General features: G+C 36.1%; 1 protein-coding gene across 1 annotated transcript; it reads left to right on the top strand.

Moving 5' to 3' along the window:
- The first annotated feature begins 608 nt into the window (after window positions 1–608).
- TINAG (tubulointerstitial nephritis antigen) lies at window positions 609–84,608 on the top strand. The gene is made up of 11 exons (XM_047103195.1): window positions 609–954; window positions 5,862–5,925; window positions 6,594–6,683; window positions 13,057–13,171; window positions 31,054–31,177; window positions 34,740–34,890; window positions 36,990–37,170; window positions 38,855–38,900; window positions 42,015–42,141; window positions 74,686–74,731; window positions 84,474–84,608. Exons 1-11 carry the CDS (start codon window positions 609–611, stop codon window positions 84,606–84,608), a joined length of 1,425 nt encoding a protein of 474 aa, XP_046959151.1.
- Window positions 84,609–121,896: the final 37,288 nt, after the last annotated feature.

Genomic DNA, 121,896 nt, shown 5'->3' with positions numbered 1-121,896 from the left:
GAAATCAAAATGCTTCTGGTAGGTAAATGGGCTACAGATGGGAAATCAAGCCAGTGTGTGACGGCATGATTTAGAGCAACTGTTACTGATATGACAGATCCTAGCAGGCAGCCTCATGAAAGCCTGTATTTTAGTTGCAGTGCAAGTAGATGAAATGAATAATTGTGTTTTTGACTTTCCAATTTCCTATACCTTGCCAGTGGTTATTGCAGCTATAATTTGGGCCATGTGTATTCCAGAGAGGTTTCTGATTTAAGAATCTAGATTTTTTTTGAAGGCAAGCAATATTTGATGTATTTCATCTATGATAAGATTTTATGTATTTATTTTTATGGTGATGGATATTTTTTGTGTCATATAAAATATTACACATTTTTAACTGAAGACATGACAAGGATCTATTTTTAACACTTACATTATCTTGGGCAAATATTGAAATTCTTGTTTAATGTTTAACTACAAGAAGTATACTCAGTTCAAGTAAAGGATCCATTTCAGGATTCAGGCTGAGTTGTCTTGATAATTAGAATTCAGGCTCCAAGGAGAAGCCCCAAAGCCAAGAGTATTGGATATAATACAAATTGGGAGCCCTACCTGACCTCTAGAGAATGTGGACCGGATATAAGATCTTAATCTTTTCCTATCTTACCACAGAAATTTGGATGGAGAAACAGTATTTATCTCAAAGAGAAGGAACTGATTTCACTAGGAATCACACCATTTTGGAAAGTCCTCGATTCAAAAGATCCACTTTCAAAGGACAATACTGTAGAAATTTTCGTTGTTGTGAGGATAGAGATGATGACTGTGCCACTCAGTTCCATGAGGCAAATGCACTGTGTTACTGTGATAAATTCTGTGAAAGGGAAAATTCTGATTGCTGTCCTGATTACAAGTCATTTTGCCATGAAGAGAAAGAATGGCCTCCTCACACAAAACCTTGGTATCCGGAAGGTAGGCTTTGGGAATGTGTTTAAGCAGTCTCCTAGTTCATTACAAGATCTGTCCAACTCTCTTTACCTCTTCTTCTTTCCTGTCTTCCTCCCTTTTTTAAGATGAAGTGAAAAATGAATATTATGATTAAATAAATTTCCTTTCAAATGTTAAAGTGCTTTGGTTTAGATGCAAGATACCACATTGTACTAGCACCTTCAAGAAAGTTCTGGTGTGAGGGCCATGAATGCTGGTCTGAATCATGTTGTGAATACTGACTCAGTGTATATAAAGGTTACTTAAAACTCTTTCTGTCTGTATGTCTGTCTGTCTGTCTTTCTAAAATGTTTTGACAAAAGGACTCTTAAGTTCTGAAGCGTTTTTGTGTGTAACCTTTTAGGGGATCTCATGGTCAAAGGTCTGGTCATTGGCAGATTTGTGTAACATTTTGCTTATTATGTCACAAAACCAATGGACCTCTTAGCATTAGAACCTGTGGTATAGCAATGCCAGTAAAACCAGTGCAAAAACAAAGTCAAGTCAGCTACCTGCCTAAGTAATATCAAATAGACTTTCATGTGTATTTCTATTTTGTTTTGTTTTGCTAATGTGGGAATTTTTACACCATTGAAACAAAGAACTTCATATAGAATAAGTGTAAAAGTCGAAGATTGAGTGCATAACTACAAATAATTCATAAGAGGGATGATGGTAGGTACTATATTGGTCTAATTATAGGAAAATGGTTATAGATGCTGAGCAATCAATATATCCAAGATTTGCAACAAAACACAAAGCAACACACTTTTTATACTTAAATAAAGCCTTATTTTGTTGTTGTTGTTGCCCATCACATCAAAGCTCCTCAGCAGAAATGCAGAGTTATGGTGACTAGAAATTACAGTTGAAGACAATTTAGGATCAACTAGGATTTGGCGTCCTTATTTCAAATTTCGGATGCTATTGCCTGCATTCTCAGTGATGTGAGTTTGCTGGTAAAACATGTATGTGATAGGTTAAAATTTCCACAGAACTATCATTTATCCGAGACCTTTGCCGCTACCAATATACAGCTCAGAAAACATCAAGTATTTATTTTAGCCTAAAAAAGTGGTAGATCCTTTACCAAGAATGGGGACTCTAGTCATTCATTAAAAAATTATTCTAGAATATCTTCACTATGCCAGGCATCGTACTTAGTGCAGGGACCACAATGGGGGAGAAAAAGGCAAGATCTTACTCTCTTTAAATGACAGTCAAGTTGCCAGGGAGAGGGTAAGATTCACTATACCATTGTAAATTGTGATAAATTCTCTGAAGGAAATGTTTAGGGTTCTGTTAAAGTATATGAGAATGCAACATTAATATGTAAAATACAACATCAGCCTGAGGAGAGTGTCAGTGAGGGAAGACATTTAACAGAGACTCCAGGAGTGAGGAGAAGTGAGCTGATTTCAAGGAATACTGACAGAAAGGTGTTGTGGATCAGAGAGCAAGGAGCTTGGCTTGGTCCGGGAACTGGAATGAGGCCACCATTTCTGGAGAGTAATGGTTAGTGGAGGTTTGGAGGTGACATGAGATGAGGTTTGAGAGGCAAGTAGAGGACAGATAATGCCAAGATGTATAGGCTACACTAAAGATTTGAGATTTTATTCTGTTGTGAGGACTCATTGAAAGGTGTTAAGTGGGAATAGGGGTGGCCTCATGGGTGTTGAGTCTCAATATTACGTATAAGCTGTAGTGCTTTTGATGCGCTACAGTGTATTTTAGCTTATATGAAACATATAGCTCATTTGGGAAAGGAGCTTTGTTGTGAGGATAGAGATGATGACTGCTCCATCAATGTCCATTTTTGCTGGAGAGCTAGAATTCTGCTACAGCTTTAATTTAGCGTTATGATTTAGGTAGAATTTATATTCCAGGTATAGTTTTTATTCCATTCATTATAAAGGGAAGCAATTAATCATTTTTATTTAGTAGTAAAAAGTTCACATTAGACTATAATTACTTCTATGAAGGTAATTTGTTTTCTTTTGTTTTATCTTGTGAAAGTAGCTGGTTGAAAGAAAATAGCACTACACAATATTAAAAATCGTATAAAATTAAAATAAAAACACAATGGTATATTATTTATACCAATTTGTGCATGTATAATGTGACTTTCCTCTGAGATGCTAAGTTGTTCATTCACTGATATACTAAATACTATTTTTCAGTTATCTAATTACATGGTGTTATATCTAGTTTTTTATACTGCAACTGTCCCAGGAGCTCTTTTTCAACCAGTGACTTAAAACTATGTACAATATCTTAAGAGTTATAAAAATAAATATGTCCTTTTTGTATAAACTGGATTAGGGCATACTGGTAAATATCTCTCTTCTGTGTGCGTGTGTGTGTTTTCTTTTCCCCCTTCTCTGATAGTAACTCCTAGTAATTACAGGGTTTCAATGTCAAATACAGAAAAAAAAGTGGTAAGAGATTGAAAAAGAACCAAAATGGATTTTTCAGATGAATCTTCTGGTGTAGCATATCTTAGAGAAAGAGTCTAGTATACCATCTGTTGTAAACAGACCTAAGTTAATTTGATTAACTTTTATGTTCATATTGGTAAAAAAAAATGTGTGTAAGCCACTGACACATCTGAATTGGATAAGGGCTGTTTGCTCCTTAACCACATTATAATGAAGAGAAGTCACAGTCCAAATTCTGCCATACACTGGTAGTTACAAAAATCTGTATTGGTAAGCAGACATAGACCAATTCATACAACCTGTGTAAGCTTCATGAAGTCTCAAGACCCTGTCCTTAAGAGGTTCCCACATCTTCCTCGCTTGAATAACTTATTGGAGGAACATGTGATAATAACAGCAGTATATCATAATATAATATAAGCAGTATAATAATAGCAGTAGGATTCAGTTACCTTTACAGTGGGTGTCAAGGAATGAGAATGCCTCCTACCCAGTGGCTGGAAGTGTAGAAGTTTTTAAAGATCAATCTTAGGGTGGCACCAGGTCTATGAGTAAAGGCTTTTGACCTTGAGAGAAACATATACACTGTTGGGTATAAGAGTGGGGTATGATTTTTAAATATTTTAGTTAATCTGCATAAATTCAATACTATTAATTTAATCAACAACAGCTGATTACTTATATCCATCATGTTGATTCAAAGCCAGTAATTTTACCAATGAAAGCCCATTTCTGATGTTCGTTATACTGATACTCTAGTGTGCATCCAAAAATGGATAATGGAAGCACTTGTAGCAGCTGCCCTGGAGTCTGGACTTTCAGAGTGAATGCTAGTGTCCATGCCTGGGATGTGGATTCCTGATTGGACCAAGTAACTGCCTTCCCTAAAATGAGGTTTAGACCAGTGCAGATATTATAATGCATTATGATGAATATTAAAATAAATTACAGACATCATATCATCTTTTTTTTTAAATCAGTGGGCCAACTATTTCACTCTCCAAATGTCTGATTTGCCTTATTTTGGATTAATGACTCTTCAGTTGCAAAACTCTATTAATTTCAACAGTCATTGGCTTTTTTTTTCTTTTGTCGAGATGCTCTGTGGGTAACCAATTTGATTAACTCACTCTGAGGTGCTTCATACACGTGTCATTGAGAAAATAAAGCCACTGGTAATTCTCTCATCTCCATCATCCTAAATTTCAACCTCCCTCTCTCTGGGTTACTGAGTCGATTCCTCCCCTTGAGCTCTGAATCCTGTCCTGTCTTATCTTTTCAAGATCTTCACTAGTAAAATCGTCTCTCTCTTCCTCTCTTTCTCTCTTTCTCTCCTAAAGCATCATTTTTTGCCTCCTTCTTTCTTGGATCAACGATCAATTTACAAAATATGTTTTTCTAGTTCCCAACTTTGAAAAAGCCCTCCCTTGGCTCCATGTTCTTAACTAGCATCTGTCTCATTTCCTTTTTTTCTTTTTTCTTTGATGGTAAAATAGCTAAAAGAAACATCTGCTTCCTGACTTCCAAGTCCCTTTTCAATCCATTCCCACAGGATGCCATTCCTTGCTACTTCACCAAAATCCCTCTTGGCACGGTCAAAGACTTTCACATCGTCAAATGCAACATTCATGTGCCTGTTCTCCTTTTCTTGATCTCTCAGTGGTACTTCACATAGCTGACCACCCCTGCTTATGAAATACTTTTTCTCTTGCTTCTAAGGTTCTACTCTGGCATGAATTCCCTATTTCCTCACAGGCCACTGGTTACTTTGTTAACCCAGGTACTAATTTCACCTTATCTTATTGATGCTTTTCATATAATGATAATACACCATTGATCTCTTTTGAGTAGTTTATATAATCTGGTAAACTAGTTAACAACTAGTTTTAGTTAACTGAGAAACATGTGGATTTGGAACGCAAATGGCTACAATCTTACTGGGTCATGAACTTTTTTCCTGATCCAAATCCTAAACAAAAAAATAGAATTTATCTTTAAAGGGTGAATTCAATGAAACAATTTCACATTTTGGTCTAAAACTCTGAGCTCCTTAACCTTGTCATACATGATTAGTCATATTCACTTGAGACTTGTTTAGAATTTTAAATGAGAAATGCCTTAAATTTATTCAAGTGCTGTTTTATTGCTCACCTATTTAAACACATTTTTTCAGTGTGGTTAGTAATTAATTCTGTTTTTTAATCTAGTTTTCATGCTTTATAAACCCTTTGTTGAAACATATTGTGCAGTTTTAAAGATAAAAGGTCATGGAAACAAGCTTAGAAAAATTCTATACGTAAACCTTGACACAAACCAGATGTGAATTTTCATCAGGTTGGCACCAAGTATTTTTGCATATTTGAGAAACTAAACCGAATTTTAGGTTACTTGTTGTGCTAATGCACTTTATTATTCAATTTAGAATTTTCATTTGTTTACATGTTATGTTAACAGGTTGCCTCAGAGATGGCCAACCTTATGAAGAAGGATCAGTAATTAAGGAAAACTGCAATTCCTGGTAATGAATTTAAGTGGCACACAACTGAATTCTACTGTCGGTGTATGTTTTCTTCAAATAAAAGGAGTATTGTGAAATAAAACTGATATTTAAATACAGATAGAATCATATGTCCTAGGATATCACATATCTGTAGCTTTATATAAGCATGTTTCATTTTAACGAATGTTGAAAAATCTAACCACAGATATGCCTCTGAATGCCATAGTTTGTTGTTCATGACAGTGGCCTTTATTATACAGCAGGCCTGCATTAAATTTACCTCTTAATTATAAGCATTCTACAGGCAAGATATGCTAGAGGCCAATCGTGTTTCTTTGATCACAGTAACAACATATAAAAACAGGCTGCCTTGAAATGATTATTCCACAGAAAGTTTCCGAATACAAATACACTGAATTTACTGTCTAAATTATCTTATGTTTTCAAAATTCATTGACTGTGTGGTCATTTCATTTATTAATTGCCTAGGGCAGAAGTTAAGAGTATATTGAGTGGTAGCTAATGCATGTATTATTATTTTATTTTTGTCAAGAATCAAATAGGCATGTGGCTATCATTAATCAAGAATATGTTTTATGCCTTAACAATGTACAATTCTGGTTACTCATTTTATAAATGTACTCCATAAAGGGTAGGCCACTTTTGTGATTTTTGTATCTTTGCAGCACATGCTCAGGACAGCAATGGAAATGTTCCCAGCTTGTATGCCTTGTTCAACCAGAACTAATTGAACGTGTCAATAAAGGAGACTATGGGTGAGAAAAATCTTGCTTTCTAGACTTTGGCAGTCTCAGTTACTTCTCAGGTTTCAAACAATGTATTTCTTATCATTTACTTCTAAAAATGGTCACTATTTCAAAAGAAAGAGTGGGAGAAAAATGGGAAGAGAAATAGAAAGACATGTAAGAGTGGAATGCACGTAGTTAGATCTTAAATAGTTAAAAATTAAAACGCACAAAGAAATATAGAACAGGGTCATAAATTGTCTAGGAAGGAGCAGTGTCAGTGGTGTGAATGAGAGGAGTAGAGGAAGCTTTGGTTCGGATAAGTATTTGGGTAAAATTAGGAAGAAGGCAAAACATTGATTTATTCTTATAAACCATATCTCTCCCTCTGGTGCTGTCCTGACCCAGCCAATCAGCCTGGGAGAATCAGAAAGTAAGAGGTCAATATTCAATCTTGATGATTCCCCAAATAACCAGTCATCTAGACAATTTCACTGACATGACCTCTGCAGCCAATTTCACTTATGGTTGAATCACAAGACAAGTTGAGTCATTTTACTTTGCTAATAGAGTAAACATAAGGCTCACTGATGCTTAAACATAGGAAATAATGGTTTGATGCTCTCTGAAAGATTAATAAATTAGGTGGCTTCTCTGTTTCCATAGAGGGAATTATGATGTCAGTGTTAACACTGGTTTTCTTTACTCAGCTGAAAGGAAGAGAGATAGCTGGGTGGTATCCACCTCAGGATTTCTCCATTGCCATTGATCAAATCTCTATATTCCCTTAGTAACATTTTCCACATTCTGGAAAGGATTTCACATAAGAAGATCTATTATCAAGGAACTATAAAAATGATTAAATCCTGAAATACAATTTTAAAACTTAGAAGTATCAGTTTCCCCGAATGAGACGACAGGACAGATATTTCCCAACACAGTGATGACACTGAATTTCAACGTACCCCATATATCTTCTTGGAAGACATGAGATTCAGAAAGTTACAGTTTTTTTGACATTGTTACTCTTCAACCATGCTCAATTCCTGTGTGTGTGTGTGTGTGTGTGTGTGTGTACACGTGTTTAACCAATATTTTAGGTGATAATATGACATTTTAAGTATTTCTAGGGAAAATATAATTTTCTGTGGCTAAGTGATACTTAAATCACTAAAACAACATAAGAGTGTGTGTCATCATAAGAAATGATCTGAATCAGCTTCTTAAAGTAATTCAAATGCTTGGCCTATTGAGCACATATTTCCAAGAAGACATCAGCAGCAGCCTGCCTTTCCACCATCACAGAACTCACCGGGAACCACAGTCAAAGGCAACGTGGAAAATACACATAAGATACAGAAGCTGGTAGGAAGAGAATTCTTTTTCTGTCTATCATTTGTTCACTGTGAGATAACTCGAGGGCTAGTTAGGAGGCATGGGCTTCCCTTTTGTAGCAAACACAGATGACCTTAAAATGACAAAAAGTGAAGTATAATTGGAGGGAAAGGACACATCCATTGCCCAAAGAAAAAAACTTGATAAAAGAGACAAGCTATGAAGAAAAGGAGTGAAACTAAAATTACTACCAGAGGAGAAAAAACGGCAGGGGGAGTCCTTGAATTTAAAAGCTTCTCTGGTACTTGGGTGGCTCAGTCTGTTAAGTGTCAGACTTCAGCTCAGGTCATGATCTCTCGGCTCAAGAGTTCAAGCCCTGCGTCGGGCTCTGTGCTCACAGCTCTGAGCCTGGAGCCTGCTTTGGATTCTCTGTCTCCCTCCTGTTCTCTACTCCTCCCCCACTCATGCTGTCCCTCTCTCTCAAAAATATATAAATATTTAAAAAAAATCAAATAAAAGTTCTGGCACTCAAATTTTTTTCTGTTCCTGATGTTCAAATTGTTTTCATTTGTGAAATGAGATTCCTATTATTCAACACTTACTAAGTGGTTTTCAAAATAGCCTACATGCAAATATATACTCTCTTTGCCTTAAAACACTTATTTTTCTCATCTTGGTGGTGTTTTAGATCCAAGTCTTTATTCATTCTGCATAAGCTACTTGAGTGCATACTTATTCCCTGTGTTATTTTTTCAATGCAATCAATTAATATTAGCAAAATGTGTTTCTCTTGGGGGCACTGCTGATGATACAAATAAATAATTTCTGTCTTACAAGAATTTACAGTCTAGCTGAGGAGTCAACATGTCATCAGTTTGTGAAAGGATTTCTAAAGATAGGGCAGTATGCGAGTGCCAAATTAGTACAGGTATAATAATCAGCAAGTTAGTGGAACAAAGGGAGATAGATAACTTTCAATTATCTGATGTAGTACAGCAAACCACTCCAGAATTTAACAGCTTAAAACCATGAGTTTTTCACTTGTTCCCTTCAGGAACTTGGGATGGACTTAGCTGAGGCTCTTCTCCTGATCTCTGCCGCAGTTACTCGTATGTCTACAGGTATCTGGAGCCTCCACTGGGGCCCAGCTGTGGAAGATGGCCTCATTCCCCTGCCTGGTGGTTGGTGCTGGCTGTCGCTGGGCCTGTGTGTCTCCAGCAGGCTAGCCGTGGCCTCTCCACATAATGCCAGGGTTCAAACAGGGCACGAGGGGAAGCTGACTGCTTTTCAGGCCTAAGTTTGCAAGTTGTACAGAATCAACTCTCTTGCCTTCTGTTGGGCATAGCAAGTCCCTATGCCTGCCCACATTCAAATGTTGGGGAAATAGATCCACTTCTTGGTACAAAAAATCACAAATTATTTGTGACCCTTTATGATCTACCACATCTCTAAACTTGTTTTTTTTTTTTATGAATTGAAAATTTAGTTTTTTGGATAAGTTGCCTTTGATTTTTCAATAGTTTCTCAAATCAACATACCCCAAACCAAAAGGATTTACCACTTCCACCTGTCCTTGGTGACTGGATTCCCCTCTGCCTTGTCATCCAAGCCAGAAAATCAGAAATTAGTTTGATTCTTCTTTCCTCTTCACTGGCAGTCACTAGTCTCTCATAATATCTGCATTCATGGTTTCTTTAAGATATTTATGTTCTCTACCCCTCTGCTATATTCTAGTGCATTTATATTTTTTACATAGTTAAAAAAATTTTTAAGTATGTTAATTTTGAGAGAGCAAGAGAGAGAGTGTGAGTGGAGGAGAGGCAGAGAGAGAGAGTGAGAGAGAGGGAGAGAGAGAGAGGAGAGAGAGAGAGAGAGAGAGAGAGAGAGAGAGAGAGAGAATCCCATGTAGGCTCCTTGCTATCAGCACAGAGCCCAGTGAGGCTCAAACCCATGAACCATGAGATCATGACCTGAGCCAAAATCAAGAGTTGGATGCTTCACCAACTGAGCCACCCAGGAACCCCTTAAGTGCAATTTTTTATCAGGCCTCATTTGAGATGACTTGATTTTTCTGTTTCAGTGTCATCAAACTGAAACCAATCCTTTATACTTTCATGGTTATCCCTCTAAGTCAAAGCTTTGATTCTGCTATTCACTTTTTTAAAAAATCCTCAATGATACTCCATTGCTCGTAGAATATCATTATACTCCTTGATAAAAGTAACATTCTGGCCCAAATACTGCTTTACTACCTTATTTTTTACAATCTTTCCCCTTTCTGTCTCTCTAGGCCCTTCTATAGGTTTAACATTAAACATATCTGCTCTTTGCTAAATGTGCTACCCAGTTTCAAACCTGTATACTTTGCCTTTTTTTTTTTTTAAGAATAAATGTCCTCTTTGAAACCTGCTCATCAAACTCATTCTCATCCTTCCAGACGGAGCACGAAAGTCACTTTCTGAAAAAAAAAAAAAAAAAAAAAAAAAAAAAAAAGCCAATTCCTTCAGGCAGAGTTGTATTTGAATCCTCTACTCTGATCGTACCTTGACATATTGCTAACAAATGACACATACTGAAGTCATTTCTATCGTTGCAGTCTTTTTAGGGTCTGAGCTCCTGGAGAGAAATTTACTTATCACTAAGCTCTAAGAGAGAATAAGATAAACTAAGAATGTTCAGTAAATGCTAAATTGGATTGAAGGAAAAGTTATGAGTCTAGATCAAAGAGGATGGAATAGAATAGTAGTCTTTTCACACTGTTTTGAGCATAATTCACAGTAAAAAGTACATTTAACTTTGTGATTTAATATGCACACATGTGCACATGCATACCTGTACAAACAAATGCTATACATGCACACACTTACATATATAAAAATAGTACTTACCCTCACTATGTGCAATAAACTAATATTTCCTATTATTTCTCCTGTATTCTATTTATTTTTTTAAATAACAATCCCTGCTCATGAAATTGAGTAATTAATTAAATGACCACAAATGTATCTGAATATTTGAAAACTACCAGTTGTAGGGCACCAAAAACATACTTTACTGATGTCATGGTTTTGTCTATGGCTGGTCCTAATGGTCTCTTAAATGTGGGACAGTATCTAACATAGTCAAAGATTTCCTTTGGTGATGGAGATTGCACTCTAAAATTGTGGCTTACCAAGTGTCCATCAACTAATGAATGGGCAAAAAAAAAATGTGACACATATGTACAATGGAATACCACTCAGACATCAAAAGGAATGACATCTTGCCATTTGCAACAACGTGGGTGGAACTAGAGGGTATTACGCCAGGCAAAAATAAGTCAGAGAAAGACAAATATCATATGATTTCACTCATATGTGGAATTTAAGAGGCAAAGCAGATGAACATATGGGGAGGGAGGAAAAAAAGAGAGAGGGAAACAAACCATAAAAGACTTTTAATGATAGAGAACAGAGGGTTGATGGAGGGAGATGGGTGGGTATTAAGGGCAATGGGTATTAAGGAGGGCACTTGCTGTGATGAGTACTGGGTGTTAAATGCAAGTAATGAATCACTAAATCCTACTCCTGAAACCAATATTATATTATATGTTAATGAACTAGAATCTAAATAAAAATTATAAAAAATAAAAAATAAATAAGCTTGTGGCTCACTGTTGCTTACGGTTTTATTAACTGATTAAAAAAAAGCATTAACTTGGTAGACATATTACTGAAAATCGAGTTGTATTTTCCATCATGCATGATAGTATATCACATTATAAGCAATTTTGGTAATTAGCACAATAGGGTTGAATTTAGTTTGATTTAAGTACTGAAAATATATTGTCCTCAAGTTGTAAATAATTAAAACAAGCAATGATTAAATTACTATCATCTTTCTCATCTCCTTTCATCTCTAAAGAAAGTTTTTGTTGAGGAGTGCCTGGATGGCTCAGTTGGTCAAGCAGCCAGCTTTAGCTCAGGTGGCCCCGCGTTGGGCTCTGTGCCGACAGCTCAGAGCCTAGAGCCTGCTTTGGATTCTGTGCCTCCCTCTCTTTCTCTGTCCTTCCCCTGCTCATGCTGTCTCTTGCTCTCTCAAAAAATAAAATAAGAAAATAAAATAAAATAAAATGACCCTTAAAAAATAAATTTTTTTGTTGAATTTAAATTTCAATGTTAGATTTTGAAAACAAAGCTTCTTTTCCTATAAAAGGGCACAAACATTGTCTCTAAAAAAATAAGTACTTTTTGCTATTTAATTTCATATCATTTGAATTTATATCATCATTAATAATAACGAAGATTATTGAGCACTTATACAAATTAATTCTTTAATATAGGATAGAATATTTCTGTATTTAAATAAAATATTTAATAAAATTAATAAGCACTGAAGTATGTTTTTAAGCATAACTATTTTATCCTCAATTTTTCATGGCTACTTCCATTTACATGGTCAAATTATTTTTAAATATAAATTATGTATAAAACAATTACCTTGTTTAATCTATAAGTACATTTCTGTACATCCAAGCTTCTTTGTTTATTTTAATGTTTATTTATTTATTTTGAGAGAGAGGGGGTGGAGACCAAGAGAGAGGAAGAGAGAATCCTAAGCAGGCTTCATGGTACCAGCACAGATCTTGATCTGATCCCATGAACAGCGAAATCATGACCTGAGCCGAAATCAAGATTTAGACACCTTACCGACTGAGCCACGTAGGCACCCTTCAGGTTTCTTCCTAAAATTCATTTTATGACATTTAAATGAAACTGTATATATTGGTCTTTTTGCCATTTAATCCCATATAATATGTAAAGATTCATATTCTTAAATTTAGTGTATATTGATATAGCCTTAGTTTCCTCATCTAAGTCATGAAAATCTATTGAAATAGACATAATTTAAGAAATGCCTCATATGTTTTACTATAAGAGAAAGCAATAATGCATTCTTTATATAAAGGATATCTAGCTTACAGTAATAGTTCTGATGTTATGTAATTTCAGAAATATAAGCAAACATGTATTTATAAAAGTGATATTACATTACCTGTACCGATTTTTCTCTTTCATTTGGAATGCAGATGGACAGCCCAGAACTACAGCCAATTCTGGGGAATGACTTTAGAAGAAGGTTTCAAGTATCGTCTTGGCACCCTGCCACCTAGTCCCATGCTTCTGAGTATGAATGAAGTGACAGTAAGTGTTCTCTGTTTGATTCAAGTATATATGTGTTTGTACAGGCATGTTTGCATGTGCATTTGAAGATTTTTTAAATAACTAAAATCATGAATTTTGAGCTTTCAGAGTTAAAATTTTGTCATAAAAATAGAAAATCTTTACCAAAATGGTTGTCACCTTCCTCAGAAGTTTCGTGTAAACTCTGAACATTCACCAATGTCTAATAGAGAAAGTCTCCTGCCTTTAACAATGATTGTGTATTCATTTGCACACTAACGATTTCATAGAATTTCATATTTCTGATTATTAGTCATTAAGTGACCCAGTGCTCAAGCAAGGCATTAGTTGTCCATATTTTTTTTTTCAGTAAACACAGATATCTTTTGAATTCATCAAGACAGAGTTCTGCTGTCTTGGGGCTAGCCATTATCACATGAGGCTAAGGTAAATGGCAGTAACTGCAGACATGTATGTTAGGGTAATTTGTAAAGGTGCATCCTCAAAATTTCCACTACAGGAGCACCTTCAAATTTTGCTAGATGACCTCACAAACTCCTTCGTGAAATTGCTGCGTTTCCTACACTCTTACACTTTGCACTATTGTATTGGCTTTCCCCTTCGTTTTTAAGAGACATTGTCATCTGATAATAGGTATCTTATATAAGAGGCTTCTAGGTCTCCAGGGTCACAGACCTCTAACTCACAGAGCTGCAGATCGACCACCAGATGTGTGTTGTGTGGAGCACACATACTTCCCAGCTGAGATGTTGACTGTATTCAAGGGCCTGTACGACTGCCCTGGGCTGAGCGGTGCTCCTAAGTGTCTGGAGGCTTCAGTGCAGTGCAGGCTTCAGGTCCTGGCTGCCTGGAAGCTCTATGTCTCCGGAGTGAGCAGGGCTGTTATTTGCCATTGGATGAGGTGTAAATCCACAGGTTTCTCATGAAGCATTTAATGTACTTTGCTTTCAAGAGATGTGGTCCCCTGAGTTCCTATACCAATTCAAATTCCACAAATGGGTTCTACTAAATTATAACCAACATCAGAAAAGATCAAAATAGCCACCATGTATTGAGTAGTCGTGGGTTAAACGCTCTTATAAACACTATCATATGTTATCTCCTCTAATTTCCTCAGCAGCTTGATGAGGTGGGTACTATGATTATCTACATTTTAAAGACAAGAAAAGTGAGATTGAGGGAGGTTAAATTACACTGAGATTGGGAGAAGTGAAAAGCTGCCACAGAATTACTTAAATTGCAGAGACAGGCCATCTTAAAATATCTGGGCCCCCAAATTGTCCCTTAACGTTCCAGTAGAATCAGTTAGCTTTGGCCAGCTCAGGTTCAAAATAACAAAAAGCAGAGCTAACTTGATGAAATGATCAGCTGTAGAGATACTTTGGGATCTTTCCTAGAATGAGTAAGATACAAAATCTTTAGAGATGTGGCTCAGATTCATGGTTTTTAGTGACCTAATTCTATGATCAGGTGGAAGTGTTATTTATTTTTTTCTGGCTGCTTTTTTTTTTTTAATTTATCACCATCTGGGGGAAAAAAAGAGGCAGTATTATTCAAGAAAGAATAAATTCTTTCCTTTTATAAGGATTGTTTTATCGCTTGCTTTTATTAAGGGCTCCAGTCAGTCAAATACTCATTTGGGTGTCTATATACATTTTCTCTGTATTATTTCTAACATTTCCTTTTTAAGATTTAATTTTTGCAACTTGGAATATTTTATATTCTAGACATGAGTTGTGTTCCTTTCCCAAGTTGCCACTCACCACAGTATAGAAAAGGAAATCTAATTCTAATTCATTTATTAGTTGCTGGGGATTTGTTTGCATAAAAATCGCTGTGGAGATATTTACATGAAAAATCTTAATGATTAGTACTTTGGGAGAATTAAAATTGCCCAATGCTCTGAATTAATGGAACACAGTTGCCAGCTTATTCCAGGAAAGCAATAAGGAAAATCTGGCTGATCTGTAAGAGTTCCATTACCCACTCATGATGTAAGGTAAGGAAATAGCTTCTTATTTCTAGGGTATAGTAGCTTGAGGACTGAGGGCCTTTCAAAAAGTTTCCAAGTGTTGGAGGTGTCCTAATATATGGATATGGAAGAAAATCAGAAATATAACAAGTACTTCTAGGAAGTGAACTGAGTTGAACTGGTTGCTACAGAAAGAGCTACAAAATATGTCGATTCTCAGTCTGGCGACTACATAGAAATACCTCAAGACATCAACCTGCCTCTGAGTACAATGAATTGAATTTTTTTCTTTGTGGATATGCTTCTGGATAACTTCCCCCCCCCACTACCTTTCCCAGATATATATTTTTTAATATCATTTTCAACATAGGATGATCTGTGGGTAGAGCTAGAGTAGGCAGTTGCCAATAGTGCAAATAATTTTAGTAAGAAACTCCACTGCATCCCCACTCCCAAAACTTCCTTTCCTTGACAGTTTTACCTGAATGAGAGTTAGGGTTTATAAAATTCTTTTTCCAGGGTGGAACAGATGAGCAATGAGTCATTCCTGGTTTCTGGGAAGGCTCTTCTGTTCCCTGGCTGGATTCCTGGTTTCATTCCTTGGTTTAATCCACTATTCCCATAATGTGTCTGCTGAGCACGAGTTAGAGAAATGCCAGTAGGCATTGTGCAGAGTGTTCCATGATCACATAAATATGCAAAATTTGTTTAATCTATAGGAGCTTATTCAATTCAAATGAATATTTGTAGAGTGTGGTTAGTAACAATGAAGAATAAAAAGATGCTGAGAGTGTAGGATTGGAAAAAGTTAGCTTCAGGGTTTTAGGGAGCCCTTCCTGGATGGCAATCTTAAGTGAGGACAGACAGAAGAAAACATAAATTTACTGTTTTCTCTGGGTACAGTCAGAGTAGATGGGAGGAAGTGAAAAAGGGAAAGAAAGAAGGCAGTTTAGACCATACAGCTCCTTGGTGTTGAGAAAGACTCATTTCACCCACATTAGAATCAATTATGTTTGGTGTCAGGTCAACAAAAGCTGGCTGGTGAATGAATGCATATTTTTATTTTTTTTCTTGATGTTTTTCTTAGATTGGTATTGTTTAAAGCAATACCTTGATGGAACAGTTCTGTTCATAATGGTTCTACACTAAAGATTTTATGAACGATTAGATGAATCAACCATTCTCTGGCAGTCCATTGAAGCTGTGTATGTTGTATGAATAGAATCACAATGTGACTGATTGGAAGCTGGCCATCAGAAAGCTCCCCACAAGAACTTCAAATTCTGCCCGTTGAGTCTTTTGTCTCCTTGTAGTATAAAGCAGGCTGTGACACAGCTTGACCCTTATTTCAATATTTCTTGACATTTGTTCCATGGACCACCAATCTTCTAAGATTGGGAGTAAAGATGTACCATCTGGTGGCATTTGGGTGGCTCAGATGGTTAAGCATCTGACTTTTTTTTTTTAAATTTTTAATGCTTATTTATTTTTGAGAGAGAGAGAGAGAGAGAGAGAGGAAGGGGCAGAGAGAGAAGGAGGCACAGATTCCGAAGCAGGCTCCAGGCTGTCAGCCCAGAGCTCGATGTGGGGCTTGAACTCACAAACGGTGAGATCGTGACCTGAGCCGAAGTCAGACACTCAACCAACTGAACCACCCAGGCGCTCCAAGCATCTGACTTGATCTCAGCTCAGGTCATGATCTGGTGGTTTGTGAGTTCCATCCCTGCATTGTCAGTGCAGAGCCTGCTTGGGATTCTCTCTCTGCCCCTCCCCACCTCTTTCTCTCTCAAAATAAATAAATAAACTTTAAAACAATAAATTAAAAGATGTCCCATCTGTGGTCAAATAAATTTGTGAAATTGTGCATTATATTTTCCTTCTGAAAATTCACACTAGAGCAGAAGTACATTTAGGGATAAATTAGAACTTTCTCAGTGTCTCAGCAAACAATGGAAACAACCAGCTATTACGACTGTATGCAAAACTGGCAATGGCTGAGGTCCTTTTGAGCCAGCAGAAACATCACTATTGAAGTCTGTTAATAGGCACGAGTAAGCCAGTGTGTTTACCCATGTGGGCACCATTCCATACACCAACCATGATGAACATGAGCTTTGGAGCCAGTGTACTTGGGTCTCAATCTGGCTCCTTCACTTATCGTCTCCATTTTCTCCTCTTTGAAATAATGACAGCAGTACTACCTTGCTCATAACAGTTGTAAGAAGCCATGAATTCTGAAAGAGAAGTAGTTATTATATACTATATTGCATATATAACAGAAATGTTATTATATACTGCATAAAGTTGTTCTTTCTCCTTTAGCTTAACCATGGGAAAAGAGTAGGGTCAATTTCATAAGAAAAAGTTATCCAAAACTTCATCACTTGAAGATTTTTATTTCATAAAGAAAAGGTGTAGTTCTGGAAATATTGGCCCTATTGGAGTTTACATATTTCTGGTGAACCTGAAAATTTTTCTACTATGCTCCTAAATCAAGTCAAGTCAAATTAAATCTAATCTAATCTGGTATGATCTAATCATCAGCTTTGTACCTGATTGTTTTTCTAGACATAATGTCCAAGTGCTTTTGAATTTGGGAGATAACTTCAAGAAGCTTCATTGCATTATATTCTATTATAAATATTACAAATATTTTGATTTAAAAATAGTATTTTCAGACAGAAATGGGGAAATGGAGAGTTCACTTGTATACTTGGCACAGTTCAAAAAATTTTTAAATAGTTTTGTTGTTGTTGATTCCCCAGGGAGAACAATAAAGTTAACCAAGTTATGATAGATGTTTTAAAAATTTTTTTGTGAACCTTATACCTTACTAGTATAACATCTTTTCTCAGTCATCCAATATAAATGATTTTGGTGTATTTTAGTTGGTATTAATAATAAAGGAAAAACAATGTCTTTCTCTATGGTTTGTTGGAAGTTAAAAGTAAAATAATATTTTATATAGTAACTTTTAAAGCCACCAATCACTGAAATGAGAAATGAAAATTTACTTAATCATCTGGATACCTGACCATTCTAGCTAACACACAGTATTAACTGACTGGATTTATTTCTCTAAGTCATTCGTTATAACAGGAGGAATTTGTTTTTTCCTGTCTGAAATATATTCAACAACACCAAGTACTGAGGGATGAGAATTACCTTTGCAAAAAAATCAAAGTGAATATAATGAAGTGTAGCTTTTAACCCTTCATAGGCTATAGAAATTTTTTATTTCATTAAAAATAATCTACTTGATTCCAGAAGTGTTTGTCACCTGTGTGAACAGAAACCTCTGTAGAAAATGAAACACTATCTTAGAAACATGAAGAACAGAGTTACATGTTTTTGTTCTTTCCATAATTTTAAACAAAAATGAACATTTGCCCCATAAAAATGATGGTTAGCTCCCACATACATGAATATAGGCAAATGGCATCAGGCTTGAATAATAACTGTAAAATGCAGGTCTCAGTGATGCTGCATAAGAGGGGCACAGCCAGATATCTATCTGGTGGAGTCTGTTTACGTGTATATTTTCCTCAGTTCATCTCAGAATCGTCTCATCTATGTAGGTAAAGAGCCTGGGACAGATTAGGATGCCAGTTCTTGCTGTCTCCAAATTAAGAGTTTGAAAATTTAAAGAGCACCAAAGCATGTGCTTGTGTCTCCTTCCTTTCCCTCCGTCTCAGAATGGAACCCCACAGCCTTCGAGAAACTTTAGAACATACGCATACTGCCTCCCTCCTTATTCAGCTGAACTTGTGGCAGAATGAGTGTCTTATCTCTCAAGTCAGTTTTTGAGTTTTTAGTTCTCAGTTTTATTTTTCTGTGCTAGTTACAATCTGGTGTGTAACACTGTGATATAATTGAATGTGACTCGAACAACACTGGGAGGCTGAATTGATCACTGCAAGGCAGCTCTCCAAAAAGAAATGTGAAAATTTATTTCTCCCTCCTTGTGAATAAATATTTGGTGCTGTCACAAGAGTAGATTCCTGAGGCGATCTAGTGTGTTGATAGAGCAAGCACCTGCTCTCTGGGTTACCCTCAGACCTGGGTTATCTAGTCCATTCTGTGCTTCTTCCCAGAGCACGTTCTTTGCTCTGCTTCACAAGCAAAATGATGTGAAATGAAATGAAATAAGATAAAATACTTTGCATTGGGTCATGGGCATTTAAAATCATGAATGTCATTTCCATTTCCCAGAGTCTCACAACACTTACGTAGCTTGTAAAAAAAAAGTAATGAGAAAAAAATCTATTTAATTTTCAAAACCGGTGTTTCTCAGAACTGTTAGATTAACCAACTCCTTCTTTTATAATTATCTATTACAATTCCCCAGAATTAGTGTTCTAAGAAACTCATTTTAGGAAGTATCATAGTTCATCAATTTCTAGATGCTTATTTTCTTCACTTTTTTGCACCTCTGAAATTGGGATGCTTCTTACATTTGATAATGTCCTGGCTTCCGTGAAATATGGGACTGTTGTGGCAACTTCAATGTCTGTTATGTGTACTATTATAATTATGGTTACACTCATCTGAGAATGACAAAAATTCAAAAGGATAGTGGCTTAAATATCATGGAAATTGACCTATCACCAGCAAATCTGGAAATGGGTGGTCTTCCTCTAGAATTGCACTCCATGGTGTTGGATACCCAGGCTTCTTCTTTCTTGTTCTGTTTTCCAGAGTGTTCTATCCAAGGCCATGTAATCATTCAAGAAGACTTCTCCATGTCTAATTTCTGCTAGCAGGAAAATAAAAAAGATCAATAAAAAGAAGTAAAAGTGAAGTATCATTTATCTCTGAAAGAAAATTCTCAGAAACTGCCAATGACTCTTAGGCTTATATCCCATAAAGACAGAACTTAGTAAGGGGACATGCCTAGAAGCCAACGGGGGCTAGGGAAGGCAGTCATTTTTGTGACCTGCACGTGATGAGCTAAAACTGTTATTTCTTTTTCTTTTTTTTTAAATTTTTTAATGTTTATTTTTGAGAGAGAGAGAGAGACAGAGAGAGAGAGAGAGAGCGAGCATGAGCAGGGGAAGGGCAGAGAGAGAGGGAGGCACAGAATCTGAAGCAGGCTCCAGGCTCTGAGATGTCAGCACAGAGCCCCGATGTGAAGCTTGAACCCACAGATGTGAGATCATGACCTGAACCAAAGTTGGACGCTTAACCGACTGAACCACTCAGGCACCCCTAAAGTTGTTATTTCTCTGAATGAAGGGAATCCTATGGAAAGGGGGAGGATTGGAGAATTAGCACTACCTCCATAGTGTTATCATGGAATACTGATATTTGTAAGTAGATCACTAAACAAATTACCGTATAAATAGAAACTAGAGAAATATCCAAGCTAATTCTTCCAGAGTTAAAGGACTGATGACCAATATTGTTGAAGTTGAGAAATTCATTTTGCTGTTAGCAACCAGAAAATTTGCCTATCCTCTCCAACATCAAATAGTTTAGAGGGAATTTCTTGGTATTCATGGCCTTGGATTGTGAAGGTCAGAACAAAATGATATTCTCTGTTGCCTTCTTTTGATTCTCAGATCACTCTGATTATCCAAATTTAAGTGGAGGAAAGTGCAGCCAGAAATAGAGGCAGTAACTCACATAGTGGATATTGTAGAGATATGGGCTCCTAGTAAGAATGTCCAGAATGTCTAGAATTTGACTAGAGTGTTCTCAAGCTGCTCTGTGATTATGTTTGCATTACTCTTTCAGAGACTTTGATTCAGTTAAATGCAGGAAATACTATAAAAAATTCTCCAGTGTTCACCATTGCATTTGACTTTTATATTTGTTCACAAGATCTTTAATTTTTAACTTTAAATAGAAATATTGAAGCAGGGAGACCGTTGAAATTTAACTTCAAATTTGACTAATGTTAATTTAAAAAATAGCTATATTATGGCTGAAACTTTTTCATCATTACAGTTAAAAAATTTAAAAATGCCCTCTTGCAAAAGTGTAAATATTTTTAAAAATAAATTTCTATCTTATTTAAGCCACTGTCACTTTGAAATTTCTGTCACTCACAGCTGATAGTCTTGATTTTTTTTTTGCTTTATTAAGCATCCTTTAACAAAAAAAATAGCATTTGTTAAAGCCCAACCTCTATTATCAATTCCTAAAAGTTATTATTCTCTGATGCCTACCTTAGTTTATAAGCCCTTAAAAACACTTTTACATTACAGACATGCAATAATCATGGAATAATGGGATAAAAAATTTGCTTTTTGTTTATTACATCAGGTTAGCTGATATCATAAGGCAAATAAAATTGTAAGATAGTATTTGCCTGTTGATCTTCAAAGCCTACTGGCTTATTCTTTGGAAAAGCAATATTAAATAAGTGATAAATTTCTGAAAGATCCAATAGGTGAGCTTTATGAATTGGATCTGGCTTAGTGGGTTGGTAAATATGTTTTCAATAAAAAATGTCATTTTGCTTGTTATTTCTCTATTGCCTTATCTTATTGAGGAAGATTGACAATTAGTATATTCTTAAAATTTTATTCAAATCCAAGGTAGTTAACATAGAGTGTAATAATGGTTTCAGGAGCAGATTTAGTGATTCATCACTTACATATGACATCTAGTGCTCCTCCTAACAAGTGCCCCCCCCTTAATGTCCATCACCTATTTAGCCCATCCCCCACCCAGCACCCTCCTGCACCCCTCAGTTTGTTCTCTGTATTTGTGAGTCTCTTCTGGCATGACTCCTTCTCTGTTTTTATCTTATTTTTCCTTCCCTTCCCCTATGTTCATCTGTTTTGTTTCTTTTCTTTTTAAATTTTTTTTTAATGTTTGTTTATTTATGTTGAGTGAGAGAGAGAGAGCGCAAGCGGGGGTGGGGCAGAGAGAAAGTGGGGGGGAGAGACTCCCAAGCAGGCTCAATGCTGTCAGCACAGAGCCTGGCATGGATCTTGAACTCCAAACCATGAGAGCATGACCTGAACTGAAACCAAGAATTGGACGCTTAATGGACTGAGCCATCCAGGCACCCAAATTCATCTATTTTGTTTCTTAAATTCCACATATGAGTGAAATCATGTGATATTTATCTTTCTCTGGCTTATCTTGCTTATTATAATACATTCTAGTTCCATTCATGTTGTTGCAAATGGCAAGATTTCATTCTTTTTGATCGCCAACTAATATTCCATTGTGTATGTATATATATGTATATACAGTATATATAAATATATATACATATATATACATATATATACACATATATATATATACATATATATATATGTATATACACACATACATACACACACACACACACACACACACACACACACACACCGTATCTTCTGTATTCATTCATCAGTCAATGGACATTTGGGCTCTTTCCATACTTTGGCTATTTTTGATAGTGCTGCTATAAACATCGGAGAGAATGTGCCTCTTCAAATATACATTTTTTTAATCCTTTGGATAAATACCAAGTAGTGCAATTGCTGGGTCATAGGGTGATTTTATTTTTAATTTTTTGAGGAAACTCTATATTGTTCTCCAGAGTGGCTGTACCAGTTTGCATTCCCACCAGGAGTGAAAAAGTGTTCCCCTTTCTCTGCATCCTTGCCAACATCTGTTGGTTTCCCAAGTTGTTCATTTTAGCCATCCTACAGGTATGAGGTAGCATCTCATTGTGGTTTTGATTTGTATTTCCCTGATGATGAGTGATGTTGTATTTCCCTGATGATGAGTGATGGGATGATGAGCATCTTTTCATGTGTCTGTTAGCCATCTAGATGTCTTCTTTGGAAAAGTGTCTGTTCATGTATTTTGCCCATTTTTTCACTGAATTATTTGTTGTTTTGGGGATATTGAGTTTGATAAGTTCTGTACAGATTTTGGATATTAACCCTTTATCCGATATGTCATTTGAAAATATCTTCCCCCATTCCTTTGGTTGCCTTTTAGTTTTGTTGATTGTTTCCTTTACTCTGCAGAAGGTTTTGTCTTGCAGAAGGTTTGTCCCAATAGTTCATTTTTACTTTTGTTTCTCTTGCCTCTGGAGACATGTCTAGTAAGAAGTTGCTGTGGCCTAGGTCAAAGAGGTTGTTACCTGTTTTCTTCTTTAGGATTTGATGGTTTTCTGTCTCACACTTAAGTCTCTCATTTATTTTGAGTTTATTTTTGTGTATGGTGTAAGAAAGTGGTCCAGGTTCATTCTTATGCATGTCACTGTCCAGTTTTCCCAACACCATTTGCTGAAGAGACTGTCTTTTTCCCATTGGATATTCTTTCCTGCTTTGTCAAAGATTAGTTGACCATATGTTTGTGGCTCCATTTCTGGTTTTTCTATTCTGTTCCATTGATCTGTTTGTCTGTTTTTGTGCAAGTACCATACTGTCTGAATAATTACAGCTTTGTAATATAGCTTGAAGTCCAGATTGTGATGCTTCCAGGTTTGGTTCTCTTTTTCAACATTACTTTGCCCATTTGGAGTCTTTTCTGATTCCATACAAATTTTAGAAATGTTTTTTCTAGTTCTGTGAAGAATGCTGGTGTTGCATTGAATGTATAGATTGCTTTGATTGTATAGACATTTTAACAATATTTGTTCTTCCTATCCATGAGCATTGAATTCTTTCCCATTTCTTTGTGTCTTCTTCAGATTCTTTCATGAGCTTTCTATCGTTTTCAGGGTACAGATCTTTTATCTCTTTGGTTACTTTATTGCTAGGTATTTTATGGTTTTTGGTACAATTGTAAATTGGATTGGTTCCTTGATTTTCTCCTGCTTCATTACCGATATGTAGAAATGCAACCAATTTCTGTACATTGATTTTGTATCCTGTGACTTTGCTGAATTCATGTATCAGTTCTAGTAGTTTTTTTGTGGAGTCTTTGGGTTTTCCATGTAGAGTATCATGTCATCTGTGAAGAGTGAAAGTGTAATTTCTTCCTCTATGATATGGATGCCTTTTCTTTCTTTTTGTTGTCTGATTACTGAGGCTAGGACTTCCAACAATATGTTGAGCAACAGTGGTGAGAGTGAACATCCTTGTCGTGTTCCTGACCTATCAGAAAGCTCACAGTATTTGCCCATTGAGGAGGATATTAGCTGAAGGTCTTTTGTATATGGCCTTTCTGATCTTGAGGTTTGTTCCTTCTATCCCTAACTTCTTGAGGATTTTTACAAAGAAAGGATGCTGTATTTTGTCAAATGCTTTTTCTGCTTCTGTTGACAGGATCATGTGGTTTTTATCCTTTCTTTTATTAATGTGATATATCACATTGATTGATTTGTTGATATTGAATCACCTTTGCAGCCCAGGAATAAATCCCACTTGATTGTGGTGAATAATTCTTTTAATGTATTGTTGGATTTTATTTGCTAGTATCTTGGTAAGAATTTTTGCAAATATGTGCATGAGGGAAATTGGTCTGTAATTCTCCTTTTTAGTGGGGTCTTTGACTGGTTTTGGAATCAAAATAATGCCTGTCTCCTAGAACGACTTTGGAAGTTTTCCTTCCTTTTATATTTTTTGGAACAGTTTCAAATGAATAGGTATTGACTCTTCTTAAAATGTTTGGCAGAATTCCCCTGGAAAGCTATCAAACCCTGAACTCTTGTTTGGTGGGAGATTTTTGATTACTGGTTCAATTTCTTTACTGGTTATGTGTCTCTTCACATTTTCTACTTCTTCCTGTTTCAATTTTAGTAGTTTATATGTTTCTAGGAATTTGTCCATTTCTTCCAGATTGCCCAATTTCTTGTCATATAATTGCTTATAATATTTTCTTATTACTGTTTGTATTTCTTTGGTGTTGGTTGTGATCTCTCCCCTTTCATTTGTGATTTAATTTATTTGGGTCCTTTCCTTTTCCTTTTTGATCAGTCTGGCTAGGGGTTTATCAATTTTGTTAATTCCTTCAATGAACAAGCTCCTGTTTTTATGGATGTGTCCTACTGTTTTTTTCTTTTTTTTTGATTTCGATATCATTGATTTATGTTCTAATCATTATTATGTCCCTTCTTCTTCTGGTTTTGGGCTTTATTTGTTGTTCTTTTCCCAGCTCCATTAGGTGTAACATTAGATTGTGTATTTGAGACCTTTATTCCTTCTTTAGGAAGGCCTAGATTGCTATATACTTCCCTCTTATGACTGCCTTTGCTTCACACCAGAGGTTTCGGACTGCTGTTTTCTTGTTCTCATTGGCTTCCATGTACTTTTTAATTTCCTCTTTAATTTCTTGGCTAACCTATTCATTCTTTAGCAGGATGTCTTTAATCTCCAAGTATTTATGGTCTTTCCAATTTTTTTTTTTTTTGCTTGTGGTTGATTTCAAGTTTCATAGCATTATGGTCTGAAAATATGCATGGTATGATATTGATCTTTTTTGTACTTGTTGAGGGCTGATTTGTGACCCAGTATGTGATGTATTCTGGAGAATGTTTCATGTGCACTTGAGAAAAATGTGCATTCTGCTGCTTTAGGATGGAATGTTCTAAATATATCTGTTAGGTCCATCTGGTCCAGTGTGTCATTCAAAGACATTATTTCCTTGTTGATTTTCTGCCTAGATGATCTGTTCATTGTAGTAAGTGGGGTATTGAAGTCCCCTACTATTATGGTATTAATGTCAATGAGTTTCTTTATGTTTGTGATTAATTGATTTATATATTTGCATGCTATCAAGTTGGGTGCATAAATATTTACAATTGTTAGATTCTTGGTGGATAGACCTCTTAATTATGATATAATGCCCTTCTTCATCTATTATTACAGTCTTTATTCTAAAATCTAGTTTTTCTGATATAAGTATGGCTACTCCAGCTTTCTTTTGACATCTATTAGCATGATAGATGGCTCTGCATCCCCTTACTTTCAATCTGCAGGTGTCTTTATGTCTAAAATGAGTCTTTTGCAGGCAGCATACAGACATGTTGTGATTTTTTTGTTTTTTGTTATTGTTGTTGTTTTTTTTTTTATCCATCCTGATACCCTATGTCTTTTGATTGGAACATTTAGTGCATTTACATTCAGAGTGATTATTCAAAGATATGAATTTAGTGCCATTTTGTCACCTGTAGAGTTGGTTCTCTGGTCCTTTCTAGTCTTCTGGTCTTTGTCTTGTTTTGTTTTTCTCCACTCAAAGAATTCCCCTTAAAATTTCTTGCAGGGCTAGTTTAGTAGTCATGAACTCCTTTAATTTTTGTTTGGGAAACTCTATCTTTCTTTCTATTCTGAATGACAGCCTTGTTGGATAAAGAATTCTTGGCTGCATATTTTTCTGATTCAGCACGTTGAATACATCCTGCCACTCCTTTCTGGCCTGCCAAGTTTCTGTGGATAGATCTGCTGCAAACCTTATCTGTCTTCCCTTGTAGGTTGAGGACTTTTTTCCCTTGTTGCCTTTGTAATTCTTTCCCTGTCTGTGTATTTTGTGGATTTGATTATGATATGCCTTGATGATGGTTGAATTAGAACCAATTAGATTTTGTTGAATCTAATGGGAGTTCTCTGTGCTCCTTGGATTTTGATGTCTGTACCCTTTTTCTGATTAGGAAAGTTTCCAGCTATAGTTTGCTCATGTAAACCTTTTTCCCCTTTTTCTCTCTCTGTCTTCTCTGGGACTCCTATGATTCAAATGCTATTCATTTTTAATAAGTCACTGTGTTCTCTAAGTCTTGTGTATTGATCTTTTTCCTTTGTTTCCCTCTTTTTTTCTGCTTCATTATTTTCCATAATTTCATCTTCTATATCACTGACTAACTGTTCGATTTTGCCATCCTTGCTGTCATGGCATCCATTAGAGATTGAATCTTGGTTACAGCATGTTTAATTTTGGCATGACTAGCTTGTAGTTCTTTCATCTCCAAAGAAAGGGATTCTCTGGTGTCATCTATGCTTTTTTGTAACTCCAGCTAGTACTCTTATAATCGTGGTTTTAAATTCCAGTTCAGACTTCTTACTTATATCAGTATTGATTAAATACATGGCTGTCATTTCTTCCTGTTCTTTCTTTTTTTTTAAATGTTTATTTATTTTTGATAGAGAGATAGAAAGGGGGTGGGATGGGCAGAGAGAGAGGGAGAATTTGAAGCAGGCTCCAGTCTCTGAACAATCAGCATGGAGCCTGCCACAGGGCTCAAACCCACAATCTGTGAGATCATGACCTGAGCTGAAGTTGGATGCTTAACCAACTCAGCCACCTAGATGCCCCCTTCCTGTTCTTTCATTTGGGGTGAATTCCTCCATCTTTTCATTTTGGAGGAAGAAAAGAAATTAATAAAATTAAAATTTAAAAATTAAAAAAAAACACAAATAAATCAAATAAAGGATGCAAGATCCTAGGTGTGTTTTGGTCTGCTTGTTGAGAGCAACTTGACAGAATAGAGAAAAAAGAGAAAGGAAAAACCTAGTTAAAATTAAAAAAAAAATTAAATACTAAAATAGGATAAAATAAAATGAAGAAAGTAAAATAGAATAAAACAATTAAAAAATAAGAACATAAAAATAATTTTGTTTCTTCTGGTATCCAAGAAAGGGAAAGAAAAGAAAGAAAAAAGAAAACAACCTGAGCAAAAACAGAAGTGAAGAAAACGAATAAATAAAGGAACCACCAGACAGAATGAAAACTGAATGCAGTTACATCATTTCCCCTAGAAATGAAACTTTGAAGCACACTATAGTCTGTAGACTAATCATCAGGTGGAAGGGATTTGTGCTGGTCTTTTGGGGGATGTACCACAGATGGGCAGGGCTTGGTGTAACAGCTCCCTTTTCCACTTGATGACACTGCATAGCTTATTGGGGTCAATCCCTGTGTGTATTCACAAGCTAGAGGTGAAAATGGATTCACCCAGTTCCTTACTCTTGGTGCAGGAATGCCACACCTTCACTGACCTGCGATCAGGCACCCCTCCTTTGTCTCAGGCCTCCATCCATCCCACTTCTCCCCTATCCATGTCCAAGCTGTCTGCCTGCACCTCTCTCCAGAGTTTTATCTTAGATGGGATTGTGTGTCAAAACTCCACACTTTAGAGAGACCTGTGGCTTGGATGCATGCAAATTCTCTGGGGAAAGTTCTCACTGAGCAGTGGCTGGTGTTGGCTTGTCTCAGAAAATGTTTGCGCGATGGCACAGCAGCAGAGGTTTATGGTAAATCACCCCACACAGCCCTCTGTGGTTTGGTTTTGGTGCCCTCTGGCATCTTTGTTCCAGTGTCAGTAAATGTGGCTTCTCTCCAGGGTCCACTGGGAATTTTGCTAGTGGGAAGGCCGTATGGCCTCTAATAAATGCACTCCAAGCAGGGAAACTGCTTCTCGCTGTGTGGCACATGGACCCCTCAGTCCCTGATGCCTGCTACTGGGGATTAGCCCTGCTTCCTCACCAGAGCATCACCAGGCACTGAACTCTGAACCTTCAGACTCTGCACTCCACTGTTTCTAGAATCCTGGTGCTATTGAAACTCTCTTCTTTCTCCCAAAGGTTTTGGGGAACAGGTTTCTTGTTCAGTCCACTGAGAGTGTTTTTACTCTTTCTCTCTTTCGCACCAGCTACTTTTGGTGGGAGTGCTTTTCTTGCATGATCCTGTTGTGCTTTATTCTCTCCCTTTCTCTTTCTCTCTCTCTGTCCTCTCTCCATGAAAAGGGCTCCCTACCCTTCACAGCTCTTCCTCCCTTCACCTCTCCACAACCATGTACCTGCCAAGCTCTGGCTCAAGTTATGCAGATTGTTGCATTAAGCCTTAGATCTATTTCCAGGGTGGTCAAAATGGTTTGATGTTCGTCTAGCTGTGTTTCAGGGATGAGACAAGCTCAGGGTCCCTATACTACTCCACTATCTTAACCCCCGAACAGTATTTTTTAAAGCAATAAATTGTAAAAGCAATAAAAGCAGACTGGTATTTATAATTTAACTTAATGTGCCTAAAGAGGAAAAATCATTTTTTAAGAGATGAAATCCACTAGTTAGATCTATATCTCCTCATTATTATAAGGTATTTATTGAATACCTCCTGTGTGCAAAGAATTCTGGTAGGCTTTGGAATATGGAAGTCAAATTCTAAATAATTCAACCAGGCTGAAATGTGTTCAATGTAATGGTTGTATATTGCCTTAACAGAGTAGAGGGGAAATGTCCTAGCTATGTTATTAAATTGTAATTCTGAAGTGGTAAAGTAACAACTCACACTGCACGTATTTTTCTGAAAACTTGAGACAACTTAGTATTATAAATGTTTAAGAGCTCATTGATGAGCCAATGATAATAAAATTGGGAAGTATTAGTAATTAATAAGATAGGTATATTTCCATTGTAGTTAGAAAGACTCTTTTGGAGACTGACTCTCTATCTCTGGAACTCTCTATTCAGAGCATAAATTGATTGAGCTGCAACTCTAGGTTTCTGCAGTGTGGTCAGTCTAATGGTATAAGGATCTAACATCACCTGGATTTCCATGATACTTCTCTTAAAGGTATCATGCAGACACTCTACTGTGATCTGCTTGGCATTTTCTGCACTTTTCTTCCATCATCTAAATAATATTTTCAGTAATGGAACTCAAGATTTAATAACTTTCTTATCAGGTGATAGTAGTTTCTTTAAATCAAAACTGAACTCTCTAATCAAAATTCAAGTTTATAAATATTTTGGATGGATACCTTTTTAGGCCGACATGTAAATTCCAAATCTTTCTTTAGTCTTTGAAGCAATTATATACTTGTCAGAAGTAATTTTGTTTGCAAGATATTGGATCAGTAACCTGACTTGCTGAATGCAATGCACAATTATAAAACTTTTAAATAGGTAAAATTTTAGCTTTTATAGACATTTTATTTCTCTTTCAAAATATCAATTTATTTCTGATAAAGTAAGGAAATGATAAATGGAGCTTAGTTCTAAATTCCAAAACCTGAATCTAGTTTCAGGGATATTTCTTATTTAATTTTAGCGTGTCATTTAACTTTTGGAAGTTTGTCTCTTAATTGATAAAATAGAGTGAAAATTATTTGCCATGGTTATACAACTTAGAGCTATTGTGGAGATAAAATATTGATTGTTCGAACACTTTGAAAACTTTAAAGCACTATCAAAAATGTTGTGTGTGAATGTGTGTGTATGCTTAAGTGATAAAAATTAATAAATCCTTATTTGGTTTGAGTCCTTATTATTTTTCAAGTGAAGGTTATCACTCTTTAGAAAGTTTGGGAAAAAAAAACAGGGTATTGTGTTTGAGATTTTCTTTGAGTGACTTGAACAGAGCAAGGTATAACATTTAATTTACATTCTTGGAAAGACAGCAGCTGAAATCGACTCTGTCAGGACTCGAACATGGGTTCTGAAGAAACAATGGTATTGTACATTTGGCATTCCACACTTTCTGAAACCCTTTCAATCTTCAAGGATTTTATAAATGTCAACCAATTCATCCCAGTTTTGCTTCTTAATGTCTTGTGTAAAATTGGTGTGCCTTAGGGCTCCAAGTACATTGCCACATATGCATTGTTTCAAAATTAATTTCATACAGAGTCACACTCTCCAACATAAAAGTGACCTAAAGGTAAATGTTATTTATGAGGTCAAATTTAAATAACACCATGCATCTTTCATATGAGTGACTCAAACTCTGATTCAAGAAGATAGAAACATTGGCCAAAATTATTGCTCTGCATGGTAAACCAGAAAAATTCTACATCTTGTTCTTATGATTTTGCACTATGTTAGGATTCCCTGCATTGAATTATCTTTTAAACATATATGAAATAGAAATGCCACATTACTAATGCTTTTCAGGGGTGTCATTCAGAAAACACGAATGTACAAAATTAAAATAATGATAAATGTTATAAAAGTTCGTGTCATTTTTTAAAAATGATTATTGGGATACATTTGAAGAAATCTGACACGTCTGCCTCTCTTCTTAGGCTTCTTTACCTGCAACAACTGACCTTCCAGAGTTTTTCATTGCTTCTTATAAATGGCCTGGATGGACTCATGGCCCATTGGATCAAAAAAACTGTGCTGCATCATGGGCATTTTCTACTGCAAGTAATAAAGTCATTTTGATTACTTCATTATAATTCTCCCATTGATTCAAGATTCTGGGAAAGTAGTTAAAAGATTTTTAAATTTAGAATATTTAAATGTTAACATTTGGTCAATTTAAATAAAGTTTTATTCTGACCAGAGAAAGCAACTTGAAGATTATATAAATATCCATTTTCACTCTGAAAATTGGTCTTGATTTTTAGGGTATAATTTTAAATGGAGAATAAATCAAACGAACAACAAAGAAAAGTTTCCAAAATTTGTTTGTCCTTTGAGAGTCAAATCCACATGATAAGAGTAGAAGATACCTCTTTATTCATAGTATTATGGGTAATATTAATATGAACTTGCACATACCTACGTAATTCTCCTATTCTTTTCTCTTTATACAATTTGCAATAATATGCTTAATTATTAAACTACTCTGATGTAAGGAAACACTTCAGAACAAAATAATAATGGATTAAATAGGTTTTATCTCATTTGAGATAAAAGCAAATTTGTAGCTTCTGACTCTAAATTGATAAGAGTAGTTTCCAAATTAATGTTGCTGTTACTTCAAAAGTGTAAGGAATACTTCTTTTATAGCTACTTTCATATAAGTTCACAAGTCCAGTAAATCAATACTCAGGTTAATTTCAAGATTTAGTCTCTAAATTTTCCTCAAAGGAGTGTTGGTTAGATTCCAGCAAATAACATAAGCCTAACATGATGTTGGTTGGCTACTATCAAAGATCTTTATAAAACTATGTTCTAGGCTTTGAAGATGATTCCAAGAATTGTAAAAGCATTGTAAAATAAGAGCATAGGCTCTTAGAGAAGTCAGCTCTGAAGGGTCATACTCTTTGGGACAGAAAAGTACTGATAAATTGGTTCACATATCACTGCTTCATAGTATCAGCTAATTTGTTCTAGAAATGATGCCTTTGGCCAGGCTTACCTCTGGAGTGGCTCCATCTGTTAAGTCTATGCTACTTCCTACTCTAGAACAAATGGTCCCTGGATTTCTGATATTTGTCCTTGATTGTTAGGGATCCGCATGGAGGACCTATTTGAGACTTGTTTCACATGGGTGGAAAAATATTTAATAATATAAATATTTTATCATTTTATGTTCATGTGGTTCATGTATTACACCTCTTAGGTGATGTATAAGAATTTTGCTTTAAGTTTAAGTTAGACTGGAATTTCTGAAGATGTCTTAGAAAAGATATTGGTGGTTAAATAGTGACAGCAACTTGCTAGGTTGATTTGAATGGTGTATTTTGGTGTCCCCTAGTCACAGCCCCAGAGATGGGCTCAGGCCAGGGCTAACTCTGGATTTGTCCCCCTTCCTAATATACCAAAATACCAGGAAGAGGGTTTTCAACACTTTTGTGGTTTCAGATGCAATGGTTTTATATCCTGTGTATTCAGTATGACAAATCAGTCACGTGTTATTTGTTTATTTATTGTTTTGAGTGTGTTAAGCATAGCAAAGAGTAAACTAGGTTCTCTTAAAGATCTAGAAAATTATGACAGAAAATATAGTTACAATAAAAACATGTTTTTGCAAAGAAGCTAAAAACTATAAAGTGGAATAAATAAGATATTTAAAAATAAACACATATGAAACAATAGTTATGCAGCCAACAAAATTCAAGCAAGATTCAGAAGCTGAAGTGGTGAAGGAGTTTGGAATGGCAGGGGTGATACCTGTCACAGAGCAAATGTAGAGATAGAGTAAAATAAGCAGGGAAAATGATAGGGTGTCTCACGGGTAGAGGCCAATAAAAGTTTTCACAAGGAGGTGGAAAACAATTTGCTGAACTGAGCCATTCTTAAGTCTGACTTACTTTAACTATTTCAAGTTAATTTGTATTAAACATTCACTGAGGTTCAGAAATGTCTGTATGAGGAACATACTGTGTCCAATTGGAATTCAAAATATTTATCCTTGAGTTGAAATCTACAGATTCGTAGGGCTAGAAGGAATCTTAGAGGTCATATTTTTCAAGCCTCTGGTTTTATAAAATAGGCACAAATAGATAAAATGACCTACCCAATCTCAGAAATGATCCTGGAAGCCAGGTTACTGACTCCTTGACTACTGTTGTCAAAGTGTTCTTTGAACTGGAGAATAGTTGCACTAATATTTTCAAGTTTACATTTGATTCTGAACCCTGTACTGAAAGTCAAAGCATCAGAAAATTTCTATTTTCTTCAATGAAATAGGGAATTATTTCCTTGAGAATAGCAGAGGTGATAGTAGAATGTCATTTTCTCTTATGAAATTTATCCCAACACAGTAAGAGATGGGAATCGAGAAGGAAGTAGGAGGTTATAGATTGGACAGATATTGAGCATTTAAAATGTGCCAGCAATTGCATTACAGAATTGTACATATGCTATAGTTACATAAAAACCATGTACATACAGAAATACATATGTAAGTGAATTATTTAAAAATGAATTATTTTAGGATAATTCTAAATTAGCACCTTGAGAAATTCCATTATACAGACAAGTTTGATGAGCAAAAGCTATAACATCTCCTGAAAACATTGGATGGATAGAAGAAAGCCTATGGCATTGTTGCCTTTAAATAAAAGTAAGTAAGTTTAAATATCAAGAACAAACTATACCAGCCATCCAAGAACAACAAAAATTTGTACCAAAATGGCACCCATCCCAATTTTCTCATGATCTTGTCATTCTTATTAGTTTATCGAGGTAACATAATTGAAATTATAATGGATTATCATTTTATCCAATGGTGGATTAATTTCCCTAGCCTATTATTCTATGAGGGTATCAATATGATTTTTGTTCATCACTGTAATTTCTAGTACTTAGTTCAGTGCCTATCACCTAGCAGGCAGCCAGTAATATGTTGGGAAAAGGAATGAACTGATTAGCTACAACCATGCTAGGGAATTTTATATTGATATAAATTTATACCATGTATAAATAAGGTGAATTATGCTCTGTAGTTTTTAGATATTGTATAAGATTTATATAAGTATGGATTAGTTTATGAATGGTTTCCCAAGTGATTAACATAGACACCAATTTAAAAACCAAGGATTCAATTCATTCCAATATATCATATTAATATGGATGAATTTCCAGTTAATATTTCTATAAGCTTTTCTGATTTCCTCAATTTAGTTTCACTCATTTCAAAAGTTATATATTTATCCATGACTGTACATGAGGTACAGGAGATAGAAATGTAACTGAGATATGATTCTTGCCCTCAAGGAGTTATACTTGAAAGATTCCTTAATGAAAAATTCATAAGTATATAGAACATGAAAGGAACAACGAACTAGAAAAGAACAAGGAACTAGAAAAGTCTTTGAATTTGATAAGACGATTGAGCAATACCACAACTGGATAAAAATTATGACCAAAATTATGACCCCATTGACTTTGCTGGAATGCATGATATATTAAGGACATTGGCCTTAATTTTAAATTATATAAAGCTCTGGCGACTAGGATTAAAAAAAAAGGCTATGTAAATTATTAAAAATGTCATATGCCCTTTGATTATTAATCACTATTCTGTTTGAAACAGGTGTGGCAGCTGACCGAATAGCAATTCAGTCCAAAGGTCGATACACAGCTAATCTATCCCCTCAGAATTTGATCTCTTGCTGTCCCAAGAACCGTCACGGATGCAATAGTGGAAGCATCGATAGGGCTTGGTGGTTCCTGAGAAAACGTGGGTAAATAGCTGCCCAACATATGTTTGTAGTATTCTTCTGAGTTCTGTTCGGAGTTAAAAGAAGGAAACAAATGAATGTTAAGATTTTACCAAAAAACATATGTGCTACACCTATATAAATGCCTGTATTACATTTAAATATACACTGTATTTGGTGTCTACTAAGATTATAAGCTATTGGAAGCCATTACTTGAAGAATGTATATATTTCCTGGCCAAATGAATAGAAGGATTCAAGGAAGCATTGTCTCCTGGTTGCTCTGAGCCAAATGGCTTTACTGAGTCCCCACGGGAATAGAGTAGTTGATATTGCTCATACCTCTGCCGAGTCTTCATTTACCCAGGTAGATGGGTAATGCCAGGGAAAAATTAGATTAAGAACAAGATGAATAAAATTAGTAATTTATCGTTGGGTTACCATCCCATTTAATGAGGAAAGGCAGGTTGTTTTTTATGTATCTCATGTAATCTGATACCTGCTGCACAAGGGCTAATCTACTTAAAACCCAAGTTATCAAGGTAAGGACACTGCAGCTGATAACAAGTAGTGTACATATGTATTGCTCACCTGTATTTTTATCATCCACTGAGTGCTCTAGGTTTGCTCTAGACCAGTCAGGTAGTATGAAAGCGTGGGTGTCAGATAGTCAGATATTGATGGGTGGCAATAAATTTCTTTAAAAATTTTTCATGCATGTTGCTTAATAAGGTGGTGCTTCGAATGGACAACTTGGACTGATACCTTTTGGTACAGTGGTGCTTGATTGGCTTCTGTTTTACACTGTGGCAAAAATTAATACCCTTTAGAAGCTTCCAAACATAAATGAACTTTGAGACCAAACTAAATCTTACTGTATTGGTCTGCTTAGGTTACCATAACAAAATACCATAGACTGGGAAGCTTGAACAACAACCATTTATTTCTCACAGTTCTGGAGGCTGAGAAGTCCAAGATCAAGATATTAGCTTATCTAGTCGTGGTGAGAGAACCTCTTCCTAACTTGCCTTTTTGGGTCTTCAAATGGCAGAAAGAGAGCACCAATATCTCTTCCTCTTCTTATAAGGGCACTAAATCCAGTGTCAGGGCACCACCTCATTGCTTCATTTAAAGCTAGTTATCTCCCAAAGGCGCCCTCCAAATACCGTCACCTTAGAATTAGGGCTTTAACACATGAATTGGGGGTGACACAATTCAATCCATGGCACTTATTATCCCAAAGTAATACATATTATGCAAGAATTTTTTTAAGCGTTCTTTAACAGCTTTACTTTCATCATGTTCCTTGCTCACATTCTCTTACTCTGTTGAACACTACTGAATTTTTTTGAAGCAATCATATTTGATACTTCTATGGCTAATTCAAGCTAAATATGTATAAAAGCAATTTTATTATTTTCCTTATGATCTTCTTCTATATTCAATAAATTACATAGCTTTGGTATCAAATGATTTTTGCTTTTTACTACATTCAATTTCAAAATCAGAAATAAAAATTGTTTTCTTTATCTTTTGTACAATGTATGCATCTGATAACTTTCTACTTAGTATATAGTATTTCTCCCAAAATGAACCACATAAACATAATGATTTAGATCTTATGAGAAGGTGTTTATAACTTCATAAAAATGTAAAAGCAAAAACAGAAACAAAACAGCTTTAACTTTGAAACTTATATAATTCATCAAAATACCCCATCTCAACATAATAAAATCTTTGGGTTTTTTTCATATTAAGTTTGGCTCTTCTATATTATAATTAAATATTCAGAATGAAGAAGCCTTTCCTGTATGAATATTACCATAGATTTTATTGACAGTCACTTTTCATCTTCAGGAAATTCTATACCATAGATAAATTATTTATTAAAGTGGGTTGAAACAAGATTTTTAAAATTGTAATAAAGAAAAATGAGGGAGCAGGGAAGAGTGTAATATATTGAACTGGTGTATTAGATTTAATCAACCTATTGAAAGTTACACATGTAACTTCTTAAACTTCAGGAAAATTTATAAATATTTAATTAAGTAAACTTGTGCATAGATTCGATATTAGGGCATTTTCCTAAGTCCTACTTTCACTTCTTTGCTTATTCCTCATAGACTGGTATCCCATGCATGCTATCCACTTTTCAAGAACCAAAATGCTACCAATCATGGTTGTGCCATGGCGAGTAGGTCTGATGGGCGGGGAAAACGGCATGCCACAAAGCCATGTCCCAACAACATTGAGAAATCAAACAGGATCTACCAATGTTCTCCCCCATACAGAGTCTCTTCCAATGTAAGTCTAAATGGCAAGAATTAACAATGGTTAACTTTCTCAAAAATATATAGCTCTGCTGTTATTAAAACTATTTAAAAACTATTATATTCTAAAATGATGCTATGTTTTGAGGGATAATTTTTTATATTCTTAAAGTGTCCATTAAAGACTCTCAGATTTCTGATCTTTGTAATATTAGTAGCATGAGTGATTATATGATATATATTTCCATACTTGACAAATAAGAGCTAAATCATACCTTTTTTTCAGTGACTTTTTTGTGGCAGTAGCTCATTGTATCAATCCTTTGCCTTACTCCACAAAATGATTGAAGTAGGTGCAGCCAAAATGGGAACATGACTCCCTTAGATTCTAGTTTTTCATGTTGAAAGCCTGGAAAAATTTAACTCCATCATATCAGTCTTACCCAGACTTGCTCACTTTCAGAATATCTGAACCTTCAGTGGCTTCTAGTTACTTGCAGAGTAAGTTTGGTATTCTTTTTTTTTTTTTTTTAAGGCTAAGTTTATTTATTTATTTTGAGAGAGAGAGAAAGTGAGAGTGGGGGAGGTGCCGAGAGAGAATCCCAAGCAGGCTCCTGTACCATCAGCACAGAGCCTGACGAGGGGCTAGATATCATGAACCTTCAGATATGACCTGAGATGAAATCAAGAGTCGGATGCTTAACTGACTGAGCCATTCAGGCGACCCTACTGTTCGGTATTCTTATAATGGCATATAGGTCTTCCATGATTCGGTTCTGACCGAATCCTTTACACACTCTGTCCTGCCAGCATCTACCCCTACACCTGCTCCTAATGCTCTTGATAAATAGGATTACTGTCCACTCCATAAATACATCATGCTCTCTCATGCTTCCTTCTTAGCCGCAGGATCATTCCTCTGACCCAAGTGGGTATCCCACGTGTTTCCATCCGGTAAAAGCCCACGCATGTGTCAAGGCCCAGGTCAAAACTTCATCTTCTCTGTGAACTTTTCTTAACTCCTACATAACATTAATTTCCCTTTTCATTTGCACCCCTAGGAACTTTGTGCTATCTCTGTAATGTAACTTATTATATCATAATGCAATTAGTTGTGCTATTCTCCATCTACTCCACCAAAATGTAAATCCCTTGAGGACAAGTAAAGGGTCAATATTTGTTTCTGTTCCAGTTTTTGGTATATACTCTGTGACCAATGTGCACATATGAATGAATTAAAGAGTAAATGAATGACCTGCCTTCTTACTAGGTGCTGGATTACACAGCACTTAGTAACAATGTAGAAATATTTATATACTAACCTACACTGAGGTACCTCACTAAACAATCACCTGAGGTTGTTCCTGTGATCAAAATAATGGATAAACTGATAAAACATGGTTTTAATTAATTATTTCTTATTTGTGACCACAAAAGTTATTATTTCAAATAATAATTAAAAATTAGTATTGGTGAAAATATTATTGGTAAAAGTCAGTAAAACACATGGGTGCATCTTGTCTTTAGCAACTTGATCAAAGTGGTATTTCACATGTGAGTATTTCAAGCCATGATTAAGAGTAAATTATAAGTGGTTAAGGCACACTGGATTGTAGAATTCTTAAATTGATTACATAATACCTAACATTATATACCAAATAGTAGGTTTAGTATGCTGTGATAACAATAATGATCTTCAATGATGTTTCTCCTTCTAGGAAACTGAGATAATGAAAGAAATCATGCAAAATGGACCAGTTCAAGGTAAGCTTGGATGAAATATGGTTGTGTCTTATTTCTTTCTTTAATAAACAGCATTACATTTTATTTCATGCAAAAGGAGCTAAATAAAAGAAATTTTTTACTTTTAGAGTGTTCATAAAGTTTCAACAGTTCTAAGATCAGTGCAATTATAGGATATATGCTCACCAAATGACTTCATTATTAGCCATTTCATTTTAAGAAGATAGACACATTCATAAATTGAATTCTAAATACTAGTGGCATATTTGATGAAAGTCTGCTAAGTCTTTCCAAAAGGGATCATGAACCAAACAGGCAAACAGGCAGTCAAACATGAAATGCTTAGTGGCAGAGCTCACTTAATTATTCAGTCATATTTAAGTATTAAGTATTAGAAATTTTCCCATCTTCATGTTAAAGGGGTTAGGTAATGGATTGGAAAAAAAAATCAAGAATTAGCAGTAGAAAAAAATCTAAATACTTTCCTTTTTCTATAAAGTCAAAAGAAATCAAAGAAGCCAGTGTGCTTTTGTGTTTTATAACATGACTTCTGTTTTGATCAATTTTGTATATGTGTTAGGGATAGTAAATTAACAGTAAATAAGAAAATAATACCCTGACTTTATATTGACTTTGATTTTTAAGATATCATCTCTGAGACATAGTTCCTCTGCTTATCTATTTCATTTTGCATCACTGCAATGGATGAAGATAAGTTTATAGAGCATGTTCCCTGTGCTAAACATTGCCTGGAAAAGCATGGAAGGACAAACCTACCAAGGCCTAAAATGGAATTTCAGGTTGTGAACACATGAAGGGCCCAAAATGTATTATCAGTGCAGTGGAATGAATCAAATAAATTTAAATTAACCAAAATTAAATTAAAACATTTGATATATACTTAAGGAATTATTGGCCAGCACCTGCTTTTGTTTTCCTGAATGCTGACCGAATTAGTATTGGTTCAACATCTAGCAGGAACAATGGGTTTCAAAGTTATTTTGGAAGAATTATTACTGATCATTATCACCACTTAACATTTATTGGGAAGCCAGAGCTTCCACTAAACATGTCCTGAATTTAAGTCGAAAAATCCTGAGACCTTACACAAAACATGAAACAAATGAAGAGAATTGTTTTTCCTTGTAATTATGTAACTTTTATTGACTGTTATAAGAGTGGGAGATTCATGTATGATTTACATGCATGCTTCATTAAGGTGAGTTCTTGTGACAAATTTAAAAGGAGCACAGGCATTAGAACTCAAGGCTGCATACAAAATTCCACCTTTGACCTTTGCTCCTTAAATGATTTGGGGCAAGTTATTTAAGCTCTCTTTATCTTCAGATCATTGCAGTAATCTTTCCAGTTTCTCTCTCTTTTAATCAGTCAGAAGAAATTTGGAGCATAATTCTTTAAAATTGAGAACACCTTAGGTTTGTTTTTTAAGGCTCAAGTACGTCAATGTTCATGAATTTCACATATGAATCAAAAATGATCAAAAGTAAGAATCAAAAATAAAAATCTGAAAACAGTAAAGTTGAAATCCAAATTATTCCACAGCCATTCAACAAATGTTTGTCAAGACCCTTCCTCCTGCCAGCCTGAGTCAGGAGCGGGAGATAGAGCTGAATCAATGTGGACTCCTTCCTGCCCTCATACCTTGTTATAATTCTGTGTGCTAAAGTTGGCTGCAGTTTTCCCAAAGTGGAATTGCACTACAGTAACATACAGTCATATCTTTATGGGTTCATCGAGTCTGAAGGAAGGAGCCACCCTCAAGTTGATCATGATGATCTCTCACCCATGCTACTTCGCTTGGCACTCTTTTTTTTTAGCAGTGAAGTGTATATTTTATTCATGGTGCTTAGGCAGAGTTGAGAAGAGCTGAAGGGGTCAATGGTTCTCTAGAAGGGAAAAAGCCCTGGCAGTATCTTCACATTTAGATAAATGCTGGTTGACTCATCTTGCTGTACATGCAACATGTTGCCTCATTTTCTCCTCTCTCACTACAAAAGAATGTAAAACGCAATAGAATGCTGAATAAATAATACTGTGTGCAGCCCTCTAAAAATCTATAGAATTGCAGGTAATTTTAGGTGCTGAAAAGAGAACTAAAGAAGATCTGCATTAAGTACAGTTACATAAATTCTTAAAATCCTATGGGAAAGTATTTTAAAGCAGATAAAAAAGAGTTAACCGCTTTTGAGAATATTTAAACAGCATCAGGAAAGGTATGAAACATTAAAAAAAGAAATAAAAGGTGGAACATTAAAAAGTTATATTTGACTTGGGAGTTAAAGCTTCATTTTAGGATCTATCAAATGCCTGTGACCTTAGTTTTTATTTTATTTAAAAAGCATGTCAAACTAATATAGACAAGCATTGTGCACTTATCAACATATACTTATCTAGTCCCAACTAAAAATATTTTCAGTGCATGTCTTCTAAAACTTTAACGCCTTCACCCCAAATTATCCTAGCCATTCAACAAAGCAGCGCATGATACAGAAAAGAAGTAATCTAGGCGAGGGAATGAAGGAGAGCTTTATCAAGTATAAGCTCTTACTTTCTAAAAAAATACAACAGTGGCTTAGCTCTTCAGAGCCGGGAGGATGAAATCTTGTCAGAGCATTCTTTTGCCAAGGGTTTGCTTTTTATTCAAACTCACCAAGGAAAGGTTTGTATTTACTTGCAGGGATTAAGGACAATTACTTTAAGCCCTGTTTGCTGGGTTCACCCTTCACTGCCAGCTTAATTGGAGTTTTAAGAGGCTCCTGGTGAAGCCCCAAGTTCATGGAGAAACAGCAATCACTAGCCAAGTGTACGGGGCTTGCCTGCAAGGGTCTCAATTCCTGGTAATAGCGCTTCTGTCAATTAGGAATAGATGGTGGTTTAAAGGTAGAATGTGTACTTAAGTAATATTCTAAATAGCTAAAAACTGTTTTTATAAGAGAACCAAAAAAAATACTGCAGCAATTAAACTAAGTACGAAAGAAAATTAGGCTGAATTGCAAAGTTTCTTCTTTAGACTCTCATGGCAATTGAACCACTGATTGTTCTGTGAGAATTTCAGAGGTTTTTAAAGAGAATTGTGTCAAACTGTTGCATTTATTTTGTTGGGTTTTATTTTAGCCATAATGCAAGTCCATGAGGATTTCTTCCATTATAAGACAGGGATATATAGACATATTACCAAAAAAGCAAATGAAGAATCAGGAAAATATCGAAAGCTTCAGACACATGCCGTCAAACTCACTGGGTAAGACAATTCCTTAAAAATCTTCATTTAATGCTTTTGGAAAATGAAACTAAGTGTATGTAGTGCATACAGGTACCAGAATTCACCTTGGTATGAGGGGTTTCCATACAAATTAAAAATTATCCAAACCTTGGGACTATTTACTTGTTATTTTAAAGTCCAATTAAGGGGTCATTCAGGTGGTAAAGATGACCATTTCCTGTCTCTCACTTGTGAGCGTGTTCTAAAAATCTGTTTTAAGGGCAAGGAAAATATATTATTGGAATGAATTCTGTATATGGCATAAGCAAAGGAAGGGTACAAATCCAAAGTATATTAGAATTTGGGGAGATGGTTTTAGATGGAATTACAAATGGTAACGATTAAACAGAAAGAATAGGGTCACCTTTAATTCAGTACAAAATTATTTTTTAAGTTTATTTACTTATTTTGAGAGAGAGAGAGATTGAGAGAGAGAGAAGGAAAGAGAGCGTGGAGGAGGGGCAGAGAGAAAGGGAGACAGAGAATCTCCATCAGGCTCTGCACTATCAGTGCAGAACCCCCACATGGGGCTCATACTTGCAAACTGTGAGATCCTGACCCAATCAAGAGTTGAATGCTTGACCCACTGAGCCACCCAGGCACCCCCAAAATTATTTTTTATATTTATGTGAGAATTGTAGAAATTACACTCACCAGTTTGAGAGTAAAATATATTCATCTCCACCAGGGCAAGAAATAACTTCAAAATTTGGTTGCGTTTCAAGAGTAAGTAATTTCACAAATGGACCCTAGTCAAAAGGAGAGTGTGGTCGGGGCGCCTGGGTGGCGCAGTCGGTTAAGCGTCCGACTTCAGCCAGGTCACGATCTCGCGGTCCGTGAGTTCGAGCCCCGCGTCAGGCTCTGGGCCGATGGCTCGGAGCCTGGAGCCTGTTTCCGATTCTGTGTCTCCCTCTCTCTCTGCCCCTCCCCCCGTTCATGCTCTGTCTCTCTCTGTCCCAAAAATAAATAAAAAACGTTGAAAAAAAAATTTAAAAAAGGAGAGTGTGGTCATCTGAGGCCACTTTCCCCAGTGTCTTCTCCAACTCATTCTGACTCTGCCCCATCTTTAAGCTCTTTCTCATAATGTCTCACTCCAATTCAAATGAAATACTACAGGAAAGGTTTTTGTGTCTTTTTCTTTCATTTCCATCCAAACCCTCACTTTTCTCATTTTGCCATCATAGTAAATGACTTTATTCCTGTTGAACATGTTCTTCCTCTCTAAATTTGTTTAAGCTTGCACAAAAACAACCTGAGCTACAACCAAATCACCACCTCCTTCTTACTGATCTTTCAAATATTCCGAGTCAACTCTAAGGACTGTAGACAAGTTATCTTCTGTGATGTCTCTTTGTCATCTCTCCTTCATTTTAAATACTCTTATATTTCAATTACAAAATTACCATATTTCTTTGAATCTAAGCTACTACTAATTTTATGACTTGTCTTGATTTCCGGGATGTGAAAATATGTGTATATTAGAATTGAAATATATGGCATTTCATGTTAATATAGGATATTGAGAAACTACAGTTGGGGGAAAATGTAACGATAATTTCACCATCCAGAGGTAACTTTTCTTGAGAGTTTAGAATATTTTTATGTTTCTCCTAGGTGTGTGTATATGTATATGTATATGTATATGTGTACACACACACACACACACACACACACACACACACAGGGAGAAAGGTGGCTAGATAATTAAATGTCTATCAGAAGAAAATCAGATAGGGAAGTTCTTAAAATTTTATGACAAATGAAACATTGCTAGAGTATTCATTAGCAACATATATGAATGCATTTCTCAGTATCCCTTTAAATCCTGGCTGTTTTGCTTTTCCATTTTAATAGATTATTCTGTATAGTTTTGGTCACTCAACACTGCTCCTCTTTTGAGGGTAAGATAGTTTCTGATTACCCTACATTTTAGGTTATATGGAACAAGGTGTTTGCCTTAATTTTTTTCAAAAGTATCACTTAAAAAATAGGGGCAACTGGGTGGCTCAGTTGGTTGAGCATCGGACTTTGGCTCAGGTCATGATCTCACGGTTGGTAAATTTGAGCCCCGCATTGGACTCTGCTGTCAGCATGGAGCCCACTCTGGATCCTCTGTCCCCCTCTCTCTGCACCTCCCCCAATTGTGCTCTCTCTCTCAAAGATAAACATTAAAAAAAAGGTAAAATACAGGGGCTTCTGGGTGTTTTAGTTGGCTCTCTAAAATAAAATTTTTAAAAAATGCATACATGCTCATTAAATTATTATACAGTATATATATGATAAAAAATGTTTTACCTAAAAAGAAGATAGTAAAAAAAAAAAATCCTCCCAAATTAGATTAATCTCACTATTAACGTTTGGTGAGGAGCATGTCAAGTAATTCTCTGTTTCTCTCTGTGTTGATGAAAAGAGAGACAAACAAAAATAGACAATATAGGATAATGACACTTAAAAATACTAATATTCAGGGGCCTGGGTGCCTGGGTGGATCAGTTGGTTGGGCATCAGACTTTGGCTTAGGTCATGATCTCACAGCTCATGAGTTCAAGCCGTGCTTCAGATTCTGTGTCTGTCTACCTCTTCCCTGCTCATGCTCTCTCTCTGTCTCAAAAATAAATAAACATTAAAAAATTAAAAATACTAATATTCAGGTTAATTTTACTTGAATTTAATGAAATGAGACTTTTTGGTACTTCAACACAAGAAATGCTAGTTCCTAAAAGAACCATTTACACTTAAGAAAAAATATATGTTAAGAGAATTACAGATTGGAGCAATAATTCATTTTTAATTACACATTTCAATTTAGGATTATATCTGTTATTAACAAAATGAGGAAATTCTTCATTTTTTTTTTTTTTTGAGAGAGAGAGAGAGAGCGAGCGAGCTTGGGGGAAAGGGGCGGGGGGGGGGGGGGAGAGAAGGAGAGAATCCTAAGCAGGCTCCATGTTTAGTACAGAGCCTGCCATAGGGTTCAATCTCATGAACCGTGAGATCGTGATGTGAGCCAAAATCAAAAGTTGGACGTCTAACCGACTAAGTCACCCAGGCACCCAGGAAATTTATCATTCTTATACTTCTCCCCATCTCTCTTGCTCTCGTACATCTTATATTTATTAGTAGTATTATTATTTTTACATATTGCAGGATTATAGAATATGCATTCTGCTCTGAAATCATACTATTAATGGTTGTTTAAATTTTGTTGTATGTTAATAGAATCAATGATAAGCACATATTTTTTATGATGGCTTTTCTGTCCTTGAATTTAATTTGTATCAGGTATTTTGTTATTTAATACTACCAGACAATCATATTCTGGATTCCTGTTCTGTTTATTGCCCCTACCTTCAGTTGATTATCTCAAAACTTTTCCTTTTTTCTTGAATTCCCAATTCCTACATCCTTGTGTTCTTAGCCCATAACCCTGAATTCTATTTCACCAAAAAGATTAAAGCAATCCGAGAACAACCCCCAGTATCACAGATACCACACACCCCCATAGCTTTCCTTCCACTCTTTCTTCCCACTTCTTACATAGATAATGCTCCTACCTCAATCCCTCTTGCTGTATTGTAGACCCCAGACCCTCTCCACTATTCAACAATATGCAGAAGCAATTTTCCCTTTTTTTCTCTCCAGTCCAGATCTCTCTCCTGAACTCTAGATTCATACATTCCATGGTCTACTTGACACCCCCACCTAGATTCCTAATAAATGATTCAAATTCAGCCCTTCCAATACTGAACTCCCAATCTTCCCCTTTCTACTTTCTGAACAGTATCTATCATCTATCGTCATCTGTCATCTACTGATGACAATGACATCTTTCCATATGCTCTGGCTGGAAACTTTGGAACCCTTGAAATTATCTTTTATTCCTTTCCTTGCAACTCACTTCAAATTTCAGAAACTCTGTTGTCTCTTCCAACTTACGTCTAGAATCCAACCAATTTTCATTGTCTGAACTACCCCACCCTTGCCTGAACCACCATTACTCATTATCTTATACATGGGTCTTCCTGCACTTACCTTTGCCCTCAATAGTCTATTCTCAACAGAGAAATGTTCCTTTTAGAACATTAGATCTTGTCACTCCATTTCTCAAAACTCTGTAATTTTCTCATTTCCCACAGAGTAAAAGCCAAGGTCTTTACAAAGGTCTACCTGATCTGAGGACTTCCCCATCTGCCTGCCAACACCCCCCTCAACTTTCTGGTCTCAATTTCTGTTAATCTGTATCTTGTTCTTCCTGATCTGGTATCCTTTAATGTTTCAGGAATCCATACCCCATCTCTCTCCCTCTGCCTAAAATGCTTTTTATCGTTTCCATGTCACCATCTACTCTTTGCTTAGATCTCATCTTCTCAGTGTGGCTTCCTGACTGTCCTATTCATTGCTGCTACCTGCCCTCTCCTCTAGCACTTCTGATACCCTTTCCCTAATGTATTTATTTTTTAATAACAATGATCACTTTCTCACCTACTATTTAACTTAACTAGCTTTTGATGTTCATTGTAATCTCTGTCTCCCCTTTCATGAAACTCTGTGAGAGGAGGTGCCTATATTATTCATCAGTGTTGTCAAACCACCTAATCCACTGCTGACCCATCAAGCATTTAATGCTTTTCCTATCCAAAGAATGAATATTTTTACCATATGTTCAACGCTAGCTCTTGTTCAGGCCTCATCTTTAAATGAAGCAGGTCTTTGTTGAGAAATAGAGTGAGGGGAAGTTGCAGGAACGAGCTGAGACACTCCTCTGCTTTAACCTGAAGTTTGTAATTCTTGGGTCCACGCTCATCAGATCAACTCTGTCCTTAGTCCACAGCCCAGAGAGTTTGGTGGGACTCGGAATAAATCCCTTGCGAATATCTTTGCTGCCATATGCTACTCTTTGCCTTTATTTTTGCTTCATCTGGCTTCATCTTTCAACCATTGTCTCTGGCGGTTTGCCCAGGACTTCAGCAGCCCATTGAGCTTCCAGTGTGATTTCTTGTTGAGCTGACTTTCCATGGGTCTAGTGGGAAGGGACTGAAGTGTGATCGCCATGGCCTGCTCATGGCCCTCATTATAAAGATCTTGAGAGGTATTTCTGGACTGCCTGGCATACTTTTAAAGGGAAAATGTACTTGTGAAGGTCTGGAGATGAACGGGAGAGTAGTGGCAAGGGTTGTTACTCAGTATCCACTCTAGTTTGGGTACAGAACAAAATGTATTTTTCATTATTACTCAAAATTGCTATTTGGGATTATAGCTCTTTGGCTCACTAAAGATAGAAAGTAGGTACTGATATTTAAAAGTCTATTTTGTCTACTTTGTTTTTTCATTCCTAAATGATGTATGAGTTTTCAGGAAGGCAAATGACATACAAATGCCTTTGCACTTCCACTATAACTAGAAATTCAGCTTTGCTTGAGTTGTTTGCCTTTAGTTTGAAAGTCATATTCCTTCAAAACCTCCCTTTCCTATGTATTTTCATTATTAATTTTTGTCTTTTCTAGTAATGTTCTTGATTTGGAAAAATTTTCCTAGCACATATTTGGTGATTGAAATGATGTTTATTCTCATTTAGAGAACTCTGAAAATGCCAACATTGATGCAGAGCCTTTGTTGATTTATTGGAGCTGATGACTTATCATCTGTACTCCCTATTTAGCCATGCTGGTCATGTTTTCTTCACTCTACTCTTAAATTCATTCATGCTGGGGTTGAACAAGATATAAATGTGTTTATATTTAATTACACAGACACTGTTTGTGTATCTTCCATGTTCAGTATGTCAGTTGCAGTAATGTGTTCACTTTTATAAACTAGGAAATGGAGACCTTTGTAAATTTCCCTCACATGTGTGGCAATTAGCAAGGCTTATTCTGCCGGTAGGCAAATTGCTTTTGGAGAATATGTTTATTTTTCGGAAATATTTCAGGTCACCTGGGCATTGTTAGGTGCCCTGGAGCAGTAGATTTTAATTCATTTCTCCATTAGTAATTCCTGACGGTAATTACTGCATTCAGAAAATTAATGCATCAGTGAATTAGAGAGTAATCAAATAGCCCAAGAAAGTTAATGTTCCTTATCAGAGAGCTTAATATTCTCCTATGAAGTACCTTACAAATTTATCACAACAAATTCTATTTTCTGCCCTTTCTGTAGAAGACAAAGCTATTAGATTTAACGTACTTGAACAAATGAATTTAAACTTCTATCAAGTGCCCAGCTCTAGGGAATACAAGGAGGATTAACACATAGTCCTGCTCTTAAGGAGTTTAAGGAATGAAGTAGACATATTCATGATTGACTCTAGCATAAGGTAATAAAAGCTATGTATTTCCATACATATAAACACAGAATTGTGGTAGGTAGAAAAACACTTGTAATGCCTTCCTTTGCTCCTTATAATCTTATTTAACTCCTCTCTCTTCCCTTTCTGAAACATTTGTTCACCCCCATTATGGATACTATGTTGTAAAAGGATTTAATTGAACAAAAAAATGCCATGTGTTTTGATATATGGCATTATTTATACACCAATACAAAGAAGAAAATATTACCACTTAATCTAAGAAACCCACTGATTGTTAGATGTATTTCAACTTTAGAGGTGTTAAAATGTGGGGTGTGTGTGTGTGTGTGTGTGTGTGTGTAGTATTTGAGATTTTTTTTATCGTGGCCAATGTTCTTTATATTATGATCTTATTCCACATCTACATATCATTACAGTATCTTATGTCTCTGTCTATCAAAGGTCCTGAGCTTTCTTTAATCCCTCAGTTAGAAGTTGATAAAGTAGTGTAGTTAACACATTTACATATGATCTCAAGAATCACTACTAGAACTAAAATTTTAAAAATATCCAGGAGTTATAAATTTTAGAAAATTAAAGGAAATTATTGGGATAAACATTGACTTTTCCTCATATTGTCATCCTGCTATGGGAAAGAATTTTAATGAAGATACAGTAGTCCATATGTCACCAAAAGAGAAGGATAAAATAATTCTAGGATGTATTTTGCCATTGTTCAATAATGTCTTAGGTGAAAGTTCATTTATTCAACAAATATTTATTGATTATCTGAATGTTCTAAGAACTGTTTTATGTGCTAGTGATATATCAGTAGACACAGATCCTGAACCTCATTAAACTTATAGTCTACTAATTGACATTTAGCTATTAGGCAAAAAAAAAATGTTTTGGTGCTAAACGTGTGTGTGTGTGTGTGTGTGTGTGTGTGTGTGTGTGTGTGTGTGTTTGGGGTCATTGATTTTTGTTTTTGTTTTTGTTTTTTGAGGTCTTCTCGTTTGTAACAACTTGGATGGATCTTGGGGGTAAAACACTAAGTGAAGTAAGTCAGACAGAGAAAGAGAAATACCATATGGTTTCACTACTATGTGGAATTTAAGAAAGAAAAAAAGGAAACAGAGACAAACAAGAACCAAACTCTGAAATACAGGGAACAAACTGGTGGTTACCAGAGGAGAGCTTGGTGCGGGACAGGTGATATAGATAAAGGGGATTGAGAATACACTTAGTGTATGAGCACTGAGTAATGTATAGAAATGTTGAATCATATTGTACATCAGAAACTAATGTAACTCTGTTAATTATGCTTAAATTAAAAAGTCATATCAACTTTTTTACTTACAAATATTCTATAGTAACCTAGAGAGAAAGGAAACAAACTAGTGCGAAATGGTAGCTGGAAGAAAAGCAAACATAGCAACAGTCCAAGAAGAATAGGTTGAAGAATAACAAAGGTGGTTTGCGAGTAGATTGTCAATGATAACTTCAAATTTTTTTTAATTAAATTGAACGTGTAAGAAATTAGTCAAAATGATAGAAATTGGGCATATCTCCCATACATAACTGTGAAGACATCTGGTTTGAGTGAATCATCAAAAAAAAATCAAGTCAGAGCTGTCTGTAAACTTTAATGCAAATTCATTATATGACTTAAACTGGGTACAAATAGAATGCTTTCTAAATTTCTTGTTTCTATATAGTCAATAAATATTAAAAGAGAATCCATGTTGTTCCTGATTCTGTGCTGAATAGGACACATGGTGAGAAAAACTAAAAAAACAAACAAACCCTCCTTGCCTTCACACTACAACCAGATATTAAAGAAAAACCCATATGATAGATTTTACAAAGACAGTGTAGAGAGTGGTAAGAGAACTTACAATGCTTGAAATAGACTTGAAGATCTGAGAAATGTCCCTGAGGCAGAAATGTATGAACTGAGATGTATGGGCTGAATAGATTCAGGCTAAGGGGCAACTTGTAAAAAGGCTCTACATTCAGAAAGATACAAAATGTTATATAAATACAAAGAGCATCATGTTTGCTGATTCGCAGAAGGCAGGGATATGTAGCCCACTTTACAGAATGTAGTCAAATATGTTAAGAATTTGGTTAAGGATCTTGAGCAGTGGGAAGTCACTGAAGTGTTTTAAATAGTAAGGTGGTATCTTTCTTTGTATTTTTTAAAAGATTTCAGTCTGGACTTGATACGATGGTGGAGGAGTTGGAGAGACATGAATGGATCAAGAAATACTTAAAGAAAGGGACGTCTGGGTGGCTCAGTTGGTTAAGTGTCTGACCTCGGCTCAGCTCATGATCTCATGACCCGAGAGTCATGATCCGAGTCATGGTCCGAGAGTTTGAGCCCTGCATTGGGGGCTCTGTGCTGACAGCTCAGAGCCTGGAATCTGCTTTGAATTCTGTGTCACCCTCTCTCTCTGCCCCTCTCCTGCTCACACTCTGTCTCTCTCTCTGAAAAATAAACAAACATTAAGAAATTAAGAAAAAAAAGAGGGATTTAGGGAGAAAAGATGGCAGGTGTGATAGTTTTGTAATAGAACATGGAGAGTGAGATGAGGAAGGAGTTCACTATTGGGCCTGATGATTTTGATGTGTCTTTAAGATATAAATATGCAGATAGGCATCAGAGAAGCAGATATACTGATCTCAATGTCATAGGAGAGATAAGGTTTAAAGATGGATGGGACTAAACAGAATAAGAAAAAAAGCAAAGATTGATTAAGATTACACCATGGGAAAATCCAATATTTAATGACTGGCTAGAAAATGATGCATCTACAAAGAAAGAAAAGGAGAGGCCAGCACATTTTTTAATCCTTTTGTTTGTTTGTTTGTTTAAATATATCCAAGAAAGCTATAAAGCTGTAAGAATTCGAATCCAGAGTAAGTGAAGAGATTGGTCTTAGAAAGAGACTGGGTGGCAACCCTCTTATATGAGGAAAGAAGGCAGAGAATCTGAAGTTAGATGAAACTGTTTTAGCGTTTAAGATAGTGGTAAATTGAGCAAAATTCCTATAAAATTATCCTTTCTAAATTTTTTATTTATCTCCAGGTTGTAGAAGTTAAGGTTATCTGTAGAGGGAAGAGGTGGTAGGAGGGTCACATTATCAGACATTTGAGGTATAGAATGGTGATATATGGCAATGGTCTTCTAAGTGTTTAGGAGAAGCAGTTGCCCAGAGGAACCTGAAGAAATCACTACACGTTGATAATGGTACCCTTCAGCCCTCTCGTGTATGTTTTCTGCAGTTGTAGTCAGCTAAGTGTTTGCAGGGAGAAACAGGTAGTTGAATTCATTCAGTATGGGCAGTTTTCCAGATGAGTATAATGAAGAGTCAGAAAAAAACAAGGGATTTAGGTATGAGTATTGACCTAAGTATGGGTCAAACGGCAGAAGACTTAACACCAATGAAAAAGGAGGGTTGATGGACTTGGAGAAAATAGAAAAATCGGGAGGAGAGGTCATGATGATTTTAATTTCAGTGATTTTTATGATTCTCTAATTTATTCTTTTAGATTTTTAAATCATTATTTATGAGAAAAAATGTTACCATGTAATAGTAAGGCAATAATATTTTACAGATTATGAATACAGTGTTAAAGGGTAATTAAAAGTCATAATTTTTATGTTAGTGACTAATTATGTTAATAATGATTGTCTACTTTGTAGTAATAAGCCTTTGATTTATATATATCTGTCCATCCACTGATCCCTCCATCCAGTCAACGATACTTGCCATATAGGAAAGTATAAAAATGTTTCAGAGTGACGTTTCTAGTATATTTTTCCATATTTTCTATACATATCACAAATAACAAGATTCTGTGAGCTTTTTTCCATATATTCTATGCATATCATAAATAATAAGGATTCCATGAGCATTATTTAGTGCCATTACAAATTATTTGACATAGCTTTAGGGGGGGCACCACTCGTTTTTCCCCATTCATCCTTCCTTTTTTTTTTTTTTGCCTCTTCCTTTCTGAATAAAAACTAAATATTAAGCCTGAATTTTCTTGCTTTAACCTATGGCACATTGAGAAATTCTGAGCAGATGTTTTAATTAGAGGTTTTAAATGCATGGCAAAGTCTAAGACAGTTGAAAGAACATTTCAACAGCACTTATTTCAAAAATCCAAATAAATATGTGATAATTAGTATAGACAAAAAAAAATATTTCATTTGGGGGTTAGGATATCTTTGAACTGCCAAATGCTTAGTTCTTCTTTTTTTTTTTTTTTTTTTTGGTGGGGGGGCTACTGGTTTGAATAACAGTAGTCGTTGCAACAAATAGATGTTTAAAATTTCTTGTTCACATAATAGTTCAAGATGGGTGATCCCAGTTTCTGTGTAGCTCTCTTCCACATGGTCTCGGGGCCCAAGCTCTCTACACGTTGTCACTCTGCCATCTCTTAGGGTCACATGTGATCTTATTCAGCTGATGGAAAACGAAGAACATGAGGAGGGCTTCTTATATTTACTTAAAGCCTTGGCTTAGTATTGACACTTATCACTTCATTCACGCTTCTTTGGCTAGAACTCATTCACATGGCTCCCCCCTGACTGCAAAAGTGGCTGAAGACTGTAAAAAAATTGACAGGAACATTTTAATATCAGAATAAATAGAGTTATATTTTGGAATAGAATTCCAAATTTTCATAAATCTTAAAGAGAAGAAAAAACCAAAGGCACAAATTCTGAGTTTGTGGAGAGCTGATGTCATCCACATCTGCCAGACCCTCTGTGATTTTGTGTTCTGTTTTTAGAAAATATTCATTGAAAAATTTTGAGAATCACTGCTTCATATTGAATAAATTAATACATGTATTTGGTACCAACTTTACCCATAATCACTAAAGTAGTACTATTGCATAACCCTCATACTTAAAAATCTTTATGAGATGAGAATTATTATTCTATTCTACCAGAAGTCAGAGACAGAATGTTAAAACAAAACAAAACAAAACAAAACTTTCAGTTCCTTTTGGCTTCAATAAGAATATCCTACCAATACTACAAGGAAAGTCCAGTGCCAAGATTCATTCGATGTATTTTTACCACATAGGTTTTCTGAAGCAATTGCTATATTTTATTTTACTAAAACTTCTCTCTTTTTTTAAGTTTTTATTTTTTAAGTAATCTCTACACCCAATGTGAGGCTCGAACTTAAAACCCCAATATCAAGAGTCTCATGGTCTACTGACTGAGCCAGCCAGGTGCCCCATTACTAAAAATTTTCTTAGGATGAAAATAAATGTATCTTTTTTTCCTAACCTCACTTACTTTGACCACACATATTTAATCTGTACATAAAGACTTCTGCTTGATTTTTCAACAAGAAACTTTTTTTAAGTCTGTAATATGTGTCAGGTGCCGTGTTAATGGCATTAAGAATACAAATACCAATTATATACTGCCCTGTCCTCAAGTAAATTGAGAGAGAAAGAGAGAGGAGAGAGAAGCAGGTGATAACACACAGTGTCTTAAGTGTAGAGATGGAAATAGGATAGGAATTTATATTGAGTAGTGAGGATGTGCATCATATAGGAAGGCTCATAGCTCCCAATTCAGAGGCCAGAGAAGACTCCCTGGAAGAGGTAGCTCCTTCTGTAGAGCAAGTGGGGGTTACTAAAAGTATATGGGAAGGGAAGATCATGTTTCAGGAAAAGTAGGTAGCAAATGCATAATCTCACAGTGAGAATATTTAAGGAATTGGAAGGACTTTAATATGGGTTGAGTGTAGAACAAGGAGGAATCCAGTAAAAATATAAGACTAAAATGAAGCCAAATGAGAGGGGCATTCTATTTAACCATAAATTTTCTTGGGGTACCTGGGCGGCTCAGTTGGTTAAGCATCCGACTCTTGATTTCAGCTTAGTTCATGATCTCATGGTCCATGGATTCGAGGTCCGCGTCTGGCTCTATGCTGACAGCACGCCTGCTTGGGATTTTGGCTGTCTCCTTCTCCTCTACCCCTCCCCTGCTTGTTCTCTCTCTCACCCTCAAAATAAATAAAAATAAACTTTAGAAAAAAAAATCATAAAGTTTCTTACTTATCCCAAGAAGCCCAGCCTGGCTCTGACTGCTTCACCCTCTGAGTTTGTTTCACGTTCCACCATTATCTCTATGTTAATTTACGTGTCTTTTCAGTTTCAGCAACATTGCTTCCTTTACAATAAAATTTCCCAAAAGTGTCTATGTGACATCTCTACACCCCATATCCTGTGAAATGGTGTTCCCAGTACAGAGACTAAGATAAGTCTTTCACATTTACAAACAGTTCAGTTTAGCATCCTAGTTCTGAGTCATTCTACTCTGAGATGAGATAGATTTGAGAGCAGCAACGCCAGAGAAAAGAAATGAGATTTCAATGGGATTTAAAACAGGGTTTAAAAAGGAAAAGTAATCTTTCTTTCTTTGCACTCTATGGCCAAGTTGAGCTCTAGGAAATACATACATACACTTGGCTGACCTTCAAGTGTTTACAGTCTAGTGGTGGAGACATTCCTGTAACCATAAGTTATTGGTTATGCACCTGTAAGTGCATTGGTTCTGAAATGAATGGAACAGGAAAGTATAGAGGAGCACAGAGGAAGGGAGCCTCACCCAGGGGGATGCAGGTTCATTGGAGATAGCACAAGTGAGGAGCAAAGTAGGAAATGACCCTAAAATAAAAGTGAATAAATAAATTATTCCTTTGCATTTCCCTGTGAACTCTTTACTCTTGCCCCTTATTCATTTTTTCTAATAGTCTTAATTTTTTTAAATCTGAATGTGTATGAGCTCGTCATGCATTGAAAGCATTGATCCTTTTACATTATTGACTAAACTCAGGTTTATTGTTGGCTTTTAGAAATTTATATTTAATGGTTTTGACCTGGACAATACTTTTAGCTTTTATTCTACCCCTTTAAAGTTTTATTTTTAGGGGTGCCTGGGTGGCTCAGTCGGTTGGGCGTCCGACTTAACTCAGGTCATGATCTCACGGTTTGTGAGTTTGAGCCCCGCGTCAGGCTCTGTGCTGATAGCTCAGAGCCTGGAGCCTGCTTCGGATTCTGTGTCTCCTTCTCTCTCTGCCCCTCCCCAACTTGTGCTCCGTCTCTTTATGTCTCTCAAAAAATAAATAAATGTAAAAAAAAATTTAAAAATGATTTTTAAATTAATTAAGTGAAAAACATACCTGAAAGATATTTAGGTAAATGATGTATGGTGACGATTTAATTTTTTCTCCTCCAAATTCTGAGCTAAAAATATCAAGGCCATGTAATGAACTACTCACTTCTTTACTCTTTATAATGTATTTTTATTGCTTATCAAATTCTTATATAAATCGCTTATATAGGTTGTGCTGTTCAAAATACTCACCTTCTATTATTCAACATCTACCAGTTTATTTTAATACCAGTTGGTGTTTGCATTGCTTCATTGATCTCATTTTTTCAATATTTACCCAGTTATTTTTCCTGTTAATTTTTTCCAATGAGATAAAAAAAAACAAACCTCAGAGCATCTTAAATTAGAACTTGTTTTATTTATAAAGAATATAGCATAGGTTTGCTTGTTTTTACTTTTTAAAGGCTATTATTAAGAACCCTGTATTTATTTTTCTTTAGGGAAATGCTATTCTTCAAGAATTTTGTTTTTATAATATTCCTTTTTTCTCTTCTATATATCCTGAGATTTTCATATATTTCATAAATGCAACTTTCAGAGATGAGGCTATTTGGCTACTAAGCTGTTATTCTATTTCACTTATATTCCCCAGGTTGAATTATTTATTTATTAAAAGTTTATTTTGAAAGAGAAGGAGAGGGAAAAGGAGAGGGGGAGCGAGAGACAGAAAGAGAGAGAGAGAGAGAGAGAGAGAGAGAGCGCAAGTGGGGGAAGAACATGGAGAGAGAAGGAAAGAGAGAATCCCAAGCAGGCTCCGTGCTATCAGCACAAAGCCCAGTGCAGGCTCTAACTCATGAACCATGAGATCATGACCTGAGCCCATATCAGGAGTCAGATGCTAAACTGACTGAGCCACCCAGGCGCCCCTAAAGTATTTCAATAGTACGTAAGGTTAAAAATAAATGTTAAAATAATAATTTGATTAAACTGACTAAAGAATTTACTAATTTCCAAACTTAAAATATTTTGTCCATCTAAGATCTATAAAAGACCATGGATTTTATATACAAAATAACCTAATGTAAAAGAAGAGGACATAGGGATATAGATTTTCCAGAGATTACATGCTGGTTAGCTGCAGAACCAACTCTAAGTTCAAGCCACTTCAATACTAATCTTCTTTGATAAACTACTGGGACACAGCACAGTGTTAAGAGTATGTGTGTTGAAGTCAGGCACATCTGAATCATAGGACTGACATTTGTTTAGCTGTATTTAACCTTTTAGAAGCTGAGGATAAAAGAGTGTTTGTGAGGAATAAATGAGACGTGGATACAGTAGTTGTACGCTTGGTATCTGAAAGCATTTAATAAATGTTAACTACTATTAGTGAATAATATCAAAAGTAGGAATCATTTTGCGCTATATTTGTAAATGGATATATATATTGTAATGACTTTTTAAATTTGCTATACTTTGCCCCAAATCTATAACATTTTGAAATAGGTTAAAATTTTTATATTTTTATTAAAAATTTTTTCTTAATGTTTATTTATTTATTTATTTATTTTTTATTTTTTTTATTAAAAAAAATTTTTTTTTCAACGTTTATTTATTTTTGGGACAGAGAGAGACAGAGCATGAACGGGGGAGGGGCAGAGAGAGAGGGAGACACAGAATCAGAAACAGGCTCCAGGCTCTGAGCCATCAGCCCAGAGCCTGACGCGGGGCTCGAACTCCCGGACCGCGAGATCGTGACCTGGCTGAAGTCGGACGCTTAACCGACTGCGCCACCCAGGCGCCCCAATGTTTATTTATTTTTGACAGAGAGAGACAGAGAAGGAGCAGGGGAGGGGAAGAAAGAGAGAAAGACACAGAATCCAAAGCAGGCTGCAGGCTCTAAGCTGTCAGCATAAAGCCTGACACGGGGCTCAAACTCACCAGCTGTGAGATCATGACCTGAGCTGAAGTCAGACGCTTAACCAACTGAGCCAGCCAGGCACCCCTGAAATAGGTTAAAATCTTTAAATGACACTCTCAAATTATGTTATTCAGATTCCTCCCTTGTAAATGAAAGATGAACTTCTCATCTGAGAAATTTACCTGATTCTATGGAAAATAAAACCATCATGCACATAATAAACAAGTGAAATCGTCTAAAAAATTATTTAAAAATTGACTCAATGTTCCTTTTCTAATGCTTTCAAAAATGTTAAATTTAAATTTATGCATTATAATATAGTTATAACATTGCGCAAGTTTATTTCAAGATTTCTCAAGCAAAGCCACGATTGCTATTTCTTTTTAAAGTTTGTTTATTATTTATTTATTTTATTTATTTATTTATTTATTTATTTATTTATTTATTTATTTTTTGAGAGAGAGAGAGAGAGAGAGAGAATGTGAGCAGGAAAGGGGCAGAGACAGAAGGAGAGCAAGAGAATCCCAACATGGGGCTTGATCTCACAAACTGTGAGATTATGACCTCAGCCAAAATCGAGAGCTGGAGGCTTAACCCACTGGGACACCCAGGCCCCTCCCAATTGCTACTTGGTAATTGACTTCAGAATGAATTTTGCTGGGGAATGGAATGTGGAATTACATTGTGCAATTTGATGTTTTCCAAAATTTGGGTGAATTTCATTGAAAATATTAGCTTCAGTGATACTACTTGGTTTCTATAAATACTTTTACTTTCCTAAAAGTATCTATAAATACTTTTACTTTCCTAAAAGATACAAAAATTTTAGAGAAAATTAGGTAAAATATCTTTTATGTGTTAGAAATATAATTGGAGGTTTCTTGGGTTCTAGCAAAGACATCTGATTAAATACTATTCCTTGATTTTCTTGGGGGAAACCTGGGCAGAACATGGATTTACATTTTTTGAATAACAGTTAAAAACCCTTGATTTTTGTGTGAAAAAAAGATTATATTAGGTAATAGAGAAAACTAGTGAAATTTGGAAAGGAAATTAGCTTTGGTGCACTGATAGGTACAGAAATTATTCTATTGTGCACATCAAACTGACTCAAAAAAAAATCTTATTTCATGTGTATTAAATTGTCCAGGATTTCGAGAACTCTCTGGCTTGGATAGAGGACTCGCCATTTTTTATTTCCTTTAAATTAAATACTTCTGAAGTTAAATCTTTATGTGTTGGTTCTTGAATAAAGATCAGGGTTTTTGTTTTGTTTTGTTTTGTTTTGTTTTTGTTTTTAAAGCCAGGAAGCATCTTTCTATCCTGAGTTTTAAAAGTTTTGGTTAGGGGTGCCTGACTGGCTCAGCCTGTAGAGCATACAATTCTTGATCTCAGGGTCTTGAGTTTAAGCCCTACATTGGGTTAGAGATTACTTTTAAAAAAATAAATAAATAAAGAGTTTTGATCATAATGAGTTTTAACAATGTATTAGAAATTGTTAATATATGTTGAGATAAGTGAATGCTTTTCAATAGATGTAATGTTATATTCTATCAACGAATTTATGAAGTTAACCAGTTATATTTCTAGAATTTATTCTAGAATGCTCATAGGCTTTATACACCAATGTGCATGATTTGTTAGCATTTTATTTCAAGTTTTACAATTTTAGTTATCAGGAAACCAAAAATAAAGTTTGTTTTATATTATTGCCTTTTCAGATTTTGGTAACATTACCATAGTCTCATAAAAGATTGGATAATTTTCAGCAACTTTCAAATTTCTGGAGATAAATATAAGGAAACTTTTCCTTAAAACTATCCGGTTCTAAAGCTATTTGGGGGGTAATAATTATTTTATATCTTTACTAGTGTATCTTACATTCATTTACTTAATCTGGCTTTCAACTCTTTGATTAAATTGATATTTTTCCATAAAATTAACTCTTTGAGTTTGGTGAATTGATTATCATAATATTATGCTGGCAAAACAGTTATAGTTGTTGCTAACTCTTTTGTGTAGTGTTTAAATTATTGGCCCTGTTCTAATGTTTCACATACATGAACTCAACAGCATAATCCTACCCTTTATACAGTTAAAAATATTCTCAAAAGATGTATAACTAAAAAAGCATTTTAATAACAAGATTCTGATATTTTGGCTCGAAAACAGTGGATTATATTTATGTTTATATTTACTTATATAATATATATAGAGCTTACTATATATGTTTATGCTTTTTTTCAAAAAGTTATTATATGGAATTCTTAAAATAAAATTATACACAAAGTTGAATCATTCAAGTGTGAAGAAAAAGATAATAAAGGAGAAGTTACCCAATTTCATAAAGTGTGAAATCAAAACCAACAAATTTTTTTAAGTAACAGAATTAAATATTAATCTTATAAAAATGGAGTCCTAGGGGCGCCTGGGTGGCGCAGTCGGTTAAGCGTCCGACTTCAGCCAGGTCACGATCTCGCGGTCCGTGAGTTTGAGCCCCGCGTTGGGCTCTGAGCTGATGGCTCGGAGCCTGGAGCCTGTTTCCGATTCTGTGTCTCCCTCTCTCTGCCCCTCCCCCGTTCATGCTCTGTCTCTCGCTGTCCCAAAAATAAATAAACATTGAAAAAATAACTAAATAAATAAATAAAAATGGAGTCCTCAACCATCAAATTTATATAAAGTAAAAAGCATAATAAATTATCAGGAAAACTGTCATAAAATACTTGCTGAGGAAAACAACAATATTTGCTGAACTTCTGGTGTCTTGTTTCAAGATACCATGGAGCATTGTGTGAAGTTTTATCAAATGAACACTTTATACCTTTATTTTATTTTCCTGAAGAATCAGTTCTGACTCACCATAACCTTAGACTGACGTGTGAAATATGCTATTGAAACTAGTTTCCTTGCCTTACCTGCTTTCCTTTTAACTTGTTCATAATACTTACACTTTATTTATCTTGTTACCCATATGTCTCAACGTGTACTCTGCTCATGTCATCAGTGCATAAAAGCCAAATTTTCTTTCAATCCACTGAGAATACAAATTCAATTGCATAAGAGAGTTCTCTTAGTTAATAATTTTTCTGAGGTATTGTCTTTTTTCTAAGAGCATAGGATAATGTTTTATATACCATGAATATGTGTTTGCTCTCATGTAATTTTTCCCTTTTACCTTCTCCATGAACTAAAAGAAATCTATCCAGACTCTGTGGTTGCCAACAGACAGGGTCGTAGATCACTCTTCGCCTCACTCACTATCTTGGTCTCTGGTACAATCCCCAGTCTGTATTCTGAATTGAAGTACAGGTTGACATGTGCAGCTCCTTGCTCCATTGTTGTGTCATGTTGACGCTTCTGCTCAAGCTCTACCGCACCAATATGGGACATGGTGCTAAGTGCCTATCGGTGTTCATCACTACTGGATAAATGTTCCTGCTCTACAGCCAATTATTACACTTTCTTTTAAGGATTATGTTGCCTCAAATGTTTTGCTTCGCTATCTCCTCTTAGTCACCATCCTTATGTCTTTTGGGAATTTCTAGGAATGGCTTAGGATAAACACAAATATGGATAATGCAGTTGAAAGACAAGTCTTTACATACACAAGTAGGTATAGAACAAAGATTGCAGAGCCTTGTAGTTATGGTTAGACTTTTGAACCTCACCCGAAGCTTTAGAGAAGTTATTTTCAGGGCTTTCGACAGGAAAATTCCAAAAAAGGTCATTTTTAAAAAAGGTCACTATATGTGATGCTTAGAGAATGAAATTATGGGGTTGAAGGTGAAACAGGAAGATCATGTAGGAAATTACTGTCAGAAGCTCTGATCAAGAAATAATGATAGCTTGGACTGGGTTGGTAGTTCTAAATATGAATCAATGAGTGTGAGATATATCTTTTTTGTACAATTGGCAAGACTTGGTAATTTGTTGAAATGGATGTTGATTGGAGAGGTAGGTGTCACAAACAAGTCCCAAGTAACCTTCAAGAGGAAGAGGTTGCACAGATGCTCCATTTATTGGAAACAGAAGAAGGATCAAGAATTCAACTTAGATTACTGAATTCGAGATTTCTGGAGACATTGAAATAGAAAGGTGAAATAAGCAATGATGTGTATTTCTGGAGTGAAACCATAGATTTTATGAACCCATAGAGAAGCCATTGAAAATGACTAGCATTTAGATGGTAGCTGAAACCGTGGGAAGGGATAGAAGGGTTGCAGATCAAAACCTGAGTAACTCCAGTATTTCAAGGTGAAATAGAGAAGGAGGGGCTAGTGAAGGAAACTAGGCAGAAATCATGAGATGGGGGACCAAGCTAGCTATCACACACACCTGGGGAAGAGAATGTTCCAAGAAGGCAGGAATGGTTAATAGTATAAAATGTTGTTTAGAGGTTACAGAAAACAGATACTGAAAAATGCCCTTTGGGCTTGGTGATATCATAGTCTTCAGAAAAAGAAAGAATAAATAGCAGTTGGTTCTTCTTGCTAAATCTTTGCATTTGTGTCCATGATTATAATTGCATGTGCAAATCACATTAAAATATTTTTGATCTCCATCTTAAGTCCTGCCAGATTTGACTTCTCCTATGTGGGTTTACTTAGCATTCATATATGTTTTTTTTTAATTGTATGTGAATTAAACTTGATGATAAAAACCCCTAATTAGTTAAGATTATACAAAGGCTAAAAGAATCCTTTGGCTATTATATTGAATGGCTTCCAAGAATATTTTAACTTTTTGAAAAAAAAAGTGTAATTATTTAAATTACTTAAAAATGCCTCCCACATGGATTCTTTTTTTTTTAAGTTTTTTTTATAAAACATTTTAATGTTTATTTATTTTTGAGAGAGAGACAGAGACACAGAGCAAGCAAGGGAGGGACAAAAAGAGAGGGATACACAGAATCCAAAACAGGCTTCCAGGCTCTGTGCTGTTGGCACAGAGCCCAATGTGGGGCTCGAATTCACCAACTGCAAGATCATTACTAGAGCCAAAGTCGGGTGCTTTGTCAACTGAGCCACCCAGGTGCCCCTCCCACATTGATTCTTAACTGAACATTTATATCAATTTTATTGTGCAATGATTATTTACTAGACACCTGGCTAGATGCTGAGGATAATGATATGAATAACATGAAGAGCCTTAATAAGTAAAATAAAAATAAGACCTACTAATTTGGTGCAACGATGAAAAATATCGATCAATCATTCAAAAACACCACTGGGAGGTTCTGTAGAGAGGGACCTGGGGATGGTGAAACTGATAAATGAGTTTTATTTTTCTTCTATTTTCAGTCCTGATTGAATCATGTTGCCTTTGTATGTCAGTACTGAATCAAAGTGACAGAACTGTTTGTGCTCCATTTGTTTTCTCTTGTTTGACATTGGTGTCTCATTGATTTGACATCTCAAACACTGACCAGGTCCATTCTACTCTATAACTGCTATTACTACAAACTGACCTTTTATAAAACAAAACAACAGTAGCCAAAAAAAAAAAAAAAAAAAAAGCCCAATTCTTATTTAGGTGCAGGCATGGTAGGAGCATTGTTTTAAAAAGAATTCTTAGAGCGGCGCCTGGGTGGCTCAGTTTGTTAAGCGTGGGACTTCAGCTAAGGTTATGATCTCAGGGTTCATGAATTCCAGCCCTGTGTTGCACTCTGTGAGGAGAGCTCAGAGCCTGCTTCAGATTCTGTGTCTCCCTCTCTCTCTACCCCTCCCCAGCTTGCACTCAGTCTCTCTCTTTCTCTCTCAAAAATAAATGTAAAAAAATAAATAAATAAAATAAAATTAAATAAATAAATTCTTAGAAAGCTCACTTGACATACATAAGAACATGGTTTATAAAACATATATAATAGGGGTGCTGGGGTGGCTCAGTCAGTTAAGCTCTGAGTTAGGCTCAGGTTGTGATCTCGTGGTTTGTGAGTTCAAGTCTTGCATCAGGCTCTGTGCTGACAGCTCAGAGCCTGGAGCCTGCTTCAGATTCTATGTCTCCCTCTCTCTCTGCCTGACCCCTGCTCATGCTCTGTCTCTCTCCTTCAAAAATAAATAAATACTAAAAAAAATAAAACATATATTACATTGTATATGTACACACACACACACACACACACACATACACACACCCACCCTCACATATACACATAAAGGTCTCTAGGGGCGCCTGGCTGGCACAGTCGGTTAAGCGTCCCACTTCAGCCAGGTCACGATCTCGCGGTCGGTGAGTTCGAGCCCCGTGTCAGGCTCTGGGCTGATGGCTCAGAGCCTGGAGCCTGTTTCCGATTCTGTGTCTCCCTCTCTCTCTCTGCCCCTCCCCCGTTCATGCTCTGTCTCTCTCTGTCCCAAAAATGAATAAACGTTGAAAAAAAATTTTTAAAAAAAGGTCTCTAAAATCATTTTTGCTTCAGTACAGTTTGTGGGGGTAATGCTACAGAGCATAAAGAACTGTGTTTTGGAGTCAAGTTTAGATACAAATGCTAATGCTGTCCTTCTCTTTGGGTGATATCTGGCAAGTTACTTCATCTCTATACATCTGTTTGCTCATCGATTACATTGGACAATAATTTAATCAAAAGACAGGATTAAATATGACACAGCCTGTGTGCCACCTAGTCGACTACTCACTTCATACTTTGTTTAATTTTTTTTAAGTTCATACTTTTCTTTTTTTTTATTACTCTGAACCTGTTTTCAGAGTTATTTTTAGAAACTATAATTTGGAGCTGATTTAAGTATGGCATTAATGAGTACTATTCTATGATATACCCCTTTACACTTATTATTTCAATTTATTATTAAGAAAAATTTTTTGATCCAGTTTACTTGGGGAACACAAGTAGGTGAATAAGGATGAGATGGGAAGGAGAAATGTGATTGTAAGAGCAAATGATTAATTTCTTTGGTAAATGTGATAAAAGTGTCATGGCCTTAGATAATATGATTGTTTTTGTACCAAGAAGGCCATATAAGTAGTAGGAGTTTGGTCACAGACCCTTTACCTCTACTGGATTGTGTAAAATCAGCATGCTTGGAAAGAATAATTTCTTTGTTGGTAAACATGAAGGAAAGACAGTACATAAACAAATGGTTCCATTGAGGGAAATGATTATAGGCAATTTATTAGATTTATGAAGAACTGGGGCAATGGGTTATGCCAAGGCTGAGAATGGCTTTTAGTAACCGGGAAAGTATACTTTACCTTCTTGGTGAATGAGTGTTAATGTCTGCGGATATTTTGAGCTTGGGGGGCCTATGTGATGGCATTTTACTAGCCCCCAGTAGAGTGCTTCCTTCTAAATTTAGCTTCAATTCTTTTTTGTGATTTTTTTTTATAAACTAATACCTTCTTTGGTAGGTGTTCCCCTCAAAATTTCAAATGTGACAGAATTTATGTGGAGGTTAAGTAAAATAAATGTTTATGGATTTCTAGAGATGTGTGGTGGGGGAGGGGATATCAGGAATAGGAAGTACAGCGGCTTCTGACTTCTTTGTCAGCTGGAGTATGGAACAGTTGTTCCTTGAAACAGAGAGCACTTTCAGGGTAATCACTGTAATTTTTAGAAAGCAAATTATTAAACGCTTACCTCTTCAGAATCTAGGATCAAGATTTTATCATGTGTTCCAGGAATATGATACATATGACAATTCTGATGAATGAATGGATTGGCAGGTTTTGTTAAAAGGCATGTGTTGCTATGGCAATTTACAATGTCTTCTCTAAACAGAAACATGTGGGATATAACAGACTACTTTAGTAAGACTAAAAAGAAAGTCAGGCCAAGTCTACATTACAATAAAAAGGGAAAGGTTGCAGAAATATAAATTTAAATATAAATTTCTGAATAGATACTACTTGTGATATTAAGTGACAGCTTTGATGATTTATTTTGAGCCTCAAATGAATGCAGTAAATATTATTTTCCATCCCCATTATTGTTATGATTATATTCATTAAATTTCAGGATACAAGTGAGATGGTTAGGTATGATGAACGCAACATTGACTGGAATATTGTTATAATGGCCAAACTGTTCTTTGTGCCTTCAACCCTATACTTTTCCATTTTAATCTATCTTTATTCACCATCACCAGTTTTACCTTTTTATGGTTGTTTACAATCGTCCTCCTTCCAAACCTTTCATGATACCTCTTTGAATGCGCACAGAGTAGCTCTAGGCGTTATTTCATGCTCTTTTCTCAGGCCTGTCCTCCTTTTCTCTTGGCATTATCTACAAGCTATTCAAGGCCTGTATGCCTTCTCTCATTTCAACTATAAATGATTCCACCCATTTCTGTCTTCTGCTAGTTCTATTGTTTACTGCTTGTGTTATTAGTTGTGCTGGTACCAATTTATTCACTTACCGTATAGTTTGAAATGTTACTTAACCTCCTTGAGCCTTAGTTACTTTACCTATGAAGCAAAGAAATTGAAGTGGAGGGGCACCTGGATGGCTCAGTTGGTGAAGTATCTAACTCTTGATTTCGGCTCAGGTCATGATCTCTGGTTTGTGGGATTGAGCCCCATGCCCAGCTCCACACTGACAGCAGGGAGCCTGCTTGCAATTCTCTTTCTCTCCCTCTCTCTCTGCCCCCCCCCACTCTGTCTCTCAAATTAAATGCATAAAGTTTAAAAAAAAAGAAATTGGAGGAGAGTCAGATTAATTCTTTGTGACTTTTGGTCTTGACAACTCAACTCTGCCATTAGCTCACAGAGATAATATGTAAATAAATGAGCTTTATTTTTCCCATAAAACTTTATTTATGAAACAGGCAGTGGGTCAAATTTAGCTGGGGTCATAGCCTGGATTATACTATAATCTCCGAGTCTCCTTAAATGCTGAGATTTTATGAGAAGATCAACCATTTCTATTCCTAACATCAAAGGACTGAAGTTTCCCCTAGAAGTATATCTTCATAAGATACTACCCTAGTTAATTGTCATTGTTGATGATGGATAGTTTTGATCTTGTACTCTCTATCCTAAGTACATTTCACATGATTGTGAACATCTTTACCTGTATTCTGTCAATATATTATATACAGGGCTTTCGTTCTTTTAGTACCCCAGCAGACCATTATGACCAGAGCATATCTGGGCACAACTGTGTTGTTATTTTCTTCTATACTCCTTTTTATAGGTCAAATTATGTGTGGTATTATACTTGCAATATTTTCGCTTCCTGAAATATCAGGATAGGGTAGGATAAGCAATATAGCAGCAACTCAAAAAAAAAATATAGCAGCAACTCAGTACATAGTATTGGTAAAATGATTAATTAATATTAGGAATACACAATCATCTCTGACATTTTCATGCAAAAAATATTTGATTTTTCACAAATCTCCATCTGCTTCTCCAAACTATGACAAAATTGGTAGTCCCTTGGCAGAACATATCAATAAAAGTATCTGGTCTTAGATCGAGTAAACCTGACTTGATTTAATTTTGCTTCAGTGGAAAATGAAGGGAGATGGGGAATGCCCTCATCTGATTTTGCTTTCCCGTACAATCTATTTTGTTTCATCTTTGAGCTAGCATTAATTAGTACCCCCTAAAGCTCTCTATCTTGTTCAACATTGCTATACTCACTAGGCCTGAGTATTTTTCTGAATGAAGTTACAAAGTGTCTCTGGTAGAACATTCATAAGGCAACAAAAGTCTGCTTATCTTTGCCTCATTCTTACTGTACTAATCTTCCAAATGTTTGTGTAAAGGGAGCTGAGAGTCTATCTATCTACAATCTCACCTTTAAAAACAAAATTCTATATCCAGAGTAGTCATATCATTGTTACTGGTTTGAGGCTCATCTGGTGGTTTTTTTATACTTATATCCTATCTGACTTTCATTTCCTTAATAAGAAGGGTTCTGTATCAGGCTCTCTTATATATTTGTTCCCTGTTTTCCTTCTAAATTTCCTGTTCTAGTAGGATGTACTGCATAAGATTTCTTTACACATTCACTGTCCAAAACTTTCTTTTTATCTGTGTGGATCTATAATCACTAATACAGAATTGGTCTGCCCAGAAAACATGAATTTGAATTCCTATTGTCAGTCTACTGGGCCCAGAATAGACTGGGCTGGGATCCCAGAAGTGGTAAATTGTCGGATGCATTGCAACATTTCGGTCTAGATGATTCTGCTACAGTGTATTACACCTACCATCAATATAAAATAAAACTTTTTTTTTCCTTGTAACTCCAGATTCTTAGATGAATGTTGGATCTGCTTTAAAAAACTTGATTCTTGAACAGAGGTGATCTTGACATGTGAGTTAAGAGATAATATTCTCAGAGAAGAATTCCACAATCTTTAGAAAGGTTCTTTCACAATTTCTTTATATAATAAGCTTTCCTTGGTTCTTACAGTATTTTACCTGTCAGAAACCCTGAAAAGTCATGAATTTAAAGATTAATATGCAGAATCACTGTAAGTAGAGAGAACTCAAAAGTAGATGAAGCCACTCTGTAATTACAGTCTTAGGCAATGACACGTTGACCTGATCATCAGGAACACATCTCTGTGCAATGTGAAGTGCACACATAACACCACTTTGGATGCACCTGTTCATTCAACATTGAAATCCTAGAGTTAATCTTGACTCTTTCTTCTCCCTTTCTATCAATACGAACTGGCCAACAAATTCCATCACTTTTTTAAACTTTTTGTTTAAATTCCAGTTAGTTAACACACAGTGTACTATTATTTTCATGTGTACAATTCAGTGATTCATCACTTACCTACAACACCCGGTGCTCGTCACAAGTGCCCTCCTTAATCCCCATCACCTATTTAATCTACCCTCCCCCACAACCCTGGCCCACCTCCCCATCTGTTTCTTCCCTATAGCTAAGAGTCTTGGTTTGCTTCTCTACTTTTTACCCGTAGGTTCGTTTGTTTTATTTCCTCAATTCCACATATGAGTGAAACCCTATGGTATTTGTCTTTCTCTGACTGACTTGTTTCACTTAGCATAATACTATCCACCACTTTTATCTCCAAAATAGCTCTTGAATATGTATCCTCCTGTTCATTCAATTCACTTCAATTCACTTGCTGCCAGTGTAGTTCAATTCACTTGCTCAACAAATATATATTTAGGGTTGACTCTGAATGTCAGTCACTGTTCTAGGTGTTGGAGATACAGGTGTTAAAAGAATGAAAAATATTTCATTTATGGGTCTTACATTCTCATTCAGAATTTCATTATATCTTGCATTAATGACACATTCATCTAATGCTACCTTCCTTCCTCTGGAATCTATCTCCCATGCTAACACCACAGTTGTTTCTCTGAAAGACTATCTGGATAATGTCATTACCATATTAGAACGACTCTTGGCCCCAACTTTATAAATGCTAAGGTTGGTGGTTATGAGTTCTCATGATGGCCTGAGCTAAATGTGCTTTCCTAACTTGATTTCCTGCTGCTCCCTTCACTGTTCTCCAGTCCCACAGGGCTAAGTGCTGCTCTTAGAATAGGCTAAGATGAAGTTTTACTGGCCCTTGCTTGAATTTGCACTTACTGTGCCTAAAACTCTACACTTCCATTTGTACCTCAAGAATTTCTACTCAGTTCTGTGAAGGGGGCTGTCTTTGCCTTCTGCAGACAGCTAATTTCTATGTCTGCAACCAATAGAAAAATAAAAATAAAACATGCTTTTATAAAAGCAGCAGTTATGGATTCAAATGAATTTTGGGTTCAAATTATTTTCTACTTATGTTTCATTTGCCTCCCATTAGATATATTTCTCATTCCGTACTGGAAGCCAGTAGGTCTCAGACATCCTCAGGGAACGTGGTATGAGAGCAGCCCAGATTTTTTCAAAACAAGCATTTTCCCAGGTGTCACTCAATTTTTGGACAAAAGAAGTATCAATGGGTCTTAAATAATTGAAACAATAACTCTCATTAGATTGTCAGCTTCTTGAAGGCAACAGATATATCTTCTTTGTATTACACAATAGTTTGCTGAATAAAGGCAGAAATAAGTGGATGAAGTACACAAGACACCCTGTGCTTTTTTTTTTTTGAAAGAGATATTTATGGGAATATACATATTACTTTAAGAAATTTGTACCTTCGGCTCTCTTAGTTACCATATCCAATATGACCACCACTGAATGTATGGCCCTCAAACAAAAAAATCAACCAAAACCAAGGGACAAACAACAACAGCAACAACAGCAACAGCAACACTATGATTTAAAATCCTATTCAAAGTAGTTATAGTAGTTATTCAGAGCCAATAATTTTAGTATCTAGAAACAGCTTAAAATATGGTTTTCAGAAAATGTTGTATTGATTAGCACAGTTATCTGAAAAGAACAAAATCCTTGTTAAAGAGAACATGTATAATGAAATTCATAACATTAGTACCTGAGCGATACAAAATTTTACATCATTCTTTAATGGGTTTTAAGTTTCACTCCACAGAATTTATGGTCTCTCCAGAAAGACTCTTGATATTAGGCAAAAAGTAGTATTTCCAGAGCTATGTAAAAGTGGGCAAATAAGATGAATACAACAGGAAGAGCTTAAATGATCACATGCTTGAAGTGAGACATGTAAACATAGACTCACCATCCATTCTCAGGCGTCCTCAACAAATGCAGTACAATAGTTGCCCAGATTTTTCTCAATAGTAGCATTTTTCCAGATGTCACTAAAGTTTGTGAGAAAAGAAGTATTAATGTGTCTCAAATAATTGGAACAATTTAACTTAATGGGGTAGAAAATGCAGAAGAACAATCTAAAGTTCATGTGAAGTAGAAGTTTTTGAAGAAAAGCTACTATCAAGATCTTTGAAACTTGTGACCCTATTGTATAATTTGTTTTAAATTAGCAGGGTTAAGGAAACATTCTCAACAGATTAAGGTTATGGTCCTGGTCTAAATAAAATGTTTATGAATAGTCCTTAAAATGAAATTGTATAACTGAATAAAGAAGAGGATAAATAATTTAGAGTCTGTATGAATGTAATGAAGACCCTTATGTCCTCAAAGAGCCATTGGTTTACAAGAGGATATCTGTGAAAATAAATACTATTTCTAGAAATTTCAGCCTACTGGTATAATGGCAAGGCAAAGTCTAGTACCACAATTCAGAAATATAACTGTAACTATATACATATACATATATACAGAGAGAAAGAAAGAGAGAGAGGGAGGGAGAGAGAGACAGAGACAGAGACAGAGAGAGACAGAGAGAGAGAGAGACAGAGAGAGAGAGAGAGAGAGAGAGAAATGCCCTTCATAGACCAAGAAGAGAGGAACTCTCTCCTATAAATGAACAATATAAGTAGTCTTCTTGCTTTGTACCAATTAACCTTTATTTTTGTTTGGGTAAAGGTTTTAATTACATGAATTTGCTATGATAGCAGTGGGAATTCTCCTAGGGCAAAGTGATCTTTCCCAGCCTTTCAGAAGCCATGAGATATTTAGAAAACAACCCATAGGTGTATTTCTCTGTAATACCCCACTGCGACTTTATGGGTTGATTACCATCTTAGAAACTGTGTAAAAAAGATACAGGCAAGAAAAGATAACTGAAATTTGCAGTGCAAACATTAGACCCGGTGATGGATGGACCTTGCTTGTCACTTGACATAGAGGCTGTAACATAGGGAACTGTACAATAGCTTCCTTGGTGAGGTGTGATATTTTCTCTTTATCTGAATTTTGCATAATGGTTAGTATCTTTTGTATATAATTTCCTTTCACAAGCATCCTAGTTTCTGAAACTCTGAAAGTCAGCGGCCTTCCTTTCTTCTTCCTCTCTCACCTCTATTTCAAGACTTCATTTTCTTCTCTGTCCATTTTGAGAATGTTTGTAATACTCTGAATGTTGGCATTCTCTCTGAGCTACAAAAGTATTTTAACTAATGCCTGTAAAGTTGTAACAAGCAGCAGTGTTTCCTGAGGTGTATAGCAACCCCAAGACATTGATAGATTTGCAAAACAAGAATTATTGCTGTCTATTATATCATTGAAAATATTATTTAGATAATCTCAACAAAATGTAGGGAATGTATGAAAAACACGAGCCATTGAACAAAAGTTAAAATAGTCATTTGTATTTCTTAGATGTCTCCAAACTGAGGTAGTTACTTGAGTTTAGCCTGGGTGGCTCAGTTAAGCGTCGGACTCTTGATTTGTTTGGTGATACTAGAATAAGACAATTACATTCTTAAGTGTCTTCTCCCTTGTGAGAAAATGTTCTGTTTCCTTAAATTTAGTCTCTGATCTGTTGGTAGTGGAATTATGTGTAGTTATTATTTTGCTGAATCTTAACCCCACGTGCAGTTGTCGATTTTCTGTCCCCAGTGTCTCAGTAGTTCTGGGAGTGCGAAGGGGCATCTGAACTGGACTAGACAACAAACGCAGTACTCATCTTAGGGCGTATTATTCTTGTGTGTCTTTTTACCTCCCTCTGTCGAGGACTACTTTGTCTTCCCACGCACAGTCGTCAATGCGTTGGAGCCCAAGAAGTTAGAAAGATCTTAGAAAAGGGGAAGGACACATTTGGGGTATTCCCTTCTGAGTGGTATTTAGTGTGTTTTATGCAATATGTAGGTGTAGTGCAGTAGCCGTCTCTGGTTTTTAAATTTACCTGAATCCAGTGTGAGAGCTGAGCTTGGATAGATCTGAGTGACAGAGAATTATCCTTTCAATTGTTCCTCCTGCCTTTTTTTAATGTTTCTTTATTTATTTTTGAGAGAGAGAGAGAGAGCACACGTGAGGGAGGGGCAGAGAGAGAGAGAGAGGGAGACACAGAATCCAAAGCAGACTCCAGGCTCCCAGCTGTCAGTGTGGGGCTCGAACCCACGAACCATGAGATCATGACTTGAACCCAAGTAGGACACTTAACTGACTGAGCTACCCAGATGCCCCAACTCCTACTGTTTCTTGATCAGGGCTTAATTACTGGATCAAGCTTGTCCTGTCTGGATACCTCTTTTTTGCTTGGGCTTGCTTTCTTAGAAGGCTCTATCTTTCCTCAAACCAAAGTGCCCTGAACTTCTCACCATATTTGGTGTAATCTCAGATATGGGATTCCTCTCCTGCCTGTTTTATTTTGGATAGATACATCTTAGATGTCCTCAGATACATCTAATTTTTTCTTGTATTTTATGTAAATAGCTAAAGTAACTAGTAGCCGGAGCACCTGGAAGGAAGTTTGATTGAAGTAAATGCTTTCTGAAATTGTTAGGATAGTTATGATGAATGCTAGAAAATGGGCAACTTGAAGTTTCAGATATGACCTACTCCTTGAAGTACGGAATGACCTTTGAAGATCTGGAGGCACTTATGATTTTCACTGGTGATAGCTTTTTTTTTTTTTTTAACGTTTTATTTATTTTTGAGACAGAGAGACAGAGCATGAACGGGGGAGGGGCAGAGAGAGAGGGAGACACAGAATCGGAAACAGGCTCCAGGCTCTGAGCCATCAGCCCAGAGCCCGACGTGGGGCTCGAACTCACGGACCACGAGATGGTGACCTGAGCTGAAGTGGGACGCCCAACCGACTGAGCCACCCAGGCACCCCTGGTGATAGCTTTTTATACAAAAGTTACAAGGATGTAAATACAATTTTAAAACTGCAGAATAGGGGCCCCTGAGTGGCTCAGTTAAGCGTCCAACTCTTCAGCTCAGGACATGATCTCATGGTTTGTGAATTCAGACCCTGCATTGGTCTCTGGGCTGACAGTGTGGAGCTTGCTTGAGATTCTGTCTTTCCCTCTCTCTGTGCCCCTCTCCTGCTTGTTCTCTCTCTCTTAAAATAATTAAAAAAAATAAAAAATTAATTAAAAAAAAACCCTGCAAAATGTTTTTCAGAATTAAACTAGCTTGAACTTACACATTAAACTGCCCAGAATATTTGAAACCTTAAACTATTCCAGTCTACTATCCCTGTGTGTAGCAGAAAACCAAGAGAGAGATGGGGACCAGGGCAATGACCACTCCTAGCCTCGATCGGAAAAAAAATGAAGAAAAGTTGTTCTTCAGTGTTATCCCAACTTCCACATCATTTTTTTCCCCTCCTTTTTTTGTGTCAAATGATCTGAATGCATTAATGTATTTTCTTGAATGCCATGATCTCCACCATAAACCTGCCTTCTTAAGGCAATACCTCTGTGCTATGGTGCCATCATTTTATTCTGTACCCTATTAAAAACAGCTTTCTGGCAAATGGACATGTTGAAAATATTTGAATGGATGTGTATCTCTTCCAGATATAGGATATAGGGATTTAACTTTAAGGAACTCTGATGTTGAGATCTGGACTACTAGAGAGGGACTGGCAGGGCTGTATGCGGGCAGAATTGTCGTCTCCCAATCCATCACAGCACATGAACGTGGTCGTCCACATGTTTCCTCCACTTAACACTGTTGCTGTTCAGGACATGCTGCAGCTGGGGACTGTATATTTATTAGAGAGAAACATTCATTAGAGAGAAATATAACATGAAGAAGAACATGGGATTTGGAGCCTGTGCTTAACACCTCCCACTTTGTGATATCAGACAAGTCTTGTCATGTCATTAGTAGACAGAACATGTTACTAACATCTCCATCACTGGATTTAGTCAAGAGAAAACATGAGATATTTGGGAAGTTTGGATTCTTTGTGGTTTGTTACATGCCACACTGAAAATGGACCAGTACTAGGAGTAAAACATTGGCTTTCCATACCTACATGTGTGAACAGAAAGTCCACATTAGGTACCTACCCATTTTATAAAATAATACACACATATACATATTTCATGAAAAATTCTTTTATTTAGGACATTCATCTGTATTTATATTATGCTTGTTGGCAGTCTTGGAGATTTTTAGTTTATGCCATTTAGAGTAGAGTTTCAGGGAGCTAGATGTGAAGGGGAGACATCTTTAAATACTTTAAAAACCTCCATGCCCCAGTTGTCCTACAGTTTATTTTATTTGACAAATGAGTATGATTTTAAGCCATTTGGACATAGAGGAGTATATTGTGAGCAAGTAAATAAGGTTATGGTAAAAATGAAAACTATGCAGGCACATTTTTGTAGGACAATGATGGCACTTCCATAGTAAAACAAGGTGGAAACATTTTATCAAAATGCAAATCAAACATTTTTAACCATGTCAATATTTTTTATTATTATCTGTAGATGGGGCACACTGAAAGGGGCACAAGGACGGAAAGAAAAATTTTGGGTAGGTACCTCTTTCCAACTGCATTTCTACTGTGATGTGACTATTTTAGAATCATCTGTGTCTCTACCTCCTGGTTTGTGTTATTTAGTCACTCTAAGTTACAGTGATACTGTTTGTAATAATGGTATTTTCTCCAGCAGAAAATTCTTTATAATCATTTGTATTAAAGTAACAGTTTTCCTCAGTTCCTCTTATTTCACATTATAAAAGAAGAAAAAGTGTTTTTTCTTCAAAGCAGGAATCAACAGGAAAACATTTTGTTTTGTTATCATCCATGTTAAAGTAATGGCTAGACTTCTATCATATGTCAGTTTTGTGTTCTCACATTATTTTTGCTATGGATGGTGCCTTTGTAATGTTAGTATCAATATTAGGTATTGATGTAAAGTATACATATTTCCCATAGTGGTAAAGTGCTTTATTTTTGCTTTTGCCAATTATAACAAATACATGTTCCTTCACTGAGAAAGAAACAATGTCTAGTATAAAAATTAATAGAAGGTTACACATAAGAAACATTTTAAAGAGGACTGGAACATATTATCTCAAATATCCAATTAATTACAACGAACTTTGATGAATTGTTCCAGGTCCTTTTATTATATGCATTTTAATTTTAATTTCTGCAAAAAGGCAGAAATAGAATGAATAGGTAATGGTAATTATTATGAAATTTGAATTTGAATATATACAGTAGAAGGCATATTATAACTTATAGACCTAAATATTAGGAGTGATAGTCATCAGAGTGACTCATATGTGGTCATCTCTTATATTTGTCTTGTTGACAAATGGAAGTATTTTGCTTTTAAGTAGAATTATGCTTCTTTGTATTTAAACTGAGATTTCTTGGAGCGCCTGGGTGGCTCAGTCAGTTAAGCATCTGACTCTTGATTTCAGTTCAGGTAATGATCTCATGATTGGTGAGTTTGAGCCCTGCATTGGGCTTTGTACTGACAGTATGGAGCCTGTGTGGGATTCTCTCTTCCTCTCTCTCTCTCTCTCTCTCTCTGCCCCTCCCCTGCTCTCGCTCACGTGCTCTCTGTCTCAAAATAAATAAACTTAAAATAACCTTAACTTTCTTAAATATCATTATCTTCATGAAAATAAAGTTTGCAGTAGCCAATAATTAACATTAATGCTACATAGCTAAAATTCATAATTTGTGAAAGGGGATATGTTGTTTGAATGCCTACAATTAAGTTTCTATATAGGATTACTACTAAATGAGTTTAAACAGTTATTCAGTATCATAATATCAGTATCATAATAATATAATATTTACAGGCAAAAACAAATAATTTGGTTAATGTATTGAATTCACAACAGTTTTTAGCATTTAGCACCTGATACACCTGATAGCTATTTGGGGAGTGAATATGAATGAAAGTGCAAACAAACAAACAAACAAACAACTTTCTGTGACCCTCTCACCTTCAACCTCATGGAGATAGAGCCTCATGGATGGTGTACACATACATGCACATGCACGCACACACAGACACACACACACACAGACATACACAAATGTACATATACTCGCTCATTCTCATATATTCAACACATACATGCATGCCATCCTTTTAGATTACTTTTGTTGCAATTCCTATCAATTCTGAACTTACTACTTATCTAAAATTTTCTAAGAAAACTATTTCATGGGCATAAAATCAGGATTTCTTTCTGCTGTGACTCTTTTAGATAAATTGATTAATATCAGTGGTAGGAATATAAGAATCAAATTTAAAAATTATCATACTTTATTAAATTGAACATTTTATTGAATTGAATTGAATTGAATTGAATTGAATTGAATATTTTCTCCACCTAACTGTATCCTCATCTTGGGCCAGTATTGTGTCTGCCTTACTAACTACTGTATCCAAAGGACAGAGCAGAGTGACTGGTACATAATGGGTATCTACGCAATGCTTGTTGCTTGACTGAATGAATAACATTGATCTATGCAATCAGGAAAAATTAGTCAGGTCACTAAAATAGTTTTCATTTTACATAAAAATTAATATTTGGGTTAATTAAAATATGAAATTCTTATTTAGTACTACTGTTTTGCAAGAATTATGAAGGGTCTGAGATGTTATCCTACTTGAATTAAGAAACATGGGTCAGAAGAAAAGAGTACTTTACTGATGCTTACATCCAGATCAGTAGCCAGATGTCACCACATAAGTCCTCACACTTCGGTCTGGCAGTGATAAGAGGCAACAATGTTTTTCCATACAAGTAGCAGCTGATACCTCATAAATGAGGGACAGAGAACAATGGATTTTCTCCATTTATATAGTGGAGACAGGCAACCTCCTCCTTTCCTGCAAGGAACAAAAAAAAAATATTCTATTAAAATGGGATGGAAAGGGCCCTATGTTCTTACCCTTTCCCTTAGGAGTATAAATATGTCTTTGCAAGGGTCAGATAAATACAGATAATGTCTCCAAATGCTGAACTTCATCCTTTTTTAACATGTAAAAACCAAGAGAGATAATGTTCCAGTACTCCTGGCACCATGGGGCTTAATTTAAGACCTTGTCTGGTCTCTGACTCTTTGGCCCTCTTGGGGAGATAAGAGAAGTTTTATTACCCTTTTGGATCAGATCAATTAACTAGACAAATGGCTACAGATCTAATTCTCATTGAATGTGAAGATAAAATATTTCTGACAGAAGTGAAAGCAAATATTCTGTGTCTCTATATCATATACACCCTTTGTGCACCAGTAGATTAGAGGTTTTTTTTGCAAGGGCACTGAGAAGTTCAGAAAAGTTTTATTGCCCCACAATTATATATGAACATTTTAAAATATTTACATGTAGGCCTATGATATAGTAAATTAAAAATTTAAAAAGTAGACGACTTCCACTACTGAGTAAAATTTAATACATAACAAGAAGCCATATATACCACTAAATAAGTTGAAAATAGTATCAGAATTAATTTTCCAAACCATATTTTTATTTTATTTTTATTTTTTTAAATATATGAAATTTATTGTCAAATTGGTTTCCATACAACACCCAGTGCTCATCCCAAAAGATGCCCTCTTCAATACCCATCACCCACCCTCTCCTCCCTCCCACCCCCCATCAGCCCTCAGTTTGTTCTCATTTTTTAAGAGTCTCTTATGCTTTGGCTCTCTCCCACTCTAACCTCTTTTTTTTTTCCTTCCCCTCCCCCATGGGTTCCTGTTAAGTTTCTCAGGATCCACATAAGAGTGAAAACATAGAGAAAGACAGATACCAAACCATATTTTTATAGAAACGAGAGAGCTGAATATGGGGACGATTTTCCATACTGTGAACATTCGGTAGGTCTGGGTTTAAGCTGAAGGTTACATTTCAAATAAGGAGAGAGAGAGAGAGAGAGAGAGAGAGAGAGAGAGAGAAAGAGAGAGAGGCCTCTGGGAGATAGAAAATCCAGCTGAATTAGAATTTAGATGAACCCCAAACACAAAGCCATCTCTTTCCATGGAATATTTAATAAGTTGCTAGAACAGTGTGAGTAGCTAAGGAGGGGAATGAGAAGGCAGAGTGAAATCTGCAGCCTTGAAGACATTGTAGTAGGAGTCCCACTGGAAGAGAGCCTGAAACACACACATCATAGGCATAAACCCCAAATATAGGAAGAAAACCAGGAGTGGAATGAGTTTAACAAAAGCTTATCTCCAGCCCTGACCTGACTCAGTTTCTGCACAAATTGAGGTGATTAATTCCTCACCATATCTCTTTAGGAGAAGAAAGGGCTAGACTTCTTAGGAAAATAATACCCAGGTCAATCTATAATTCTTAGGACAACATGTCCAGCTTACATTTAAAAATTCTGAAATATGTGAAGGAGAAAAATGTGACCAATAACTAAGGGGAAAAACTATCAATAGATAATACTTTAGATGTTGGCTTTAAAAGAGCCATTGTAAAAATCATTTTAAAAATATGGATGAAAGATGGAGACTTAAAAAAATTAATATTCATTTTTTGAGAGACAGAAAGACGGAGTGTGAGCAGTGGAGGGGTGGAGATAGAGGGAGACACAGAATCCAAAGAAGGCTCCAGTCTCCAAGCTGTCAGTGCAGAGCCCAACATGGGGCCCAAACTCACAAACCACAAGATCATGACCTGAGTTGAAGTCAGCTGCTTAACTGATTGAGCTATGCAGGTGCCCCATGAAAGACGGAGACTTTTAACAAAGGACTTAAATATATATATATAAATGAATTATTGAATTTGTGAGTGCAATGTTTGAAATTAAGAACTTGCTGGATGGGTTAAATGGCAAACAGAATTAGTGATCTTAAATAAAAGTCAATGAAAAAAAAATAAAAAAAAATAAAACAAAAAGGACGTTAGAGTGGGAGAGAGCCAAAGCATAAGAGACCGTTGAAAACTGAGAACAAACTGAGGGTTGATGGGGGGTGGGAGGGAGGGGCGGGTGGGTGATGGGTATTGAGGAGGGCACCTTTTGGGATGAGCACTGGGTGTTGTATGGAAACCAATTTGTCAATAAACTTAATATAAAAAAAAATAAAAAAAAAATAAAAGTCAATGAAATTTGTAGTACACAGAGAAAAACAATGAAAGAACGAAATACAGAACAATGTGAATACAAAGGGTAGGACACATTCAACAGTTTAACAGACATGTAATTGTATTCTCAGAAGGATTAAGAGAGAGAGAGAAAGAGAGAGAGGGAGAGAATGAGTCAGAATCAATATTTATTTATTTATTTATTTAAATTTTTTAATGTTTATTTATTTTTGAGACAGAGAGAGACAGAGCGCGAACGGGGAGGATCAGAGAGGGAGGGAGACATAGAATCGGAAACAAGCTCCAGGCTCTGAGCTGTCAGCACAGAGCCCAATGCGGGGCTCGAACTCACGGACTGCGAGATCATGACCTGAGCTGAAGTCGGACCGTTAACCGACTGAGCCACCCAGGCGCCCCGATATTTAAAAACTTAATAGCCAATAGTTTTCCAAAACTGAAGGACATGAACCCAAAAATTCAGAGAGCTCAATAAACTCCAGGAAGGAGAAATAAAAAAAACAAAAAACAAAAAACAAAAAACAAAAAAACTATGCCCAGGCATTTAATAATAAAACAATTGAAAGTAAATGATAAAAAGGAAAATTTAAAAATGGTAGAGCTTTTTAAATGATAGGTTAACCTCAGAAAAAATAGCCTAACTGATGGCTGGCTGGGGAAAGGATATCTTTAATAAATGATGTTGAGAAAAGTGTATTCACAAGCAAAAGAATGAAAGTGGACCCCTTTTTCACACCATTTACAAAAATTAACATAAAATGGGTTAAAGATTTAAGTGTAAGACCTGAAACTGTGAAGACAACAGGGAATCACTCCTTAACATTGATCTTTGCAATGACTTCCAGGATAGGACACCAAAAGCACAAGTGGCAAAAACAAAAATAAACAAGTGGATTACATCAAACTAGAAAGCTTCCACACAGCAAGACAAAAACAAAACCAAAAGTAACAATAAAAGTCAACCTGGAATGGAGAAATTACTTGTAAATTATGTATTTGACAAGGGGTTGATATCCAAAATATTTAAGGAACTCATACAATTCAGTAGCAAGAAAACAAATAATGAGATTAAAAACAAGCAACGAATCTGAATACGCTTAGTTCCAAAGAAGATATAAAAATGGCCAACATGTACATGAAACGTGCTCAATAGCACTAGTCATTATGGAACTGTAAACCAAAACTACCATCAAATATCACTTCACACCATCAGAATGGCTAAAATCAACAACACAAGAAACAACAAATGTTAGTGAGGATGTGGAGAAACGGGAACCCTCTTGCACTGTTTGGTGGGAATTCAAACTGGTGCAGCTACTCGGGAAAACAGTATGGAGACTTCTCAAAAGTTAAAAATAGAACTATCCTGTGATCCAGCAATTACACTACTAGGTACTTACCTAAAGAATACAAAAATACTAATTCAAAGGGATACATGAACCCCAATGTTTATAGCAGCATTATCTACAATAGCCAAATTATGGAAACAGCCCAGTGTCCATCAATAAATAGATAAAAAACATGTGCTATATATGTGTAATGGAATATTAACCATGAAAAAAGAATGAATTCTTGCCATTTGCTTTATAGCTAGAGAGTATTATGATAAGGAAAAAGTCAGCCAGAGAAAGACAAATACCATATCATTTTACTCATGTGTAGAATTTAAAAAACAAAACAAATGAGCAAAGGGGAAAAAGGGAGGGAGCAAACTAAGAAACAGACTCTTAACTATAGAGAACAAACTGGTAGTTATCAGAGGGGAGGTGGATGGGGTGATGGGAAAATAGGTGATGGGGATTAAGGAGTGCACTTGTGATGAGCACCAGGTGTTGTATCAAAGTGTTGAATCACTATATTGTATACCTGAAACTGGTATTAAATTGTATGTTAACTAACTGGAATTTAAATGCAAACATTTAAAAAATTAACACCAAATCCTTCTCAAACTTTTTCAAAAATTTGAAGAGGAGGGAACCCTCTGAAACTCTTTTTACAAGGCCAGCATTACCCTGATACCAAAGCCAGAAAAGGTCACTACAAGAAAATAAAATATCCCTGATGAATAAAGATTCAAAAATCCCCCCCCACCAAAATAGTACTAGCAAACTGAATTCAACAGTACATTAAAGTGATCATAATTGTGAACAAAAGGATTCATGCCTGGGGTGTAAGTATGGTTCGGCATAAGCAAATCAATAAGTGTGATACATTACATTAATAAAATGAAAGATAAAAATTATATGATCATCTCAATAGATATAGACAAAGCATTTGACAAAATTCACATTCTTTACTGATTAAAAAATCTCAAAAATTGGGTTTAGAAGGAATATACCTCAACATAATAAAGGCTATATGTGATAAACACAGAGTAAATATCATATTCAATAGTGAAAGATTGAAAGCATTCACCCTGTGATCAGGAACAAAACAAAGATGTCCACTCTTATCCTATTCAAGATAGTACTGGAAGTCCTAGAAAGAGCAATTAGACAAGAGAAAGAAACAAAAGGCATCCAAATCAGAATAGAAGAAATAAACTGTCTCTCTTTGCAGATGATATGATCATATATATATAAAATCCTAAAGACTCCATCAAAAAAACTATTAGAACTAATAAATCAACAAAGTGGCAGGATACCAAATCAACATACAAAAATCAGTTGTATTTTTATATACTAATGGTGAACTATTCTAAAAAATGTTTCATTTATGATAAAATAAAAAATATGTATACTTAGTATGCATTTAACCAAGGATGTGAAAGATCTGTATAATAAAAATTATAAGAAATTGATAAAAGAAATTAAAGAAGACACAAATAATGAAATGATATCCCATGTTCATGGATCAAAAGAATTAATATTGTTAAAATGTCCATACTACCCAAAACCATCTATAAATTCAATGCAATCCCTATCAAATTTCCAATGACAATTTTCACAAAAATGAAAAATATCCTAAAAGTTGTTTGGAGCCACAAGAGACTCTGAACTGCCAAAGTAATCCTGAGAAAGATTACTGGAGGCATCACAAATTTTGATTTCAAATTTTACTTCAAAATTTTAATAGTCAAAACAGTACATTACTGGCCTAAGAATAGACACACGGACCAGTAGAACAAGATCAAGAGCCCAGGAAAAAACCCACTTACATATAATCAACTAATATTTGACAAAAAGACCAAGAAGAGGCAATGGAGAAAGGATAGTCTTTTCAATCACTGGTGTTGAGAAAGGTGTTTAACCATATGCAGAAGAATGGAATTGAAACCCTATTGTACTCCACTCATAAAAATGAACTCAAAATGGATGAAAGACTTAAATGTAAGACCAAAAATTACAAAGATACAGGAAGAAAACACAGGGGAAAATCTCCTTGATGTTGATCCTTGCAAAGATTGTTTGGATATGACACCAAAGATGCAAAGATAAAAGCAAAAATCAACAAGTGGAACAAGGGCTTCTGCCTAGCAAAACAGTAAGTAAACTAAAAAGGCAACCAATGGGAGGAAACATTTGCAAACCATCTATCTGATATGGGGTTACAATCCAAAATATATATATAGGAACTCATGCAACTTAATAGCAAAAACCACACATAATCCAACTAAAAATGGGCAAAAGACGTGAATAGACAATTTCTCCCTGAAATAATACAAATGGCCAATAGATAGGTGAAAATGTATTCAATATCATTAGTCATCAGGGAAATGAAAATTAAAACCACAATGAAATATTACTTCGCACCTATTAGAATAGCTAATATCAAAAAGACAGGAGAAAACAAGTGTTAGCGAGGATGTGGGGAAAAAGGAACACTCATGCACTGTTGATGGGAATGGAAATTGGTGTGGCCACTGTGGAAAACAATTTGGAGTTCCCTCAGAAAATTAAAAAATAGAATTACCATATGATCCAGTAATCCCACTTTTGGGAATATATCCTTCAGGGCTTTTTCTGCTACGTTTACTTATGGTCAACTAACTCCCTTCCAATCTTCAGGTTAATCGTTATATACTCCATTAATGTTTTTCACCCCCTACCCCAAACACTTATTCAGGCAAGCTCTAAACCCCAGGAGACATTCTTGACCTATTCTAACTTTTTAGTTAATCTCATATTTTAAAATAAAAAATAAAAGTAGAAAGAAAATGTTTAATTCTTATTGAATTTACTTCCTGAATATTTCTCAAATACTTTCTCTATTTTTCTTCCTAGTCCTCCCACCCTGTGAAGACATCAGACTTACTGGCTAGTTTACTAGCTAGTCTCCCTGCCTCTTGTGTTTACCCTCTTAAATCCATCCTTCTCATATCACATGGAGTAATATCATCAAAATATAAATGTGTCCACCTTGCTCTCCTACTGGAAGCACCTTAAGACCTTGTCATCATTTTCACCATTATTTTCTCAGTATGTATTTCCTTAACTCCCTTTCAGCCTCATAACCCACCAGCCTGCTTCTGTTTTATGATCTAATTACAATAATTTCATTGCTTCATTTCAGGGCTTCATGCTGCTCCACGCTTTGCTGTTGCTTATGCTTTTACTGTTTTCCTTTACCTGAATCTCCTTTCCTCCTTTTTTTATCTGGTTCATTTATTCCCAGGTTTTAATATGGATCACATATAGCACTTCTTCCATGATGACTTTTCTGAACCACCCAAATAAATGAGATGCCCCTCAGCTGTCTTCAGTAGCACCCTGTGCATAGTTCTACCCGAGTACTTGGCTTATGTTGTTGTCCTTCATTAGTTTAGCTTAAGCTCCCTGAACACAGATAAGATATTATTTATCTTTGTTCCCCTGGTGCCTACCACAGAGCAAATCACATAGGAGACACTATAATTGCAGCTTGTCTGACACCTTTTGATATGGCATTACAAATATATGTTACCATTATACTCATGGGAACTGAGAGGTTTTATACCAATTCTAGTTATTGTGAACTTGAGTGCGCATGCATATTAAAGTAACTGATAAATAATATAACTGTTTTATTCTTATTTAGAAAATATTTAGCCTTTTAATAATTGTGATCTATAATAAGTCAAAAGCATTTAAAGCTACATGAGTTCCTTGTGTTTTTTAGTCAGGATTAAATATCCAACTATGATATTCATCTTCTCTCTCTCTCTCTCTCTCTCTCTCTCTCTCTCTCTCTCTCTCTCTTTTCTGCAGATTGCTGCCAATTCCTGGGGAAAGTCATGGGGAGAGAATGGCTATTTCAGGATTCTTCGAGGAGTAAATGAATCTGACATTGAAAAGTTGATTATCGCAGCTTGGGGCCAACTGACAAGTTCAGATGAACCATAACATATCATTAAATTTCCATAAGGCCATGCACTTAAGTAACCCCTTAAATTGAAATTAAGCAAAGTAAGGTTCTCTGTGACAGTGGAATCTTTGTCTCTCCACATTGTTATTATAATGTGCCTATTTTCTTGTTTCACCCCAGGCTCCCTGCTTCTGCTTCCTTCATATCACTAAGTATATAAAAACACTAACAGAGGACAGCAGAGTAGCTAAATGGCTTTAAGGTTCTCTGGCTGTCTTTTTCTTTCTCTCAAGATAGTATTCTTTTTGACTTTGATAGTTCACAAAAGTGTAACAGTGCTTGTCTTAAAAGTTCATGGTATTCCTTTGTAGAAATGAAGTAGTTTCTGTCTTTAACAAATGAGGATTTCAGACCAAAAAAAGCAATGGAAATACCAATTTACCATTTTCATGATTTTGTTTTCAGGCAAATAGTGCTGTCTTTATTCAAATCTTGCTGATAATTTGCCAAAAGCAATGGAAATAGATTAATTGTTTCTCTCAAAAAGCTAACATTTTGTTTCTTTTCATTTGTCTTAACCTAACTTGCAATCTTAACTAAAAAGGAAAGTAACTCTCCATAGGAAATAACTATTCCTTATGGTAGTTTACTCATTATACTGTGTAATGGCCTGTGCTCTAAAGAGGATGGTGTCTGGGAGGGAAAATTCACACCTCCTCTCTTGGTTCTTTTGGCTGGTGTACTAATTAAATTAAAAAGGACAGAGCAACAGAAAAACAAATGGAATTATGTATATACAGGGGCCCCATAAGAATATGAGACTCAAACAGGGGACTGAAGCAGGCAGCTTTTATACCTCTTAGACAATATAAATAAATACATACATACATAAATTTCTGAAGAATTGACAAGACAAAGAAACCTAAGTTTGGGTACTAATTAGTGAAGAAACTAAACAGACCTTGTTTACATCATTTTCTCAGCCCTGAATATCCCATCCCTGGTGATCAGAATGTCTGTTTGTTTCCTGGTTCAAGGAGGGTACTTTTCACATAGGAGATTAATTTGCTTTTTTCAGGGGGACAGAGAGGAGTGTCATTGTACTGGCTATTCTCAAACAACTTTAATTCAAAGTAATCTGTATGTCAAAGTGGCATATTCTGAGGCAGCCTGGCCTGAACCCCATCACTGGTTAAGTAATGGGAAATCTTAGAGGCTAACAATGGAAGTAGAGTGTTAACACACACACACACACACACACACACACACACACACACACACACAATTTTAGAAGCCAGTACACTTTGTATAAGGTCTATTTAAAATGAGTTGCAAAGCTGTATTTGGAAATATAACATATTTACCCCTGAAAACAGCAACCTGATGCCATGAGTCAGAAAGAATAAATAGACTTTTATCACAACCATTTCACAGTTCAGTACTCGAGATTCTAAAAAGTAAGCTAAATTGGCACTAATTTGCATCTAATTTTTATTTTAGTTCTCTATAGTCAGAGAAACAAAAATAGCATCCTCATAACGGGAAAGGATAAAATCTTTTAATAATTCACTGGCATCTTAAATGGCAAACTGATAAATGAAAAAGCAAAGCTGATCAGTAAGTGAGCATGGCCAATTATTATTACAACGGTGGGCTATCCATGGTCTTCAACTTCTGGACACTCTGTCATCTGAATTTTCATTGTGGAACTTTTCTGTGCTTTTGTGCCCAAAGGTGTCCTGATTAGATAAGCCATACAAGTTGAAAATGTAAGGAAGCCGAGCACAGAACGGTGAGTGTAGCTGCGGATTCTTTCTCCATTAATCATTGCAGCTTCATCAGAAGCAGTTCTATGCACTTAGTTCCCCCCTAGATTATACCCACAGGGCTGATTCCCCTTGTTAGGATTGGCCAAATTTACCCCAGTGGGCTGAGAAATAATCTGGTTTTGTCTCAGTTTGGATTCCTCTAGAAGCAGCCCCTGAAGCAAAGGTTTGAGTGCACATAATTAGAGCAGGGAAGGGAACACTGAAGAGAGTGGGTAGTGATGTAGGACCACCGAAGGCAGACAACAAAGGCTATGTTACCAAGCAGATGGTACCACAGGTAATGTGTTCTGATCTCACCCAGCAAGGATGTGTGTTGGTTGAGCACTGCTCCACAAGGCCATGGATTTCCTGGTTGGTCTGGTCTGGCAGGTTGTGCAGTTAAGAAAAAAACCGACAGGCAAAGAAAAGCAGTTCTGGTGTTGGATGTCAGGCTGATGGCCACTGAAATGGCACAGATGAGCTGATGTGTCTCTGCCACAGGTGTTAACACATTTTAAAACATTCCTCAGATGATAAAGACTAAGGAAATAACAAATGACAATGCATTAAAATGCCAGATGACTAACCTCGCTAGTAAAAACACCTATGGGAATGTGTTGATACAACCTTTTCCCTGTTAGGTAAATGGATAAAAGTTGTTGGAATTGATTTTCTCATTGTGGTTTGTGAGTCTAGATTATAGGCCTAGACTGTGCTGTTTTAGAATTTACCACCTTTCTGAGGATCCCAATTGATAATGAAATTAATCCCAGAGATTTGAAGAAAAAACAAAGAAAATATCACAATAGTAACCCCCTTAGGAAGACACAAGATATGTTTTTCCAGCAGTAAAACTAAGATCTAAAGAAGAGGCCAAGACTAGTTGGGACAGAAGTACACCGGTGAGACAAGGAAAATACTATTCCTGAGGTTTGTGGAGTCAGTGTCGTTCTCTGAGTGATGCTTCTTCTCGTTTTTACAACTTAAAACATTTTTTTAAATATTTATTTTTGAGAGAGAGAGAGAGAGAGAGAGAGAGAGAGAGAGAGAGAGAATGTGAGTGGGGCAGGAGCAGAGAGAGAGAGAGGGAGACACAGAATCTGAAGCAGTCTCCAGGCTCTGAGCTGTCAGCACAGAGCCCAACGCGGGGCTTGAACTCACGAGCTGTGAGATCATGACCTGAGCTGAAGTTGGATGCTTACCCAACTGAACCATCCAGGGGCCCCTCATTTTTATAACTTTAAAGAGCATGTTTGGCTCTCTTTATTATCCAAAGGCCCTGAATCAACCTTCAGAAAATATGGTTGGCATAGTATTTCACCAATTCTTGGGACTATTTGCAGAATTGATTTGATTGATGACTGGATGGTTTCTCCTTTACTGTGGCTTTCTAGGCCCATGGGTATACCTACTTGCCTCAGCTTGGAATGAGCAATGAGAAAGACCTCACGTTTGGTGCATATTTGTATATGTACCCATCTATTTGTATATATGTAGTCTTTTTGTGTTGTGTTAAGAGTATACGAGGGAAACATTGTTCATAAAGATTACTTAACTCATCCAGAACAATATATCTCAGATTGGATAATACTGTGAGCACTATGACCTTGTTTTCTTCCTGTTCAATCAGAAGTTTGTGCCATTTACACACTTTTTGTGGGTTCCAGTTGAAACTTGCTATTGTGTATAGTGTTTCCTGGAAAAAGAGGAGATCGTTCCAATATGGCACATTGAATTAAAACTTGCTCTCTCCACCCAGTTGAATAATGCTTTTTTCTTCGGGTGTCATTAGGAAATGTACTCAAGAAAGAAGTGGGAAAGACTTTGAAGATAGAGCTCATGCCTTGTCCTGCTTTACAATGTTTGAGTCTTATCTCATTCTATTGTAACCAATGAGAAGGCTTCCCCAGGTTTTAAAATACATATTCACAAATTGTCTTAAGGCATAAAATGAAAAAAGAAGCATAAAATAGAATTAAATTTGGTATTCACCTGAAAAGAAAGGAAACTTCTCGTAAGTGTTTTTAAAAAAAATTTTTTTTAACGTTTACTTATTTTTGAGACACAGAGAGACAGAGCATGAATGGGGGAGGAGCAGAGAGAGAGGGAGACACAGAATCGGAAGCAGGCTCCAGGCTCTGGGCCATCAGCCCAGAGCCCTACACGGGGCTCGAACTCACGGACCGTGAGATCGTGACCTGAGCTGAAGTTGGACGCTCAACCGACTGAGCCACCCAGGCGCCCCTCATAAGTGTGTTTAACAGAAGGAATACAGTGAAAGGAATTGGTTACATAGGCGATGGAGAAGCAGAGAAGACAATAGAGGATGGTGAACCAGTCCAAGATGAACAACAGTGGGAAGCTGTCATCATCCCCCGAAGGAAGAAAGTGAAGCAGTGACTACTGGAATCTAGGGGCTGGTTTTCTTGCTGGCAAATGGAAACATGACTGACCAGTACGATGGGAGGGGAAGTTATGAAAAGGCATGGAATTGCCCGTTTGCCACCTCAGGCAGAAAGGAAGGGCGACGAACACTGAGGCATATCCCTTGCTCACACCTTCCAAACTGTCATCATTGCCTCTCACTGGCTGACGCTGCTGAAAGGTAACCGATACAGGAGGTTATGAAACTAAACTAAGCTGTCAGGGCCAGATTTTACCCTTTACCAGATGCAGAAGAGAATAGAGTAAAGGCAAAGGACAAATAAGAAGATAAACACAAAAAATACATATTTGATTAGTTCCATATAGATATGGAAATTAAGATTACATAAAGAACAGTTTCCCAGTGATTGATTGGCTCATGAACTCAGTTCCTCTGTTAACGCATGTATCTCGAGTACTGAAATGCTTGATGCTACGTGCCTTTGTTGTTGTTGTTGTTGTTAAACTCTTTGACCTCTAGGGAATATACTATATTCCCTATAGGGAAAAATTCCCATTTTCTTCCCAGTAATTTCTGGGGACTTTGTATGTTGTTTTAACGTCATTGCCTACAATTGTGGTAATCTGATCTCAAGACACTTATTTTTCTTTGGGTGGAAGTTGATTCCATTTTCAAAAGAAACAAAAAGGAGGAAAAAGTGAGTTTTATCTCACAAATTGCCATTTTATGAAATATTTCAAGAGAGGAAAGCATGAGTCTGTCAGGTGCCACCAAATCAGAAAGGGCACACAGACATTCCCTCCCCAGAAAAGTCAAGGAAGGTGGAAAAGAAAAAAAAAAGTCTAATACTATCAAGAATGGATGATTGAATGAAGGGAGAAAGCTTTTCTATCTTAAGCCATGAACAGTATTGAACATCACTTTGCTACCATATCTGATAGAAATAATTAAAAGGTCATTGACAGGTATATCCAATAGAGGGGGATTTCTCCTGAGACACCACCAGTAAAACTCCCATTATTGAGAAAAAGAGTGGCTGACAATACTCTTCCCTCTATCTTCTGTCCCCTCTCTGTAACCACCACCCCTGTAAAAACAAGCTGTTTCTGTTTCTTCTGAGATCGTAAGGGGAATAAGTGTCTGTCTAGTTGCATAGAATTTAAGATTCACCTTGTATTATAGCCACCATTTTAAAGATTCACAGTTCACAGTCAGGCCACTGTAAAGTCTGGCAAAGCAGTACCTGGATTCAGTCCTCATTCACCTTGGCCAGGTACTCTTCTGCAGTGACCAACAAGTATACTTAGATACAGTGGCTCCACATATGACCACAGACTCAGGGACAGTTCCTGCCCTGTCTTATCTCACAAATGACTCTTTTCACAAAATGAACTTTGGCAGACACCGACCTAAATACAGTTTTGAATGATAAGTTCCACAATCAGCTTTTAGGGAGAAATTGGTATACCCTAATCTCTGAGTATTAATATGGCAGAAACATTTAAAAAAATTTTTTTAACGTTTATTTATTTTTGAGACAGAGAGAGACAGAGCATGAGCAGGGGAGAGTCAGAGAGAGAGAGGGAGACACAGAATCTGAAACAGGCTCCAGGCTCTGAGCTGTCAGCACAGAGCCCGACGCGGGGCTTGAACTCACAAACCGTGAGATCATGACCTGAGCCGAAGTCAGACGCTTAACCGACTGAGCCACCCAGGCACCCTGATGGAACATTTACCTTTATCTACAAATCAGCTTTGGTGCTGCTCTCAGAAATCAGTCTTAGGCTCGGTGTACCTTAGGTCTAAGCCAGTCTGAAATGTCTTATGACAGTGCACTGGTATAGAAAGTCCAAGATTGTGGTGTATTAATATCACTAAAATATGTGAGAAAACTGTGCTTCAATGAAGCGTGTTTTAAGGACAGCCCAAGATTCCAGTGATCCTTACAAAGATTTCCTACACTTACCCAGTGAAGGACAAAAATTATTGTCTGTGAGGGATACATCTCAAGAAGGTTATGAATGTCCAACTCTTTGTACTAGACCTCATTGGATAGATAGTATGGTACAGAACCCTGAGTCCAACTAGCTTAGGCCAGAAAGGAATGACATTGACCTATGAAATGAAGGTGACCAAGAGGGAGATCTAGCTTTACACATGGTTGGTTCCAGGTGTTTAAATGATTCCATTAGCAATCTGTCTTTTTCTCAAGGTCTCAGCTCTGTTTGACTCCATATGGCTTCTTTCCAGGGACATTTCCTCTGCAGGGCAGTAAGATAGATGCTGGAAGCCCCCTGTCAACAAATTATAGTCATTGAGACTCAGTTTTTGAATCTTTAAAGTGGAGTTATAAATACTTATAACCCTTGCTGTCGTGAGCTGTAATTGAGAGTATGTGCAAAGTATTTTGTGTGATTCCTGTCATGGAGTCACTTGTAAATAGATGATAGCTATTATCATCACCAATCTCGTCATTACCCTTATGATAATTATGGTAGAAGGAATCTTACAATCTAAGCTACCAATAATTCCAATCCTCTGCTGTATAAGTTATAGATGATGATTTTTTTTAGAGAGAATGGTATATAAATGGAATATAATGCTAATTTATATAGTGATAATTAAAAATGAGTTCTTTTCAGATATCAGCATATGGCATCCTTCCCTTAGCTCAGCTTTGTACATGAGATTTCTTACAAATCAAATAGCCATCAGGATACGGAGCACACATGGGGGAGGAGCTGAGCAGGGGGTGCGGAGAGAGAGAGAATTTCAAGCAGACTCCACACTCAACGCAGAGCCCAGTGTGGGGCTGGATCCCACAGTTGTGAGATTATGACCTGAGCCGAAATCAGGAGTCAGTCACTCAATGGACTGAGCCACCAAGGGGACCCATAGACTTCTGGTTAATGACTAAGAGCCATCATCTTTCTAGACTGCTCACTTTTTCTTCAGGTCAGTCAAATCTTACAAAGCTAGATTCCCTCTTGATTACCCCTACTTTATAGGTCAGCGTTAGTAGGTGGCTTTCTTTTAGTATATGCCATAATTACTCTCACAACTGGGTCATAGTTTGCAGTACTTAAATCCTTGCATCAGGGATATCAAAACTGTAAAAGTCATTGACCTACAACTTTCTTTGGAATAACAAAAGCATAAATGTTAAATCTTCCAATTTTAAGAACATATTTTGTATATGTTGATCATCACAAGAGCTTGGTAAGATGATATCCAGTAAACTATAAGTTGCTCTAAGGTAAAGACTATGTCTTATTCCTCAGTATTCCTGTGAGCAGTACAAACACAGATTATATACAACAAATGTTTGCTAAATGAATTATTAAGTGAATGAACATCGAAAGCATCGTTTTGGAACAAATCTGCTTTTTACTTATTCTACTTTGTCATTCCTGCTTTACTTCCCTGTATCCCCCACTACAATATCATTTCCCAGAGGGCACAGAACAAGCTCATGTAATTCCCAGCCCTAGCACAGTGGCTGGAGTAAATAATTTTTACTGACCAATTTTTTAAAATTTATATATATTATATATATAATATTTTGAGGAGGTTTTGTTTCTATTTACAAAAATCATTAACATTTTTTTCTTTAGAAAGTGTATAACTTTCTTTTGGTTTACCACAAATGGTTTCTTAACTCATTAAACATAGAAAATCTTTTTGAATGCAGCGAAATTTAGTTCCTTATGTACTCCGTTTTTTGAATTATTTGCCTTGTCTGTTCACTTCCTTATCCTGTCTTTTGGTGAGCAGTGTTCTAAATTTCATGTAGCAAAATGAAGCAAACTTACTCATTTCATGGTTAATGCTTTCTGTGTCTTATGATCTATTTGATCTTGAGTCACTTAATTTTCATATATACATATACATAAATTTACATATTTATATAATTTGTATAAAATTATATTAATATATATCGTGTAACTTATATACTTATATAATATATATCTGTATAAATAACATATTTATGTTATATATGATGAATATAATATATGAATATAAATATGATGGCAATATATATAAATATGTATAATATACATAACAAAGTGACTTAAGAACAAATAGTTGGTAAGACACAGAAAGCATTAACCATGAAATTAATAAGTTTGCTTCATTTTGCTACATGAAATTTAGAACACTGCTTCCATAAATAAACAATATATAAAGGAAACAGACAAGACAAATGAGAAAAATATATTTGTAGCAAATACAAGTAATAAATGTATATGTGTATATATATGTATGTGTGTATACATGTATATGTATTTCATGTTTTTGTATTGTTGGAATATATTAGTTTATATTATTCATATTATTAATATTTTAATCTCTCCAGATCTTCATTTACTTCTTACTTTTCCTTCCTAATATTATTCATTCTTTAATTTATGCATCTCTCTTTCTCTTACTTTCTTAAACAAGTTTATCAGAGACTTGTCTGTTTTATTTTCCTTTTCAAAGAAACAAATTTTGGTTTGATTGTATTCTCTTCTGTGCCTTTGTTTTCTGTTTAATTAATGACTGCTCTCATCTTTATTGTCTTCTTCCTAATTATTTGCATTTATAAAGTTTTTAAAATTTATAACTATTTTGTATCTTCTTAGATTGGATTTTTAGTTTTTTAATTTTGAGCTTTTCTTGTATTCTAATTTAAGTATTTATTAAGAACGGTGCTCTCTAAATGATGCCTCTCAGTATAATCATTGCTTCCTTTAACTGTTTATAATTGCTTGTTTTAAAAGAAAACACATTTTTGGGGTACCGGAGTGGCTCAGTTAAGCATCTGACTTTGGCTCAGGTCATGATCTCATGGTTCATGGGTTCAAGCCCTGCAGGGCTAACAGTGTGGAGCCTGCTTAGGATTCTCTCTCTCCCTCTGTCTCTCTGCACCTCCCAAGCTTACTCTCTCTTTCTCACAAAATAAATAAACTTTATATAAATATATAAATACATAAATAAATAAAACATATTTTTTAAATAATCAAATGTGAGAAAAATTGCATCAACACCAATTATATTTTATTTCTCATGTACTATCTAAGATCATCTCTATTCAGTGAGTTTACAAATGTAATGCAGAAATAATTTTATAGCATAATATCAACACTGTGACTTGATAACTAGCTTCACTGAGGTAACTTGTGTTGCAAGAAACATGTTTTACTCATTTAGATTCTAATATATATTTGAAACTAGAAAACTCACAACAGGCTACTTCACAGATACATTTACTCATGAAAGCCGTGTTCCCAGGGAGAACCATTCTCCATGCTCAGGCTATTACATGTTAGTTCTCGATTTTCAGGTGATAACCTCTTTTTCAAGAAGTACAAGCTATAGATCATTCCCTCCTTAGCCCACTAGTTTCCTACAGTGACAAAGAAAATAAAATAGCAAGAAAGGAGGCCAAGATGTAAATGACTTTGGCATTTAAAAGTCAGTTTCAGATTTTGTAATATGTTATATCTCCCTTTAAGGTATTTTTCTTTTATTTGGTATGTTGAGCTCCCAGGTAAGTTCTCAGTAAAGAAAAGGGATATTTCCTCAAAGGAAGGAAACTTTATTCTTATCACTGCAATTACTATTGATAATTGCCATTTATAATCTCTTTAGCATTTAACCAACTCTGTCTAATCTATGTTTTTGATTAATGAATTAACATGACATATCTTTCTTTGAAATAAATATTAATTTGAAATTGAAATAAGTCCATGGTTGAAAAAAAAATCCATTTTGGTTACTTGTCAGAATACTTTACATATTGTTATGCATATGAACACTACTTAAAAGGATTATAGAATGATTAAGATGATGTACTTACTAGTTGAAAATAAGAATAGCATTTTTCCTATTTTAATGTAGTGTTGACAGGCACCTGTGAAATAAATTATCAGGTAAAGTAGCTTTAAGAGCTTTGGGAAGTTACAAATCTCTATTATTTTATTTTTTCATATTCAACCATTAATATATTAATCCTACTAACATTCATTTGAGCCTTTGCTATGGACTGAGTGATAGAATAAGTGCTATTCATACAGTTTCTTACTTTAGTAGGTGTTCTTTGCAGCTCAAGAAGATACAATGTAAAGGGGGCATAGGTTATATCTCCTTTAATCACAGAGTGTCTTTCTTTGTGTCCTAACATGTTGCCAGATACCAGGAAGGCAGAGGGGAGAGAACACAGATCTCCCCATATCTTTGAAGCTGTTTTCTCACTCCTGAAGAGCCAATCCCGCAGGTGGCTAAGAGTAGGCAGCTTGCCTTCAGAGTAATTGTTTTTAAGTCCAGTGTCTGTATTTTCTGAACCAGCCATCAGAATGCCCAGTTACAAGTGCACTTAGCGAGGTAATGAAATAGTCTATTAGACGTTATGACTGTTCCAGAAAATCTGGGACCCATGGATACTGTGTGTGTAGGCCTCTAAAAGGGCAGAATCAAATCTCTGCTAATTTTCAAGTTATCTTCCAAAGATTACCTGGGACAGGAGTAGGGTGGGAATGGGAGGTGTGTGTCTGTGTGTGTTTGCGTGTGTGTGTGCGTTTGTGTGTGTGTGTGTGTGTGTGTGTGTGTGTGTGTGTGTGGTGAGTGGAGGAGGGTTTTAATTGCCAGATAGAGTTTGTAAGTAAATACATATGATGTTATTTGAGGAGATGGAAATGGAAGAATCCATTTTCCAGGATTCTCAGGGCTTGCTGCTGTAGGGAGGATGGCCTCAGCATTCATTTGTTGCCAGTGGTTTCCATATTGTGATGTCTCCTATGGTGAGAGCACACACATGCACGCACACGTATATGCACACACATACACAGGCTTTTTGGAACATTGAAGGTAGGGGTTCTTTCATGTTTAAGTCTGGGAGTTTATTATTTAAATAGAAATTTATTGAGGGCCTGCTCTGTGTTAGACTCTGCCAGGTACTAGGGATATTTTGGGCAAAAAGTCAGATTTCATTCTGGCATGAAAGCAATAGACATTAAATAAATAATTATAATAAATTCTGAGGAGTATTTTGATGGAAAATTCCACATGACCAGGGGCTATAGCAGGAGAAACTGGTAGAATTTAGTGTTGGTGTTTCCCAAGGGATACAGGAGTGCTGATGCAGAGGGGCACTTGTACCCCAATGTTTATAGTAGCACTCTCAACAATAGCCAAATTATGGAAAGAGCCGAAATGTCCATCAGCTGATGAATGGATAAAGAAGTTGTGGTTTATACATACAATGGAGTACTACTTAGAAATGAAAAAGAATGAAATCTGGCTTTTTGTAGCAACGTGGATGGAACTGGAGAGTGTTATGCTAAGTGAAATAAGTCATACAGAGAAAGACATATACTATATGTTTTCACTGTTATGTGGATCCTGAGAAACTTAACAGGAACCCATGGGGAGGGGAAGGAAAAAAAAAAAAGAGGTTAGAGTGGGAGAGAGCCAAAGCATAAGAGACTCTTAAAAGCTGAGAACAAACTGAGGTTTGATGGGGGGTGGGAGGGAGGGGAGCGTGGGTGATGGGCATTGAGGAGGGCACCTGTTGAGATGAGCACTGTTTGTTGTATGGAAACCAATTTGCCAATAAATTGCATATTAAAAAAAATAATTTAGTGTTGGTGAAGGTGTCTTCAAGAGGAATGTTTAGGTTGATACCTGAAGGAAAAGTAGGAGTAGGCCAGAGAAAGTAGGCCTACATGGCAAATAATTATGTTTTAGGCAGGGCTGGAGGGAGGAGTTATGTCAAAGAAGTCCAGTAGTGGTGCTTTGTAAGTGGGTGAGAGAGACTAGCATCGAGGCTTCCAGAAATGAAGACAGCAAGCAGACTGTAAAGGGCTGTAAAAATTATTTTATGGAGTTTTGCCTTTATTCCCAAAACAATTTGTGTGTGTGTTGCGGGGGGGTGGGGGGGGATGTTACAAGATTTAAAAAGTCACCCTAACTGCTGTTTGGAGAGTGGATTTGAGGAGGGCAAGACTAGGGACAAGAACACTGGTCAGCAGTCCACTGTGAAGCCTGGGGCTAAAGATGGCAATAGTTCAGACTAGGGAAGTAGAGAAGAGAAATGTCCAGGTCTGCAAAATGTTTAAGGATCTTGACTGAGGACCAGTGTGGTGAGTGAGGGAGAGAGGAGATTCTAGAATGACTCTCAAGTTTTGGGTTACTTAACAAAATTAAACCTCAGGGATTTTCAGAGTGACTCTCCAGGATTTCTTGAATTTGTCCTTGAAATACTGCTTTGAAGGAAGAATGTTAATTTGCTGAATGTGATTCTTCTGCATAAGCCCATCTGGTACCTACTTCAACAGATACTTTTGAGGGCCTACTTTATTGCAGAGTGTTGAGAACAGTCCTAGTCACACAGGGATGAAGAAAACGGACATAGTTTTTATCATCTAGTGAGAAAACTGATAAACAAACAAAAAACAGCAAATATACTTATCATTTAAGGACCATAAAGAAAACAGGCTTCAATGAGGAAAAGTAATGGAAACAGAGGAAGGAGGATCCACCCGACAGTGTGGGCATACATAGAAAACTTTTTGGAGGGGAGGCAGAGTGTGGAGTGGGGTGGGTTGTGATGGGGGATGAACCAGCATAATTTTGGTAATGTAGCAGAGGACAAATTCATGTGGATTGGTGGAGGCCTCTGCAAAGAGGTTGAATGTTATTCTCAGTGCAGTGGGAAATCACTGAGCAACTATTATCACTTTAACTGCTCTGTGGGAATGGGCTGAAGACAACTAAAGACAAGGAAGGAGAACCAGTAAACAAGCTATTGCAGTAGTCCTGATGACAAGTAATAGATGCTCAGTTCAGGGCAGAAACTAAAGACTGGGAAATAAGGAGAAGTAGAAAGAAAGAAAGAAAGAAGAAAGAAAGAAAGAAAGAAAGAAAGAAAGAAAGAAAGAAAGAAAAGAAAGAAGAAAGAAAGAGAAAGAAAGAAAGAAAGAAAGAAAGAAAGAAAGAAAGAAAGAAAGAAAGAAAGAAAGAAAGAAGAGTTAGGTATGTCATTAGGCAAAACCTCTAGGTTTTTCCTGGAGGAAAATCAATTGGATTTTCAATCAATTGGATTGATAGTGGTGTCACTCACTGAGCTGTGGAGGAATGAGGAAAAGCAGGCAATGACATAAAACCAAGAGTTGACGTTCGGTTATGTTAAATTGGTATGGCCACATTTGCTGGCCACTCCACAGTCCTGGAGTGACATAGGAGAGACTGAAAGACTCCCTGTCCCATTTACAGGCAAGAGAAGTTAGTAAAAGTGGCCTCCAAGTGTGGATGAATCGGACAAAATGAGAATAGACTGGAGACTGACAGTGAGATGGACATATCAAAAGATTGAGGGATGATTCTGCCTGAGACCAGATAAGAGAATGAGCATCATTTCAGCATATGCCAGGACGAACAGATACAGGTGATGAGGTCTGAATACCTTTCTCCCCATCCCCCTACCATACAATGCTCCAAGGCAGACTAAATGAGTCCTAGGAATTAGTTAGTTTCCAGAAAGCAATCAGGAAAGAGAAAAATACTCAATCAACTAGTTTTGAAATAGAAATGATTGTGTATAAAGAATTGATTAATATTACATTATTTGCCCATATATTGGATGGACAATTGAGTAAAAATTAAACAGTATCACAAAAGTACTAAAAATGTGCTTTATGTATATATGTGTACATATGTGTGTGTGTGTGTGTGTGTGTGTGTATGCCTGTGTGTGTTCGCATGTATAGTGTATATTGTTTTCATTGTTGATTGGAACTTTCTTGAAGGGAAACTTTTATATCCTCAACTGTTTTTAATATAATGTTTATTCTAAACAGATATTTCATATATGTTTGCTGATGAGTGGCCAACATTTTAAAGCACTGAATGTTAAAGAATTGATGCAAAATTCTGATGCGCATTCCAGTATATGGCTAAGTTTAGTACCAGCAATGTCTGTAGAATGAGATGATTTTGTTTAATCAAAACCCCAGAACAACAAGAAACCAATAAAAAGTGGGTTTTAATAGCAGCACATGGTTGAATTTAGTAGAGTCTCATATGATGCAAATACACAGAAGGTTTTTGCTAAAATTTAGAGGGCTTTCCTTGGCCACATACACAAATATTCTCTATTGAATGAAAGTCTATGTATTCTTTGTAATCTATGCAGGAAAAACAGTCTAATGATAAAAATAGTCAAAACCGACCACTCGTGCTATTTTTGCTCTAACAAATGCTAAGTTAACTACAAAAATTTGATTTAAAAAAGGAAAAGAAAATAAAAAAGCAAACTTCTGAAACTCCATGCTTCTTAGTTTGTATAAACCCTAGGTAAAATAGCAGAGCAGCATGAGTTCTGCCTCTTGACTTTGTAATGCTCTGTATGAAACCTAATTTAGACTTGGGAAAAATTATATCATCACCCGAGCTGGCTTTGTACTCAAAGCATTAATGAGAAATGGAGGACTTTTCAGTAAAGTGTAAAGAAAAGATCCTTAGAAATGGGGGCAAAATAAAAGATGAAAAGTCTTTGATTTTGGCTCTGTAGGGGGATTGAGAGCTCATGCAAAGAAGGCATTGCTTATTGTGTTAATTACCTAGCAGTATGATCAAAATTCTTCTCCTGCACCTTCCCTGCACCACTCTCTTATGCCCTTCTACTTTTATTTTTGGAAAGGAATTTAAACTTCTGAATAGATTCTGTGATGGGAGTCATTCAAGAATTAGTAAAATGGAGAGGGCAAATATGCAAAAAATGACAGATTCTCCCCTCCTTTTGGGTATTTTCCAAGTGAGAGCCCTAGAAGTGTGTTTGTGAGTGAGTGAAATATTATGTTGCCCCTATATTATTATAATTTGAACTCTGTTGATGAACTATTTCAAAACCCAACTGAGAATGTTGATCAGAGAAAAAGCTGTGCTGAAATTAAATATCATCTTTAATGGTAATTCAAAATAATTACGTGTGTCTATTTCTTAAGAAACCAATCAGGGGTGCACTGATCCTGTGGACTATCTAATATATTCCAGCATATGACACATGAAGTGGCAAACCTACTTGAAAAACTTTGGTACAAAATATTATTATATAGAAAGATGCCTGAACATTTTTTTCCTGCATAGTCAAACAGGGCCTCAGTGCCATACATTTTTCCAGAGCTTTACTTAAATTAACGTGTCATGAAATGATCTTACCAAATTAAATTTCCTTTTATTTTTTGGAAACCGAGGGAATATGAATTTTTGTTTATTTTCAAAAACTAGAATGTCAGCTCAAATTAGAACAACCTAGACAAGACACTTAATTATTTACATCACTGGGAAAAGTAGAGATGGAACCAGGTATTGGGTCAACTGGATCCAGAGCCTAAGTGGTGACCTCACCATTCTCTTCCTATCTCATGTCTTCCTTGCTCTCTTTTCCTCCACCTCTATAAGCTTTGGCCTCAGTACATGCCAAAAAAGTGAACAGACTTCATCCGTGTATCAGAGGAATTGATCATTAGTAGTTTTAGGCTCACAGCATCTTAGTGATCCCAGGGGAGTGGTTCTCAAAAACGTTTCCCTGGAACTAGTAGCATCAGCAACACCTGGAAACTTATTAGAACTGCAAATGTCAGAGTCACATCCTAGACCTACTGACTCAGAAACCCTGGACCTGCACTCCCCATCCTCAATCTGTGTCTTAATATACCCTCCAGGTGATCCTGAAGTTTACTGACGTTTGGAGAGAACCATTGCCCTAGAAGAAAGAGACAGTCTCCCCCAGCATACAACAATCTCAGTGACAGGCTCACATTGACTTGGCTTTAGTTACCTCTCAAACCTTTGGATGGATAAGTAGAGTCATGGAACTAGAAAAAAAATGTAATAAGCTTGGCCTGAAGTATATGTTCACACCCCTGACCACGGCAATGAGATTCTGTCTTTGGTAACCCCTTCAGAAATATATGAAGCATGAAAGATGATATCCTCAAAGACAAGGATGAATGCCGTTACCCAGGAAAAGAGGGAGGATGCAGGTCGACAGAAACACAGAATGGACCTTCTTTTCCAACCCAAAGGTGATCGCAGTTCAGTATTTGTCTTATACATTCCTTGAAAGGAACACAGAACATGTGCTCATGCTATCAATTCCATCTTACCAACATTCTTGGGAAGCAAAAGTCACGCATATCAGCTTTAGCTTTTACTGCCCTAGAAAGATATAACAAAATTTAAATGATTTGTTCAATGTTATTCATGTAATAATGGAATGAAACTAGCATCCAAAAGCACAAACGAGCAACTCAGGAAACATACTCTGCCAGTTAGACAAGGCAGACCTCCTAGCAAAACAAGATTTTGCTGGTATGATCTCATGGTTGATAGTATCTGGATAGTAATATTCTCCCCTTTACCTCATTATTTAACTTTATTTATTTTTAAAAATATTTATTTATTTTAAGAGAGAGAGAGAGAACACAAATGGGTGATGGGCAGAGAGAGAGACAGGGAGAGGGGGAGAGAGAGAGAGAGAGACAGAGAGAGACTACTAAGAGAAACTATGCTGAGCATGGAGCCCACTGGCAGGGCTGGATCTCATGAACCATGAGATCATGACCTGAGCTGAAACCAAGAGTCAGATGCTTAACCTACTGAGGCACTCAGGCATCCCTGATTATTCAACTTTATGTGTTCAAACCAACATGTAGGAGAGAGAGAAAATAGATCACAGATTAGATTAGCGAGGCAAAAGAACATCTCTTCATTGATGAAGAATATCTTCCAAAACAAACTACTTGGAAATAGCAGTTTGTTAAAGTAAAAAAAAAAAAAAATGCTTACTCTCTCTCTTTCTCTCAAAATAAATAAATAAGCATTAAAAAACACAGAGGGGTACATGGGTGGCTTAGTTGGTTAAGCGTCCAACTCTTGATTTCAGTTCCGGTTGTGATCTTATGGTTTGCGAGTTTGAGCCCCATGTCAGGCTCTACGCTGACAGCGTGGAACCTGCTTGGGATTCTTTCTCTCCTTCTCTCTCTGCCCCTCCCTCTCTCTATCCCTCTCAAAATAAAGAAATATACATTAAAAAAGTCTGGGGCGCCTGGGTGGCTCAGTCGGTTAAGCGGCCGACTTCGGCTCAGGTCATGATCTCGCGGTCCGTGAGTTCTAGCCCCGCATCGGGCTCTGGGCTGACAGCTTAGAGCCTGGAGCCTGCTTCAGATTCTGTGTCTCCCTCTCTCTGACCCTCCCCTGTTCATGCTCTGTCTCTCCCTGTGTCAAAAATAAATAAACATTAAAAAAATTTTTAAAAAATAAAAAACTTTTACCCCCCCCCCAAAATGTGCAAGCTTGGAAGTCTATAGTTAAGGGAAGCAAATAAAGTTTAGCACTGCACCTTAAGCCTAACAAAAGTGCAACTGTGAAAGCTGAGAAAGCAATATGCCTCATTAACCACATCCCTGTCAAACAGATTTGTTTCGACTAATTCCAGAGATACTTTGACGCTTTGAAGAACGTTAAGTTTAGAAGTCTCCTTTGATCACTCTCTGAAATAACTACAACTAAAACATATGAGCACCTTTTACAATTTTAAAATAAAGCTTGCTTCAGAATTTCTTGCCAAGAGAAGATATGACAGCCAATGGGCTATGGGTAATCTACATGCAAAAACTTAGTAGATGGTTAGTACTTAATTTTTTCTTCCTATTCTATATACATCTACAAATGAGAGCAGTATTTTTGCACAGTTTTAAGGGACCATTTGTCAAAAGTCTTTTAAAAATTTTCCTCACATTTTGATAGCCTTATTGAATGCTGCCTTCTCAAGGTAGAATGCACAAACTTGTATTCCTCAGCTTCCCTTCCCATTAGTGTGAGACAGATGATATAGTTTCCTCCAATGAGACAAAATCTCCCTGACCTTTGGTTTGTAATTGGGCTCGGTGAACAAACAGACTCGATGTGGAAAATGTCCTTTGCTGGCTTAGGTAGTAGAATCAGATGGTTGTTTCTGGGGGTCGACAGAATGACGAGTTCCTAATCGAACCTGTCAAGCATGGTGTTTCTGGGGCTGGAAGTGGGTAATATGCAGCATCTTAAATTAAAAATTTCAATTATAGCAGAATCAAAGTTGTTGCGCCATCATTAGAGTCTGAAGCAATCTGCATGTTGAACTATGTTGTAATCTGACCATTATTTTTTTACTTCTTTTAATACTCTGTAAATGCATACATTTTAATTAATTATATTGGTTTTACAAGCTGGATGTTTACAGAATGCCAAGATGATTTGTATGTCTTCAACTGTACTGTACTACAAGAAACTTCCCCCTATTCTACCAAGGAGATATATATTGTATATTAATTTTGCCTCTTCTATGAGACTGGTCTAATACGCCATTCTTCAATGTTTATCATAGGTATGGATCAAAAATAATTATTCCAGAAGGAACAAAAGGACCCAGAATGATAGTGCTGTAAATATAATGCCTTTAAGAGTTAAGAGGAAATGAGATTTCATAAAATACTAGTTTAGGGATGATAAATTATATTCTCCTCCCTGCTACATGCTTTTGGGCAAGTCACATAACCTTCCTGGGAGTTAGTGTCCCCTTTTTTTATAAAGTAAGGAAAATAACATATTTTTTCCTATCATATTGTGACTCTGTATTGAGAACTCAGTTTTAGAGTATATGGTGTCAAAAAGTAATACAAATTACCTTTGGTTTGAGCATTGCATCGTGCATAAAACAAAAGGCTATTTCTCAAAGAAAAAATAAACAGGAAAAGGAATTGCTATAATAGGAAACTGCAGGCAGATACTCTACATTGTGTTTTGAAATGTAAATAATTTATATTAAGGCAAGAGAACATGACCTGTTTCAAATAGAAAAAAAAAAAAAAGAAACTATTTGCTTGAATATAAGAACTGATTGGAGCAAAAGTAATTAGACAATGTTAAAAAAAAAAAAGGGACTCCTGAGTGGCTCGGTTTGTTAAGTGTCCAACTCTTGGTTTCGGCTCAGGTCACGATCTCACAGTTTCGAGAGTTCAAGCCCTGCATTGGGCTCTACGCTGATTGCGCAGAGCCTGCTTGGGATTCTCTCTCTTCCCTCTCTCTGCCGCTCCTCTGCTCACCCTGTCCCCATCTCTCTCAAAATAAATAAACCTAAACAATATTTAAAACAAACAAACCTGCTTTAAATACTGCTATCTGATTTCAGATCTGAGGTCTGGACTAGAAAGTCAAAACTGCAATCAATAATCTTTTATGTGTTGATTTTTCTGTCGCAAAGATAAAAAAAATATCAGGATTATACTTCACTCCAGGTAATTTCTGTTTAAGGAAGCAGGCTCCAGGCTGTGAACTGTCAGCACAGAGCCTGATGCGGGGCTCAAACCCACAAGCCGTAAGATCATGACCTGAACCAAAGTTGGACGCTAAATCAATTGAGCCACCCAGGCACCCCAAAATATTTCTACCTGTTGACCAACCATGACACTGTGATGTATTTCTTCTTGAATATGTTCTGTATTATCAAATAAAAATCTATTGGCTCCTGAGATAACCTATGTTAATGTATAGGCTACATAGTTTTAGCTATTCCCACTTGCTCTCTCTTGTTTGTATGAAATATGAACACTTATTGGAAGAGCATGTAAAGGGATGTGTGAACTCATCTTATGACTCACTCTCTTTCTCATCTGTCCATGTGCCATGCCATGTGCCATGATGGGAGGTCAGTTTCTTCTATTTAATTGTTAGGATTTTTTCCCATATTCTTTATAGTCCCTTCCTTAAATCCTGTTCTGGATCTCTCTATTCTTGAATTTTTCCCCTTTCACCAAGTCCTTATGGGATGGTGGGACATGTATCAGGCTAGAAAAGAATCAAACCTAATGTTGTTTTTACACAAAAAAGAAGAACAGAAGTCTTTCCCCAGATACACTGTTCATAGGAAGCAGCTGACTGCTTGTAGGAGTTTTCATCTGCTTTCCAAATATAGCTTCTTTCCCATCTTTCATCTAACTCTGATAGAGATTTCCTGGAGATTTGACACACTTAAGATTGTACTTACTTAGGAATATATGCTTTTTATATATTTGTGATATGAAAGGAATTATATGTATTGGCAATTACCAATTTCTTTTTCTGCGTTTAAAAATTGCCTTTCTAGCTTTATGAAATCAGAAACAGTTTAATAAATACTATTAACATTCTTCATTTTATGTAATGGGGCAGACACCATGCATTAGAGAACACAACTAAATGGACATTGATTATCCATAAATGTGAGGAGAGAGAACAGCATGGGATCCTGTTTGCCCTTTGATGAAGTCGTATTTCTCACAGGATTTAGGATTTATATGGAGCTAAGAGGTCCACACAGTTGTGGATAAAGACTTCAATACAAAGGGACAAAGTGGAGGCAGTTAGCACCCTGCAGACCAGCGAAACCTCCATCAGGCCCACAAATACTAATCACCATGGCTTTTGGCAACCGTAAATGCAGAAAGGGAAAAGATGACTGAGTCCCAGTGAAAATTTACACAGCAATCTTGAAATCCAGTGATAGTTTTTGGACAGCACATTATCACAGTACAGCCCACTCACTGAATTAAATCTTTTTTTTTTTTCCATATCATTGTCTTAAGAGAGTTCTCACATTTTTCTGATATAATTTTAAGACAGTTAAATGAATCATTGAAATAATTTGCCTATCCATGTTCCCAATGGTTGGCAATAAAAGCTACAATGAACTGTACAACTGGCTCCTGTTCACAATTTAGAGTAAAATATATATAAGTGTGCCATGGACTGAATTACACTTGGACTAATCTGACATTTTTTTTTTGCCGGTAACATAAGAGAATATTTTGATTTTTTTCTTTTGATCTCATTGAACTACAGATGTCTCATATAGTTTAGTTTGTACCTCTTGAACACAGCTGAAAATAATTGGAATGAGGGACAATTACAAAATTTCATTTGACTTTACAGATAATCAGAAGAATTAGTAAGTTCTGTCAGTGGAAGCCAAAAAAAATTCTCAGATGGATGCATAGCACGTTCTTTATCATCAACTGGTCAGGTTATTGCTGTTCTTTGCAAATAATAGTAGTCATGACAATTATACGTGACTTACTGTATTTGCTGATCATATAGGAAACACTACATTAAGTGAACTGGTGCTTTATACTGATTATTTCTCTCTTAATTTTCATGGCACCTCTTCTTTAATGATAGCCATTTTACTGGTAAGAAAAGTGGGGTTAAGTAACTTATCAAAGTTGCATGGCTTACATGTGACAGGTCAAGATTTGCACTGGATTTGCTTTATTCTCATTTTCATATACTTAATCACTTTGTTATACTACATCAGAAAGTAAGGAACTCTATTTAGATCCTTCATGTTATGAGGGTTCAGTATAATTTTATATGTCCATTATTTCTCCTAATGGCTGTCTATAAACATTTAACATTTAAATATGTTAAGAAGTGATCTCACTGAGTGGCTCATACAGACCATATGGACAGCATGCAAATTGGATATTGTCCACCCCACAAACTACTGCTCACACAGACCACTAATCAAGTATTAAGTGTACGCTGAGTATATGCACTATTGCAAAATCCTCTCCTTATTCATCCACTTACCCATGCATTCATATTCCCCCTCAAGAAATACTCTATGCAAAGCACCTTGTTATGTCATGAGGTGCTTGCATGTTGCAAAGTCCCTCACTCTTTCTTCAAGGAGCTAGGATTGTCGTGAGAAAAATGGACATTCCCTCAAATAACTGGCATACAAGTGCAATGGAGGAATACGTTATTTAAAACCAAAACTTACCCTACCTCTCACGGCCATCTAAGATGGGAGCAGGGGTGAAATTTTCATCAGTGAGAAAATAAATCTCCCTATTGCTCTCTTTCCTGTTCAGAGACTGGTGGAGGAAGGGGGCCAGCAATGCTCCTGACAGTTCTTCTTGGCTATTAAAGGAAGAGACATTAATGGGTTTTTGGATCTACAAAAGTAAACCCTACTACCCCGATGAGGCGGCTAAGAGCTAAATTACTGAGCCCGGTAACAGGAAAGTGAATGAGTTTCCTAGCAGAGCCAGAAGATCTCTGGTAATAGAGGGCTGCAAGAAGAGGACTGAGGGGAGGGGGTTGAACAACCTGCAGGTTTGGAACAGTCAAGTCTGCCTACAAAATGCTGGTATATCGTTTAAACTTCTTTTTTTTGAGGAGGGTAAAGCAAAGAGAGGGATCATGGAAAAGTGACAAAGTTTTCCATGTGGGTCAGGACTGAAAAGAGGGAAAAAGATTGAGATGCACGCACGGAGCTCCAAGTTCACCGAAACAGAGACTGGGCAGAAGTTCCTGTGAGGGAATGTGCCCTAGGTAAATACACAGAAGTTTTCACAGGAACCTTCTTAGACCATGCATTGAATGTGGAATGACAAACATACCAGCTTTACATTTTTAAGGATAAGGTGACCTCTTAATACATACAAAAGTCATAGATGGCAAGTGCCAAAGGAGAGAGAGAAAGAAGGTTCTATATTTTAGGGAAGCATAAAAGAAAGCAATGTTCTTTCGACTGTACTTGGCAGAGTAGGTCTACCTCAGACCATGTAATGAGATTCAAGAAATCCTGGTAGACCCCTTGTCTATGTCCAGGAGCTGACTTTGAGGGCCGAGGCATTTTTATTTATTTATTTTTATTTACCGAATCAGGAGAGTGAAGGCTATATAATAATCCTCAGTATTATTTTCTTCTAGTTGGGAAAGAGAGGGAGAAGTGGAATGGGGGAATATTGAATCTCGAGGTAGGATGCCCAGATCCATAAACTGGATGTTCAGAAAAGGGATGTAGAGCCAGGCAGGCCTGGACAAGATTCAGTGCTTCATGCCGCTGCTGAGGGGGGAGAGTTGCCGTCAGAGTCAGGAGGTACCAAAGGAATGGAGTAGAAGTTTCAGACCTAAACTAGCTTACGTTCCCTTGAATACCTAGAAATGGTTCCTCATAAGTTTTTTTATTTTCATTTGATGTTAAAATTGGAATATGAATATTTATTTTCACCATGAAAATGGCCGTAACTTTTGATTCTTTGTAACCAAGATAAATATTTGCTTTGTGGAGTTCAAAAACAGAATGCGTCTTGATTCATATTCATTTATCCTTTATAAAATTGATGCTTTCTTTGAAATACTTCTAATCTGAGCGCACTTAGGAAATTGGAACTTTCACAGGCTGTGACTTTTTATGTCTGTCAGAAATGCAATACTGGTGGAAAGACAGTGATTTGATGTATCTGATTGTTCATACACTCAGCATCATTAGTGAGCCAGATAATATTTTAGTAAAACTTTGTAATTAAAATTATAATTTTATTTTTCAGGTACAGATTTAATTGCCTGCTCATAAAAATGTTGGGTCAGGATATTAGTTTAAATTAGTAAAGCCTGCCAAAATGTTATGTTTCAATGTGAACCATACATTTAATAACTCATTACATAATTTGATATTACATGTTATCAAGTATATTTGTTATCTCAGAAAGAAACGTCCAGGCATTATTATGCTACATTCTTCCAAAATGCCTTACGCTGTCCACCTTTCTCAGGCTATCTTCTTTTTTTTTTTTTTTTTAACTGCCATTTGAATTCTCTTTGATTGTTGCCTAGTGAAAGCTGCTTATCTTGCAAGATCCTATGTAAATGGCATTTCTTCCAGAAAAACTTCCCTGCTCACCATTGATCATGAACCATCCCCTGTTGTACATCCCTTCTAATCATACCCCGTCTCCCGTTATGGTAATTGACAGATATTGTCAAATCTCTTATTTTTCTGTAAACTCTTTTGGGGACAGGATAGATGTCCTCTCCATCTCAGAGTCTTTTATAGTGCTTTCTATATAACTGTCATCAAAAACATTTATTACAAAAATGAATACATTTTTATCGTTTTGATAATTAGTGAACCATTAAACCAAGTTATTGAATAAACCTTTATAGCTTTCAAATTACTAATTTGAGGGGCGCCTGGGTGGCGCAGTCGGTTAAGCGTCCGACTTCAGCCAGGTCATGATCTCGCGGTCCGTGAGTTCGAGCCCCGCGTCAGGCTCTGGGCTGATGGCTCAGAGCCTGGAGCCTGTTTCCGATTCTGTGTCTCCCTCTCTCTCTGCCCCTCCCCCGTTCATGCTCTGTCTCTCTCTGTCCCAAAAATAAATTACTAATTTGAATGCAACAACAGTGGTCAAGGTTTCACATGTCTGGAATAGGTTGTATTTCCAAAAAAAGGAAGTAGAAGATACGAATCTTCAAGTAGAAGATTCTTCAAGTAGAAGATACGAATAATATATTCTGCATGCCCCTGGATATAGCAGAGTTGTTTGTATTTTATTCCCCTTCTTATCGAGAGAATTCTTTGCCATCATGTATGCTCCTAGTGTATGTTGATTTCTTTACAAACACAGCAAAAGGAGACATCTGTACCTTCACTGTTCAAGGCAGTTAGAAAGTACATACCCACTACTCATAAGTCAAACTGAAAAGTGGGCTCCTAGCCTTAAAAATCAGAAGTGCAGCAGTAAAGCAGGCATCAATTCAGATCAGCCTTTTTCTAAATATAAGAGCAGTGGCCAGAAATTACTCCTTCACCGAATACTTAGGCGCTTGCCATCTCTGTAACTATGCCCTGGTTTCTGAAGAAGTATCAGTTACAATGAGGCTTTTCCTCTGTTGATAACTTCACTTCATGTTCAGTGTGTAAAATGTAAATTATAAGCCCTCTACAACCATGCCCAGATTATTTTCTTGGAAAAGAAAAACTTGAGAAATCCTTACATCAAATCAGGAGACGGTGGACATACATTGCCGAATAAAAATTTTAACTTTAAAAAGACTGAGTTCTGCCATACTTTTTGCTCCTTCTTAGTTACGTGATCCTAGACAAGCAAGCTACTGAATATCTCTGGATTTCTATTTACTTTTCGGAAAATAGAAGAAACTAACCATTCTGGCGCATTCACAGTTCTGAGGATCAACTAATATAATTGACATGGGAAGTGTTATGAAGTGTATCTCCCTTACAAATGTAAGGTTTTCTTCTTCCATTTCCTCATTTTCCATGTGTGTGGGCCATGGGATAGGACACATGTTGGCATATTCAAGACACAGGATAAATCTGAAAGTTCAGAACTTCATTTTTTGACTGAAACTGTGACTATTAAAATTTCAGAATCAACGGTGATTAAAAAAAAAAACTACCCACTTCAAATGTCATGGAATTGCCTGAAGGGATTATTAAATGGAATAGATGAGCTAATTGCTCTTCAAATTTTTCTCCAACTCTAATTTCTATTATGCTTGCCAAGTATTGTTAAAAATTTACAGAAATGGGCGAAGTTTTTGCATTTAAGACTTCGTGATTTTTTAATTCCTTTATTTTATTTATTTTTTTTTAGTTTTTATTTAAACTCCAATTAACATACACTGTAATATTAGCTTCAGTTGTACAATACAGTGATTCAACATTTCATAACCACCCCCACCCCCTGCTCCTGGGCTCATCACAAGTGCTCTCCTTAATCCCCATCACATATTTCACTCATCCCCTCCAGCAACCCTCAGTTTGTTCTCTACTTTTAAGAGTTTGCTTCTTGGTTTGCCTCCCTCTCTCGCTCGCTCTCCTTTTTCCCTTTGCTCATTTGTTTTATTTCTTAAGCTCCACATGTGAATGAAATCATATCATATTTGTCTTTCTCTGACTGACGTATTTCACTTAGCATAATACTCTTTAGCTCCATTCATGTCATTGCAAATGGCAAGATTTTTCTTTTTTATGGTGGAGATATATGTACATATCACAACTTCTTTATTCATTCATCAGTCAGTGCACACTTGGATTGGTTCCACAATGTGGCTATTGTAGGTAATGTTGCTAAAAACATCAGGGTGCACGTGTCCCTCTGAATTAGTATTTTGTGCATTCTTTACGTAAATACCAAGTGGCAAAATTGCTGGATTGTAGTGTAGTTCTATTTTTAGCTTTTTGAGGAAACTCCATACTGTTTTCCAGAGTGTTGGGAGAAGTTTGCATTCCCACCAAACATGCAAGAGAGTTCCCCTTTCTCCACATCCTGGCCAACACCTTTGTTTCTTGTGTTTTTAATTTTAGCCATTCTGATATATCACAGTGATATATCATTGCAATTTTGATTTGTATTTCCTTGGTGATCTGTGATGTTGAGCATTTTTTCATGTATACTGGACATCTGGATATCTTCTTTGCAAAAGTGTGTATTCATGTCTTCTGACCATTTTTAATTGGATTATTCATTTTGGAGAGTTGAGTTTTATAAGTTTGCTATATATTTTGGATACTATCCCTTTATCAGATAATCATTTGCAAATATCTTCTCCCATTCTGTATGTTGCCTTTTCACTTTTTTTTTGTTTCCTTCACTGTGCAGAAGCTTTTTATTTTGATGATTTCTCAAAAGTTTATTTTTGCTTTTGTTTCCCTTGCCCAAAAACTAGTAACCAAAATAAAGAATGCTAGATGTGCCTGGGTGGCTCAGTTGGTTAGGTGTCCAACTGTTGGTTTTGTCTCAGGTCACGATTTCATGGTTAGTGGTTTGTGAGGTTGAGCCCTGCATTGGGCTTTGCACTGACAGTGCAGAGCCTGCTTGGGATTCTCTCCCTCTTTCTCTGCCCCTCTTCCACTCATGCACACTCCTGCTCTCCCTTTCTCTAAAAATAAGTAAATAATCATTAAAAGAAAAGAATTCTAGTATTTTTAATGGAAATTATACATATATTTATTGTAAGACATCCAGTTTTTAGAGAACCCTGGGTACTTCTATAGCCAATTGCAACAATTATTTTGCAAAATGTATCACGTACCAGATATTTGTAGAGGTACTAATATTACAGGCCATTAGATCTGGAATCTGATAAGGACTAGAAATCATTGCTTTTGGTAGAAAACATTGGCAACTTTTAGAGGCAGAAGGGTTTAGTTATTAAAAGCAGGGCTTCCTGAGTTCTAGCCCCACATCTGTCACTTACTAGCTATATGATCCTAGACAAGTTACTCTAAGCCATACTTTCCATAGCAGTAAAATGGTACAAGAATAAGGGGGAGTAATAACATGTATTGATTTGTGATTATTTTCTCTTATAATGTCTTCATCTGATTTTGGTATTAAGGTAATGCTAGCCTCATAAAATACATTGGAAAGCATTGCCTCTTTTTTTATTTTATGAAAGAAATTTTGAACTGTTAAAGCTTTCTTAGATTTGTGATAGAAATAATAGTGAGACCATCCAGACTTGTAGTTTTCTTTTTTTCTTTTTGAGGTGAATTTCAATTACAGTCCAATTTCTTCAATTATATAGGGATATTCATATGTTCTATTTCTTTCAGTGTCAGCTTGGAAATTTGTGTCCTTCAAAGGCTTTGTCCATTTCATTCAGGTCATCAATTTTATTGGTATAATGTGGTTCACAGTATTTCCTTATTATCCTTGTAATATTTTTGGCCTTTCTGGCCAAGTAGCTTCACTCAATCTTGATAGTGGTATCATTTATATCTTGCTAGTATGTTTTCTTTTTTCATGATAAATCTATTCAGAGGCTTATAAATTTTACTAATCTTTAAGAAACAAATTCCTGTTTCATTAATTTTCTCTATTATTTTCTAGGTAGTTTGTTTTCAGTCTTTATTTCCTTCCTTCTATGTATTTTGGATGTACTTTAAATTTATTTTCTAGCTCTTTAGGGTGAAAGCATAATCTATGATTTTAGAACTTTTTCTTTTTTAATATAAGCATTCAGGGTTATATATTTTCTTTTAAACAGTTTTATATACATCCCACCACTTGCCTTTTCTGGAGTTTTCATTTTCATTTCATTTGAAATAATTTATTTCCTTTGTTTTTTTCATCTTTGATTCATGGCTTATTTAGAAGTATTACTCAATTTCCAAATATTTTCTGCTTTCCAGGTGTTCTTTTGTAATTGGTTTTAAACTGATTCTCACCCAACCCCTAGCTAGTTTTCAGATTTGTGAACTAAATAGATACAAGTTATTTTGAGCCACTGAGCTGTGGTATAGGCTTTCTGCAGTATCCAGCTACCTCAATCAATTAATCGCCAACCCTTTGCTTATTTATTTCTATTAAATTTTTATGAAAATAAATTAAATATGTCCCCTTCTAAGTTTTATCTTTCCACTATCCACTTGTGCTCTAGATTCATTTTCTTCAACCTTCTCTGGAACCTCATTCTAGATGTTGTCACAACTTCTTTGGCATCTCTAATCTCACCCTAATAGTGAATCACTATCTGCATTTTGACATGCTCAAGTATGTTTCATCCTGAAACCGTAACCCTGCTTGATTCCATGTCCTCTTTCACTTAATTCTCTTGATTCTCACCTTTCCTTCATATCGAATTGCATGAAAGACTTATCTATACTCATGGTTTCCACTATTCAGTCTTCAGACTACGAGGCAGTCTGGATTCCCCTCTGACAAGTTCACCATTAGGCGAACATTTAACCTCATGCAAATAGTCTTGGAATGAAGAAGAAACAAATACATGAAAAAACTTATGTTGCCTAAAAAGCTCAAATATGGAAAAACAAAAACTACCATCAAAAAATTATCTATGACCTCCCATGCTTACATCAATAGATTATATAATACAAGCTTTTCAAATATTTAGAAAATTTAAATTTTTAAGAGAAAATTTAGTTAAAAGAATGTGGCTTAACTTTTAACAGATAAAGAGTCAAAATTCCAGAGGAGTAAATGACTGTGTTATAATACTGTAGAAAAAATGGAATATAATTTTTAATCTGGGGAAGATGTTTTCTTATCCTTTGAAGCTATGCATGTTCATAACAAACACTCATGAGACACATAATAACATTTGATAACTAAACGTATTTATAACATATAAAGCAGTTACATAGGTGATAAGGCAGATCAATCCATTGTAAAATTCATTTAAATAGGATGCATTTTGATAGTATTTAAATAGAGAGCACTTCAGATGTTTGAATAAAAACACTTGCCTTTTCACTCTTTCCATCCTCTTCAACAAATTATAGATGTACAAAAAGAAATAAACTCCTAATGGCAAAGAGAATAAGTATCATCAGTAAATGAGAGATTTGAAAAAAATTACTAGAAGATTAAAATTAAGTGGGAAGATATAGACCAATGAAACAGGTAGAGAGAGCAGTTGCTAAGACTATATTATAAAGGACTGTGAAGGAGTAGAAGCCAAGTACGTTAGAGAACGTAAAACAGAAAGTTCAAATAATTTATAATAATCAGATAATTTAGATAAATATCAGAAAATAATCAGAGACAAAAAATATGTTTAAAATATTTAAAGACATAAAGGTAAATGTTGAATATATGATGTAGGATAGAGGTTATCAATATTGTCCTGACAGTTTTGAAAAATACCCCCAAATTAAGTATATAATTATGTCATAATGAAGAAGAGTAGATGAGTTAAAAAACAAGTTAGACACAATTGAAGAAAGTATTAACAAACTGGATGAAAGATCTGAAGAAAATACTAAGAAAAAGAGATGGGATATTGAAAAGAGGTTAAATCAAATTAATAATAGAATGAAACATTTCAACAATTATTTAATCTCAATTCCAGAAGAAGCATATGTAGAAAAATATAATATACAGAGTGATAATGGCTCAAAAAATTCCAGAACTTTTTGAAGATTCAGATTCAGGCACTCTATGAAATTTTAAACATGATACACACAAGGGCATTCAAAGGTAGATGCATCAGAGTGAGCGTGCAGAATATCATATACAAACAGAAGATCTTAAAGGCTGCCATAGAGAAAAGACAAATTACCTACAAAGGAGAAGCAGTTAGACAGATGACTTTAAATAAATAAGAGAAATAATAACTAAATAATATACTTTAAATAATAGAAACTAAAAACAAACAAACAAACAAAAAACTGTGGGATAATAACTTCAAAACAATGAGAGAAAACCCCTACAACCTAGAAATGCTAGAGTATTATAAAATGAAATAATATGTTTAAAATGGGAGTAAAACAAAGATTTTCAGACAAACAAAAATGAGTTAGTTACCCACATACTCTTACTAAAGGAAATACCTCAGAAGAAATAAAACGGATTTCATAAGGAAAGCCTATAATGCAAGAAAGGATGGTGAACAAAACTCGTATCTATGTGAATAAATACAAACACTGACTATATAAATTAGTAACTGTATCTAATTTGAAGTTAAATTTAAACAAGATAAACCTAAAATACTAGTTATTGGAATATAAGGGAGAAAGGGTGATGAGTTAAAGCTTCTAATAGTTTTGACTGTAGGTAAACATGCTGACTGTTTCTAAATTTTGTTGACTTAAATATATATGTTAAACATACCAAATTAACGCTAACATATGGAAATATATTTTATAACTGACAAACCTGTAGAAGGGGGAAAAAAGAAAATTCATTATAGAAAAAGGTAAATAGGAATGGAAAATGCCAAAGGAAAAACAGAAGAATAGAAAGTTCAATATAAGATAACAAAATCAAACACACCAGTTTTCTTATTAAACAACCTCAATTTTTCAATTGAAAAATCGAATTTGAGGTGCCTGGGTGGCTCAATCTGTTAGGCGTTAGTCTCTTGGTCTTGGCTCTGGGCACAACCTCACGATTCATGAGATCAAGCTCTTACTTGGACTCTGTGCTGGCAGTGGAGCCTGCTTGGGATTCTCTCTCTCCCTCTCTCTCTGCCCCTCCCTTGCCCACACTCTCTCCCTCTCAAAAATAAATAAGTAAAAACTTAAAAAAAAAAGAAAAATCAAATTTGACAGGCTGTTATAGAGAGAGTTTATTGAATGCCTACAATGTGCAAGAAAATATGGAAGTAAAGCAAGCATGGCTAGCATGCACAGAGACATAAGACTTAATCCCCTAGGCATAAAAAAAATTCTATTCACAATTAACCATCTTTTTATATGAGTAGGGTCCATTCTGTATCTTCTGGCATTTCAGCCAGAGTAGGTTCTAAAGAATGATAACGGAGCCACTTCTGGGAGCTCATGGACCACAGTAAATCACACTTTGCATCCTTTGTACTAAAATACATTGCAGTAAAACGGAGTAAAATAAACTTCAAGAGGTTTCTTGGAAGCAGAAAGAAAACCTCTATAGGGCAGTCTGAATGATGAATATGGTGGTTGCCTCAACCACACTTCTGGGAGCTCCCTAGTTCTTTACCTTCAGGTCTCCTCCACCTTCCCTGACACCCAACTCGAGCACAGATGTTAAATAAAGGAAAATTATTTTAGAAGAGGAGAAAGGAGGCCAGAAAATGTGACCATATTAACATTTACACAGAACTTCATAAAACAAGTTGTCTTAAATTTCTTGAATAAAATATCTTGTATCTAAAATGAAAGTCCAATGAGTCAGAGCTCCCCATGGAATTTTGGCTCCTGTCGAAAGCACAGAGAGTATGACAAACCATCTTAGAAATTTTTGCTTTCATATGATGCAATAGCTATCGGACTCTTGCTGGAATCGCCATTGCACATGTAATAGGGCGATGCTCTAATCCAGCATGACAAATCCTATTTTCCTATGTGCAGGTGATTTGGACAGAAAATATGGGTCATCCCAAGCAAAAATAGAGATAGGTGATTTTTAATAAGACTTCTGCTTTTTATCTACCTTCCATCATTTTAATGTGCACAGAGTGTATCTTTCTGTAATAACTTACTCACTAGAGCTTTCAATCACATCCAGTGGATGTTCATCGATACAATGAAGTCTGCTTTAAAAAACAAATCCTGAATTTTCACTATTATATAACACAAATGTGTCTTTTACATTACCTTCATTTCCTTTGAGTTTTGCCACCCTCGTTTGTGCTTTGTTTCTTTCTAAACTTTTTTAAATGCCAAAATGTTTTTGGTTTACATTGAATGATAGCTGAATACTTAAAGTGGAAAATTTAATCAGGTCTTAGCTAAGTGTACTTCCTGAGAGAGACCTTCCCTGACACTTCTGTTCATAGTAAGCTCTTACTCTCACTCCAGCCCCTCATTATACTGACAGGCATTTTTATTTCCTTTGTAGACTTCATCATATTCTGAATTTTTTTTCAATATATGAATTTTATTGTCAAATTGGTTTCCATACAACACCCAGTGCTCATCCCAACAGGTGCCCTCCTCAATACCCATCACCCACCCTCCTCTCCCTCCCATCCCCCATCAACCCTCAGTTTGTTCTGAATTTTTTAAATCTATTTTTATTAGACTTTTCCTCCCACAGTGTGTAAATTTCTTGAGATCAAGAACATTGTCTTTCTTGTTGATTCAGTACCCTCAGAACCACAGGCAATGCCTGATACATACTTGGTTTTCAACAAATATTTATGGAAATAATGAAAAAAATATATATATTTGTCCCATCAATACACTGCAAAAGAATTAGTTGTCATTGCATATAAATATGCTACTTTATTTTTTTAAATTTTTTAAAGTTTATTTATTTTGAGAGATTGAGACAGTGTGAGTCGGGGAGGGACAGAGAGGGAGAGAGAGTATCCTAAGCAGGCTCCACACCACTAGCACTGAGCTCGATATGGGGCTCGAACTCCCAAAATCATGAGATCATGACATGAGCCAAAACCAAGAGTTGGATGCCTAACTGAATGAGCCACCCAGGTGTCCCCTAAATATGCTATTTTAAATTATACTGGTTGCAAAACATTTTTCTAAAATTTAGATGAAGCCTCCTAAAATCCTAATGTTACATGTTTCAATTAGACCAGCTGGTCTGAGTCTTCTTGGAATTCATAGAAATACAGGTTACCTGTAAGGATGTCAGTATTTGATCTTTGAACCTAAAATAATGTATATGTATTTTGAGACAGGGAGACAGAGAGCATGAGTAGGGTAGGGGAAGAAAGAGAGGGAGAGAAAGAATCCCAACCAGGCTCCACAATGTCAGCACGGAGTCTGACATAGGGATGGAACCCACAAACTGTGAGATCACAACATGAGCTGAAATCAAGAGTCAGACGCTTAATCAACTAAGCCACCCAGGAACCCCAAGTATTTGACTTCTAGTGGTCTAGTTTAGTAGTTTCTCAGTTAGAGTCTGGAATAAGTCTTTATGTGAAATGTAATGATATAGCTTTGACTGCCATGCTATCTAGCTAGTGTTTGGAATTTAGAAAATTCTCAACCACTGTCCATTTGTGTTCTCACAAGTAGATAGAAAAACTAAAGAAACAGCTATCATAAAGTCCATAAAGTTTATTTTGCAGATAAAATATGAAGTAACTTGAGGGTCTTGCCTAAAATGTTTTGAACTGGAATCCAACATTATATAAAGTTGTTGATTTATTTGATGGGAGTGAAGGGTGGATTGAAACAAGAAGGCATGTGTACAAGAGTGGAATACAGACAGATGCAGCAATGTCTCATCATATTGAGAAAAATATATATCAATGAACAATTAAAAGTTACAATGTATTCAAAAATAGTCTAGCACAAAAATTGGAGGGTTTTTGTTGTTGTTGTTGTTGTTGTTGTTTTAACTTTCATCAGTAGCCTATCCATATTAATGACTGTTTAGGATCTGGAGTAGGAGTTGAAGGAGGTGTCTCTAAATTTTAGAGTTTTGGATCTCGTTATCCTAATGATGTCCAGCTATAACATAAGAAGAGAGCCAATTCTGTTTCCAGATTAATTCAAGGAAATAATCTTTCCCAAAGAATTTTACACATGATTCCCTTTCTATATAGATTTGTTTGTGTCATTTATAATTTTCATCAATAATCATATCCTAAAATTTGAGTAGACTTGGGCGCCTGGGTGGCTCAGTCGGTTGAGTGTTCGACTTCAGCTCAGGTCATGATCTTGCGGTCCATGAGTTCGAGCCCCGTGTCGGGCTGTGTGCTCACAGCTCAGAGCCTGGAGCCTGTTTCGGATTCTGTGTCTCCCTGTCTCTCTGACCCCCCCCTCCCCCCCGTTCATGCTCTGTCACTCTCTGTCTCAAAAATAAATAAATGCTAACAAAAAAAAATTAAATTTGAGCAGACTCACTGAGACAAAAAGCCATAGGGAAGCTTCTAATGTTGTTATTTCAGAGTCCTACCTTCTTTTTGACATTTCAGGACTACACCACATCAAGGAAGTCTTGTGGATTATTGAGGTCTTTCGATATTCCAAGCTTTTCCTACTTTATATTTTAATTGTATGTGTGTCCTCCCAAAGCCCAGCAGCCATTTGTCAAAAATGCTAGGGAGAGGTGAAATTCCTTCTCCAGAGAGCAGTAAACATTACAAATAAGAAGAAATGTAGAAAGTGGTGGAAACAAACAAGGGCATTATGCAAATGATGGATTACCCTTGTCCATTCAACTTTCTGCAGATTCCTGGTTAAGACACAGAAATGGGAGAAACCTTTTTGGGAGGAGAGTGTGATATCTTCTGTCCATCAACATAAAGAATTTCAAATTGTTTTAAGCATACGAACTACATATAGTAATATTATGCTGCTATAATGTTAATAGGTTTCACAATTAAGACTCACATCACTGAAAAAAAGACTAATTTCTTTTAGCTAGCTTCTATTTAATATTTGTAATATTAACAGCACTATTTATAATATAAACCTTTTAGCTTCATAAGAGGAAGCCCTGAGCTTTTAATATATACCAATGGCAGTTTATAATATTATTTATTTTCCGTTAGAGAGCTGTATGATGTTATGTAAGTTATTAATTAAAGAGAAATATGATCTATCATGCAAAATTGCTGGGAGGGTTAGATATAACATATATATAGCTCATGGCATAGTGACATATACCACATTGATGTAGTAATCACCTCTATCATCACCCTTACCAATTCATCTGCTTTTATGAATATATGACAACTTAAGTGTTTTTCAGTTAGTCATTCAACACTTTGCTTATTTATTAGCAGTGAACCCATTATGTCTCTTAAAGCTCCCATTATTAAAAACAATCCAGGAGCATATTCCATCAAAAGGGGGTTAGTACTATTTTCAGACACAAGGCAGACAGAAGAATAATTGATCCATTGTTGCCGTCAGTTCCTTTCTGTCAAACAGCTTGGAAGCTGATGGATGGCCTACTATGTGGGATGATGCTTCTTGATAGCAGCGGGGATATTCCTGCTGGTCCAACCCCTGCCAGCACCGCAGTGATGTTCCACAATGAGTATCCACAAAACACAGCCACTATGCCTGGGATGCTAATGAAATCTCTCCTACTTTGTACTTTTGTTTTTACAGTGTCAGACTTGCTGCTATTCAAGTACATTGTTGGAGTTCTCCTCTGACAGCCGACTTGGCCAGGAGCCGAAGGCAGGACCATTGTCCATTGCAGTGTCCCTAGCACCTAGCTAGATCTGTGCTTGGTCCTTCAGATGGATGAATGAATGAAGGCATGAATTAATGAATGAATGAATTCACTCAGCTCTCACTGATATTGAATCTTAATGGCACATGACTGAAGGTCTTGAGTTTTTCTCTTCCAAAATGCCTTAGGCAAATCGGTCCATCTCATCCCCCACAATGAGCTCTGCACACTATAAGAGGTCTGCTCATTTCAGCTGTGAAAGTTTTGCACTACATCCTCTTTAGTGTTATTAAAAACAGGGAAATTTTTATTTACCTGGAAATTCCACAGTAGACTAATATCCCATATTTAATGAGGCTAGCTAGCTGCTGCACTAAAATATTGTTTCAAGAAAGAGAATGTCAAGAGATTTCTTAGAGCTTTCAAAACACCACAACCCCAAGCATCTACACATACACTCAAAAGTATGACCATTTGTGGCTAAATTACATGAAAGTAAAATGAATAAGCAATAGGAAATATGCAAACAGGACCCTTGTTTTAATACCATATTGTAGGAAATTCCATTTGTGACCAGGCTTTGAGAGGTGCCTAAAATGGGGGAGATTGTTGACAAAAGAGTGTATCAAGGTAGCTTTATAAGTTCAAATTAAAAAAAAAAAGATTTCTGATCATTAGTCTTACTCAAACTGTCACTTCTCTCTATAAAATATTCAACCAGAAACCTGAGGATCGCTTACAATGGATGCTGGAAAAGGGGTTTCTACACTGGATTAGAATCCATGACCAATAATATGCCTCCCAATGTAAAGAATCTACCTACAACTGGTATTGTGGTTTTAGTGTAGTTAGTATTCGTTTTCTTGTGTAAATTGCTATTACACACTTCAAATCAATTTCTGCTTAAAATTAAAAACAAATAAAAGATGTTAACAAAGGCACATTTGAATCTTCACCCAATGTAGTCATCTATGTGGCAACCACATTGCCGAATGCTTCTGTGGTTGGCTATCAATAACAACTGCTTCTTATGAAAAAAAGGATACCTGGGGGAAAATTTGAATTTTTTTCTTCCATCATTTCCTTTTTTCATTTGTTAATGCTTCATTTCCACCACCACCACCCCCCCCCCATTTCTAAATGCTTGAGGACATTTCCATAAGAGCAAGAAACTTTTCTCTCACTTTTCTTCCGTGGTCAGAATGTGCTCAGAAAATGATTATGGTTGAGTTGTGAGAGGAAAGGTTTCATTGACTCCAACTGAGAGGAGACTGGGATAAGATGGCAGGTCATACACTTGAGTATAAATCAAAATCATCTGGGGGTCTTGTTAAACTACAGCGTGGGGAGGCCCCTCCCTGGAGTTTTTGATTTAGTAGGTATGCCTAATGAGTGCCTAGGTGCTGCTGCTGCTGGTGGTGGTCTGGAATATTCTCTGAGAACTACTTCGGTAAGGACTTTCATCTCACAGTTTGGTCTGGGACTAGTTTGAGCTGTAGCTGTGGGGCAAGTGTATTCTCCAGGTTCTATCCAGGTCGTGATACCTTTAAAATATTCACCTCTTTCCTTAATCGCACATGCATTTACAGTAAATTTAAGTCATGTCCTTATTTTTTTTTTGTGAAGCAGTCAATGCCAAACACATTTTATGTTAGGAGGGAGTGGGCAGGTAGGAGAGAAGTGGCAAAATATGACTTTCATCTTGTACTTTGATTGCTTT

Source organism: Lynx rufus, unplaced genomic scaffold, assembly GCF_022079265.1.
Source record: "Lynx rufus isolate CCGP_SWC_20201006 ecotype Redwood Valley unplaced genomic scaffold, mLynRuf1.p SCAF_6, whole genome shotgun sequence".
Lineage (NCBI taxonomy): Eukaryota > Metazoa > Chordata > Mammalia > Carnivora > Felidae > Lynx > Lynx rufus.
The sequence above is the reverse complement of the archived record's forward strand: the minus strand, read 5'-3'. Positions and strand labels throughout refer to the sequence as shown.

Bases quoted from the DNA above. Each gene is read 5' to 3' on its own strand.
- TINAG (XM_047103195.1), top strand. From the start codon at position 609: ATGTGGACCGGATATAAGATCTTAATCTTTTCCTATCTTACCACAGAA. The intron at 6,684-13,056 runs GTGAGAAAAATC...TTTGGAATGCAG, and splicing joins GTCAATAAAGGAGACTATGG to ATGGACAGCCCAGAACTACA. The intron at 34,891-36,989 runs GTAAATAGCTGC...TATTCCTCATAG, and splicing joins TGGTTCCTGAGAAAACGTGG to ACTGGTATCCCATGCATGCT.